Genomic DNA, 144,179 nt, shown 5'->3' on the forward strand with positions numbered 1-144,179 from the left:
AGAAGCTGGGCTGCTGTGGCTGCTCCATCCCTGGCATTGTTCAAGGCCAGAACACTGATCTAGTGGAAAAGGGGTTGGAACTGAGTGGTCTATAAGGTCCCTTCCAACCCAGGTCACTCTATGAAGTTTGTATAGGGGCTAAGAGAACAACATAGCTTCTACTGTGTCACCAGTACACACTAAAAAAATCTGCTGTCATTTTAACAGACAGAATATAAACACTGAGAATTCTGCTACCTCTAAGTGAGTCACATTTATTCCCTGATCAAATATTGATATGATGCTCCTTTCTGAAATCCCATTAGTAACCTGTGTAGTGGGGGAGAGCTGCAACATTATTTTTAAATTTGGCCGCTTTAGAAATTCTTGCCTAAGATATCTATAAATAATACAAATCTCAGGCCTGCCCTAAAAATATCAAATTCACTCTGAGCTGCTAGTCTTTACTGGAAACAGATTACAAAGGGTGGATGAGGTATGATTTACTCAGACCTCTTTTTCAGGACGGCTCACAGCATTACGGAACAGAAGTGCTGATCACTTTTGGAAGGTCTCATTTGAGAATTAATCTTCAAAAGTGACTTTCCCAAACCTGACAGAGGAGATCAGCCCATTGAATTTTCTGAAGTAAGGGCAGGGACTGCTGGGGGATGGTCTAAGGCTGCAAGGGATTGCCATCTTTGCTCACAGGCTTTAAAGCTGAGTAAATGAGCAGGAAAAGTAAAAAAAAAGGAAGCCCACTAGGCCAAGGACAGATTTATTTACTCTACAGGCAGTACAGAACATGGTGCATTATAAGCATGTTTAACAGGTTGCTTGGGAACCATCTCAGACTTTTATAACATGATATGACAACCTTTGCTCAAATTTGTGCAATACCAGCCTGCATGCAGCTGTTCCAAGGGCTCCTTATCTTGCTTTTCCACCTGGTCTATGAATTCAGCAATCATTAACAACTTTACTGACCCCATGGCTAGCAATGCTAACTAATCATTAAGTTAATATGAACATTCATAGTAACATTATTTGTCCTAATCACAATGCCATGTGTGCACCAGAGGAATGTGAGGTCCTCTTTCAGTGAACATTATTGTCACAGTCTATTTGAATATCTTAAATTTAGAGAACAATGATCTCTCTAAATTAAGCTTTATTTTATGAACTCATTAGCAAAAATAAAACCAAACAAGACAAATATTGCCTCAATTCCCTTTGTACAGACTCACATGTCTATGAGCAAAATGGTTCCCTAGACAATGGTGAGAGCGCTCATTCTTCATATTCCTCCCCTGCATCTCTCTAGGAAGCACAACAGCCTGGGCAGTCCAGCTGCTGCTGGATCTGCTTCAAAAGCTTTTTTCAAAGAATCAAGCAATAATTATGGTTGAAAAAGACCTCTGAGATCATCGAGTCCAGCCTTTGACTGATCACCACCTTGTCAACCAGACCATGGCACCAAGTGCCATGTTCAGTCATTTCTTGACCACCTTCAGGAAATGGTGACTCCACTACCCTGAGCAGCCCATTCCCATGTTTAACAACCCTTTCAGTGAAGAAATTCCTCCTTATGTCCAACCTGAATCTCTTCTGGCACAGCCTAAGGCTAAGCTTGAGGTAAGCCAATGTATTTATACCTTCCATCTTGGAAGTTTGGTCTGTACCACATCCATTATTTACTGGATTCTGAAGAAACATCCAGACAATTGCTATGCAAGAGAGCAGGAGGTGATATCCTCAGGAGAGGGTGAGCTGAGGGTGATAACAGCTGCAGAGTGGCCTCTACTCCTTCCCATGCATTGCATCCCAACAGCATGTTGTTCTGGCTTTGACCAGAGCATCCATCAGGTCTCAGCACAAGGAGTGTGTCAGGCCAAAACTGGAGCAGGAGATGAGCCAACAGTCAAGAGTTATGCAGGCATGAATTCAAAACTTCCAGAACAGCAAAACTGATTGTTGGGTATGACAATGTTATCTTTATTCAAAGAAGAATAGAGAAGAACATTCTGTTCTTCAGTAGACTGCGTCAGAGAGTCTGTATGGAATGTATTAACCTCAAATGCTTTGGAAGTGTCTAAAGGAATGCAACATAGTCACCACCCTCTTCAAAGTCAAAGACATTGAAATTCACTATTCTGTAATTGAGGCCCAGGAAATTCTGACCCCGGAAAGCTGGAATGATAGCTGGTGGATGACTTCTCAGAACTTCTGTGAAAGGAGCTTCAGGCATCTGCTGCCATGAGCAAAGCCGACATGCATTTTCTTCATGGACTGATTTCTTATCTTTATAAGAAACGTCTATCTTTCATAATCCTTGACTGCATTTGGACGACTCTCTCAGAAAGTAGTATTTATTACAGACAGTTTGTACCTGTTTCCATTTATATGGATGAAAGATTGTTATTTTTTCTTGCACTTGACACAGGCTGGTCAAAGTAAATATTCTTTGCATAGCTAATGGTAGCCCAGTAAGGGATCTTCCCATCAGTGAAGTATTCCTTCATGGATTACTTGGATTCCTTCATGAGATAATTTTGATGGGAGAAAAAACAAAGAGAAAGGGAGAGAATGTTTTCCCAAGTTAAATAAGAGAAATGAAAATTAATATTCTCCTTTTCCAATCTGAGCTAGTTTATTTTTCTAGATTCATTATTGACTCTATGTGCTAAATCTTGTCTCCTGAAGACTTTCTTCAAAAAGATGATATAACTTACCATTTTCCATATGTACATCTTCTGGATCCACTTAGTCAGGAGTAGGCTGATTGTGGAAGCTGTTCCTTCTGCTTTGCAAAAGTTACTGTGGTAAAAGGATATGAAAGATTTTCTTTTCATTCTACTTTCAGCCATTAACTTTAGCAGAAATCAACTTTCTGATATAAATTCATGTGTCTCTGGTGTTTTCTTAATTTTTCTTCTAGTTTCTAGAAAACATCAAAGTGAGTTGGTGTTTCGATCATTACCCCAGTAACTAAAATAGTCATCATTTATACATGGAACAGACTGTTTTCATACTGAGGCCAAGAAAAATTCTTCAGACTGCCTCAAGTTGTTGCAGTGAACCATGACCAACCCCAGGGTCAGCCAAATCAAGTGGACCAAAACCTCCATAAGTTTGATGCCTCCACAGCCCAAAAGCCTTGATGTCACAGGCAGCATCCAAAAGGCTGTGAAAAATATGTAGATCCATGCCTTACCATTGGCCGCTTCTCCCCTGCCCTTATTTCTCATATTTGGTTGTCTTTCCAGAGAGTTCTATGTTCTTTGGTAGTTGATTGGCCCCTTGTTACTCCCCCCTGCCTACTCCTTCTCCCATTTGCCACAATTCCTTTCTCCCTGCCTTTATAGCACCCCCTAACTGATGTAGTATTGGTTACTGCGTGTTTTCCACGCCCATTCTGTAAGGGTATAAAACCCCATGTCAGCCCCATTTTCATCGGCTTCTTTGTGGTTTTCCTGTGTTCTTCAATAAACCCTCTCCCCCACGAAGAAGTCCCTCCGCTTCTTTCCTGCCTCCTTCGCGCACTGTCGCCATTGCTGGGCAAGGCGAACCCCACCAGGAGCTCCGCCTGCCCTCCTGCGCTGGGATCGGCCCCCGTCCTCCCGTTCGGGGCAGGCAGAAGATCGCGCGGTGCTCGGGGCAGTGTGCTGGCCGGCAACGGCACCGCGGCATCAGGCAACCTGCTTAGAACTATCAGGGATGCGTTTGTCTTCTGGGTATTATTTGCACTGCTCTGTCCATGGAGTGCCCTTGGCCTGAGGGCTCGGTCTGAGCTCCAGCTCTGGAAGTGCCACCAGGGAAGGGCATGCACGCCATCCTGGGCGATACTGGGGGCCTGTAGGGAAGCTTTCACCCTTTCTCTGGGAGCAGGGGAAAGGCAGCAGGTGAGGCAAAAGAAAATCCACCATCAGTTTCGTTCTCCTGAAAAGTCTTTGAGATGCTGATGCCACTCTACATCTCTCTGCTTCAATAAAATTGTCCCAATTGACTGCAGCAGCCAGAAAAAAGGGTGAGCATAACACATAGAGGCACAGATAACTTGTAAGTCTTCCTGTACAACTCTTAATTTTTTATAGTCAGTATTTTTTATTTACCAGTTTGAACTATGTGTTAATGTTTTGTAGCTGTAATAACTACTGCTTCATTTGCATTTATGCTAAGATTTTTATTAGGCTAACAAGAAATTCTTGGCTCTATGTTTAATGTGTAGTCCCCTCCACCCATCACCTTATTTTTAATGATGTTCAGTGCTATTCATACTGAAGCTCTGTGCAAGGCAATAAGCAAAAATTATTTATACATCTGTTTTTAAGTTACAGCAAACTCTGAAGCAGAATCAAGGCCTAGCACAACAAACACAAGAAGTGATGAAGATGGGAAGATGAGTACATATGAAAGCGTAGAAGAGTTTACATGCAGAACCTACAGCTATAACAGCAGATTACAACAGCCTCCATTGCAAGAAAAATTAAACCCTAATTTAAATGAAGAGTTAGAAAAAGGTGCAAGTAGACACCTTTGTTACAGAGATGCTCTTTATAAGCTGACGGCTATTTTTCTCTTATTTTTCTTCAAATGCTCTTGTTGACCATGTCAACAGCATCTGAGATACCAAGGTCATTTTAAAGATGATTTGTGGCTATTTAGCTCTCTATACTCCTTGTTCAAAGGTTAAGAGAAGTGAGCTGAGTTTCCTTATTTACTGATTATTTGCAGTCTTGTCAGCTTAAAACCCTCTAACAGGAAGAAAATGAAATAGAATAATTCTTTATGAACTGTCTGTCTTTCTCCTCACAGCTTCTGACTATGCTCCAGCATTATGAAAACATCCAAATGGAATTTGTTGTGGAGCTAAAAATCAGTGAATTTGAAGACATGGTGATCTTACTAGAAGTGAGCTGAGGATGTGGAGAGGAGGCTGGAAGGTGACAATGTAAAACTTCTGGGGCATGCACCAGGTTGAATTTTGAGCCTAGCCATTACCATGCAAAACTTGTCCTAATTTAATATCAGATCAGATCTGCCTCTGCAGTTGTGAGAAGTGCAAGTGGTGCTAGTACAGATTCAAAAAATCTAGAGGGATCTTTTCAGTTATCCAACAGGGAAGTTGCAGGTTCAGTATCCAAATCCTTTAAAAAATGGTGATATGAGCAAGAGTGAGAGGAAAACAAGAAACAGGAAAATGCAGTCAGAGTAAAACTGTATTTCCTGCTCTTTATTTGAGAAAATACTTCCTAGAAACTATTTTTCAAGAAGCAATCTAATTTGGCAATTAAACTAAAGAAACTAAATAGGACTATCATTCATTTCACAAACAGGGCATCCTCATTCTTTTAATTAATATCTTTTTTGAAACCCATGTGACTGGATGAGAGTTTCAGGACTATAATTCTTTCTCCAGGACAGCTATCATTCTCTTCTGCCTAGAAATAATGATCCACATATAAATCTCCTTTGACATACTCAATCTTATTTCCCATCTGCAGCTGTTGTTAAGCTTGGATGGATTTTGTCAAAAATCCTGTAGAGAAGACTACACTAAATTGTGAATAAAATCACCACCATGCTGGAGATGCACCATCTTAGAAATCCTTGCAGGATATTTCTGGGTTTTCTAAACAAGGTTTCCATGAAGAAAAAATTTTGAAGCTTTATTTTTCAGTGCTGAAATCCTGAGTGATTATAATCCATCGTACCCCCTTCTCACATTTGAAGTTGATAAAATAGCAGTATTTAAATAGGTAAAGCTGGACCTAAGAAATGCTTGTCTTGTCTTAATGAGTGCAGTACTGAGGGTGAGAACAAATGCTAATATAAAGCATCTCTATTTTTCTGAATAAAAACCACAACAGCTTTTAGTCCTTTTTTTATCTTTCTTAAAGTTTTCAACAAAAATAATCTGAATCTATTTTTGTTTGTATACTACTTTGTTTTCAAGGATTTGAATAAAAAATTACTCTTGCAGATACATAAACGTGTGTGTTGCTGAAAGATCCATGCCTAAGGAGCCATCTGGAATGCATTGCTTTCCCTGATCTTTTTAGGAAGAGGCAATCCTTTTATCAAGAAGCTGAATTGTTCTAGCATAGTCTGTGTGATCATCAGTTTCCAAGTGAATGAAAGAACAAAAATTATTTTGGTAATTACTCAGAGATCAAAATTTAATGCTCGAAGAATAAGTGGAAAATTTCTGATAACTGCAGTTTTTCTCAGAAACAATGCTTGTTTGCAGTGGTTTTCTAAAATTTCGTAGCTGTAACCATAATAAAAAATCAGCAAAACCATCTCTCAGGAGCAGGAAATCAAGCCTGTCATTTTCAGAAATAGAGCTTATTGTTAAATTCTTTCTTTTTTATATAATTCAAACTGAGATCTATTATTTATATCAAAGTTGCATAGGCTGAGTGTTGTCAAATCAGGGTGAAACTGTGAATTGTGGAAGCATCAACACAAAGCTTTTATGTGTACGTGGTTTCACTGGTTAGTTAACTCCATCCAGAACATAACTTTGGGAAGGTTTCTGTGTGTTTTCCCTATCCTAAGCTGTCAGTGCAACACTAAGAGCATCAGTACAGCTGCACTTTGCAGAGATGCACCCTGAAACCCAGGCTTCTAATGCTTGTTCTTTTTTCCCTTCCAAATAAAGGAGGAAAAATATGGGATTTGGAAAGAGCAGCACTGCCCTCCGGTGGGCAGCTTGATCCTTCACAAAGGGAAGCCTTGGTTTTCCTTCAGCTTTTGGAATACTTAAAAAGCAGTGCCTAGAACTGTACTCCCAGCAAAACATATGTGCTTGGATTGAAACTTTCAGGGTAAGGTTCGAATATGAATAATGAAAACCCTTTTATTTTTGGAGGGTGTGGGGGTGTATGCATTGTGGTTTGGGTTTTGTTGGTTTTGGGGTTTTATTTTTTTCCCCAGAAATCTGTGAAATGCTTCTATGCAAGATGAGAAATCACTGAAAAATAGAAGAGGAGTATATTTTTCTTTGATAACCTAAAATCACTATAGTGTCAGTAAAGGTGAGTTCACTTCCTTCATATCTCATTCACTGTGTCACATGTTTTCAACTCCAAATAAACACTTACCATTAATCTGATTAAAACAAAATATTCTGGTTTTTGGGATCTTAATATTTTTGTTATTGGACAAAGCATAATAAAGTCTAACTCAAATCAACAGCAAAAATATTTCTATTTAAAGTTAATCAGAAACAGCAAAGGAATAAAATGTATATGCTTTACATTTGCATATTTACAACTATGTTTACATAAAAATAATGTTGTCAAGCAGTTGTTTCTGCTTAGATAGAATTTTTATGAAGCCCTTTCACAGGCTTCCTTCCAGGTACCAAACCACTGATGGCAGCTTTCTGAGAACAGGTTTTCAAAAGCTTTGCATTCACCTTGCAAAACTTCATTATGATAAATTTGCATATAAAACAGAATCAGAAGTCTACTTAAGTCAAAACATCTGACTGAGTCAATATAAAATCTTTGCTAATTTTAGAATTCTGGAATGCTGTGGGTTGGAACGAACCTTAAAGATGATTTGGTTCCAACCCCCCTGCCATGGGCAGGGGCACTTTTCACTAGACCGAGTTGCTCAGAGCCCCATCCAGCCAGGCCTTGAACACTTCCAGGGATGGGGCAGCCCCAGCTTCTCTGGGGAATCTGTTGCACTGCCTCACCACCCTCACAGAGAAGATTTTTTTTTCTAGTTTCTAGTCTAAACCTACTCTTTCCTTTCCTAGGGAAAAGATTTGAAAGACATTGTTCTGAGTGAATTGTTTTTAAAAGGTTCATGTTCTAACTTCTCTGGTTTTGTATCATCTCTGTGTCATTTGGGATGCTTCTAATGAATTGGAGTATTTTTTTTCTGTTGTTTTTCAGACATTTGGCCTGGGAATTGAACCTACACTGGTACATTTGGGGTTTTTGGCCACCTCTTCCTTCTTTTTTTTTTTTTTTCCTAAACATGCTACATGGTGAAAGTCCTTCTAATGTCCTTTAACACTAGTATTTTGAGATTAATTTAGAGAGAGGTTTGGGGCCTTTTAAGTTCCTTAAAAATTTTCCTCAGGTCCAGTTAGCTGAAAACACGTGTTTAAGACTAAGTGCTCTTTAACCAGGACTTTTTCACCTGTAGTTAGAGCTGAGGCCTTGACCTGCTCTTGCAATACTCACTTCTCTAGCCATATGAACATGGCTGAAATTTCTAATAAAGAAATAAACTTTGCTCCTTTGCTGGTATCATTGGCACATCTTGCCTTAAAAGTGTATTTTTCATGCTCCAACTCATTTTCTACCCTTAGATAATCTGCTGGCTCAACAGATATTCCTCAGAGGGAGGACCTTTTACTTCAGTTCGAGGCTGTCTTGACTTACCAGCTCTGTGTTAGCTTTAAGCATGTGTTTCCATGCTTTACTGAATCAAAGTTAAAATTATGAGTCAGGTTTAATTTTCTCTTGTTGATTAAACAACTGCTTCAGCAATATGTTTCCCCCAACAATTAATTTGTTTAGTATTCATGAACATGCAAGTTATTGCAAAACCATTCTCAAGGTGATCACCATCTCATCTCACCTAAACATTTGTCAAAATGTGAGGCTGAACTTCACTGGTTTTCAAGTAGAGTTATTAGTTGAAATAATTTGGAGACTTTTAATGTGGCTTCACTTCCTTTTATATGTTGAGATGAGTTTAAGCTGACACTTTTATAAATGCAATAACTGAATGGTATGCATTACAGTCTGTTAGAAAATGAATTTTAAACATTGTTTCTTAATTAAATATATGTTTTAAAAGCTGTGTTTGAATATAGATTTAAAATACTACTGAAATCTGAGATATTCACATTGAATTTCAATTTAAGTCAACCACTATAAATATGTAGTGCAGTAAGATTACAATGTATGTATGATTTTAAAAAATACTTTTAAAACACTTTTTAAAAATATAATCACTATTCTGTGAAGTCCTGGGGCTTGCTCTACAACCAGTGATGGCTGCAATGGTGATGTCAGTGAGAATCTCCCAGTCCAGGTGGGCTTTGGATCGGGCCTGCTAACAACCTCCAGCTATGACCAGCTGGATTTATAGGAGTTAGTTGACATAATTCCTAGAAAAGTTGTGGGCTGTTTCTGGAGAAACATGTACTACATCCCTAAGCTTAGCTGATCCTTCCAGATATTAGAACAGGCAACTTAATGTTCTGTATCTGTCCATTCTGGGTAATGAAAGGGACATATCTCCCTGCTATCCAAATGCCAATATATGGAAAAAAAGACCTAATGAAGCTGAACTCACAGCTCCAGGAAAGAACATTTTAGTTCTATTATTCTCTAAAATTGCAAGAGGACTAATACAGCCTAGGGAAGATTGTAAAATGAATTATCCTTAGCTGCTCTTTTCCTTATGGCCTGATTCCAAAGCAAAGCACTTTCCTTTCACTCCCTATGAATATCTTCTGCTGTCATCCTCTGGTTTATTTTACTTTAGGGACATGTTCAGCTTTTATCTGCCATTAAAGACCCATTTCTGACAGCAGGTAATGGCATTTGGAACCTTTTCCCTAAACTATCACCTTAGATTCTTTGTGCCATGAAATTGGTCCTTTTTCTCTTTTTGCTTCTTAGTTTGCAGGTAGTGAAAGTTGATGCATCAGCCTCCTTTATGTTTCCCATTGGGCACTAGGAAATGACCAGGAATGACCAGGCAAAAAGCCAAGTCTGGATGAGATCAACACAGAGAGAAATACAAAAACAAAAACAAACAAAAAACCAAAAAAAAAAAAAAAAAAAAAGGAAAAAAAGGGTTTTTTTCCTCAGCTTTTCATTTAGCTAGAATTTTGTATTGACTCCAAAGCAGGAAAGACTGACTCTTTCCAAAACCCCCTTTTTTAAGAACTGAAAGCTTCAGTTCTTAGCTTAAAAGCCGTCTTTAAAATTATAGACAAAATCTATAATAAGTTTAGTCACTTTGCCTACCCTGATGTCTAAGGTCAAGGAAGCAGCAGGTTACTCAGGGTGTTTGCAGGACTGCCAGACTCTGGTTCCACGTGTAGCCCACTGAATTGAACCTGAATAAAGGTCCTGAATTTGTGTCCCTTATCCATGCTACTTAACCTATGTATCTCTTCATCAGCACCACTATGCCCTGGATCACCTGCCTGGATTTTCTTTGATGTGGTTAGGCAGCATGAGCAGGCCACATGCTGTGTCCTGTGAGCAGTTTGGTGGTATGGAGTGAGGGGTTAATGCTCTCTGACCCCTCTTCAGTCATGTCTGGTTTAGCTGAGCCAGCTCAAGGAGCACAATTTTAATCTGATATAGCCCAGTGGCAAAAAAAATTCTCCTTCAGAGAACCCAGAAAGTCCTTAGAAAGCATAAAGTGTTGTACCACTCAGAGAAATCTGTTGGGGGTACATATTATACAGGCTTTGCCTAAATGTGCACTTAACCAACAGAAGGATGTCATACAACTGAAAACAAATAGTCTAATCTGTTCCACATTATCACAGAATCAGAATGGCCTGGGTTGGAAGGGCCCTTACTGATCATCTAGTTCCAATCCCCCTGCTGTGGACAGGGACACCTTCCACACATTCAGAAACTTTCAGAAGTTCTTGAAAAAGTTCCTTTAATGTACCAGAAGCCTAAAATCTTTGTACATTAACTAAACCTTATGAAAGAGGGCTTTTAGAAAGATACATCTTAAGGTGTCTGAAAATAGACTGCTGTCCAGCAGATCCCAAAATCATTGCTACTGGTACATTGTTCAGTGAGCCCAATGGATATGCTACAGTCAAATCTCTGGTTAAAATTTGGAGTATTGACTTCAATGCACAGTGGAACTTCACTGTGAAAGTTAAACAGAAGAGATGGTCAGTGTAAATCCTGTAGCACAAAACAGAAATCCCAGCAGATCAGGCAGTAGTATAAAACCTGATCAGTGAGAACCAAAAATCTTGTTTTCTAACATGGAAAGAGAAAACTATGTTTTATTTGTCTGAGTTAAAATAGGAATAATGTGCAGATAATAAGATTCAACAATAAACACAGTGTCTGCCTCCTGAAATTGAATATATTGTTTCCAAAATGGCGGCAGATCAAGCAAGGAGTGTGATTTCTAACAGTAGTGGTCTGACTGTCAGATTTATTAATGCAGGCATTCATAACTTCTTGAAACTTCTCAGAGTTAAGCTGTTAAGAGGTTCCTCTGCTGGAGGTGAAAATTCCCTATTACCTAAATAGTGGTAAGCATTGCAAAAATCATCTCTACCTTTTCTTTTTTTACTCCTCTTACCTTGTCATTTATTGTCACCAACTGTCACCCATGTGAAATCTTCATATCATTGAAATAGATGAAGTGGTTATCATATCTACTTAATTAATATTTGTTTACTCACTAAATTACATCCTTAAGTAATATTCTTTTTATCTGTTGTACTGGCTCCAGCTGGGGTGGAGTTAATTTTCTTCGTAGCAGCCTGTATAACACCGTGTTTTGTATTTGTGTCTGAAACAATGTTCCTAACTTTGTCATATTTTGCCTGTGGCTGAGCAGTGCCAAGGTTTTCTCTATTTCCCGTTCTGACTCCCATAGTGAGCAGAGTGTGGTTTGGCAAGATGCTAGGCTGGGACAAAGTCAGGTCAGAGGGATATTCCATGCCATGTATCATGCACAGCAATGAAAAACATTGTAAACACTTGTAGCTAATCTTGTCAGGGAGATTTCATTAAACCTTTGGAGTTCCTTGCTATGGTTTGGAAGTGGGGGTGTCAACCCAAGACTGATGGCACCTCTGTAGGGGTCCCTGGGTGTGTGTTTGTCCCTATCCAGCTGTGCTGCAGATAGAGCTTTAATATCAACAAAGTCACGTTCAGGAAGGGAAATTTAGGGCACTCTTTCCCAGATCACTGCAACCAGGCTCCAGCATTGCAGGCAAATGCAGTGCTCTGACACATTCAGTAGACAGATTTCTATTCAAAATTTTAGAGGTGAACATGTTCCTCATTCTTCAGCAACTCAGAATATAATCATAGAATGGTAAAGGGTTGGAAAGAACCTTAAAGACCATCTTGTTCCAACCCCCTTCCATGGGCAGGGACACCTTCCACTAGACCAGGTTGCTCAGACCCCAATCCAACCTGGCCTTGAACAATTCCAGGGATGGAGCAGCCACAGCCTCTCTGGGGAACCTGTGCCGGGGCCTCACCACCCTCACAGCCAAGATTTCTTCCTAATATCTGAGCTGAATTTCCCCTCTTTTAATTTGCACCCATTACTCTATCCTATCACTACAGTTCCTGATGAAAAGTCCCTCCTCAGCTTCCCTGTAAATACTCAGAGTTTCAACAGCTTGAATAGCATTTACCAAATACTTTCTTCACTGTTACATGCAAAATTTCACATTACTGTAGAGAAAACAATGAGCTACTCTAAGAAAGAAAAATTTTAATAGTTAATGCCTGAATTACTCATAGTTGACAGTAATTTTTTTTGCACATTATGTCATAGTTCAGTCTATGCATTGTGATGTTTTCAAAATTCATTACTTTTTGTATATATTTTTTTAATTTTACTTTTTCTAATATTTCTGGTATATTTTTACCTGGATTTTATTTTTTCTAGTTTTTTGACGCAGCCTTCCAACCTGTTCCCTCTTTAACATTCATCTTAGCAAATCTAAACCTCGCTTTGGACAGAATGTCTCCTAATTCTCTGTATTTTTATTTTTTCACTGATGATTGTTTTAGTCATGAAAAATTAGGTGAAAATTGTGCTTTATTTAACAAATGGTTTGTCTCCATTTCTGTGATTTTTGAATGAGCAAGTATATTTTGTTGACTTTCCCTAGGGTGGTGTAAATGCTATTAACTATCTCGTCTGCTTCAAGTGTCATGTTTTTCACGTATTTATAGAAGATGGTTTAAAAATATTGTTAAACAAAAATATCTCTAAATATTTTTAATTTGTTTCACATAGCTCCTAGCCAATAAAGATAATTTGAAATTATACAATAGTAAGAAATTATATTTATAATTCCATTATCCTTTTACTTCTCAAGTGTTTAGAATTTGTATAAATATTTTGATTTGTACTGTTGTACTATTACACCATTTAATAGGCATTTTACTAGCCTGTTTCCCCCTGAAAGGTTACCTTTTTCTTTCTATTTGACTGTTCATGTGATCACATGTGACTGCAGTGAAAATCATTTTTGTGGGTGATTATGCTGTTTTCAGCCTCTACATACTCTTTCTTTTGAAAATGCTACAAAAATACGTGTGGCAACACAATTTGACTTTATTATCTAATGACCTCCTTTTTCTCTCGGATAAACTTGATCTCAAAGATAAAATCTCAAAGATAACCAGCAAGAATAAATATTACTGGGGGACAAAAGGAAAATGCAGGATATTAGTGCCCCCAGTTGAAACTCTAAGCTCATGGAAGAAATTCAGGCATGTGCTATAGTGTGGAAAAAGATTTTACCTAAGAAATAAGAAAAAACCAAACAAATTTAAGTAAACCGGCTTAATTTGTCATGCCTGTTCTTTTAGAAGCCATCATCTATCATGATTATTCTTTCTTACTTCTGGAAAAGAAATAGAAGCTTAATATTTGTTATAAAATTTGTGGGACTCTACTAATTCAGCATTTATGGATACTGAAGGTTACATCTGTGTTGCTCTGTCAACTTAAATCTCTAAAAACTTGTTAGACTTAAGAGTCAGCAGACTGTGCTAAAAGCTTTTGTCCCCAAGACAATAAGTCTAATAACTGTTAAATTTCTATCAATTTTTTTCAGTTGATAGTAACAGGAAAATCTTGCAATAAAGTTGCACACTAACAATGACTACTTAAATTATATTTTCAGCTCAATCTAATCTTATAATTTTAAATTCAAATTTACTCTTTTGTGACTGAAGCATTTTAATTTTCCATTTATAATTTGAAGAACAGACAGAGGTATGAGAGAGGGAACTTTATCCTTTTTTAGCAATAGAATTTCCAACTTGGTTCCACTTCTGTAATCTTTCATCACTTCTATGTGTAAATGAAAAAGAACAGAGATCTCAAATCCTTCTGCTGGGCTTGTACTTAGCAAGACAAATTGTTAATGGTAAATTGATTTGAAATGTGTTGCTTCTGAAAAGTTGGGAGAAAATCAGGGGATTCATGGGCAATATAATGATTGTAGGATTTTGACTTTTCTATTGAAATAATTGATATATGTGTTAGCTGGAAATGCTAAAACTCTTGTATAATTGTATAGTGATGGATGAATGCAAGCTAAAATGCAAATATATTTGCAAGCTTTAAAATACTTTTGTAGAATTGCACTGAAGCATCCCCTTCCCATTGTCTGTCCCTTCTTTCCTACAAGAGAATAAAGTATATGACATCTGAAATATTGGTCACTTCTACAAGGGTTTTGTAAGGCCTGATTTTTGGCACCATTGCATTTGATCTGTTTCTAATAATTTTTATGCTTTTTCCATGTTTCAGACTGACTTAAAAGAGAAAGTTTTTCTCTCCTTGTTTTAGTTTGTTTCTTTTCCTCCAAAGCATATGAAATCTGTCAGAGTTGATTTACACTGGGATGTAAATCCTTCCACACAGAGGAAGGATTCCTGTGTCTCAGTTGTCCAGTTCTCATTGTTTTTCAGTGGCAATTCCAATTTCTAAATGAAGAAAAATTGAGGCTGAAAGCTAGTAATAGGAAAAAGCTATACAATTTCAAATATCGTTAGTATTTCATGCGTGCTGCTGTGTTTGATATCAGGTATTTTTTTCCCAATTTAGGTAGGCATTAAAACAAAGAAGTAATTGATAGTTTTAGCAACAGAGAGTTGTAAAACATTTTACCATTCAGTATCTCGGGAGCACTTAAAGAGTTTTGAAATAAGAAGTGTTCTCTTTGTAGCACCTACAATGGGTAATGAGGAAAGATTTGAACACAATGACCAAAATTTGAACTCCTGTTAAAATAGATGAGCCCAGTTATTTAAATCTTTGAGAAAGTAATTACATGCTTAGTTGACCTCGTTTTCAAAATCCAACAGCATTTTCCTCATCCTTCTGTGTTACCTGTCAGCTACTGCTAAAATAATTATCATGATAAAAATAAAAACAAGAAACCAATTGTATATAATTTTGTTTAGTTATCATCTTGTCAAACGTCTAATGTGAAAAGTTAATTCAGTGCAAGAAGCTAAATGGTTTTTCATAAAGGTCTAACCTGAATATCTCTCCACATGTGTCTAAAAGAATATAAATTACCTTTCGTTCAGTAGTTTTTGTGAGGGTCATGTACAGAGGACAAGAAAATAAGAGTGACCAAATAATTTAGTGCTCTAATTTGAGATCTGTGTTACCTGGTTTGGGGAATCTTGAAAGATGGAGTACAATAGTTTACTTGTCATATCTTTCCTCCAAAACCAACACATAATTGTTGTCTGGCTGTTATGTTAGGTGTGAAGTGGGATTTTTCAAAGGGTTCTGCACTGATATAAATCTTTTTCAAGTCAGCCTCAGCTTCTACTGAAAGCTGTACTACGAAATTCAAAAGGAAAGGAACAAGTCTGAGGCTGAATGTTTTTGGAAGGATGTATTGATAATTTTTTAACATCAAAAAAAATGTCATGCTGTCAAAGTGCTCTGGAATATGTGTATTTAGAGAGTGAGCTTATGCTTACATTGGACACACTGAGCACTAGGTAAATGCTTATCAGCTCTCTTTTACAGCTTCTCTGGCCTCAGCTTTCACCTCATTTTGTGTGCTATTTGGGAGTGAACTGCAAGGATTTCAGATTTATTTCTTCCTATCTTCTCCTTTTATTTGAGTAATCTGTTTCTGACACATTTATCTGATTTTCCTTTGCTCTGCCTGATGTGGACAACAAAAAAGTTACTTCATGTGGTGGCAACAAAAGGTATAATAATGGAGAAATTTGAGGGTTTGTTTCTTATGGTCTGCCCTTCAGAATCTCACCGTTAAAAATGTTACATCCATAACACAGCTGCACAGGAGTACAAATGTTTCATAAAACCAGATTGAATTTCACATACAGATTTCCAAAATCATTCTGGAGGCTTATGGACAAGCTACCTTTGTATTATTGATTGTATAAGTCAGCAATAGAGATAATTATTGTTCCTTAGGCATTTCTTACTACTTCTCTTATGGAAATACTTGTGGTTAGGGTTTTTCAGGGTCATAAGAAAAGAGATCAGTAAAATATGAGTTGGCCTTAAAGAGACAGATATTTAACAAGAGGACCTGGGAATTTTAGAGTACTTAAATTTCAGAGAAACAGGTGCTATTCACATTATTAATAGTTAAAATTTAACCACCTTTTAAGTACCCGTAGAACAGGGCATAGCAATGGTTATCAAGATCTGCAGTCAAGAGTGTTTATTGAACAGTTGAAATAACATTCATGAAATACAGATTTTAATGTTTTAATTAATATTTGAACATGAAATTTCACATTTTTCATATTTTTGAGACAAAAAGCTCTGAATATTCATCAAGAATACCAGTTTTCTAAGTAGTGTGGACAAACTTGGGAAAGACTGCTGGAAACTGCATGAAAGATGAAGATGCATGTTAATGACAGCAAAATTTTCCCCAGTATTTTCCCCCATATTTTGCAGAGGTTTTAGACATCTTGAAATGGTTTACATAAAGAGGCTAGACTACCCCATATCTAAGTCTTTGTTTCAGACCTTTTCCTCTTCTGTGTTTTGTGGCCCTTTAAACTGCACAGATATGAAGATTTTATTTCAAAGCTCCTTTGGAAACAGATATATACCAATAAAGCCCTGTGATGTATAGTATAGAAAACTTAGTTTGCATTTATTCTATCATTCTGAATAAAAGGTAAGGGTGAAAGAGGCGAACCATTCCCCTGCCACTTGAATTTTCTTTTCAATGCTTCCATATTAGCCTACAAGGCACAAATATCTGTACACAGCAATGTTCCTGTAATTGGTTTTATTCATAGGAACTATTACATTGTGGCAAATTTACTGCTGGTTTCAATGACTGCTCCACACTGGCTTTTACATCAATTAATCAGAGAATTCAGAGAAGCAATAGTATTGCTACTTCCCCTTGACCTTTGTCTTTTACCTGCCTATTTTGCCCTGCAAGTGTTATTGGCTGGGGTGAGACTCTGATTCTTTCCCTTGTATGCCATATCTGTTCCTGACTCCTCCCATTTACTTGTCGCAGAGAACTTTGCATTGACACGTTCTTTTCATAGTTCAGATGGTTCATGTTATTTTCTGTTTTCTTACTGATTGCTACCCACTTCACTTTGTTCCCAGGATCCACACCTTTTTTAGCCTAACAATAAGGGGGAATAGAAGGAAGTATGTGCATGTAGTGGTTTAAACTCAGCTAATTAATTCAATGTGGCCTAGTAATTTATTTTTTTAATGCAAGGCATCATGTTATTCTCAGTTTATCTAATTTTAATTTACTAAAAATTAGAAATTTATGATAAAATATTTATTTATTATATTTAGTCAATGTAGAAGGATTGTTTGCCTCTAGAAGCAAATTCTTACCCTCACCATTGGGTGTCTAAAGTTAGGTGAAAGTCTTCCTTTATTCTCAGTGCGTGCTGCTGGCTCTGTGATCACTTCTGTTGAAGTCAACTGGAGTCATCACAGATTTCGTTTCTGGAGACTCTTAATTTGCCCCATTTTTATTATAATATATTTAGAAACACATTTCTCTGATTCCGACTTAAAATAAGATTCTTTGATTCTGTGTTGGAAAGTGCTGGGAAAAGGAAGTGAATGTTGAGCTGCAGCTAAGCAGTCAGACAAGATATGGATTGACCCAGAAAAGAACCTCAGTGCTGTCCTGTGAGATCTTCCTCGATGTGCTTAAACAAGGAGAGTTTTTGTTTTCTTTAAAAAGGCCTTCCTCCAAATCGAGGGAAAGGTGATATATTCCAGTGTTGCTTTCTGTGCAATTTTTTTTCCCAAGGTAGTCTGAAGAACTGTTGCTAATGGCAGCAGTGTCTTTTTAATTACTTTCCTGATATAGATTGGTTAACATGAAGACAGATTACTCCCCAGCAATTTATTTGGATCATTTCATTGAACAGTTCTGCTTAATCCATATTTCTGAACATTCCTCAAGGGATGTATAAAATCTGTAAGGGATTCATAGTTTTTTCTTCCTTTTTATGGTCTTACTGGAAGTCAGAATTTAAACTATAAATGCACAAAACAACGTAGATATTTGCTCATGTGATAGGAATCTAAAACTCCTCTGAACCCTGTGTCAGTTTCAGTATGGTCTTCCACACAAAGTATATGTGTGTATATGTATTGGTTACTTAATCCATTGCTATATGATCCATTACTATATTATTTTGCACATTACATATCCCCTCTGTTTAGTGATCACCCCTAGGAAACTTGTGAGGTGTGCATGTGAAAGTTCTTGGGCAGTATCTTACAGCAAACACTCAGATGACTCCATGAAACAATCTTCCCACCACATTAAATCTTCCAGTGTGATGAGGTCACAAGATATCAACTCAGAGGTTTCAGTAATTGCTAGCTCAATATATATACTTAGACCCAGGATTTGGGGAATGCTTAGGGATTGAAGCATCAGGTCCAATTTCCTTCTCTATCTTCCCACCTTTGACATATCATAGCCAAATGGAGACCTATGTGACCTAGACCTTGGGGCACTAATACTTGTTCCATAGCTTTGAAAGCAGGTTGGGGTTTTTTCAGTTTGGTTTTAAGGGCTTGGGATGGTCAGTTGGTTGGATTTTTAATTATCATAAACTCTATGACTTCAGGGGGGAAATGGAGACACTGTTCCTTCATGCCTTTCACTTGTGTAAAATACATGTATTCACAAATTTGTTCAACACTTTTGTGCTCTACAGCATAGTTTTCTCACCACCTCTACTCCAATTTAAAGAGAACAATATTGCTTATTTCTGAAATCTTTAACAATGCATGCACTTTTAAAAGTTTTTGGTCTTGTCTAAGAACCTCAGGATAAGAAATACCATTCCAGAAAACTGAAATTCAGTAAGTCCTCCAAGTTGGGTTATGCTGGAAACAGGTGAAAAGAGGGTGAATACAAAGACTGTGTACTCCTCTGCAGCCATGACTCCTCTGCCGAGTTACGTCTTGCTCAGTCAAATGTGAGAAGATCTTTGAAGACAGAACAGCACATTAGTGATGTATATTATGTGACTTTTAGTCAGGAAACATTTTAAAATGAATTACACAAAGAATTAAATATTTCTAACTACAAAAATTCTGTTAACTTGTTTAGTAAATGAGGTCTATGTTCTTCCTTTCGTATTAAGTTTTACAGTTGGATAACCACTACCACGGATAATTTTAATCCTTGTGGGGTTTTTTTGAATATGGCATTACTGCAATCCAGCTCTGGGGTCCCAGCACAGGAAGGACAGGGACGTTGGAGCACATCCAAAGAAGGGTCACCAAGTTGATAGGAGGGATGGAGCACCTGTCCTATGAGGAAAGACTGAGAGAATTGGGATTGTTCATTCTGGAAAAGAGCAGGCTTTGGGGTGATCTAATTGCAGCCTTCCAGTACCTGAAGGGAGCCAACAAGATGGAGGGACACTATTTACAAGGGCCTGGAGAGACAGGACAAGGGAGAATAGCTTCACACTGAAAGAGAGTAGGTTTAGATTAGATATTAGGAAGAAACTCTTTATTTTGGGAGAGGTGAGGCACAGGCATAGGTTGGATGGGGCTCTGAGCAACCTGGTCCAGTGGAAGGTGTCCCTGCCCATGGCAGGAAGGTTGGAAAGAGAGGATCTTTAAGTTCCCTCTCAATCCAGGCCGTTCTATGATGCTATGATTACTGAGAACTTGTCCTTCCATATGACCGCCCTTTTAAACTTCTTTTGATGCAGTGATGAAAATAGCTCATAGTCCGATTCTGCACTTTCCCAGCAGATCTTTTGCTTTGGTTTTCTATCTCCCTCTCTGGAAGTCTGCATAGGGAAAAGGACATAGAACTTTAAACATCTGAAAAGAGTTGCCATAAGAAAGCTGATTTTCATTCCATTTTGATAGGAGAGGACTCCTGTGGGGGTGACAAAACATTTTCCCACAGAGAGCTAGTTATTGATGCAATGTCAGGCTTTAAGTATGCTTGTGATAGTCTGTGTGTTAGAGGAATTATCTGAGAACACCATCCCCTCTCCTTCTATGTCAGCAGTTTTTTCACCTTGTGCTGGAGACTGATCAAACAAGGAAATAAAAACAGCCCAATAAGGCTGCAAAACATGTGAAGCTGCAGATGTGGATGCAGTATAAATGACCTAAATTGTGAGTCTGTCAGATTTCTACCATGTCGATGGCCTATTTCTTTAAAAATTACCTAACCTGATGTTTCACTAGTATGGCTACAGTAATAATTAAAAAAACCCCAATTATCAATATTAAATAAGTTGTCATCTTTCTCTGGGTTTTATCACATTAATAGAGTATTTGCTTTTATATCATTTAAAGTATTTTAAAATAATGTTGTATTATTATATAGTTCACAAGTAGTGTCATAAAAGTAGAGTTTAGAACATAACAAGCAACAGATTTTATTTGTTTCAACTGAGTAATCTGATTTTTTATTTTTAATTTTACATTATTTCCTTAGGTGAATAATTTCTTTGCTGCAGGGTGTCCATGATCTGTAAATATTCACAACTTGCAGTCGATGATAGTAATCTGTTAGTTACAGTGGTTAATGCTCACTCTTTTCCTGGATGGATCATACCATTTCATCAGTTTAGTCATGTAGCAAACCAACCAAATCCAACTTTCAAGAGTCCTATCAATCTGCAGTGGAAATTAAAGTGAAAAGAATATTTTAGAATTATGCCAAAAATAAAAAAAAAGTTTAAAAATGCAACTAAGACTGAAGAAGGATGGACAAGACAAGTAGTTAAATGAGGAATAAAAGTAGAAGCAAGTGAAGTCAATGTCCAGAGGGAAGTTTGCAGTCACAGGGTGTGCTCATCATTAAGAGACATAGAAGTGGACTGGAATAAACTTCATAATGTTCAACAAAGTTCAACAAGTGCAAAGTCCAGCATCTGGTGTGGAATAACCCAATGTCCCAGTACTGACAGGACTGCCAAGCTGATAGGGGTGTCTAATTGCTGCCCTCAGATATCTGAGGGATGATTGCTGGGAAGGCAGATGGACTCTTCACAGAATTGCAATGGGAAAGTCCAAGTGGCAACGAACACAAATTGCAGCAGCTGATATTCAGACACAGAGGGGGGAAGAAAATCACTATGCAGGGAGTCAGTGCATAGTATTTATGGGGTCTTCCACCTTGGAGGTATTCAGACCTTGCCTTGACATGGCCCTGAACAGCCTGATCTAATTTCAGTTAACTCTACTCGAGCAGGAGGTGGGACCAGATGCTTCCCATAGGTCCCTTCCAGCATAAACCACTCTGCTTCTGTAATCCCTGACTGATGGCAAGTAAGCACTAGCACATTGTGAAAGTCTTCTCCCCTCATTTTGAAGGTTTACAAATGAAAATGTGGAAACATTGGTCCTTATATGGTTTTATAACCAGCTCATCCTAGTACAGACTATAATATTTTGTAAACAAATTAATGCAAGAACTCACTTTTAATTACTACAGGCTCAGTGTCCGGGGCTTGCCTGTTAATTATTGCTACCATGACCTCATTGCCAGCTAAAATTGTTTAGCAAATGAGTTCATTTGTTGGAGTCACAACTCCAACTTGAGGCTACCCGTGCTAAGTTATATCCTTGGCCAAACTGTAATCAGTATGTGTGAGCTGTAAGTGGCCATAATTTTTGTCCCTCTGGGATAATCTCTTCCCCATCAGAGCATAAATCCAGAATTTAAAATGCAGAGGCATCTTTGGGTAATAGTGTTTTTCTTTTATTAGTGATATATAGTGTCAATGGTACAAATAGTGAAATTATGCAAAGAATGAAAGAGGAATCCAAAGTCCATCTGCACAAAACTCCTCAGATTTGTGATAAAAAAATGTTTTATTAGGAATAAGACAGGGCTAAACTGTTTCAGGCATGGACAATTGCAGTTACTTAACCTTGCCTGGCTGCCAGATGCCCACCCAGAAGATTCCTTAGTGCTCTCCTCAACAGAGCAGGGCAGGAAGGAAAATTCCTGGGTCAAGATGAAGATGGGGAGGTCACTCACCAATTACCATCACAGCTAAAACAAACTTGTCTTGGGCAAAACTAGTTTATAGCCATTCCCAAATGGTGCAGGGAGATGGGGAGTGAGGGGTTGTGGTCAGTTCACAACAGCTCTGTTTGTCCCTCCTCTTCACATTCTTCCCCTTCTCCAGTGTGGGTGCTGTAATGGCACAACTCTGCTAAGTGTGGGATAACCTAATACGTGTAGCTGAGCAAAGTGAATTATTTAGAGGCATCCTCAACTTGTCTGATAGAATCAGTGTTCAGAAAAATGTAGAAACTTGAACCCCTTGAAATGAAGGGTGTTAAAATTATTGCTGAATTAGCATGAAAAGTTACAAAGACACTACTGTGCCACAGTTCAGCAGTGCTCAGCACTACAAATATAATCTGGTTGTAAGTATACATATATATCTGCACACATTTGTATCCATATATGTGTGTCTGTGATACACTATACACAAAAGCAATTGCTACTCTATCTAGCATAATGACCCAGAGATCTCATCCATTTGCAAGATACAGAGTTTGCTCTTGCTCTGTAAGGGCAATATGATTAAGCTGCACTGAATTTTGTTTTAAAAGTTTTGGGTTTAAGTAAATAGTTATCTCTTTTTAGTAGGGTGAAATATTACTATATTGCTTTCATTATGGTATGATATTACACTAAATCTAGGATCCTACTGTCAGGCCAAGATTTTGGTTGTGATTTAGTGCTTTATATCCAATCATTTGTGTTGCAATCCTTTCAAATACTGCAGTTCTCAAAGACTGGGCAGAGAACTGCTATGTCATCCAAGAGTCTTATTTCAAGACTTTCTCATTTCTTCCCAATTTATATTATCTCCATTTCTGCCAATTAACAGATAGGTAGAGCTTCTCTCTTCCAACGATTGACTCAGAAGTTTCTCTTTCCTTTGACAGGCAGGAATATGGCTGGTGTGCTCAGATTCTCCACAAGGAAGAGTGTCATACCACAAATCTGGGTTTAGGACTCTGAGAGTCAAAACCAGTAACTCACAGGGCACAAAACATAGAATCAGTATGACTTTACTTTTCTGAAGCTCAAAAGTTTTGACAGATTAAATTTATAACCAAATGTTTATACTGGTTGCTACACTGCCTGTTTAATTTACTCTTGCTCTACTAAGGCTGCAGCTCTGGCCATCCACAGGGCTTTAACTTTATCAAGGACTTGCATCCCATGGCACATTTATACCTGGCAAGAAAATACAAAACAAGCATGCATTTCATAATGTCTTTTCTGATTAGTTCTCCAGTTCTGTGGCCAAAGAACCATGCCTTACACAGACTAAATTTGTGGTGTTGAATTACTGTTCAGTGCTGAACATGTTGCTGAGCTATGGCACATTACTAAACAATCCATTTCCCAGCACTTCCTTTACAAATAAAATTATTTTTAAAGGAATTTTTAAGTAGAATGAGGAAAGATACAGCTTTCATTGTTGTCTTCATAATTACCCTTGTGAAGAATTAGCAAAAGAAAACTCTCTAAGCAATAAATTTGGCAGCAATATTTTATATCATCACTTAAAAATATCAAATTACAAGAAATAGTGCAAATCCAGTGACTAACCTTACATTTCTATGGGTTTGCTTGTTCTTTATCTGAGACATAACCTTCAGTGTTTCCCTTCTGAGGGAATTTCTTTTCTTCTTATTTGCATATCCTGTTCATTAATATGACTGTTCAAGAATGTTGTAAAAACCTATGTCAGTGAAGTTTTATGGTGTAATTAATTTACAAGCATCTCCTATATATATCTATCTCCATGTGGATTATTACCCTCCTTTTCAGGCTGCGTCTTTTGTCAGTCCTTAATTCACACGAGTTTTTGAGACAGAAATGAAGCAGAAAAGATCATCTGATGAGAAATATGTTCCTCTTACTATCTATGAGATTTTGTTTGCTTCTCTGCTTGCAATTTTTGTGTGTGTTTGTGTTGGACTGATTGTACTTTCTTGGTTATCAATCCAGGAGTTGGAACGAGGTGAGTAGCCAAGCTTTAGCTACAGACCTTTAGGAGTTCTTCAGACTTTGAAGCCAGTGCTGCTATAATTGTTAGTTGTATTTCTTATTTTATGCTATGCTTTTAATGCTGGGGGCAGGGGAAGTGGTGTTTTGGGGTTTGTTATATGTGAGTTTTTTCCTTCCCTGAAAATTGATGTGAACAAAATAGGGGAAAAACAAAGCATTGGAATCATGCTTTGAAGCCATATAAAATAATTGTCATGGTTTAGGCTTTGGGAAAGGTCCTTGAGATGCAATCCAAGCTATAAAGCTTTGGTTATTCCACCATATTCATCAACTAGAGAAGGTAATATGGAAAACTGAGAAATTTTGCCTTTTTCTCCATGTATGAGGTTTGACTCAGAAGACAAATTATTCACTGAAAGACTGATAACCCACTGGAATTTGTGGGGCCCATCTCTTGGAATCTATTAATTATTTTATTTAGTGTGAGACAGATCCAGCCCCAGTCAGCTGCCAGCCCCATGTAAAGCTCAGGTAAAGCCATTCTTAGTCCTTGTCCAATGCTCAGAATGTGATGGAAGAAGTTACTGATACTCAAAGCAAACTAAATTAAAATATCAATGTTGCATGATTTCCAAATGAGATTGAAATTTTGGTTAAGAAATCTTGTGGATATAAGTTAGATGGAAAGGCCACACCTGGAGGACTGCCTCCAGTTAAGGGCTCCAAAACACGTGAGGGATATGGAGCTATTGGAGTGTCTCAAGTTGATTTTTTTAGCAGAAAAATTGTTCTGCTACATTAAAAAATATTTCTAAATATCAAAGACCTTTTTAATGTCCTGTAGCATATTAAATCAAGATTAAATTTGCAGCAATGACCAATTATCTAATTTCTTTATAAATTCTCCCAGAATTTTATTCTTGTATTGGTGAGAAAGGTCAGGTCAAAAATAGTTTAACTATTCTGGATGTTTCCTGTGCCGTCATCAAAACCAGCTTATAGGTAAGAAAAAGGGCATAGCACAAATACAGAAAGTGTGAGGCAATAATTCATAATATTTTTAATCCAGAACATATGAAAAACTCATGATTCACTATTTGCCTTCCCATGTATCTCTGTCCCCTGTGTTAGACATAACTGGGCATATCCTTTGTATGCCCATATTGTATCCTTTATCTACTCACAGTGTTCCTGGAAAACAGCACCTAAAACAAAATTGAAAGTAGTGAGAACAAAGGGCAAATAGTATTCATAAAAATATTATTACAGTTGTAACTATTGTAAACATCAAAAAAGTCTATTTTTTTCTTTAAACTCAGGACTAGGCAGAATGACTCTGATTGCAAAGCAAAACAAAAATCTAGAAGTTATTGCATTGACGATCTGTGTGGAATAAAATCTAATGCAGTATTTTTCATTTCTTTCTATATGATTAAAACGCCTTTTTTTTTTTAATTATCCAGCTGAAGGACATGTGAATACTCATGACTATATGGGAATATTTAAAATAGTCTCTGGCACATCTTTCACTCCTGCTTTGCAAAACAGTTCATCAGCTGAGTTCAAAGTCCTTGCCTTTGATGTTGAAAAATTGGTAAGAACCTATGAACCTGTGGTTAATTCAAGAGTATTTGTACGTACATTAATTCCCTAACATTAACTGCTGTTTATGGCTTTTTCTTTCCAAAAAAGAGATATTTCAGGTCTTAAGCCTGGTCGGAACTGAATATATTCCTTGTTTGTGAAAATCAGCGAATCATCAAAGAAATGCCTTGCTTGTGTACTCTACAAAAAGTTATTTCGTACTAAAACCATGATTGTAGTGTGAGAATTTGTGTGGTTTTGATTCCTGTATTGTTCAAGATTTCTCTTTTTTTCATATAGATACAAAATATCTTTCAAGAAAGTGATCTGAAATACAAATTTGAGACATGTGAAATTTCCCAGTTCAAGTAGGTACAACTTAATTTAACTTTGAAAATAAATGTCAAAAATCCTCACTTAGATATTTCTCTCAGAGGTACTTACCCTGCTTTTCAAGTCATCCTTGGTAACGTCCTATATTATCCCTTTCATATCTTCCATCTTCCAAGTGCTACTGTGCTAAGTTTGACACCAATGTGTTTCCTTGGGCAAACTTCCTTCTCAAGCTGATGTGTGTCTATGCCTTGACCAAATCAGTAAGGCTGAGCCCTAAGACCCACTCACAAAACTCTATATTTTATAGAACTGCTGAATTTTTTTTTTGCCAAGGTGCTGTTTGCAGGGTTGCTGATCCTTGCTATCCAGAAGAAATTTGAGGTTAGAAATCTCCTGGCATAAGCGTCGAGGCTCAGGCACTCATATGTCCCTATGGATATGGATCCACTTAAGTTATATTCCTTAGGGCGTTAGCAGCTGAGGCTGTCATTTGACACCAGGAAAAGCTGGAACCTGTGTGTCCACAAGATTCTATAAAATTGGTACACTAAGATCTGCTTCATTTAGTAAAGCTTGTTTGACCTCATTTTCAATATCCTGGTGTGTTGGGTGTCCTACTGAAGGCCAGCTGACAAAAATGTCCAGGTTACACAGCCAGGTCTGTAGTGTTAATTGCATCTGCACTATTCTTAATTAGGTCCTGATTCAACAAAACATGTATAACACTATCTCCCATTACTAAACAGTTCCAGGACATGCTTCCATCCTGTCCAAAATGTTATAGTCTCAATGGGAACCCTTTGGTGTTGGTTGGGATTTTCCCTTTCTTTTTTTTATTGTTCCTTTTTTTTTTTACAGGAAATCTGAAGGTGACCGTGAAAGATTGATGTCAGAGACCAGGTATATGTATATAATAAAGTTTAGTTAAAATATGGGCAAGAGACAATGATGCTACTAATTTAGACAGTTCTTCTGTGGACAGCGTATAGATTAAAAAAACAACAACAACAACAATAAAAAAAAAGAAACAAAACAAACCAAACATTTTTAGAATTTGGATAAGTCACTCTAAAGAGGATGAAGCTTCAAGATATATCTTTTCTCTAAAAACTTCCTTTAGGATTAGATAAAAAAAAGTGATAGTCCCTGGGACTGTCAATTTAGAAAGAAAAATGGAAAGGAGTGAGAAAGGTAAGAAACTATCTAGAAAGGAAAGGATATTGGTTTATGCTGAGTTTGCTTGTGTAAAACTGCTTAAACTAGAGTCAGATCTCATGTCATTACCAGTAACTCAAGTTTCAAATTAAGAAAAGTATGAGGACCACTGTGATAGGCAAGAACAAAACAGAACACAAAAGATTAAGATTCCAGCAGAACTGAAGAACCTTGAGAAAGGAACGGCATAACTGGCTGTCTCATAGTTGAACCCAGAAAATTAAAGTACACATTACATGACAACAGATCAATAGTTCTGTGGTATCACATGCTCTTGTGGCTGTAAATACATAAAGTTGATAAATATGCAAAGGAGATTAGTTTATTTGAATGATTGTCCTTGCAAAAAAAAACAGAACAAGATATTGGTATATTAGTTGACCATGAATATCAGTAAGTAATGGGAAGCAGATTTGAATTGGAGCAATCTTTTGATTGGATTAGTGAGGACATAACCCCAATTAGTTAGAAAGTGGAGTATGATCACTTTATGAAGGATTATGTCATGTTAAGGGAATGGACTACACAGCAGCAGGAGTAGGCCACTTCCAAAATGTTGTCCTTGTGAAGGTAGATCCAGTCAGGAAATTCAGTTTCTGCACAAAGAAAGGGACTATTCTCGTCAAAATATGAGCATCAAAGATGGAGACATCTCTGAGCAGTTTCCACAAGACTGTCTTTGGAAGTGCTGGATTTTTAGTTTTCTTGCCTGGTCAATTAAGATACTTTTTTTTAGGAGGAGACCAATTATGCCAAAGAACAGCTTATTTCTTTCTATGAACCACGATGGGAATCTAGATATCTACACTGTGAATAACTGGGTTGGGCAAAACTCTTTCTACCCCTGTATCTTGGCACAACAATCACAGAAATCACAGAAAATATGATGTTTGTGAATGTTGGATCTGGCTTTTAATACATCAGTAAGGATCTGTCTTCACTTCTGCTTTGAATAACTTTGTCTCAGATGTTACTTTCTTTTCATTTAAAAAGTGTTTACCCCTTCAGGCAATCTGCTTGGTATTTCACCCTTGAAACGCTGTTGCTGAGTCACAAGGACAGCAATAAAAGGTTTTGTTTGCTCAGCATGGCCTAGAGGTTATCAGAAATATGCAAGAAGGAGAGTTTTTCTACATATTGCAAACTACAAACTATGCTCAGCAAAACGACAGGATTAATCACTCCTTAGAAAGAGCACTACTGAGTCAGTTGCAAAAGGGTAGTTTAAGGATAAAAAAGTTTACACCTAAATTTAAGTAAAAGAAGAAAACCTTTATGTTTGGCAAGTCTCATACTTCAGCACTACCTTACTCTAGCTACAAATATAAAACTTCATAATAGTGTCTAGAAAGGATGGGAGAGAACAAACAGAAAACACTCTGGATAAAAATCAGACCCCATAGAAGTTAAATGCAGTTTAACCACAATTTCTAAACAACTCTGTTTTCAGCCATCACTGTTTCCTTGTGAGAATCCAGTCAATCACACAGCAGATCTGCAAAAAATAAAGAATCCAGAGATGGTATTTGCTTTGTAGAAGTGGTCACTTTGTATTATATTTTGCCACATGAAGTTATTATGCAATTTTCATAATACTTCAATGTTCACCTTCAATATTTTAGGGCTAAAATTAATAGACCTGTTGAACGACAGTAAAGCTACTTTAGTTTCCCTCAAGTTCAGCTCCATTGCAGCAATTGGAATGAATGTTGTCTTGGTTTTTTCCAACAGTGCAAGTAACGGTAGATAAAGAAAGAACAAAGTTGCTCCAAGGTTCAAACCTACCTGATAGTTAAGAGGTGCTTCTTTATGAGTCAACTTTGCCAGTCAATACTTAAAAAACAATCTGCCTTTGCAAATGGAGCCAGTGTTAGAATGAAATACTGTCTAGATGATAGGTTGTATAGCAGATTTATTTCATCAGCTTGAATAACTAATTAACTTCTTTGTTTTGTATTTCTAGTGTGGTTGTGATCATCACCCTTTATTTTACCCAGATGGTAACAGTTGAGAAAGTAAAAAATGAGCTGGTTATGGGTGTCATTGCAAATAACCCTAATCCTACTCAGACTTTGAAAATTGATGTGAACAGCATACAAATCACAGGTAATGTTAGTAAGCTTTTTGTTTGGTGGGGTTTTTTTTGGTTGGTTTTTGTTTCTTTGTTTGTCTATTTGTTTGTTGATTCTACGAATCCTTAAGAACTACAGGTAGAAGGAATGAAAGCTTTGGCTCCCAAACAGCAATCAGGTTGTTACTTTTAATCTTGGGTGCCCTCCTCCTCCATTACAGACCTTTCAGTAGCAGCTGGGAGAACTATTTACAACCTTTTCTACTAGAAAATATGAGCCAGCGCTGTGTACATTCACTAAGGAGGGAGTAAAGGGCAAGGTAGTAATTTCCCAGTGAAAACCACACAATCTCACCTCTTTTATGAAACATAATATTTGTTATCTTTTTAGCCCTCTTATTAAAGCAATTAAGCCCCAACTGTGTTGTTTCATAAGTAAATACAGTTATAATTTTGTTCTGCTAAAAAATAAGGAAAGGGCTCAGACTCGCAAAGAGTAAAGTAAATTCATTTATTGAAAATATGTCAGGAAGAAAAACAAACTGCTTTTGGAGAAGTGCACCCAGGGAACTGGCTCCATATTCCTGCAGAGCTTAGGTAAATGTAAGTGGGTGGAGAAAGGAATAAGGCTTTAAGGACTAGGTAGCTTTAAATCCTGCAAATATACAGATATAGTTATTTTATGTAAGTAGTAAAAAATTTATCAAAGCCTAAATGGAAGACCTTCAAGATCAATGGGCATCCTTTTTTTTTTTTTTTTTACCTGAATAAAGCTTCAAAACAGCCCTTCACTGAGGATGAGGTTAAAAACCATTCTGAATTCTTTGAAGCAGAAGTTGGTTAGCTGACATTTGAAGACCTGCTGGAGTTACTATTAAGTAGAAACTGAGGAGTGGGAATCTGGCATGCCATGTCTCTTACTCTATACACAGAAGTGCATTTTTTGCTAAGTGCTTCAGGTATTCAAAGGCTAAATTCAGAGTCTTGGCATATTTAATTCTCTTTACTACTTGTTTATTCCAAATTACTGCAAAACACTGTGGAAATTGATTGCTCATTATATGTCAAAAATGCCATAAAAAATAATGAAGAGCTTCTTAAAAGGTTCTATATCCATTTATGAACTTTGAAGTAGTCAAACTTTTACTGCTTTGGATCATTAAAATGCCTCTTTTCACATGAGATATCACCTGTCCATTCCACCAGGAGTGCTTCAATAAACTAATTGTAACTAATTAACAATCACAATAATATGTGGCATTTTTGCATTGTATATATCAATACGTTCTGCCAGAGATATTCTTATTTCAGAGAGGGAGAGAGGTGTAACAGAGGTGTGACTTGCTTGAAATCAGTTTTCACTGTGATTAAAAGTAACTTTCTTTCTTGTAAGCTATCCCAAGTTAATTTTCACTCATCCATCTCTTCTAAATACTGTTCTATAAGACACAGGTGTTCTGAAAATCTCTATAGAATAAAAAGCTTCGAGAGAGATTTCCCAGGTGAAGACATTCTATATGCAATACAATGAATAGGGGCTGAGGATTGAAAGGAATTGCAGTGGCTATGAAACCTTGTAACCTCAATTCATTTTTGGGACCTTTCCTCCTTGGGAAGATCATGGAGTTTGAGAAAAGATTGGGAACAGGGTAAGATAGGCAAAAGGAGGGAAGCAGGACACTGACAGTGATTCAATGAGAAATAGTCACAGCTAATTTCTTTTTAATCTTTATTTCTGTCATCTAAAACTAGACACTGTGCTACAAAAAAAAGTTTATACTGAACTTGCTTTCTTCCAGTAGCTGCTGAAAATCCCTCTACAGTGATGCCTTTAACCTCATCAGGTCAGTATCTTTCACAAAACAGGCACTAATTTTTGTTACCAATACAAGATGAAGGAAAATAAGGCTTGCTGTTTCAGCTCTTATAGCTTAGTAAAACTGCCCTGGCTGCAGCTGGGGCTTGACTGCCATGGTCCATTCAGTGATAATTAGCTGCTTTCACCATTTCTGACTATTTGAGAAAGCAGCGAGTGATCTGAAGTCTGTAAAAAAACTGTAAGAGCTTATTAGGGCATCAAACCAAAAGCTGAGTCTCCATTAACCAGCTGAGCTGCAAGCTGAAGTTTTTGTGGATTTAGGGAGGTAGATTACACTGGGGAGTCCTACTCTCATATTGTGGTTACTGATTTACTGAGCAATGTTGACAGACAGACTTTCCTTCCACTATCCCTGGAAGTTTTATGATGATAAGATATGAAGCAGACACAACTACCTTGGTCTCACAAACCTGCCAATAGTCAGCTGGAGAGATAAATAATACAGTAACTGCTTTGTAGCACTAGGTGCAGGTAGTCACATACAAACTGCATGCAAATTATCACATACACTCTCCAGGCAGGCTACCAAACCTGAAGCTAAACAATTGCCCCTATGAATATAGGAGGCAAATATTTATTGACATTCTAATTACAGCCATAGTAATGAAAGAGTTATTATTAGTCTGGTTACAGGCCTAATGATGTAGTAATGTAGTAAAGTGTATAGTCCAAAGTGTGCAAGTACTGTAGTTTATTCCCAAAGATACAGTTTAAACTGCTAACATACAATTTTTTCTCCTGTTTATCCCTTCCTGTGGTATGCTATCTTAGTGCTCCCCTGGGTCCTAAATTCAATGTTGCTAATCATCCTTAAGCAAAAGGTTGGAGATAGGGGCATGTTTCAGAGGAAAGGGGAAGGGAACAGGGAATTGTCAGCACACCAGGTTGGGATGGCAACAATATTCCTGGTGTGAATTTCTTCTCCCTTGGCCTTGTGTCTGCTTGAGGTCATTTTTGTATGTTTGTTAATATTGTCTGCCTCCTCGCTCTTTCTGTTTCAGTCCAAGTGTCATGATATACCCAAGTTTTTCCATACAGTACATTTACATCTGCTGGATGCAGAGTTATGGCTCTGCTGACCCTGAAAACATCCTTTACCATCTCAACATGCTACTTTAGCAAGATTTTCTAGTAATTATGCTTATATCACTGCTGCCTCTGCCACTGCCCTGTGTTTTCCTCTATGGATTTTGCTTTCAACTTGTGCATGCACTTTTGAGAATGTCTGTAACAACCACAATTTTTCAACAGTCTTCAAGATGTAGCTTCCTGATAATTGTTTGCTCCTGCATGCATCTATGTTTTAGGTCTTGGAACATTTAATACCTTCTAAATTGGTTATCCTGTAGTAAATCTATCAACAGATATGTTGATATACATATGTGTATAACTCTTTGAAAATATGTGAAGGCATGAATTAAGCTTCTTTGTCTACAGTAACTGGGAACAGTCCATCCATTCCCTGTTCTCCTCTCTCTCTGCCAAATAAACTGTATCCTTAAATTTGCTGACACAGAATGCATGGTAACCAGAATGACCTTATTTAACTTAATAGTATATGTTTAATAAGCATGTTTTGATAGAAAATTGGTAGGAATTCCTCCTGCAAGTTTGTGCACTAAGTAGGTCTGGGAGAGCACGAACATTTAACAAAAGTAAGCTGCTGATGGCCAGTGGTCAGCAACTTCTGCCCACAAAACTGATGGATGACAAGCCATAGAGAAAGCCTTACTGCATCTCCCTCTTTATTCCTTCTCTCCCTTCACCTTACAAACTGAGGTTCAGGATCCACTACCTGTAGTGACATGGGGATTGTTTTCAGCTGAAGACATCATCATCCTACTCACATATTTGAGTCTTAATTTAGAAAGTAAACATAGTAAACAGGGATGCTAATGCAAATTCAAAGAGGAAAAGAAAAAAGATAATTTGGGAGCTGGAAACACCAGGTGCATCCTTAATGAAGTGGAACTTCTGTTGCAGCAATCACAAATACATATTCCATTTTTCCAGACTGTTTTGCAGTTTACTATCACTAATACAAATCTGCTTATTTACCTTAGGCATTTGTTCATGTGTAAATATGTACACCTGTATTTAAATAGACAAATACTAGATAGGTTTGAGGCTCCTAATTGATTTGTAGAGCAACATTATTTGTCAGAAAATGTACACTTACCTTTTAGTACTAATGTTAAATTTGTTATAACATGTCTTGTTTCAACAGATCCCACGAGTTTAATTACAAGTTCCCTGACACCAACCTCAGGTCAGAACTTTTACAAGGGAAGACAAGAAAGAATTGATCTTCTTTTAGTGGGGGGAAGGTGGAAGGAGGACAGAAATCTTTTAAAGTTATGGAAACACTTGGGTTTAATGTAATTTTTTCTTATATTTATTGTGACACTTGAGCTTCAGGATCAAGCCACTCAAGCTGACATTACCATATCATTACCTGGAGTGTGGGGAGCAAATAATGCAGATATAATAGCAGATTAACTGCTGCTTAATTCTGCCCAAGCAACTACAGAGGTGTTCCCAGAGAGCAAGCAGTAGAGTTCTAACCTTGGGTTGTGTTTGTCCAGATTCAGGACTACTCACCACAAGCGAGTCCTCAACAACTGTGGGTGAGTAACTGTGTGTGTGGCAGAGCAGGGAGGTTACACAGAACAATCTGAGATTGCAGAATTGCACTGCTCATGTACAGCCTCTCCTCACAGCATTCAGCCCTCATATTCTGTTCCTGCAAATGCAGGATATGCAGGTTTACCTTAGACCAAGGAGACCTGTTCAAAGAGAAAGGACTTCTAAAACTGTACATGTTACAAAAATGCTGCATGTGTTACATGTGTTGATGCACACATCGACACTAATGCTGGCTGCTCTTTTTTCATATTATTTCTTGGCATTTATGAGGAAAATAAAATAAACAAACTGATAGCAAAGTATGACTTCAAATAGACAGAAAGCTGAAGATGTTTGAATCTTTGAAAAACATCCTCCCACCATCTTACATGGTGAAATATATATGACATCTACAAGCAGTCTCAAGTGATAAAGTCTTATGTGTGTACCGCCCTTGTTTAATTGAATATAGCACTTACAGCACAATTTACGTAATTTGCCATTTAAATGAGAAGTCAGAACGTTTTACTAGGAAAAGTTGATTTCTTTCAATCCAGGAGGTGGCAGTGCTGTTTAGTTTTCCGAGTTGAAAAAACCCAAAACCGGTCATGTCCTATGTAAACAATGTTTCCTTGCCTGTTGGGCTACTGCAAAACCTATTCCTGGGCTGTTGGTTGGAAGTTTTGCTCTGGGTCTAGAACGCACAGTTTTGTCTCTGCTCATCTGTGGAAATTCATTCACTGGCACTGTGCCACCTCCAACACTTGACTGGAGTATATTTGGTTCATTTTAATTTCCAGCTGGATGCAACGTGGTAAATCTTTTGGCTTTGTAACGTTTGCATTGCCAACACCGAGAGTGTTTTGCAAAGCACTTTGAAATGCTGCTAGACATCCCCACCTATGTCAGTCTGGGATACACAATATGATATTGTACTTAATATGATTACAGAATAATATCCCTATGGAAAAAAAAAAAAAAAAAAAAAAAAAAAAAAGAAAATGAAATTTTACAGGTTACTATTTTTCCTTCTTGCATCAGAAATTTTGACCTTTTCCTGTAAGAATTTGTTGAAGTAGAGACAAGGATCTCTGTGAATAGTTCTATAGAATTTAATGCAACTTTAAGAATTTTGAAATTATTAGCTATCTAAAGCTTATTTTAGCTGCATGTTTCTATTCACTTTAATAGGACCTACTTGAATTCTACAGATGTCTAAGACCAAAACCCTCTAAAGACTAAAAGAGTTTGTTGGCAATAGATGAACATTTCTTCTTGCAGAAATTTGCTCTTAACTTACACATTTAATTTGGAAATCTGACAAAAGTATGGCTTCTGATAATTCTGGTGTTTCAAAATCTAGTCTAAAAGGCTCTTGTTTTTTAAGATATGCTGGTCAAAAAATCATGATGAGGTGAAACAGCTTGATGTGTTAAAATTGAAGAAATAAAATTGAACTGTATTTATGTAAACCCAGAGATTTTTCACTTTTATTTAAATCAAAGTACAGTTTTCTCACATTATTCGAACATAAGAAATTGGAAAATGTCATTTATTATATTGCATAAAGTAGTTTATTTGTGTAAAGGAAAAAAAAGAAAAGGAATTCATAGACATTTTCTTCCAGCCCTACTTCAAGCTTAGTTTCAAAAAATATTTCACTTCTGATAAATTTCTCCATTCTATGGCAAATTCATCTTTGTAGTATGTGATATTTCATTCCAGGCTTCTAAAAATGCAGTTTTGTAAAACACAATAGAGTGGTTGATTTGATTTGTGGTAAAGCAAGCAGAGGTAAGTCAATTTTCCTTTGTAGTGAGACTGCATTACTGCTGTGCTCTTATTGCTCTCATCTTTATTATTCCAGCTGAGTGTTTGCCACCTGCTGAACTCTGTGCTGATGGTGTAACCTGCATTAGCGAAGATTTCTTTTGTGATGGAGTCTTGAACTGCCCAGATGGTTCAGATGAATCTGAAAAACGATGTGGTAAGAATGTAAACCCCTGTAAATCAGTCTTTTTTAAACATGCTTAAAACTGTCAGTAGTTTGTAAATAGTTTATGGGCAATAAAGTGCACAGTGAAGTCCAAATCAATTCTACTAAAAAATAATGAGAGTGATTTTTATACTATTTATCTTGCAAGAGGAAACAATTTCCTTTCAAATTCTCACTAATGAAGAATATACTTAATAAATAATGAAATATTAGAATCTATTTAAATATAAAATTCCAGAATTTGTTTCTTACTATAGAAATATTGATAAAATAAATACTATGTAAATTACAAAATTATATAGAAATTTACTATGAGGTTGCGCATCAGTGACATCAAACAATGTTCAGACCAGATGACCTCCATGGGTCCCATTCAATCTCAGCCCTCCTGTGATTCTGTGAAACTACAGACCTGAAACCCCATTGGTGTTTAACTCAGAAAGTTTTTAACCTGCAGTGCAATGAGTTATTTGCCTCTCCCTTATCTTTGAGTACTGTGTCCATTACAGAGCCCCCCCTCTACAAGAAGGACATTGAGGGGCTGGAGAGGGTCCAGAGAAGGGCAGTGAAGCTGGAGAACAAGTCATGTGAGGATAGGCTGTGGGAGCTGGGAGGGCTCAGCCTGGAGAAAAGGAGGCTCAAGGGGAATCTTATCACTCTCTACAACTCCCTGACAGGAGGGTGCAGCCAGGTAGGGTTGGGCTCTTCTCCCAGGCAGCCAGCAACAGGACAAGAGGACATGGCCTCAAGCTGTGCCAGGGGAGATGCAGGTTGGACATCAGGAAGTATTTCTTCACAGAAATGCTTGTCCAGCATTGGAATGGGCTGCCCAGGGAGGTGGTGGAGTCTCCATCCCTGGAGGTGCTCAAGAAACAACTGGACATGGTCTGGTTGATAAGGTGGTGGTCTGGCAAAGCTTGAATTCAATGACCTTAGAGGTCTTTTCTAACCTAAGTGATTCTATTCTATGATTCCTTCTGACTTCCTGGTTTCCCCAAAAACTTTTTGTACCAAGGAGTTTGTCAAGCAGTTTAGGTTAGATGTTGGAAAAAAATTCTTCACTGAAAGTGATTGGGCAATGGAATCATCTGCCCAGGGAGGTGGTGGAGTCACCATCCCTGGACATGTTTAAAAAAATACTGGACATGGCACTCAGTGCCATGGTTTAGTTGATGAGGAGGTGTTAGGTCATAGGTTGGACTTGATGATCTCAAAGGTCTTTTCCATTCCTTTTCATTCTGCGATTCTGTGATTTTGTGACTACAGTGCTCCTTACCAAACAGCTGAGCAGCATTTTGCTGGGGAGGCACATGGGTTAATGCTGCCTGCATTGCTCTCCATAGCCTCAGCTCTCAGTTAAATGTCTGTCAAGTTGTCTCACAAAGAGAATATTGCAAATATTTTAGGAGAAGTTGGAGCAATTAACTCCCTGAGTGTTTTGTTTCCTTGTTTGTTTTTTTAAAATATAGACTTGTTGCTAGAAATCTGGAAAGTTTCTTTCCATTCTGCTGTGAGAAGAGGAAAACAGTGGGGACAGTCTGCTTCGAGCTTTCAGAAATATGTGAAATGCTGGGTCTAAAAACAAACAAGCAAGCAAAAGACCAATTATGTTTTTAAAGAATCTGAAAGCTTGATCCTGAAGGTTTGTGACAGGCTGAACCACTCTGTCTTAAGTGTAATTTTCTTCAGAAAAAAAGGAAAGAGAATTGCAGATTCTCTGCCCATTACCTGCATTTTTTTTCTGAGTTCAGTCAGCTCAGAGGGGAGACTTAGCTGAACATTTTGGGCAAAATATCCATCAAAATACTTCAGTACTATATCCACTGAAACACATCAGAATGTCTATTTATCATAACAGCTGCATTTAGATCATAATAATTATTGGCTCTGAGTTGGTCCTTCTACAGTTGAGGAAATCAGAAGATCCTAATGCTCAGCTAGATCTTAGTTCCATGGAAAGCATTAGGTAACATGACCCCAAGAAGTTATTCAGTCATTTAGTTCTACTGTCATACTTTTTTTTTTTTGAGAAAGGGATCTTAATAGGGGTAATTGTTTATTTATATATATATATATATATACACATATATATATATATTTAGGTATCGCTAAATAAGAAAAGTGTAGATTCTTATATTCATAAAGTTGTATTATACATCTCATAAAATGAATGCTTTTTATTTACTATCATAATCACAGAACAGCCTGGGTTGGAAGAGACCTTAAAGCTCATCTCGTTCCTCACCCGGCCATGGGCAGGGATACCTTCCACTAGACCAGGTTGCTCAGAGGCCCATCCAGCCTGGCCTTGAACACTTCCAGGGATGGGACATCCACACAGCCTCTGAGCAACCTGTTCCAGAAGTTTCTCCTAATATCTGATGTAAACCTATTCTCTATCAGTTTGAATCCATTGTCCTGTCACTCGAGGCCCTTGTAAATAGTCTCTCTCCATCTCTCTTGCAGGGTCCCTTCAGAGAAAGGACATAGTTAGGTCAGCCCAAAGCCTTCTTTTCTCCAAGTTGAGTAACCCCAGTTCTCTCAGCCTTTCCTTGAAGCAGAAGAGGTCCATTGCTCTGATCAACTTGGTGGCCTCCTCTGGACTCACTCCAGCAGGCCACTGTCCCGACTAGGTCTGAATTTACAAGTTTCACCCCCATTTTATTGAAGATACTACATTCATACGTGTTATAGATGACAAAATTTAATTGATATTATATATTGGTAGATACAAACAAAAATAAGCTCAAATACTTGAAGTCAAGGCTGTGTAGACATGACTCATCTGTGCCTTGGAATCTACACAGTGTTTTAAGTTATGAATTGTGCTCGAGTAGAGTTTTTCCGCTGAGGCACCGACTCATGCACATGGCTTTTGGATCTGGTTTGCATATCTCCCCAGATCTCTACCAAATATAAGTTGTGAATGCTTTGCCCCTTTGTAACTGAGGATATTATTCCTCATTTCAGCACAACTGAGCTGAAAATTTCAGGAATGGGCATACTTAATAAAAGTAGTAAATAAATAAGTAAAAATAATGAAAGTAATAAAAGTAAAAATAAAAGTATAAAATAAATATTAATAAAAATAAAAACAGACAGTGTTGTAGGGAAACCAGCTGTAGTTACAGTCCACTTCAGAGAGCTGGATGATTTAGCCCTGTTCATCTTCACTGATGCCTGGTATTTCCAAGCAGTTTGGCCAGTTACCATTAGTGCAGCAATTTTGGCTCATAACCTTCCAGAAGTACAGTTCTGGCTGAAAGAAAAATTGTTAGTCCATGTCTCTTATGTTACATTTTCAGTCTTTTCTATCCAAAACCTCAGACTTTCTCTAATTTTATGTATTTGAGTATCTTAGCAGATTTTACAAAACCAGTGGAATGGGGGGTAAGAGCCTGGATGCACATTTGGGATACCTGCCAATTTTTCCACCTCTTTGATTCTTCACTTTTGTCCCATTCCTAGAGAAACTTAATATGGTCATATGAAAGCTAAAATTGTATAGATTTTCAGAAGCTCTTCAGAGCTTCACATTGAGATTTATGACCAGTTCATGCTACAAGTGCTCTTGCATACGAAAGAGTTGCTGTCCTTTAAAACCCTTGGTTTGTTTTTCATCTTGATTGTTATTCCCTCTAGTATTTCTGATTTCATAATGTGTCAATGGTTTAAAAATGTAGGATTAAAAAGTGAATTTTAGCAATCTCTTTCCTGCATTAGAGAGAATTCAGTAAAATCTCAGATTCTCAGAAGAGATTCAGGAAATTGAATACCTTTTATTTTCTTGTTTTATTGATTAAAATTATCTTGAAATGTTTCTTTCTGGTTCTGCAATGCAGTGCAGTAACAAAAGGCTTCACAAAAGTACAGCTAGCAATTTCAGTGAAAGGGTCTCTAGAGAAATGTGAAGTCTGAACAGCAGCAACTAATAATGACTGGCATTGCTGTAAAGCAGCCGTGTAGCACGTAGGGGTATGGAAAGGGAGGCTGGAGGCTCATCCCAGGAGGGGTTTCTGCAGACTCTTTGCAGTTATTATATGTCTAGACTATCATTTTGTGATTAACCACCTCACAGCATCACTACAGCACTGAGAGAGATTAATCACAAAGTAATGAACTGCACTTGGCAGAGAAAGGTCCTATCAAGTGAAATATGTGGGCTTGATTTGACCAATTTGGGGAGCTTCTCCCTCAAATTCAAGGCTAACAGGATGAAGCCCTCATAATGTCCCACGTATGGAACATTAGTAAATAGAAATGGATAGCAAGAGGCATGTGGGGGAAGCAGTGGAAGTGGTTCCTACAAAGGATATCTCCTGTCTCCTTAGAACAACTGCAGCTTTTCTTTGGGCTCCAGGAAGTGGCCAAATGTAATGAATTCTGTGACCCTGCCCATCTTTGACCACAGCTGCCTTCTCCCTGCAAGGAGGAAGCAGTGGGAGGTTCTCTAGGGAAATAGGACTAGTCCCTGCTCTCTTCCTGCTCATTCCTGATGCACTAAGCACTGACTATTGCTAGGCTGTGGATGACCTGCCTAAGGACCTTTTCCAGAGACTTTCTGTCCTCTTTCAATTTACTCACTGTCTCTTAAGAGATAAGGAACAAGTAAAAGGAAACAGTAAGAAGTTAAGAACAATCATAATAATAGGGGACTGGAGCATCTCTCTTATGAGGAAAGGCTGAGGGAGCTGGGGCTGTTCAGCCTCGAGAAGAGATGACTGAGAGGGGACCCCATCCATGTCTGTCAGTGTCTGCAGGGAGGGGTCAGAGCATGGACCAGGCTCTGCTCAGTGGTGCCCAACAATGGCACAAGAGGCAATGGCAGAAACTGGATGCCCAGGAAGTTCCACCTGAACATGAGGAAGAAATTCACTGTGCAGTGAGCGAGCACTGGAACAGATCACCCAGAGAGGGTGTGGAGGCCCTCACTGGAGATATTCCAGAAGTGTCTGGACACAATGTGCTCTGGGATGACCCTGCTTGAGCAGGAAGGTGGGACCAGATGATCCACTGTGGTTCCTTCCAACCCAACACATTGTGGGATTCTAACAGAAATGAATAACCAACACTTGACATTGATTTTATTAGAACAGTATGCTTATCTTTTGTATTTTTGTCCATCCTATAAGATTCCTTTTAGATAAGATTATGTCTTGTAAACAGCACCACTTTTCTGTAATCTTCATTGATAACAAGCTGGGCACTTTCCTTCTTCTCACATCAATTTTCTTCTTCTCATTGGCAAGGATAGGAAATACATGAATTAAAGTGGTGAGAAAAAGTACTTCTGTATCAATACCCAGCTGGTGCTAATATAGAATAAAAACTATCATTCATGGACCTTTTTTCTCTATGTATTTAAAAACTTATCTGTTCTGTTTTCCTCTCAAAGCTTGCAAAAAGGAATATGTTTCTATTTCAGCTCAAGCATTAGGCATGTTGGCAATGTTCATCCTGCACAGTCTTTACTAATGGTGTATGGCTGACTGAAACAAAGCTTAATTTTAATTTTGTGTTTGCTACAGTGGTAGGCAGAAAGAATTTTACACTTATAAAATGAACACACAAGGAGCCCCAATTTATTCTTTTATATATGTCATTTCCCAGAGGAGAGCTGTGCTCAATAAAATTCCCATTTAATTTTCAATATGATTGGTTATTCGTAATTGGGACAGTCATTATAGGTATGATTTCACTTCTGAAATTAATGAAAAGCTCTATCTAATTTCTGATCATCTACCTCAAATTGATGAACTTGTCCTTACCTCTCCTGATAATCATGTGTGTTACTGATTTTATACTTATGTGAAAGTCTATGATAGTTTTTGAAAAACTGAAGAAAAAACATCATTAGACAGATTCCTAACATAATGTTCAAGGGACACAGTAAAAGCTTCAGCAGTTCTTCAGTGACTGCTGAAATAAAATAACTCTACATGAATTATCATTTCCAATCTTACTAAGGCTTAAAAATACCTTTTTTTTCCTAAGTAACTGGTTTTTAAAGTGAAGAACTTTCATAGAATGGAATAGCAACACCAAGGAAATAAAAATAATAAAAGGCCTTTGAAAAAAGAGATGATGATGGATGACATTTACCTCAGCTGAATGAATTCAATAGCTGGCAGGAAACTTGAGAGATCCACTTATCTCTTCGAGTACCCAGTAATATATAAGGCGACAAACAAGGAAGCTCATAAAAGTAGAGATAACTGTAGCCAACCATATCCCTTTTTGTTTTTATTCACATGATATCAAATTGTCTCTGGTAGTACAAACACAGTTTTCTGATTTAAAGTAGCTATAGATAAGAACTGGTAAGGTAAGATCCTGTCTCCTTATAAAAGTATAGAATAAAATGAAAGAAATAATTGGATTAACTAAAACTAGTTGTTGGATTTGAATTATTTGAATTGGTTTAGACTAGTTTGGATTAGTTGCATTGTATCTAATTTAAAAGTGAATTTTCTGTACTGTTTTTCTTCTCATACAGTATTTTGAGATCAAATATTGATAAGAATTAGAAATGGGAATAAGTTGATAGTGTATTTTACTCGGTCTTCCTACTGTTGCTTACAAAGCAATTCCAAGGTAATCCATGTAAACCAATATCCAAGATCACCCTCATTTTGGCTCTGATTCTGTTTTTCAAATGTCATTCTGACAAATGTTCTTCATTATATCTTTACAGCTGCAGTTTGTGATGGAAAATTCATGTTGACTGGTTCCTCTGGATTTTTTCACTCTATGAATTATCCAAAGCCATATAATGAAAATATTTTTTGCCAATGGATAATAGTGTAAGCCATTTTCCAATAATTTTGTACCTAACATTTTTTTGATTATGTAGTGATCTTGTTTCCTCCACAATAGTCTTATGCCATTTGTTTTTATTCCCAAACATTCCAGCATAGAAAATATGTAATACCATTTTCTCCTTCATATTTATGTAACTTCTCTTTAAAAACCTTCATGCATAGGCTCCATAATTATATCAATAATTTTCCCACTTACAGAAGTTCTTAGGTATGATTTTGAGAAATCTTCTGTGTTATATGCATCCAGAGGAACAGATGTGTAAACTCAAAATAAATCACAGAAAGTAATTGCAAGATTTTTTTTCAAAGTATTGCATTAAATAGTAGTCTTCAGGTAATGCTTTTATATGATGTAACTCTTACTTAACAGAAGGGATTTTCAAGAATTCCTTTGTCATTTGGAGATACAGGTTTCATCTGGGAGTTAAGAGTACCCATGTTTTATGTAATTTAGGAATATGTTAAAGAATTGCATAGTTAGCATTTGATATAGTAGCACCAAATGCCTTTTAAGCCTTAGGCACAAGAAGTGGAATTTTTTTATCGCAGATATATACCTACAGACAGGGAAAGCTGTTTGATTTTGACACTCTAGGTCCACTTCATAGGCCAGGGAGAAAAAAGATAGCCACACTATATGAAAAAATCTCATCCTAAAGTATATCTCTAAAAAAAAAATTAGATGATCACAAGTTAGTCCTAAAAATCCTTCCTATGACTGCCAATTCAGAAGTTACTGCTTTGAAAGGCAGTAATTCTTATTATGGTTTTGTAATAATGGCTGTTCTTTGATTCTGAGATGTATTAATTTGGCAGGAGATTTCAAAGGAGATTAAGAAATTGCCTTTAAAATTGGAAAAGGTTTGGACTTCTCATTCCAAAGGCTCCTTTGAAAATGCTAGGCTTTGATTTTGTTCAGAACTTTCATCTTCACCTTGAAGTCCTGATTTTCCTTCTGTTTAGTACATTTTTTCCTTCTCATTTTCAGCAGTACTGTTCACCAGTAATTACTGGCAACACCTGGCTTTAAAATATAGGTGTGTCCCAGGAAAAGAACAAGATTTTGTCCTTCAGAATATGTCTGCCTTGTTCCTCACTTCACGGTGTTGCAGAATTTGAGCACAGTAAATAAACATGGTCCAAGGGCCCTCCTTCCTTCTAAACTGTTAACCTTGCTCCAAGTGCTGCTATAACTGCAAGCAGCATTGTATTAGGTAGATATCTATACCAGGTACGTAGCTAATAAAAGCTTCATTTTGGAAAGAATCATGAGCAATTGCAAATAATACAGTAGAGGTTATGCAGATATGTGTAATTGCAGACTGAACAATGACAAAAAGAACCGTTTGAATTTATTTTCCACTTAATCTGCTTTAAAAAATCTGGCAACGCTGAGAATAAAGGCCTAAGAAATTCTAAGTGGCACTCAAATTTTGTCTTTCTTTCAAATAGAGTTGTTTCTATGAGGGAACATTTTAGGTTTTCCAGTAACCCATGTTTTTTATTATCCCTATAAAAATGTGTTAAAAGGCAACCTATAATACATCTGAGACTGGATTTTTCTTGTGGCTGCCTTTGTATAGATATATTTCCCCATTACCTTTAGGAAGAGCTTTTACATTTTCACCCCATTTAACTCCAAATGAAGATCCAATCTCCTGTCCTTTTAAAACAGCAGTATGCTCAATATTTGCCTGAAAGTTTAGCTTCCTGAAACTTTCAACTCTATGTTCTACTCTTTTCTAAACAAGGCTATTTCTTCCCTCTGGTGAAATATAAAACAACAGAAACAACAACAACAATTTAAAAAGGCAAAAAATTTTAATTATTTACTTCACACTTCTCTACTAATCATTACTGATAAGCAGGAGCAGATTGCTGTTGAAAGCCTGTTTTCATTGAGTCTCTCAATTTCAGAAAAAAGCAAATAGTGGTAGCTAAGATGATAGTCATAATAATGTTTTAGAATTTGGACTACCATATATGTGGAAACAAATGGGAGAACAAATTAAATATAGATTACTCAAAGAGCATAACTGTAGCAAAATAAAGCCAAGATTTTTTTTCATTTTACTTCAAGTGAGTTTTGTCATTAAAATTTCTGTATGATGATTTGGGATTTATAACAATTTCTCAATGAGTGGGTTTGAGATCATCAAATCTGCATGCAAATCCTGGTTTTGTCATGAGAGACAGTATTTTGGACTTACAGGAGATTTTGATATCTTGCTCTTCATATTGATATTTTGATACTCTTCCCCTGGCCATGGGAAGTCTTCCTGAGCAGTGAGATGATATCTAAGAGTAACATGTATGAAAAAGTGATTGCAATTTAATGAGATGCAGAGGACAAAAAAACCCAACCAAAACCACATGAAAAACCCATTGTAGAGCTGATAATCACATTCTAGAGTTCCGAACATTCAGTTTCTAGAATATACTTAACTCTGATGAGTAAAGGTGTATGTGTGCTGTTACAAAAAGTTTATGCCCAATTCCTTTGGCAATTTTACAAGCTAAAATTTAGACAAATAGGTCATCTTGATTAATAACCTTAATATAATTTCATGTTGCTTCTGAACTTATCATTCAAGCACTCATTGACTTCAATGAGTTAACTACAGTCAAAGAATACATTTTCAGTTTTGAGTTAATTTTTGTCTTGTTGCCTTAGAGTGCCTCAAGGGTTGTCCATTAAACTGAACTTCACTTCTTTTGAAACACAACCGTATTCAGACACATTGAGCATTTTTGAAGGATTAGGACAAAACAAGGTTTTAAGAGGTAAGTTTATTTTTCAGCTAATAATACTTTTCCATTAATAGAATCTAAGTGGTAAAATAAGTATTTTGAGGTATAAAAAGTTGCACATATACATTTAAGAGGAAGACTGAAACTGTGTAAAGTTGCCCTGTTAGACAATTAATCTCAATATACCTGTCTGCCCTTAAATTTGATTAGATAAATGCATCTCTTATATATTAAGAAATTCTACTTGTTTTTTAAGATCTTATTTGAATGATCTTGATAACTTCATCAGCCTCATGGTCTTGTAGTGTCCATGTTTCATTGGAAATATATTGTCAGAAGTTCCTGTAATATCACACACAGTAACATAAAACTAAAGCATCTAAACTGAACTGTGAGAAGTGCTACCAAACTCACTGAAAATCATTACAAGTATGGCATTACTTTCCTCAGATCCTGACATACTGATGATACCTTATCTCTATCTCTATATTCTACTCTGAAAACGGGGATTGTACCCATTTTTTACAAGACTCAGTCTATTCAGCTGAATTCCATCAGAGGTGGAAAACATCTACTGAAGATAAAATATAGAGAGAGAAGTCAGAAAGATATATTATTATTTATCCTTGTTTTTGGAAGCAGGTAGAGAATGGGAATGGGAAACTTTAAAAGACTAGCTGATATCCATACTGATGGATATGAGAGATGGAACATGCAGAATATTTATATGTCAGCCAAACAGCTAAACGCTTCAGGGGTTTGAAGCTATTGTAGTAGGATCACAGTACAGCAGGGAAAGCATTCCATAAGACTCAATAAATTAATCCACTGTGCTTTTGTGACAACACTGGAGATTTTAATCTGCATGGGATTATTTTCTCTCTGACTACATGTTTTCTTATTTGTTTTCAGCTTCTCTGTCAGGGACCAGTCTTGAAACAATTTACATTTTTTCCCATGAGGCTACAGCACAGTTTATGTCCGATTATTCAGAGAATTATAATGGCTTTAATGCAACATACACTGCATTTAATGCAAGTGAACTAAACAGTAAGTGTTCTGTGTGTGTGTGTGTTTGTTTTTTATCCCAAAAGTTTGGTGAATCTATATTTTCAGTTTGAGAAAATGGAAGTGGAAAGGGAAGCAGCATTTTCTGGCCTCAGTCCACTAACTAGTTTAACTTTGAAAAATTTCATACTGTTTTAAATATCAAATAAATTATTTCAATAAGGCCATTCACAGGTTTACAGGCCTGTATCTAGTAGTAGGGTGATGTCTAACAAAGCTCATGTGTGTAAATAAGACTGTGTCCATACCTCCATCAGATTCCTCTCAGCCAGTCTGTTCACTAATCGACACTATGAAATCATTGACCACATATCTTTATAAATAAACATTCAGAACAACAGTTGCAAATATCATTCAGGAAAACACCTGCTTCAGTAAAATGGCATTAGGAAAAGTCTGGATGCAGTAAATCTACAGTGACAACAAAATCCATCAATATGACTCATGCTTTGTTGATTGGATAAATGAAGGCTTCTTGAGCTGCTAAATTTGGAGCAGGAGGCGAACAGGGAATGTGGCTGGGCTGGAGTATGCTGCAGAAAGCATCCAGAGGGCCAGCAAGCTCTTGTCCTGTGGAAGCTCTGACAGATGTGCATTTCAAGGCACCATGGACACTGAAGTATGAGAACAAAAGTGATGAGGATGCTGCAGAAAATACATGTGAGCAAAAAAGGAGCAAATGAGAGGAAAGAAAGGGGCAACCCAGGGGCGTGGAGCACAGCACTGGGCTCTAATGGTGAGCCCTTTCTTCTGGAGCAATCCAGGCCTTGGCAAAGAAAAGAGGAAAAGAGGGATCAGAAAAGAAGGTTGGTGAAAGAGTGAGAGAATATGTAGGGCCACCCTTCAAAAATAGTGTTTTGTTAACAAGTACAAACAACACATTTATTTGAGTAATTCTGTTACATTGCATAAAGATGAAATTGAGTCACTGTGGGCTGGTTTACAAACATATCTAAAAATTTACATTGTTCATCATCATTCATTCTTGTATAATTCTGAAAAAATACCATCTCTGTCATCTTTTATTTACTAGAAATTCTTATTCACAGATTATGAGAAAATCAACTGCACTTTTGAAGACAGCTTTTGTTTCTGGATACAAGATTTAGATGATGATTCAGACTGGGAGAGAGTTCAGGGTCCTACTTTTCCCGTGATGAGTGGTCCTGAATTTGATCATACATTTGGCAACTTGTCAGGTAAGACCAAAAAAAAAGTGACTTGAAGATTAAAGGAAAAACTTGATTTAGCTTATATCACAGCATAATGAGTTCTTCATAGTGGTATTACCAGGATGTCATTTTATTCTGCCATAAAAATGAGTCAGGACTACCAGACAAAATGTTTTATGTTACTGATTGCCATCTTGTGGAAGTATGCCAAAACTAAAAGAAGAAATAAAGAAATAAGTAAAATGATAAAAGTGTCAGGTTCTGAAAATTTTCAATGCTATTATTACACTAAAATGCCTTATGTGAGAAAGGAATTCCTATTATGCAAAAATGTTATAGGTCAAAAACCTGCATGTTGAGGGAAAAAAGATATAATTGCATATTAGGCAAATCACTTCTATTTCATCCCTCTCTACTGCTGACATCCTCATGGCTGTCACAAAATAATTTTGATTTAAAAAAGTTGACCTGCAGTTTACAGGGGGCATCTGTGTCCCCAGTTACTGCACAGCAAACACACCAACTGTGCCAAACACACAAACACTCCAGTAACTATATTACAGTTAAATAACTTAATTGGAAGAGTGGTCATATCAAAAGAGGAATTTATTTAAAGAGACAATACTGATAGGAATTGGATTTTGAGTGTATCATGAATCCTTATCCCAGAATAAGACCCCATGCATTTTTTACCTTTTCAACAATAAAACCAAACAATCACTTTCTCAGTTGATTTATCAGTCCATCTAAAACCGAGTAAAACATAAATTGGATTTTGCAATGCTTATATTTAGTCTATGCAAGACTTACATAAAGCTTATTCAGTGAAAAATAACTGGGAAAATTGCAAATTATTCTGAAAGAGGTTACTCCTGGGAAACGAAAAATAGTATTCTGCACTTTATCAGATAGAAATTATTCACCCCTCTCTGAGTAAATGCACATTTTCTAAACAATCTCCAGAACACTGTTTTGTCTTCCCACTTGGCTCCCAGAATGCAAATCAGATGAAAGAATGTAAAATTTGTTTAATAAAACATTTGACAATGATTTTTCTCTCTTGAAAATATTAATTTATTTTGGGTGTTCTCTATTTCCCTGTGCCAAGTCTAAGCTGACATATGTAATGTTCCTATATGTAATGTTACTATTGTGTTGCATATTTAAATTTCTGTGACCTGTGTTTTGTGTAAAAATGTGAATCACATCATTAATATCAGGCTATTACATTCAGTGAAACTCTATTTTTGTTTTTTTTCTCTTGAAAAGTAAAGAATTTAATACACATTCAAAAATTGATCCTGAATGCTCAGAGAATTGAGGAAACAAAGATCAAGAACTGTCCCTTTGATTATATGAAGAACTTTTTCCTATAAGTTAGACACCATTTATATTTTAATGCATGCTCTCTAAGTCAACAGATGAAATTAAAGTCTTGGTTCAGATTTCAGACTAATTTTCAGGTATTTTAGCCTCCTACATTAAAAAAAACCAGATAATCTGGAAGTGTAAATAACAGAATACAGTATATATAATTTAAATGACATAATTATATTTATATTCATTTGAAAATTCTATTAATATAATATTTGCATATAAATGTATTAGATAGATAGAAGTAAATATGAGATTACACCCATGATTTGAATAAAGCAAGATTTTTATTTTAAATCTGCCTAAGTTTGCATTTCTTATGACAAACCCAGTGCTTCTGTGGCCTGGCCTCATATGGCAACAAGAGGTCCAAATTCCCAACTGCAACAAATTATCTCTGAAAGGGCTACAAACTCATTTTCACAAATAAAGGGGTTTTTTGGTTTTTTATAATGCTTCACCTTGCTATAAAATATTCACATAGTCATTCTGTCACCCTCTCAACATGCAATCCATCTTTCCTATTGTCATATGGATACAAATAATGAAACTGTCAGGAAATTCTCCTGCAACATCACAAGCAATATCAAGCAGGAAGACATTTTTATAAACCCAGTAGAATTGCTGCCTTCACTACATATAAGGCAGGTTTCCCACTGACTTGAACAGGACTGGTTTCCCATTGCTTATCTGGTTCTGAGGAGTATCCAAGAAGCTTAAAAGCTCAATTTAACATGTCATTGACTGATGAATACGTCTTGGGATAATCATTCACATTTACTGTGTCAGGAATCTTCCAAATCATGCAACACTATCCGTGCTTGATGTTATTTTAAATGTAAACACTCCAATAAGTAAAAAAGAAAAAAGAAAGTTCTTCTGTCCTGGCTAAAGTGTGCTCATTACCTTGTAGGATTTTATATTTCAACACCTATCGGACTTGGATTCATAGAAGAGCGAGTCCGGATTCTGAGTTTGCCTTTGGTCCCTTCGGATATGTATTGTCTAAGCTTTTGGTATTGTCACATCATTCCTAAACCTATACTTACCTAAAGGGCTTTCTTTCAGATAAAATATTAATCCCACTCAGCGTGCCAGCAACACCAGCCTGGTTCTGTTTGGATTTCCATGATCATTCTCAACTCCAGGCGTGGAGTTTAACTCCTTTATAACTTTGACTCTTGCAGTTAACTGTAATGTATTTTCTTTTTCACCCTTCATCCAATATTCATTTCTGTACATAAATAATATTAAGAATCCCTGAAATGTTTTTTGTCATGAAGCTTAACTTGGCCTCTACAATTCCAGGTGTAATCCAAACATGCAATTAATTTTATTTTCATGCTTGTGTCAAATTAATCCTGATTTCATAAACCATTATAATTTTTTAATGGAATTTGACTTCGTTTTAATAATACCCAAATGCTTTTCCCCCTCTAGGTATTTCATGTATAGTGATAATGTTTACCGTTTAAGAGTTAGCATAGGTGATGAGCATGGTCAGGAAAACATCATTTTTGAGAAAGAAGGAAACCATGGAAACAACTGGAATTATGGACAAGTAACTTTAAATGAAACATCTGATTTTAAGGTTTGTTGAGCTGCCTTTTTTTTTTTTTTTTCATTTATTTTAGCTAAATTGATATCAGAGTTTTCTGTGTAATGAACCCAAAGTTACACAGCTTCAAAGATACTTAGTATCATTTAACAATGCGTGCCATCAAATAAGTATAGCATGCAGAAGACTGGAATCCCCATTTGAATTCTCACATCCCCTTTTCCTTACTCTGGGATTTAAAGATTTTTGTATTGCAGAAAACAGAAAACCTGATCATTGTCAAGGAACAATGAATGTTATAATGAGAGCTTTCCACAAAACAATAGTTTTCAAAGCCTATCAAAATCTGCGGTGGAATATAAAATCTCAATACTGATGTGAAGCACTGAGCCATTAGAAGACTTAAATTTAAATTACTTCAGATTGTGAATCAGTGTTTTCACTAATTACTTACAGATTAATCCACTGAAAGTGTGTTGCAGATGGAAGTGATTTTGACACCACATGGTTAACAACTGACTTGACTTATCTGTAAACAACAGGAGGAGATTTATTCCAGACAATTCTTTCAACACCTCTCTTTTGAAAACAATTTCATTTTATAGGTATATGGGATGGTTTGTCCTGCTACAGTAGTTTTGATTGATTTCTGGCAAGCACTGCCAGAGAGATGCATTTAACATCTAAGGAAATAAATGCATCGGTGACCTGGCTGCATCAGATTTCCAGAAAATATGTGGTCATAACCTCCACAAAATATGTAACCACATATGATCTCAAGAAGATTGCTATATGTATTTCACCAGCACGAATTCCTTGTTTGCAGGATTGCTTTAAATACATGGATATTAAAGAACAATACAGAACAAACGAGATTAATTTCAGTTTTTCATGACATTAATTCAGGAGAAGTTTGGCCTGATGAGCAATGCAGAATTGTTTTGAAAATTACATGGATTTATATATAAAAAGGAAAGGTATTGAATATTTTTAAATCACGTTCATCATTTAAATGAAGAAGGTACTACATTCCTTAGAATGATCCACTCAGTTTGCATAGTGCTGCTTTGTTTTGTGAGGAATTCTGTCTCATCCCTGATGCTTTCCCCTGAGTATAGCACCAGTGTAGCTTACAGTGGAAATAAGAGCATTCAAGAAAAGACAGAATGACACAGTGCAGGAAGCTGAAAAACGTTCATTAAATCATACAATTCTATTTTTTTTTCCTGAATTCAGGTTATTTTCGATGCCTTTAAAAGGGGTGGTCCCAGTGATATTGCCGTGGATGACATTGGCCTGACAAAGGGAAAGTGTAATGAAAATAATTATGTAGAGCCAACTGCGAGGCCAACTGTTGCTACCACACCTTTAGTTCCTAGTAAGTAAACACTAAATCACTGTTGATTTCCTATTACTCTATTTGTGTATCAGTGGATCAGAATTTTCAACCTCAATTTTATAAAAACCTCTCTTCAGAATTATAGAGTTATCTTCAGAGTAACATACTAAGATCCAGTTCCATGCCTCTCCAGACACATTGTACAGCTTGATCCAGACCCTTCCAGCTGCAGAGCATTTTAGAGGAAAGTACATAGGTTTAAGCTTCCTCAAAACATTCCAGTTTCCCAGAGCTAGCCAGGAAAATCTCACAGAGAAAAACAGAGAAAGTACCTGTAACCATCCTTACAAATCTGGATGACTTTTATAAAAGAGAGAAGAAAGATTGTATACGATGTTAAGTCCGAGCACATTCAAAGCAAAACCCAATACAAATACAAATAAAGCTTGTGGAAAAATCATTAAAATATCTAATGGGGTTTGCTTTGTAATTTATTCTGAAAGAGGATGAAATTTTGGGAAAAAGAATTTTTACAAAAGACCTATCCACACATGGCTTCAAATCATTAAAACAAACACTGAGCATGTTCCAGGGCTGCCTCTTATTAGATTTACTGTGCCTTTTGAAGCACAGCTGGTTACTCTCTTGACAGCATTTAGTAAATAAAAATGGTCTAAAACTAAAATAATAGTAAGACCGTTTGCGTTGTATTCACGTTGAAACACTGTATAATAATATTGTCGTTCTCTCAAATCTGTCACCTCCAAATCTACTGCAACAGGACAGGTAAGAAAACAAAACCTAAATATAAGAGCAAAATGCAGTTTTAGAGCTCCATCATGAGACACAGGGAGGTAAAGTTCAACAAGGTGTGTCTGTCAGCAAAATTAAATTTTAATAGCAGTAGTAACTTCAGTCATAATTTCCCAAAATGAGTTTTGGAATTTATTTGCAATTTTTATTAAGTAATTTTGTGGAGAGATGCTGATGTCTGCCCCCTCCATCAATCCTTCAGTTGCTGTGGGTAAACACGCCTCACGAGTTAGCACCAGTCTAATGATCAGGGGTAGAACAGCCCTGTGGTAAATAGTACCTGAGTGATTCTGAAAAACACCAAAGGAATATCAAATTATAGATCTTTACCCAAAATATGCCGATAAAATTTTAATATTCAAGAAAAGGACATGGTAATATGGCTTATAACTCCTTATGAATGAGTTTAAAGAGATCCATGATACAAAAGGACAGTCCAAGCTCTTGCTGGCAAAAAAATAGCTGGTTTTCATAACTTTGTTGGGACATGCTACTACATGCTATCTGTAACCTGATAAAAAAAAGTGAATGCTTTCAATCATCTTCAAAGAAGTATGAAATTACTTTGATGAATGTGTACAAGCTTACTAACACTAATGGTTTCACTACAAATGTCATGTCCACAAACAAGACATAAAAGAATTTGAACTGAGTCAATTTCTTTTACTAGAATTAGAGCTTCAGTACAAGTCACTGGCATCATTCACAGTGCCACAAGACTTCCTTGAAATGTAAAAAAGAATATTTTTGATGGTGGCATAGGGAAGCAGGATTTGCTTTTGTCCTTTGCACAAGACTGTCAGCTTACACTTTCATCTAAAACAAAGATTGCTTTCATCTTTGTGTTAATAACCTGTCTTTTAACACAAACAATGGTGTGGATATGACAGTGTAGATTCCACACTTAAGATGTGTATGTCAATACAAACTGAAGTTTTGGCCAAAGCACTGAGAAATTTATTTATGCAAAGGTCATATATAATTTCTAAAGTGTTGAGAAAATCATCTGTTGTGCTCAACCAAGATTGTTGGTAGGGATTACTATTTGGTTCTCTAATGAGTAACAGCTGTATGAAAAACTCCATATGAATTTGTGTTTCAAGATCACTGGAAATTTTTACAACATTTTTTCAAGACATGAGCGAATTCAATTTCTTCTCTCATTTCTCCATGCAAGACAAAGATCACTACTAATGTGCCTTACATGTAGTCAACACTAGATCAGATTTCATATGCCATGATGTTCCATTAAAAAAAAGCAACATCATCTTTATCTGTTGTTCGTGGTATTTATAGAGAAAATAATCCTCCTTGTGAGCCATATGGCTGTAACATAACATACTTATTAGTCAGGGTGGGAATGTTAACAGTTCCTCTTTCTTTCCGAGAGTTCGGCTTTTCTTTCCAGGAGGGATTGGTGAAATTGAAAATTCTAGAAGATGGCTGTTGTGAGGAAGTTCAAGTTTTTCTTGTATTTTTTTTTTTTTTTTTGAGCTTTCTCCCAGTGGGATTCAATGGTCAGACTTGGTAGGACTTGTAGATTATGCAGTCCCCAACCAAGGGGCTCAGAGTGTGAGATACTGTTAGACGTCATGGCATGCAAAATTTGAGCCAAAAGGGGTGGGGAGGACAGATTTAAACATTAGCCAAAGTCTGCTAGTTAAGAAAAATATCAATTTTAATTCAAAAAATAAAACAAAACCAAAACAAAAAAAGCAGGTAAATCTGTTTTGCTTTAACTACTATTTCCTGAAGCAAGTGGAGGAGCACTGTTCATTTTTCAATAAAGTAATTGTGAGCAACAAAAGTGGGAAAACACCAAAGTTCATTCTGATGGTTCATTCAACCATTCTGATGGCTAAAATAAAAATAAATAGTATTTCTCAATATCAAGTAAAGTTTTTGAACATGAAACTGACATATTTGGATGTAAACCACCATTAAAATTATATATTGAAATAGAATATTGAATATATAAAGTACAGTTAGCTGTGTCCACGTGTGTGAGTGCATGTATATGCATGTAGACTTATCCACAATATTTGCTTTTACAGAAATTTTATCAATTTTTGCCTATAAGTACATATACATCTTTATGACAAAGGTATTTCCTACTAGAACAGTTGTTTTAAGGAAAAAGCAAATGGCTGTTTTAACCACTGACAGCATTTATCTGTAAAAGTTTTTGGGGTCCTGATGAAAACAAAATAATGGTATGAGGGGTTTGGGGGCTTTTGCTGTAAGTTTACTTGCTAGATGACAAAAAGAGCTTTAGATTTGCATATCTCTGCTGATGCTGAAAGAATAATTTCTCAACCAAAAGGGTGGTCAGGCATTGGAAGGGGCTACCCAGGGAGGTGGTGGAGTCACTGTCCCTGGAGGACTTCAGGAAACAGCTGGATGTGCCACTCAGTGTATGGTCTAGTTGACAAGGTTGACAAGGTCTTGTTGATCAGTCAGAGGTTGGACTCAATGTTCTCAGAGGTCTTTTCCAACCTTAATGATTCTTTAATTCTAAGATTGATCAGGTAACAAGAAAACCATACAAGCAAAGTGCATAAATTGCTTAAATTCAGGGGCCTCTCTTGACATTTTCTAGCTTTTCTAATACTGTACTAGTAAATGACACAGATGACTGTATCACATTCTTGTCTTCATATTTCTGTCATGTGCACAGCTTGCAGACCAATAATCATGAAAATTACTTTTAAAAATTATCATTGTTACCTCAGATTGAAAAAGTAAGACAGTAAATTAATTATGTTCTTAAATGTTTTGTTTTTCAGCTGACTGTGGAGGGCCGGTTGAACTCTGGGAGCCAAACAGTACATTCAGCTCTGCAAACTTTCCAAACAATTACCCTAATTTAGCTTCTTGTAAGTCATTCTTTTCCAAATCTTTAGGAGAAGTTTAACCATATAAAAATAGAGATACTAAATCTGCTTTTCCAACTCAGACGCTGTCAAACAAAAAAAAAGATCTAAGGTACATACAGTGGAATCTTCTAACTGCATTCTATATGGTACTGAGCAGCAGCTAAGGAAACATGTGCCAGTTGATTAAAAAGGGATGAAGACAAGCATATTCCAATGGTATGAGTCCAGACAGGCCAATTCCATCCTGCCTACTATGTCAAATGTCTTTATGTCAATGCAGAGACACATAAGGTGATGAAAATTCCCATTTTACCGTAACCTGGTGTATTTGCCAGGTTAATATCATCACTTCTGCTGTTAAATAGCTCAAGTTTTCTGGAGGCAAAGAATATGCACATGCATTTTGTAAGGAATCCTGTCCTTACTGAATGATTCTTAACATATTAGTGAGAAGATGTTATTCTACAGATGTTACTTGATTTAGATTATGCTAGAGCTGGCAAAAGTGAATGCTTCAAGGTATTACACTATGTGCTGTTGATGGATAAAGTGAGGAAGAGAGCATTGTCATTGCTTCTTAATGAAATTTTAATTATTTATTCCTTCAGTCCTGGGGAATAGTGTTGGGATGGTAATCATAAGAGTTGTCATTTTGTGTTACTGTTCTGCTTGAGATAGGGCTCACATTTCCAGTATTCATTTCACAAGTTCCCAAATGAGACTCCTACAAGTGAAAAAATACTTTTCACTCCATTAAAATATTCCAAATTGGTTGGTTTGGGTTTTTTTTCACTTTCTTTACGAGATTTCCATAGTATCCACACTTAGATTAAATATGAGAAAGTATAGGCTAAACAGAAGCAAAGAGCTACTTTAACCTGAAAGACAGGCTCTGTGATTGATTATAAAAATTATCTTATGATCAAATGAGGCTTAAGTGTCATGACTGTTTGTCACATTGTCACAGTCAGAAACGAATGAGCTTTACTACTTTAGGGAAACACATAGCTTTTAAATACAAGATTTAAACTTCTTAATCTCTTGGGTGATTATTAATAATTTAGGAGAGAATTTTTCCCCCCAAAGCCCTTCAACACAAAAGTGGCACAGTAAATTTAACTACTGAGAAGGTGATTTGTGTGTGTGTGTGTGTGTTACTATTTTCCAGGTGTGTGGTACTTGAATGCTGAAAATGGAAAAAACATCCAACTTCATTTTCAGGTTTTTGATCTGGAAGCTATTAATGATGTGGTTGAAGTCAGAGATGGCAGAGGACCAGATTCCTTACTTTTGGGCAAGTAGCAGCAGTGGGTACTAAAATGAATGTAATCAGACAGCTAGAGCAAACTGAGGGATATAATATAAAGGAAATTAAATTCCTCTCATTTCATTCGCACTTTTTTGGCCTCAGAAATTTGGAGGAAAAATTGAGAAAGCATACTCTATGTGACATCATGTTTGCAAAACATTTGCACACATTCAGCTCTCCGTGCAATCCATGTGAAACTGACTTCTCAGTAAATCAGACTGTTTATGTGTGTGGACAAACAGAAGGATAATCTTTTAGTTGAGCCTAATTGTTCTGTGCTGATTAGTCAAATCTGGTGCTGGGCTCTGACCATTGCAGTCTGAGAGCAGTTAGGTTTGGGGAAGCAACTACATCCCTGTGGTGGTAGTATTTGCTTTTGAACCCGAAACATTTTCAAATATATATGAACAAAATAGGCTGAATGTACTCATGTTTTCCTGGTGGATAGCTGTCTACACAGAGAAAGACCCGCTGCCAGATATCTTCTCTACAACAAACCAGATGACAGTGATCCTCCGGACGGACAACTCTACAACAGCAAAGGGATTTCTTGCAAACTTTACTACTGGCTACCATCTAAGTAAGCATCTGAACCTTTGTCTTTAAGAGGTTGTACCACTGGCCAAATATATTTCAGAAAATGTGGAGAGTGCAACGTGACTTTCAGCACTTGCTCAGTAGAAATACGCAAATGTTAAAGAGAAAAAGGCTGGCTACTCATCTGTACTTTGTATTTCCTGTCATGAAACATGATGAGTTTGTTTCTTAGTGTAATTGAAACAATGTCTATATCATGTGAAACTCTGTGATATTGTGTGGAAAATTGAGTCAGTATTTTGAGCAAAATCTCTTCAGATATTAAGAGGGCAAATGCTAACTATTCCCTATAAAAGCCCCAGGAAAAAACATCACTTCGTAAATCATTCCAGGGTGTCAATAGTGTGTGTTTAAATGCATTTGTAAAATATTTATTATTGATACCATGCATTAGAAAAGAAAACTGTGTGTGGTAACTCTGATCAAATTTGCAATATGGTCCTTCTTGCATCTTTAAAAATTTGGTCTTCAGTGTGTGAATAATCTGAAAGAACTAGTCTCTTAAATATTTGGACAGCAGTGTTTCTGGTTCCAGCCAGATCCCATCTGAAAGACTCTTGATATTCTTGGGGATTGCAATTAGACTTGTCACTCATAATTCAGCAATCAACTCTCCAAAAATATGTAAAATGAAGCGTAATGCAAATTACATGGAACAGTAATGTGCGTAGCAGGACAAATAATTATACTAACTCTTGGCCAAATCTTGACTGAATTAATTAGAGACTTTGTATTACTTCTGTGGGAGTCTGACAGGAGAAAAACAGAGGAAAAAAAAAGCAGAGAGACTTTTGAGAGATATGTGAAGTACCATGCACTTACATGAACAGAAATTCAACAAGGATCTAGGCTCATTTTCTTATTTTAACTATCAGAAATGGCAAGTTTCTCCCAGCTTGTTTAGCCAGTGGCAGATTTTTTTATGGATTCACAGTAGTAATAATAATAATATTACTTTTCTTAATAATTAAAAAAACCCTTCACCATTGGTCTACATTTGTAAAATTAACTCTGTTTATTCCCATTGTGCAAGACTGAGAGGTTGGTTTAGATGAACATATGACAATTTTGCTGCTTCTTGTTCTGCCTTCTCTATCATATTTGTTCAGTCCAACAGCTCTGCCTTTTTTTTCAGCTGGTTCAGCATCTTTACTGGGCCAGCCCTGTCCGTATTTCGTAAAATGAAAACTAAGCTTAGCAAGGCAGAATTCTCAGAGAGGCCATTGCCAGTTCTGGTTAAATGTATTAAAAAATTTCCATTTGCAAAGGAATTATGCTTATTCATGATCTTTGCAGCCAAAGGACAGACTAATATCATTAGCATGCTGGCCTAAGGATAAAAGGATTGTCAGTAAATAAATTAACTTTAGAAGAAAAGCAGACTTTTCTTTGCATTTTATTTTTTTTTCTATGAAATATTGGTTTTTTTGAAAAGTAAGAACTATTTGAACAGAAGTAACTTTTGTCAGCATGCAATATAATAAATACACTGTCATTATTCACAAAATTCTGTGAATAACTGTCATTAGTTATGGACACTGAATGTGTGAAAATCTGGTTCAAGCCTTTTATAAACCATATTCTTCCTCTTCCATTTGGTACAGGCCATGATGATTTATGAATGAATCATTTTATAAGAATATTAAAAATTCAGAAGTAAAGTAATTATCTCACTTCAAATAAGACTTCTAGATAATTAAATATTTCTGTCAGAAAGTCCAAGAAAGTAAAAGAAACCATTTTTTGATGGAATTTAAGTTTATGACTGTATATTTCCTGTAAATGAATGAAGCCATTAAAATACACTTTGGCCATAGAAAGAAATATAACTTAATATTTACTCTCTCCCTCATCTGCTTTTATTGTATAACTGATTCTGAAGTAGCTTAATCCTATTTTCATGAATGCTTTCCTCATTCATTCCTTTTACTTTTGTCTCTTCCACCTTTCCTCACAAACAGGTTTCAGAAGGAGACTGGGCTCTCATTGCCTCTTTGCTCGATTGCTTGACTTGACACACTTTAAGATCTTTAAAATTTGTGAAAGTGCTGAACATTTGAAAATTGAAATCATTAGTCACTTTTGACAGGATTTGACTTTTCACTCCTATGTTTATCTCTTGCAAAAGAAGAAAACTACTAACTGAGCAACACTAACTAGAGCAGAAGCTACAAGGCAGAGTGCTATAGAACTTATTCTTAATTAGCTTCTATTTATCTGAAAATTATCTTTATTTTGAAAGAGACATGGATGGAAATGGAAAGAAATCAAAGGTTCTGGATACTACCTACACAATTTTCTTGAGGTGAACTGTAAGATTTCCTGTGAACATCAACCTTCCTCATAATTATGGATTAATTTTCCTTTCTTGTTTCCCTTCAGGGGCTTGCACAGCTGATGAGCATCAGTGTGGCAGTGGGAAATGCATCCCGTTGGATAACCTGTGTGACAACGTATCTCAGTGTGAAGATGGCTCTGATGAAGCAAAGTGCAGTAAGCTTTCCTTCATACAAAGAAATCATAGAATCATTTAGGTTGGGAAAGACCCTTAAGATCATCAAGTCCAACCATTAACCCAGCACTGCCAAGTTCACCACCAAACCATGTCCCTCAGTGCTATGTCTGCATGTCTTTTAAACTCCCCCAGGGATGGTGACTCCACCTCTTCAACCTTCCAGGGCAGCCTGTCCCAATGCTTGACAACACTGCTTTCTTCACTTTTGGTGAAGAAAGTTTTCCTAGTGTCCAACCTAAGCCATGCATATTTGGCAGGAATTTCCTAGGAAAACAGCACAGAACCTCAGCTAATGTAGAACGCTGCAGATGCATGCAGACCATGCCAATTTACACAGCAATATCTCATTGAGTTTGTCAGGGCCAGGAGAGCAGTCACTTTTCTGAGATAGTGTATGGAATCTGATGAAGAACTCTGGAAAAGGTAGGAAGCTCCTCTGTGCTGAAAGCTATAGTTGCTCATAATTAAATGCCCTCAAAATTAAATGGAAACTCAACATATGCTTTTCTTCTGTATCCATTTTATATTTCCAAGTTCTACCAATTGTTGCTGTAATTAATTTGAGTTCCACAGCAGAATAAACTCTGCAGTGCAGGGTAGAGAACAAACATGTCCTTGGTGAAAATTCCCCAACAGATTTGTGAGTGTGAAGCCAAACTGTAACACATGGCACCCTCCAGCCCACCTGGACTCCACAGAGTGAATGGATGGCACAGCTTCAAAAGCAGCAGCCATTGCTCACTGCTATTCCTTAGTTCTCCAGTAAAGTGGTTATTTCCAAAATGCTTGTGTACATTACATTAATTCATTTCACATAGCAGGGAAAGAAGATTCTCTAAACCAATAATTTAAATGTAAAACTAATGCTTAAATCATGTTTGGCCTAGCACAGCAGTTAAACTGCTCTTTCTGAAAATCTGCTTTGGAGAGCTAATGGAAGATTTAAAAGTAGTCTTTAAGCTTAGCACAATTCCTTTGTTTTAAAGATGTCTACTAGGAATCAGATATATTTTTAGGTGTGTGATGACAGTTGTCATTGATTTCAACATTTTTTACGTGCATATATAGAAATATACATGGTATATGTAAATACATGCAGATAGATAGATATAGATAGATGAAGACACAGATTCACTTCTCAAATTAGTGCCATTGGCTATTTTGTTGCAAACATATTCTTCCTTTAAAATGTATAGAATAAAATTCCCTTCAGTTTCTTCTTAAGCAAAGAGCACTTGAATTTTTTTTTCCAGTCATTGCTAAAGAAGATCTGAACAAAGTAACCATCACCTACATTAACACGAAGTACATTTGCCCAAAGATTTATTTTGCCACTGATTGTCTATTACTTCATAACAAATTACCTCACATGAAAAGCCTGGGAGATTTGTTTCCAAAAACCCATTTAATCCAAACTTTGGCTAGATCAATCTACGTGTTAAAATGAAAATTCAATTAGAGACTGTCACATTGAGTCTTTCCAGTGTCCAAAAGCCTTGTTCATTTTCCTGAAACCAATTTCTTATCAGAAGTGGCAATTTGAACTAGACAAACTCTTTTCAAATTCCCCAGCTTCTGAAACTTCCAGGGACTGCAAAGAAATGGCATAATTATAAAATACATGATATCTGAATTAAGCAGTTGTTGGATGCTCCATGACTTTATTATTCCTTACCAATAATGTATTTGGAGAACATGGATTTGATGAGGAGAAAGGAAAAGGAGTTAATAGTTCAAGTTCTCTCAAGAAGAGAGGTGTCAAAAGTAGTTTGGAGAAATCTTGCAGTGCATACAATTCTGAGATGTTTAAGAAGCTCAAAAATTTAATCTAATTTAATCTGACATTTATCATTAATTAATCACTGTATATCACTTCTTTCATAAATGCACTCCAGGTGTCACAGAGGCATTTCTGAAAATCTAAATTTTTTATTTACTATTCTGGGTACTCTTTTTGAAAAAAACTTTGTTGGAAAAAGGTTTTCTGCACAAGTAAGTTTTTTTAAAATAAAAATATTTTGATAGCCAGTAAATGTCAATGCATTGCATGCTTTTCTCTACTTCACAATGGCAATACCTGTCATCTGCCTGACATGCAGCTGTAGCTGCTAAGACATATATGACACTCTATTGACCTTCTTATTATATATATTTTTAATATTACATAATAAAATTCTTATTTTCTATATATATGTATATATGAGATTCTGTTGGCCTTATGATCCAACTTCCTTAGTCACTATGCCAATAGCATAAGATTTTTTACCAATAAGTTAATCAGTTTCTGAATTTTTGTTCTGAATATTTTCTTTTGGGAAAAGTTTTTATAGAAGGACTGGTTTTCAGTGAGCTTTTATTATTAGTGTGAGTGTTTTAACTAAAGCTGCAATGAAAACAGTGAAAACTCATAGCATTTGGAACTGGACATCTATTTTTTCTCTGTCAAGACTCATTTTAACCTTATTTCCAGTCAGTGTTACCGAGCATCATGGAGCTAGAGCTTTTTGGAAATTATATAATGCTGACTAAGAAAAAAATTCATTGTTTAGAGTTGATGGAAAATGTACTGTTTATTGTCTATTTCTGAGATATTTGCAAAATGCAAGGTATGAAACTCTTGTGTGGCAGAAATATAGGAGATAACAATAGCATTTCCTTCCTGTGGGAACACAACATTCTTGGAGATGCTGGGTTTATTACCTCTATAATGCATTTTAACTTGTGTTCTCCATTTGCAATAATAAATCTCTTTACATTACATTTCTGTTTGCTTGGTGTGGGGGAGGAATGTGGTTTGCCACCTATCCAAAATGCTTCTGCCCATTTTGTTCTCCAGTGAGATTACTCAATGGCTCTCTGAGCACTGAAGGGCTGGTACAAGCCAGGATTGGGAAGATGTGGCATCTGGCATGTGCAGATGATTGGGATGGAGAGATTTCAGACAGTGTTTGCCAGCTGTTGGGGTTGGGGTGAGTAATAAATATTCATTGTCCTTTGCAACTTGTTTGCTGATTTGTTGAGTGTATATTGGCATTTCCTCCCTCATTTTACTGGTGTATTCTCCAAAAACGTGGCAAATGTATCTGTCTCTGTCAAGTGGAGTGCTTGGTGTGCCAACAAATTTGAAAGTTTGGCAAACCCTGTTTTGATGGCATTCAGAGCAGGATTGATGACTCTGAACATGGCAGGTTGAGCATGAGGATACATACTGGAGAACATTGGGAGAGTGATGTGAGTGCATCAGTCTTTTATCACTTTATGTCATCATTTACATCTTCACTTTTGTAAGGGTGGCTCAAGAGTAAAGCTGGAGCAGACAGCAGTCTTGGCTGCTCTGCTTTCGTACTGCTGCTGTTCATTCCAAGTAAAGATAATCCCTTGGATATTCTGCTACTGGGCTCCCAATAAATTTCATACCTCTCACTAGGTCTGAGCCATTGGGAGAGGAAATGGAATTTCTCTTGAGTAAGACTTAGAGCAGGGAGGGAGGAGGGAAGTATATGACTGAAAAATAGATTTGGCTTCAGTCACTGCTTAGAAGAATTTTTGGTGGAAACATGGGGATTGTTGAGTGAGGGGTTTTGCATTTTTCAATCTATGGTGAAATTAATGGCCTGCATTCTGGCCTTACTTACATCATGTGCTACTCCACTGTCATCCACTGAATAATAATTAGCTTTCCTGCAGTGCTGAGGTATTTACAGAATGTCGGTCACTTAACTAACAATCAAATTAAATTCTAAGCTTGCAATTTGTTATTTTGGTCTCTGACCAAAGAAAGATACCTACAAATCCATAGAAAGAAATATAACTTAATATTTACTCTCTCCCTCATCTGCTTTTATTGTATAACTGATTCTGAAGTAGCTTAATCCTATTTTCATGAATGCTTTCCTCATTCATTCCTTTTACTTTTGTCTCTTCCACCTTTCCTCACAAACAGGTTTCAGAAGGAGACTGGCCTCTTCTGATAAATTAATTGTAGCAATTAAAGAGTTAGAATGACTTAGGAAAATATCAAAGTGTTATTTCAAAAATACTTCTAATTGGATGAATATGTGCTGGTTTGTTGTTTTATTTTTACTTTTTTGCTTTAGATAGGTACTGAGTTTACATAAATATCAGATAGCTACATGCACAAATCCTGACTATAATTTATGTATGCATGCATGTAAGAACATACAAAGCATGCTTAAATGTGCTTCTGGTCAAATACCTTGCTCTTTAGAGTGGCAGAGGCCTTTTTCCTCTGATTCTTCCCCCCCCCCGCCCTGCCTCCTTTCTCTTCTGGACAGGAGTAATTTTGTCATCTATTGATTTAAATGATATATTTGAAAAGCTTCAACAAACTTTGTCTTTCATGGTACTATACCTTTTAAAAATTACCTCATGCTTTTGTCTCCATAACATTCTGTGGCAATACCTTTCAGGTTGTCTCTATAAACTACTCAGATGCACTTGCTAAAAAGGTTCCTATTAAGCTTCCTAGTTATTTCTTACTAATTCAATTTCTCAGTTCATGACATATTCCCATGGTCAAGAAAAAGTATTTTTAAACCTAACTTGTATCACATTTTTGTAACCTGGGTGCTACTGCAGTCACAGATCCTGCAGCATAGGATAAAATTCTCATATGTGTGTGTATGTATAGGTATGTATATATTGGTATACGAATAGGTGTGTATATATATATATATATATATATATATAAAACTCCTGTGAGCATCACACAATTCTGCTTTCCTTGAATCCCCCTGTTGCAGCACATTTGTTAACAAGTGTCACCATATTTGTTACTAAATGGATGTTTGCAATAACAGGTCCTGAGCAGGCCATAGCTCATGCTCCTACACTGAATTACAGCCCAGAATCATGCTTTATTAGAGAGACAGGCTAAGGCTCATCTAGGACAATTTACTTTTGCTGTTAATTGCTTATACATTTGCTAGTCTCACTTGCTGTTTAATTTATGAAAAGGACTGAGCTGACAGGAGTCCTGTATCATATCCTGATTATTTATGTAGCTGGGCTAGAAAGTGCAGTGTTCCTCACAGGTTCTAATAAATCGCACGTGTGAATCCTTTTGCCTCCATTTTTCAGATACGTGACTGTTGCATTTGTGATTTACACCAAACAGGAAGCCAGTCTGGGGACATGCTTATCTGTGCATCTACAAAATACACCTTAGGCAAATAATTTACAAATCTTTTTAATGAGTCTGAGGTGCCAGATGAACAAATTGATGCTCTGGAGAAGTCTGAAAATAATCCTTTTTTCAGCTTGCACTTGTATCTGTGCGCATCTGGCAGCACTGCTAAAATTTGAGTCTTATCAATATCTTATTTCCTGGAATCAAGAAAATCACACACTGAGCTTTTCACCATTCCATTGGTCAGATGCAAAACAATCCTGTTTCCCTGGGACCAGAGCCAGCTGGGTCTTTGCTGAACTGTACCCAGGAATACGGGTAGACCTGGCAATTTTGTCACACTCAAAATCCAACAAGACTGAGAGTTTAGCCTTTACTCTAAAACCCTTAATTCTATTTTCTTCATGAACATGCAACTTTCTTCAGAAGGAAGTGAGTTCCTGGGAATAATTTCCTGGTCTCAGCAAAGTTTTTCGTCATAGAATTTGACTCTGCCTCCCCAGCTTGGCACTTTACTGCTCTCAGACTGCCTAAAAGGCACTTCCAGGCTGAGAAATGCAGCAGTAGTGACTTTCCCAGCAGGTGGATCATACAACTCTCCTGGTGGCAGAGCTGGGTTGTTGAACACCTCTTTACTCCAGACTCAGCTGATTTGCAGGCAGATTCCAGACTTCATCCTTCCCAGGAGAGTGAGATTTACTGCATTTGAAGAGAAGGAATGGTACAGGTGCTCCCTGTGTATTACACCTGCACAAATGATTCTCTTCTTGCTCCTGAGATGTGTAAGGCTAAAGGGCCAGATGGCAGGCTGTCACCCCCCAAAAAATTATGCAGTCTGACCACAAGAATCTTTTTTCCCCATGTTTCCTCAAGGGAAAGCAAATATGTTTCATGGATATGTGTTCCAAACTGGTCATACGAAGTATCACAAAGTATATGATGCAGATGGGCTATAAAGAAAATCTGGATATGGGTTCTAAATGTCAAAACAATTTATCTCACCAAGAGTACACAGAATTCTTAGTTCAAAAAGCCATTACTACCAAAAAAAAAAAAAATTAACTGGATGACCTTTAAAGGTCCCATCCAACCCAAACTGTTCTGTGATTCTGTGACTCTATGACAACATCCCACTCCTGCTCACTAGCAAACATGACACTATTGACTTATTCCACAGCAATCTTGATTTCAACAGATCTGTGAGGTGAAACTTAACTTTTTCTTTCTTACATTCTTCATGATACAAAATATAATTTCATTTCCTTTCTAGACAGTGTGGTATAAATGTAACTGCACCCCTCAAAAAAAGCAAGACTGTGATACCCCAAGGTTCAGCTATTGCTGCTGTTTGGTGTATTAAGTTTTAGCTCCATACATTTAACAACTGGTATTGCAAACCCTTCCTTGTGGCACAGAAAAGCCAAAATTAATATTTACTCCTGTCAAAAGAATTAATTAATGTCTCTTTCAATATTATTGTAGCATTAGAGAACTTAGAATAAGATGCAAGACTGGAAGTAAGTAAATCACATTTTAATCCAAATGAGTTTCAAGCCTCAAAAATCTCCTGCTAAAGGGTCATTATTTCAGGGGAAAAAAAAACCCAACAACCTGATGTTTATTCTACCAGTATAACTATTTCCCAACTATTGCTCCACTGGTGGAACAGGGTAAATACCTAAAAATATGCGTCTTTTTGTCCCAGGGATGCAAATATGTCATCAGCTGTATTATTCACTGGAGATGGCCCATTTGTCACCATTGCCAATGGAGGTAACCACAGCCTAATTTTCACAAAAAGGTGGGTACAGTGAGGTTTCTTCCTTATACAAATGATGGCTTTAAGTATGGTGGTGATTATTTATGCACTAATATATAGCTCAAATTAATGGAAGTCTTCATCTGTTTACTGTGGAAATTATATGCTCTTTTAACAAAATATTTCTTATCTAGAAATATATGACTACATAATACAGTAGAATTAAGACTATCTATACATAATATAGAAGAATTAAGATGGAGTGACATTCACTAACAGTTACAGAGTAGTTGTCACAGTAGGTTCTCTCTGCATTCAGCAGAGAAAAATAAGCACTCCAAAATGTGATCCATCAAGGCATCCCTTAAAATACAATGAGTCACACTCTATAATCCTCTGGCTTTATTGATACAGACTTTGGATACTGTGAGGAATGCTAAAATAAGCCATCCACAGACAGGTATCAGTATTTAAACAAACTAGCCCCACTCAAAAAATGGCTTCTGGATTTGTCTCCACATTTACAAGTGAATTATTTGATTACATGATCCTCAGGATACATTTGATTCTATTCTAACCTTTCTCAGCCCAAATAACAGCTGAAGTGATTCTGAAGGGTGCTAGGAACTGGTGGTTTCTTGTAGATTAAACAAAAACATGATGTTAGCCCAGGATTACATCCTCAGGAAATTGTGGGATTTACAGTACAACTCCCAAGGAGAAAGGCTTGCCATCATCAATTTGAAGAATTTTAATGACTTAAATTACTTTTTTCTGCTTATAAGAGGGTTTACTGTACAAATTTTTCTGGATATCTACCAGAAACACTGAGCCAGAAAATTACTGTCTAATTGCTAAAATGCTGGAACCACGTTGAGGACAGCAAGAGCCCAGGTTCTTTCAGTTTCCCTTCATAAACATACCACATAGTAATAAATCAGGAAAGACTTCTTAATTTTCTATGGTCTATTATTTTGTCTACAGAAAAAAAAAAAAGTGTTACATTTTATGTTCTAATTCTACTCTGTTAACCCCAAATATTTATCATTCTCACTGGTGGTAAAAGTATCTTAAACTAATGGAATATCATTGGAGGCTATTTTGCTTTTTTTCTTGAGTGAATGTCTAAACCAGCACTGCCACAAGACATCTTGAAGAGCAGTAATGATTTAAAGATGTCTTCTGTTAATACCTATTTAACACTAAAAGTGATTAAAGCAGGAGAAAAATGAATAAATTCATTTATTTTAGTTGTATTTCTGTTGCAGAAATAGGTGTCTTCTCCCATGTTTCATTTGGACAGCTGACAGGAATAATTTTGCAGGGTGGAACGATTACAGATTCACACATGGATTTTGTACATATAAAAATTATAGAAAGATCACACAGATTTGATAATTTAAGCAACTGAATTCATTAACCCGTAATCTAATTATAAAATGTATTTCTCACATTGTCTTTGGTTTTTATTCAAGTGCATCCACCATTGAAACAAAGGAGGGCACATATAATAGGGTTTGAAAGCTGCAGTGACAGAGACAGCAAAAGCATTCTCTGGTGCCCTTAGGTAATGTGATTTTTGGCAGCATAGTTTTGTGCCAGCCCCAAATCCTGCCTTTTAGATACATGTGAGCAGATTCCACAGGGACAATTGTTTTTGCCAGTTCTAAGTGAAGATCATGCTCACAGATATCCTAAGTACTCCAGATTTCTGCCTGGCGTGCTGCTTGACAGCTGACACTCAGAGAGGCACAGAGGAGGGTGTTCAGCACAAGCCTCTGGGGCCTTTTGGCCTCTCCTGTGCTGACCAAGAGGCAGCTGAGAACTGTTGGGCTGAAGCGCAGGCAAGAAGTGCTTTTCCTACTGGGAGCTAGCTTCACAAAGAAGAAAAAGCAGAAGCCAATGAAGTAATTTCGACAAAAGCAACCAGTAGGGACCAGCAACTCCCTTTACACTGAAAAAGTAAAATTATAGGGACAAATCTGACATTTTTGTGGTTAGTTTGGGTAGTTTATGCATCTACCTATGGGAAAGCGTAGGACCAGATAAAAAGCTAAAAGACCTAATATGCAGCACTGCTGACCACCCTTTGAAACCCTATGAAGGCATTGTGGGAAAGGTATTTAGTTGCTACAAAGTTTTTGCAGAAGATAACATTGGTTTCCTGGGGGTTTATGCATTTCTGGTTGCCCTTGATGTTTGTCTGGTTATGAAGGAACACCCTGCTGAAGTCAATACAGATCTGAATACAAGCCACAGAAATTGGTTTCCACTTTTAAAATTACACCTTTAAAAATAGGTACCTACCTTGAAGTGGAAAATGGCAATGTGGGACTATTCGGGGCTGGAGGAATATCTCATTTGCACCTCCCTATATTGAAGGTTTAATTGGGGAGGTGGTGGGTAGTTACAGTTCCCACTGTACTTCTTTTACCACTATGCCATTGGGAAATTACTGGGTCACATCTCACAGCAGATACCAAATTTTAGAGCAAAACCAGTGAAGTGCATCATTCCCTATCATGTTTAAAGTATCCTTCACCTTTTCTATTTAAAAATGGAATGTGGAAATGCACACTGGAAACAAACTGTTGGAAGAGTTTGTTTTCCTATTTTCCTCTAATTTGTGGTTCTGTTTGTATCAGATTTGAATTGCTAGCACATACACTGTCCCAAGTGTTTCAGATTCATTACAGGCTATGAACATAATATTGAAACCTCTGGGTATCAGAAATGCTTGAGCAGCTTTCATCTGTGATCTTGTGCTCTTCAGACTCTGGCTTTATATCTCTGCTAAATAATTTCTAACCTAGCATATGCAGCTATGTATTTTACAGCCACATTATTCAGAGATATAAAACTAACCTCTTAAATTCTTTGGCCACACTGATCTCTAGTGGTAAGGTATTGAAAACATCTCAAAATGTAGGAAAAAATACCATAGGCAGCTATAACTTTATTGCAAATCTGTCACGGACAGATGACTCATTTCCCTAAAACATGAGTCTACTTTTATTTCCATAATATAAACCAATTAAGTGCTCATTGAAGAGGAATATGTACATTTAATGTTGTATAGCATATCATGTTGCATATTTAAAATATAATTTAGACAGGTAGCATTAGTTATTATACTTCACAGGTTGATATTGCTAAAGGAATGTACTTTCATATATATGATTTTATAAATTTCTCTCTCTGTGTGTATGTGTATCTATTTGACAGAGTTATTTGGTGTGCAGATACTTATGATTTAATTGCACTTTCATTGTAGAGAACAGTGTTTGGACAACCTGGTGGTTCATCTGCAATGTAACATTCAATGTAAGTACACAGAATACAGGAATATTTCACAGAGACATCAAATTGTTCAGACCATAAAGCCTAATGTTTATAGCTTGAATAGAAAGGTTAGGGAATGGACTATAAATGCTATACTCATGATGATATAAACACAGGAAAATTTAGTCTCCACTTGATGTCAGTGTTAAGTGTACACCAGAGATGGACCTGTAGCAAAAACACATATAAAATAAATGTGTAAAAATTCCAGAAGGTCCGAGGAAAGGAAACATTCCACAGTGTTTTTGAATAGCAGTTCAGATTCTAGGAAGCCTATTTTTTCCAAGAAATTGACTAGTCAAATGAAATATGTTACATCCCCTTTATTTTTTATTTTATTTAATTTTATTTTGCTTTAATCTTAGCTTGTGGAAAACACCTGGTAACTCAGAATAATCAAACAAGAATTGTAGGTGGAAGTGACGCCAGAAGAGAGGCTTGGCCTTGGATAGTTTCACTCCGTTTTAATTTCCACCCTGTTTGTGGAGCTTCCCTTGTCAGTGATGAGTGGCTGGTGACAGCAGTACACTGTGTATATGGGTAATTTCTTTTATGTGCAAGTTCACTAAGGAGGCATCAGATTATGAACAAATTGTGACAGTGATATGAAAAATTAACAACTAACTCACGGTTTAATTACCACATTTTGAATCACTTGTGGGCTTTACTTTCTGGTAAATCCTCAGTCCTTACTTTAATGCAGAGAATCACGGAAACTAAGCAGCCTTTCCTGAACAATAAGGAATTGCATTTTAAATTTTTAATACTGAGCATTGGTACTTAATCCATAATTATTGTGAGCCTCCATAAATTAGGTGAATCCCCACCAGTGGTATAAAGGGTGACATCATATCCCATAAAGTAAACCCAGAATTCCTGCTGTATATTATAATGGATTGATTTACTGTGCATCATTGGAATGAATCTTGATTTATGTGCATTGATTAGGCAGTATTGGATATCCTCTTGATGGTGCTATTTTTACCATTCAAAAAGTGATGCATATTTAATATTTTCTAGGATTTGCTTTCATAATAGCTACAATAAAACAAGTGTTGTAAAAGACATACAGAAACTGGAATGGCAAAAAGAAAATTAATATTCAAAATTACAGTAGAGCTTTCATTACAAATAGCTAAATAGTAAGGCAGTGGAGACTGTGCCAAAATATTAATGCTGCCTCATGGCATGACAGGAGCTACATTCCACACAAAGTCACTGAAATGAAAAGGATCAAGCCCTCTTAATTTCCACACAATAAATCCACAATTGTCTTGATACTTCCTTTTCACTTGAATCACCTTTCTATTTTCACCTAAATCTGATTTTGTCATCTTGCCTTTGCTAGAATTTTCCTAAATTGAACCTTGCCGCTTCATACCTTCCGAACATTAAACACTCCTAGTTTAGAACAAAAGAACATCTTAATGTCAAACCAAAAGAGAAGCAGAAACCAATTCAGTCCAACAATCAGGCTGAAAATGTACTTTTTAAACCATAAAGTGACTGATTAAACAGTAACGAATATTTAACTTCTCAGACAAATACAGCCTCAAATCAGCATGTGTAGAACAGGAAAAAAAAGATGCAGATTATTTCATATTTTGTCTTAGCATATCTTTTTTGATTTAGATTGAACAACTAAGAGACCAGTTTTCTATGAGCTGCAGCATTTCCAACAACATCTCAGACCTATTATTCTTTAGACATTCCATTACCATTTTCTAACTGGGACCAATATTAATTGCCTGCTGGGCAGTCAGCAGTATTCTTCATAGTGCTTAAAAAGCCATGGTAATTTAGTTAATGTATTTTCCTCCTCTGCACCACCATCTGATTAATTCATTATAAATAATGCATTATAAGCTCACCATAAAAAAATCAGCAACTTATACCTGCAGCGTGGATGTTTAAGATGGTGATACTCTCATGGAATTCTATGCACATCTACTCTGTTCTGTTTATTTGACAAAACATGCAAATGCTATGGATTACTGCGAGGCTAAATATCAGCATTTTATCTAATACATGTTTTTCAAAACTCTCATTAATTACTCCTAATTGTGAATACTCCTTGAAACTTGTAGGAGACAATTAAAGCCATCCCGCTGGCAAGCAGTTCTTGGCTTGTACATGCAATCAGATCTGGCACAGCCTTCAACAGTGGTGCGAAACATCGACAGAATAATTATGAATCCTCATTACATGGTAGAAACAAAAGACAGTGATATTGCTCTGATGCACCTTCAACACAAAGTGCAATATACAGGTGAGTTTTTATTTTCCAAAAAACCCCATTTATTCTATTATGCAAAACCATGCTAAGCATATGGGGGTGGTGGGGAGTCTGCTCAGTACTTCCTGGATATCTTGGCCAAAAAGTGGGTTTGAATTAATGAACTTTTTCTGTTCTGACTTAATAAAAATCTGAATACAGGGAAGAGGTTGAAACTGATTGCTTGTTTCTCATTCACAGATTACATACAACCTATCTGCCTACCAGAAAGAAATCAACAGTTTTTGCCAGGAATTAACTGCTCCATTGCTGGCTGGGGACATACTAGGAATGAAGGTGGGTCGTCTGCTTGGAAAACTCTGACAGGCATGGAGCTGTGAAGGAAAGCTTGCTCCTATTCCACAGGAGTTGCTAAGGTCAAATAGTTTAGAGAGCTATTCTTCCATGTGAAAATGTAGGAACTATTCCATTCTACTATTCCTTCTCTGAAGCAAAATTACAGTTAAAACATATTTATTAGAAGAAAACATGCATATCTAAGCTCATTAGGCTATGAATAAAGCTTATTACATCCACTTAGAAGTTATAATGACTACTTTTCTCAACATGAAATATGTACATCTTGGTTCCAGATATTGGGTGGGGGAAGAAGATGATTAGTCTTTCTGACAATGTGCAAATGATTTTCCCTAGAAGTCAAGAAAACTGACTGCAGTGTGAAATGTATGTTCTGTTTGTATGCCATATGCTCCAGATTTGGAGTCTCTCTGAAACAATAAATATACCATTTCACTTCTACAGTGGAATACATTGACTTCTACATTAAATTGCATTTAAAATTTTGGGTAGGAATTAATAAAAGAAATTTTTATAAAAACTTCAAATAACCAAAGTTACACAATGAATCGTGAGGAAACACAGGACAACTCACGTTCCTAAGCCTTTAATCATCCCTTAGATCTCCCCACAGTGAGTTCATATTCATTGATTTTAGTAATCTTCATTTAATTATGACAAAATTCAGCCCATTACACAAATGAAAGACGGGATTCAGTTAATGAGCCCTGTTTCCCAGTGACTGTGTTACAGGAGCATAAGCCTGAATAGTACAGCAGTAAGGCAGGGATTCCTACTGCTCAAGAGCATGCTGAGCATGCTGGAACAGGAACAAAACCATCAGTGTTCCCAGCGGGATGTAGGTATCTAATGCCACAGGTAAATGTACTTTGTATTTTCATCAGGTTCCCCTTCAAATATATTGCAAGAAGCAGAAGTCCCTCTCATTTCCAATGAAAAATGCCAACAATGGTTGCCACAACGTAATATTACTGAGAATATGCTCTGTGCAGGATATGACATGGGAGGAATAGATTCCTGCCAGGTAAGTAGAAGCAACTCATTTCCACTGCTGGCATAAACCACATCTAGTTACTGAATAAAATGCTCCCTGATTCTCCACTTATGAAAACCAGAACAATCCCTGTCCATGAATGTCATTTCTACACACAATATTTTGCCCATTTAATAATTTATCAAGATACAAGTTTAACTTGTTTGTGTGTGTCATCTTGGCATAAACAACCATGGAGGGAGATAAATATGACAACTGGAATTTTTCTGCACTAGGCTTTGAATAATTCCTGCTGAGTAATTCCATAAAGGAGAGAAGCACATGCTTGAGGAAATGCAGAGAACAGAGAAATAAATGCCAAATAGACTGAAGTCTCAGAAATGCTTCATTAAGGGAGAAAGAGCAAAACTGCTTTTCCCCTGTAGACTCTGGAGGTCTTCCCTAAGCAGACACCACAGTATTTCAGAGAGGCTGCCTTTCTGCACTGATATACGTTCTTGTGGGTTTAGTTTTTATCCATTCCAGCTCTCCTTATAACACACTGCTTCTCTTTGAGGATGTACTCAGAGCTGGCTGCCACATGATTTTTCTTCCAGCAATATGGAGTCTGTGGCATGGAGACTGGCTGGCTTTCCTCAAGCCTGATGAGGAGCAGCCTCACATAATTTCTATTGCCTTGCCCTCCCAACCTAAGCCTTCACCAGGTGCCTTGATTTTGCCTAGTTTAGTCCAGAACAAGGACTGTGTTCAAGCCTAATGTCCTTTCCCCTGATGGCTTTCCTCTTACCCTTTTTCCTTCTGAACCTTATACTGAAAAAAACCCCAAACAAACAGTGTAGCACCACAGGCTGATTCAGAGTACAAGTGACCAGCACTGTGATCAATGACCAGTCAGCCATGAGCAAAGATCAGCAAGTGAGTCCTGATAGCACATCCCCCTTTAGGCTGCTGTCACAGCCTTGAACGTTCTGGGATGCCCTAGAGTTATGGGCAGAAGTATTTTAATGGCTGAGTCCTTGCAGAATTCTCTAGTAAAGATCCATTCACAGGGCCTGGAGAAGACACAATTAATACTGGTTCAACTAACTCGACAGACAAAGCAAAATAGTTGTTGTTCTCTTTCTCATCAAAACAAGATACCCATGGCTGACTCATCCCCACTCAAGCTAAATCAAATTCAGTCTCTACTGCAATGCTACATCTGCTAAACTATTGAAAAGGAGGTGAGAGGAAAGGACACCTTCTCTTCTGGCAATCTCATTATTTTGTTCTCTAAATTTGAAACTGCAGAAACTCTGGGGTGACTGAAAATAGAACCATGTTTTGGCTGAATACATTCAACTGAAAAAAATCCTCCACATTTACCCAGGCTTTGAGAAATATGAAGGGCTGAACATAAAAGGAATAAGATTTTTTTAAAAAATCACTTGAAGCTCAGTCCTGTATTGCAAGACTGATGAGAGCCTAAGGTCACATCATTTAAAAAATAAAGAAAAAAAAATGGATCGTTTCAAGATTTTTTTTCACATGGAAATATTTCTATTGCTTTCACTTCTTGGTGCCCAGGACATACAGGAGTACAGCATCTATAATAAGGAACAAAATAAACAAACATCAGAAACAAGCTCTGTTTCAGAGTTGACACTGTTTACTTTTAACTTTTGAATTTCTTATTGCAGGGGGATTCAGGTGGCCCTCTGACATTCAAAGATGGGGACAAGTGGTTTTTGGTTGGTGTAACATCATTTGGCGAAGGATGTGCACTTCCCCAACAACCAGGAGTGTATGTTCGAGTCACCATGTTTGTGGACTGGATCAAAAAAATCATCTATTAGCTTGATATTTTTCAAATCTAGAAATGGAATTCAAATGAAATGTTGATGTTGAGATGTTGAAAGTAAGATATTGCACAATGTTGTAAACTAGGCTGCCATTTCAGTCCCATAGAGAAACCGAATAAAAATGTTAATCTTGGTGAGGAAAACATTGGTAACTTCTGTTTGTTAATAACACCCATTTCCAACTAAGCACGATATTTCAAAAGAGATGCTGTGGTTTTGCTAATAAATAGTTTTGTCATTTTACTTTTTGTTTTATATAAGATCTTAGGAAAACAGAATATTTGAACATCAGTGCATTAACTGCACAGTGGAGGGCTTTACAAAGCATGGACAATAAAAAGGGTTTGCAAACTGTAAGTGCTTTAGAGGAAAAGAATGAAAATTATTAATATCAGGTGAAATATTATCTGCTTTATGTTTTTAAATTGTGTTTTTCATTGTGCAATTTCATATTAATGCATAGTCAACTCTTTCCAGCAACCTCTCTGCATATCAAACTGAAGATGTATGCTATCTCTTTAAACTGGGCTCACGAGAGTTCCTCTGCCTCGCCTATTACAAAAAGCTCTGGAATGAGGTTTATGGATTGTGCAGAAAGGCTGACCATGGATCATGCTGCTTTCTAATGAATGAACTGAATGTCAGCCAAAAGTTCTCTCTTGTGTAATGTGTTTGGAATTAATAGAGTTAAAAAAGGATTGAATAGAGCTTTTCCGTTTTCTTTCTAGGCAAGCGTTTGGCAGTTATTCAAACAATTATAGAGATGTGCTTGTCCACACCTAACCACAGATGCACAATACCACAACTTCCTCTCATAAAAAGTTATGTTTTTAAAAACATTTGACAATAATGAGTACCAGCTCTTCCTCGTGAATTATGGTGTTCCTATATTACAAGCTTTGTCTGTACTGGGGATTTTTAATACAGATTTTGTGCTTTGTATAAAAACTAGCAGGGTATCTCATTTCAGCATTCTAAAGGGGAAAGAATATGAAAACCAAAACAAGGGGTTTATCTTCTCGAGGTCTTTTATAAATAAGTTTCTAATTAAAATATAATTACCTACTTGTTCAAATGCCTTAAATTCTGTGGTGTCTTAATATAATATGATGCACTTCTTTATTGCTGTTTTCAGACTAGTGTAGGAATTTAATGTATTTATCATTCCACAGTACCAAAAATACAAAATGCATTTTCACTTACTGTGTGAGTGTATCTGCACATATACATACAGGTGTATGATTGTTGTATGAAGCTCCTGGATTTGGTTCTTGCAACCCTAAACACAGGTATGAAATGCTTGCAAACACAGGTTGGCCGTCACTGATAAAAAAAACAAGCCCCAAACTGTTTTCATGTCTTCGTAAGCATTAGACAACTAGGTCCAGACCAAAATCTGTAGCTTTATCAAGACATCTGTGATCACAAAGAACACAGATATACATAGTTATGACAGAGAGAAGGTAAGAAGGTGTTTTAGAAAGTCTCTCATATGAAACACACAGTTTTTTAATATTAAAATATTAAATTTGCAAATTCTATCTTTCATAGTGGATCACTGTTTCTCCTATTACTCTGAAAAGTAGAGCATTTTGCTATCAGTATAAATTGATTTGGATGAAGCAATTCTATTAAAATGTAAAGTAAAATATTACCTGATTTTTTGCATTATTTACCATACATCACTATTGTACATTGTGTTTCAGTCTGTTAATGAGATACAAAAGCCAGCTGAAAGCAGATCCAGTCACTAGAAAATGTGCTTCCCAGGAATACAGTAAATTATTTTTAAATTTCTGCATTTTCTTGCTTCCCAAAATGCAAAGCATAAATGTATTTTGAGATATACATTGATAAATCACCTCATCAGACTGAAAAAAGTTCTATTATAAACCCTGGCATAAAAAGCTCTATCATATAAACTGTCTTAATTTAAGAAGCCATTTTATTCCAACTAATTATTATCTAGGTAAAACTAACATAACCTTAGGCAATCACATTCTAGCCTTTGGTCAACATCCATGGCTTCAGCTGCCTGCAAATTAACCTGTGGAGAAACCAGTCAATACTATCTTAAAACACTTGAGCAAAACAGATTATTTGCAACTGAGTCAGTTCCAAGATGCTTGGAAAGAGAGGATGGATATGGTGATACATATGGAAATATTTTGTCCCAATAACCAATATTTCTTATTGCTACATAAAATCTGAGTGCACTACAACAGAAGCACTGGATGCCACTTCCCCTCCTGCCTTCACACAGAGTTTGAGACAGGTCTGTGCTGATGCCTGCCCAGCCATCACTTTCACTCTGTAAAAAACACTGCTGAAGGCATTTGCATTCTCCTAATTGCTGCTTCAAAATCACTTCTGCTGCCATTAACCATGATATTGATAGTGACTTTACATGTCCTTTGGAAGTATAAAGTATGAAGAAATAGTTAATCTTTAAGTTAAAGGGAGCAAATCCTTCAAGACCATAAAAATTAACTAAGTTCTTTTTACTACAACTCTTCCCAAGAAAGAGGTATCTCTTCCCCTCAGCTGAATTGAGCAATATTTATGTCAGTACTAAAACAATTCTTGTCTTGGTGATCGTGTAGGATCATAGAATTTTCTCAATGCAAAGGAAACTGAAGTAGGGGTTTGAACAAAGAAAGAAGTTGCCACTGACTGGAAGAACTATAGAATATTTTAAGTAGGAATAGCAAACAATATTTAACCTGAACTACAGGAGGAGGTTTCTTTGAAAAGGAAGCAAAACCACAGCTTAACAGCAGCTTTAAGATGCTTCCAGAAGCGCTTCAGCAACTAATTGCACAATTACTATTAATGGTATTGAACTTTCAAATATTTTTTCTGTACTCAGAAAAACTGAGGCACATTTGTGTCCAAAGTGATGTGGTGAACATCAGCCAGCACAGTGCAGGCAACCCATCAGTTCTGCTTCGGCCAGTCTCTCCCCAACATCCACTCAGTGGTAGTTCTGAATCTCTGTTAAAGACAGCAAGGTTGAACTCAGGCTCTTGAACTCTTGCTGCAATGGCAATAAAATCCCTTAACTTTTTGCTCTGACACCAGATTGTCACCAACAAATCAACCAGAGTGCTACTGCCACCACCCCAGGCTGCTCCTAATGACTAGCACAACCATTCTTAAGGCACAGAAAGCTCTTAAGGAATCAAAGAGAACGGACATTAATGATGTTAATCATAACTCTAAAAGACACCTTTAAATGCACCACAGTTACCTCTAAAGCTATCCATCAATTAATATAATTAATGCTTTTCTAGGTAATAGTCTGAGTAATGCTGGAATCAATCAATTAGTGCCACTTCCAAGAAAAAACCTTTGTCTTCTCTTTGTTCCAATACTACATTATTCCTAACAAACTATCAGCTATATTTAAATAACCTTTAATGTCTTTTCACATAGACTTACTGAAACAGTAATTTTAATCTTAAACTCTTGCCCACTCTGTTTTCTTTTTTTCCATCAAAACGTATTTTACTTAAGTGACAACTAATAGCCGCCTTTAAAGGATACACTGTTAATGAGGTATCACTTTCCAAGTTATTTATGTTGACCTTAGGCCAATATGACAAAAAAGCTATAGTCATTCCCCAGCACAATTAATTCATACTATGACAGCAAAGGACTTTGAAGAAGCCTTGAATTTTTCCACATCAAGTTGATGTCACAACATGGCGGCTGTTTCTGTCAGCAGCCATGTTAATATTTAATAAAATAATATTTGTTCCCGAGGTTCAAAAACTGTGTTAAGTGTGCAAATAAATACTAAACAAATATTTTGTATCAAACTTTTATGCAAAGATAAATAATTGTTACACTGTAAAATTGTCAGTTCCATTTACTGTACATTGACTAAGATACAATGCATGAGAGACTGAAAGAAACAGAGGAGGTTTGTTTAACTACAAACAGTCTTAAAACTGACATACATTGTGGATATTTCCCCATAAAAACTTCAAATGCTCTGTTCATTTCATTGCTCACAACTAGCTAACTTACATCTCTTAGCAAAATAAACACATACCCTTTATTTAGCAAGGCATATTTTGTTACTGAATTAATAAACAAACATTATATAAAAATGATCTGAACATTTGCCTCAAGGGGGAGCTTACAGTTCATTCTTGTAGATCCTTTGCATTTTTCAAGCCATTCCAAGCTAATGTTCTTTGACGACATTATAATACAGCCTCACTGCAAAATGTTATTTTTGCTTTGTTTTCAGTCAGTAAATCATTATACCTCCATGCTACTGTCCTTTCTAGGCGTCTTTGAAATCCATAGTGTGGACTGGTTTGGACTGGTTTTTGTTCTTCCTTTACTGAAAAATAAAAATATAAACTATTTTCAGTGCATGTGTGCCTTTCCAGTCCTGATTCAGCTTTGTGATTAGACCTGAGCATTTCATCCCCGGATCTCAAGGCCACTGGTGCTTTCACAGTGTGGGTTCCCCACTGTTACCAAAGATAGCAGACCACCCAGCTTAGCAGTGCTACTCCCAGGAACTGTACGGAATTGGCCTGTATGGATTTTATTTTATTGTTTTCCAGTTCCCATCCAACCACACCTCTTGTACAGAGTGGTCTTTTCAGAGAAGGGTGTGGACTCAGTTTGACCAGGGCTGGTGGGAGCTGAGTACTTCCCTTGTCTGGGGGGAACCAGAGCACACACACCCCGCTAAATCCATGCCCAAGGTGCAGCCCACCCACCCCAGGGGGTACCACAGCCCTGCCCACCCTGTGCACACCAACGAGGTCACTGCACACCCCCCCATGCGCCAGCGAGCCTCTTCCCTTCAGGGCTTGTCCTGACATCTAATGAAGAGATGGCACATGAATCAGACTCCTAGCAGTGAATGACTGGTAGAAAGCTTCCTTAGGGCTAGTTTTCAGTCAAAACTGTCAATAGTAGGGTTTGTGTTTGGTGTTTTTTCAATTAAAAAAAAAGATAAAACTGGTTCCAAAAGTACTTGCTCTGCAATACTGCCAAAGTGTTCACTCTAATTTTTTCAGGGAGCCCTGAGGCACCCTAAAAGTTTATGGCAGTCTTTCCACATGGCTACAACTGCCACAACACACTATCTTCCCTCACTTAGACTGGCAGATGACTGCACTGCAGTCTACTGAAACAGGAGTCACTTCAGGAGCCATTGCAGCTGCATTTCAATGAAAATGCTTCAGTCTCTGGGTAGAATAATTCACACTGATGTTTTTTTCCCAATTAAGTAAAAACCAGAGGAGGAGAAGTAGCCCTACATAACTCTGTAAGGTGGAAACCTAAGACTCCCAATAGTCCTGTACATTCAGTTTTATTCTTTTCCTGGTGTGTAAATGCAAGCAAGTCTGAGTTGATTTAAAATGTACTTCGAGGGTGCTGAATGCTACAGTAGTTTTCAATCCCTCCAGACTTACCTCTGAAGTCCTACAAAGTAATGCATTATGCACCTGAGCCCATTGGAGTAATTGAAAAGACTCCCTTTGGCTTCAGTGGACTTTAGATCAGGCCACAATGCTATAAACAAAGCAATTGCAATGAATAAAGTAGTTCCAGCGCTTCCTTCTTAAAGAAACGAAGTCACTACTTCCTTCTGGATTAATCCAGAAAAAGCAGGCATATTTCATAAATTAATGATGAAAGGCTTTGAATGGAGAGTCCTTGCCACACAGCAGGAACAATTTCTAAATACCTTGGATCAGAACTTGAGCTGTATCAAATGAGCTTATCTTCAGCAAACCTACGCTGATTTTCACAGCTGGTTCAGGAAACAGATTTTAGTGACAAAGTAAGATGCAATAAATAGCTTGAGCATATTGGTGTTTTGACCATCAAATGCAATCATAGAAACTGAGAAATATACCAGGTTGGAATTTAAACTTTCTGCAAGGCATTCAGATGATAATGGAGATGGGTCTTTGAAGCAGTTTCTCCTTGCTTCCCTGGAAGAAATGAAAGGGAGAGCATCTAAGCATGAATGAGCTGATCATTTCGGCTAGCTACAGGGACGAGGTGTTGCTTTGCCTTATTACTACCCTTCAAGAGCCCAATGCCAGGCAAAATTAGTCATGACCTTTCAAGCTAGGCATGTCCTGGTTGGCCATGGGTTGTGGCTTTCAGAGGAAAGGTCACCATGCTGTGGAAGCCTAAAAAAGAATGAGAAGTCAGGGTCATGTGGAAAGTTGGGGATCCCTCCTTCCCCACCAGGACAGAATCCCTTTCCTAAAGCTCTACATCATCCAGATGATCAGTTCAAGTGATTGTCTCTTTTTTGACTTGCTTTTTGTCCAAGAACTGCATATTTGCGATGAAATAAAATGATTTGCAAGGCAGTCATAAGTGGAGATTGAAAATAGATAGGAAAATATTTTTTAAAAAACAAAGTTTTTTCAACAGATAAACAAAATACTTCATTTTTGGTGATAGGTTTTTTTTAGCTAAATGATTTTTAGAAATGGTTTAAGTTCTTTAATTAAAAGTTTTGCTGCAACTCAAAATGGACATTCTGGGAACAAAAAAAAAAAACTAAACCAACCAAACAATAAAAAAGAGAACCCTGTTTCGCATCAAAACCATTTTGTCCTTAATTTTTGTATCATTTCATCTATCAAACTAATCAGCTAACAGAAAAAAGGGGCAATCTTCCAAGGTGAATTTCCAGTATCTGTGTTATGCAATTTTGAAGTCTAGGAAGTTCAGATGAATTACTTCTGGATGAACTGCTATAGCATCAAAGGCCTGATCAAAGCCCACTGAAGTCAACACTACTGTTTCTATTTATTTCAGTGGGTCATGAATCTCTCATTGTTTTCCCAGGGGTATTGAAGGGCTGAAACTTTTCTCAGATGAGAAAGACCTGCCAGAAGAGGTACAAACATGTACCATACTTACCAAGAAATCCAGGGCCATTGTAATAAGGGTTCCAGAATTCAATTACTATATGATTGCTATTGTTATACATATTATTCTTTTATTACTCTTTTTTTGCTTTGAGCTTCCAACCTTCTGCAGCCCCACTGCTGAGCTTTGTACATAACCTTTCACAGGCTTGTATTTGCCTGCCATAAGACAGGTTGGAAAATGCACATTTTCCTTTTCTTTATAGAAAATGCATAAAATAAAAACACAATCTAGCTTATTATGCAGATGTCATCATATCTTTTTTTTATGGCTACTTGTTTCCATGAGACATGGTACCAAGGAGTACTGCAAATATCACTGTACACTCACTCATACAGACAGAAACAGTCTTCATATGTGAAGTGTTTTCTCACCTGAAATAAGGTACGGCAGCTATTGGCAGGAAATAGTAAGTAAAAACCATAAGAAAAAAATAAAGGCTAAACCAAGGAGGAATTTTTTTTCTAATTTCTTAAAACAGAGATATCATATTCCTTTTAAGTATTCCTGCTCTTCAGGAGGGATAACAGCTTATGAATCTGTTTATTACTCTTGATATTTTACAAAAATAGCATTTATCTATAAATCATATTCCAGTTTAAACTCTTCTGAATTACATTAACTTGAAACCACTTCCTGAATTAAAGGATGAAAATGATATTTGAAAGTTTCAGAAAGACTAGTTCAGAAAAAAAAAACTTTTATGCTGTCATATCTTGACATATCTATATCATATTTTGAGAAAAATGAAAAGTCCAAAGAATTTTAAAGCATGAAGCAAAGTACATTGTATTTCAAAGAAGTGTTTTCTCTTTGCATAACAATACATCTACTTGATATCACAGCTATGGACACATACCTATTTACTTTATGCATCCTCTTTAGCACCTACACGATGTACAAAGGATCTGTCAATGGTTTGTGGCTCAAGAAATGTTTTTGCTTTTCTGTTTCTCTGCCTGGTGGTCCATCTGTTGTTTGTATGGTATGTGCAGTGGAACAGCATTAAGCAGCAGCATTAAGCAGCTGCTGGCCCTTAGATTTATCCTTGGAACAAACTGTACTTTAGGTTAGAAAGTGAGTCCTTGAGTTCACCCTGTATCTGTGAGGGACCCTGCTATTATTTGCCACAGCCCAGATACTTTATAGGTGGCAATCACAGCAAAAGAGGTGAAGTAAAAGTGCTGACAACAGCCCTGCCTATCAAGTGGTCTGCAAAGAGACTTTCTTTAGAAACAGGTGGAGTCCCAACAGCAACATACTTTGAGACCTGGAATTATTTCAGCATATTGTGGAAAAGCCTGAAGGTGAATGCTCAGCTGTAACAGCTGTAAACTACTTGGATTTTAATAGATGAAAAGATGCTTATTTGCATATTTGGGGACAGATGTAAGCAGTCTTTCAGTAGGAATAGCATGCCAATGGAAATATGAATTCTGCATTATAAAGCCACTATGGATGAATATATTTTACCTTTTATGAAGCATCTGGAAACAGCAAGTCCCAAAAGCCACCAGTATCAACAGCAGTAGTGGTATAGTGGGTATTACAACATAAATTAGATTCGGAATTATACCTACAAGACAAAAGTTTTCATTAATGTCTCCCATGTTGAAATGCTTTTAACCATGCGAGTAAAAATCTGGAGTAAAATAATAGAAATACATTAACTTACACAAAAGAATACATATATTCCTTCTATGGGAAGAGCTCCAAAGAGAACTCAGTAGTATCAAGAATAAAACAGCACTTGAGTTATGTGCAAAACATATCTTAAGGTCTTCTGATATTTTACAATTTCATAATTCAAAATTCAAGTATTTTAACACAGTTCAGTTCACAGCCTATTTTTACAGTCCATTTTAACTGTAAACTCAGTTATCTTTGTATGTTGGATTCCCTGCCCATGCAGGGCCACAGGAGGAATGAGCCTGGCTCTTGTCTTCCCTTTTCCCTTAAAAGACACATCTAACCTCTCCTTGATTAATGAGGAGAGCTAAAGGTGCTCCTCTGCAGGTCCCTGGACAAAAGGAGTGGGAAATGGTATATGCTGAGACTCTATTATCTGTCTAAAATAGAGGATGGGGCCTGCAGCTTCCAGAAGGGTACTGTTTTCAGGAACCGTATGCCTGTGTTTTATACTAGCACACATTTAATGTACAAATGGTGGAGAATTTCTTACCCACTGCCCTATTTTGAAAATATTTTTCACTAGTAAGAATAAATGTGAATATTCAGGTTGTGTCCGAGTTTTAGAGAGAGAGTCTTTGCATAGTTTGTATTAAATGGCCTTATTGATTTCAAACCACAGTTCATCAATATATCAATTTCTCTGGGGTTACAAATAATGGAAACACCAGTTAGGAAGCTGGCTCAAATCCAGACAACCAGTAGGGGAACAGAGCACTCACTTTCCCTAATCCCATGGTGCAATCCTGTAAAATCCAGAGTTGCTCCTTAGACATGTTCAGTTCCTTGAACTAAAGCCATGCTACAACTCTTCATGAGCCTCGGGACTCCATTCACAAGATAAATTGATGAATGAAGCAGCCAGGCTGCAGAACCTGGGCAGTAGGTACCCACTTCCCAAATATCAAGTGTCATCTCTGCAGGGAATCTCAGCAAGGCACTGAACTCCTCTTAGCATGTGGTTTTCCTTAAAACACAGGATACTTGGGGGAGCTATGGACACAGTTTGGTGAGACAATGATGTAATTTGTTTCCACAGTAACTAAGAACGTTATGTAACTTGAAATGTTATTCAAATATATGTATTTTCAGGGCACTTCCCAGGGAAACAGACTGTTTCTTCCTATTGACAAAAATGGAAACTGAAATATTAATTTAATTCCACTGTTAATATTTTTAGCAGAACACTAAGTTCATATGAACACATTACCTGTTTCAGTAGCAATAATATGATACTGATCTTCTGGTTTGCTTGTGTCATAAGGATTTCCTGCTGGCACTGTTGGAAAAATATCTGAAAAGGAGATCAGACAATTTAGGAAAATAGTAAAAAAAATGTCCATTATGTTGTTAAATAAATTAATATTAATTACATTTTAACTTATATTGCAAAAATGAACATTTTAATGATTTATTAAATATACATGTAAACGGGATTTTATTTCAAAATTGGAATTATATCCAGAACAGGAATTACAAGCACTGCCATTCTGAACAGCAGCCATATACTTGCAGCTTTTGCTGTCTGAAGGATTCATTTTTCCTGTGTTCCAGTACTTAATTGTGCCTGTTAAACTTGAGTAATTTTGGAGGTTCTTGTAAGCTATCCTTATAATTATGTCTTCACCAATGCAACTGAATTTAACGTGTCAAAATTTCTTACCGTACTCTGGCTCCGCTCTGTCTCCCAATTCTTTTTCTAAGACATTATCTGTTAAATCAATATTTGAAATTGATTGTTGAAGAATGAAAAATGTGTGCAAAAAAACCCAGATGTTTCCATTATTTTTCATGCAGTATCGCAGACACAGATACATTCCCCCAAACAATAAGTGCTTAATTCTTCATCATTTCATCTTCTTTCCAAAGACTATTTGCAAACACTAGTGTCAAATCACCTCTAGTTCATACTTTTTGCTCCTTAGAAGAGGGCAATAGCTTACTCTAGCTCCAATTCTTGGTGGCCTCTGATTTAATGGCTAATGGTTAATGGCTTAACCACTGAACACCCTAATATCTTGTGCTGAATAAAGCTCCTAACATATTCAGAGCTTCATTTGTGCAGACAATTCTAAAACAATGTAAGAATTTCTCTCTATCTTAAGGTTAGACTAACTTAATAGTGCTATGAGACTACAGTTCTTAGTGTCTTGATAAACCCAAACTGCTGGGAGAAATCAAAACAGTGATAAAGTCTAGTAGAAAAAGGCAATTATTTCACCTACTCTGGTAAAAAATAGCTACATTTGGCCATATATAAAGAAAGATGCCAAGACACCCCAAAGAACTGAGTTGCTGTCTCTTGACAGCAGAAGAGGAGATGAGTTTTTAATTTGATGGCATAATCAAACCTACACGAGCTGGACAGGAACTAAATGTGGTTGCAATTACCAACCTATAATTAAATTTAAGATTGCTGAATGATCAATATGATCCAAAGCCAGACTGAACATTGCAACAGCAAATTCTGTCAAGGGAGGCACTATAAGGGGGGCTTGGAAAAATAAAAGTGTCTACCAGAAATGTAGCTGCTGCTTGAGCAAGGCTGCCTAATGAGCACTGCCCTGGAGTTGCTGCTGATACAATTAGATGCAACTTCATCACAGTCACCTACAACCTGTTTTGGCCTGTGGCTGGTATCACACTCCATATATTGAATACAGACAGGAAAGTTGTGAAAACAACATATTCAGATAACAAACTGAAATTCAATATGCATGTGGCACTTTAATACTCCTGGTGAAATGGATGTATTTTGTATTGCTAAGAGCTGACATTGAAGCCAGTACAGTGATTTCAGGGGGGGGAAAAGGTCATTTTTAGGTCTCCCTTGGTTTGAGATAACAAACGTAATTTTCTTACATTGTGGTACTTTCTTCAGGCAGTGAAAGAAATGTCATATATCTATTTATATACATTTATGCATCTACTCCTTTCCTCCATGTGACAGAAAAATACATTTCTGGAGAAGAGCCTGTTTTGCTAAAGAGCACAATTCCAACAGTTTTAGAGTAAATAACTACAATTCAGTAGTACTGTATTCACATATACTGCATAACAATGTCAATACTAACAATGATCTACCTATACATTGTTTGCCTTATATGCCTCATTATAAACTAATAACCCATTTCTACCTACAGAAAGAAATATAAATATATTTTCATTGTTACTCTTTTCACTTCGTTTTCTGCCAATCTAAACTACCCAGCATTTTTTCATTTAATTTCGTTTTCATTATTGCTTTTGGTAAAAGCAATAGAAAAAACAATTCTTTATCACATCTCAACAAGAATGGTAAGTAGTTCACTATTACAGAAAAATTATCTAATTTAAATTTGTTTGCTTTTAAAGCTATGAAACATACCTGAAACCAAACTTTTTTAATAAAGCATACAATTTCTGACATCAAAATGTTGGGTTTTTAATAACATAAAATATTTTTATTTTGTTGCATTATTTCAAAATAATTCAGAGAGTTCTAAAAGTGATAAAATTGCATATGCTGCATTTCCTTCAAGGGCCTATGATGATGATTGATCATCATAAAGTAGTGATATCCACTAACAATTTTAAAAGCAGGAACAGATTTAGAGGGTGGCAGTAAAATATGTTCCAAATATTTAATACTTGCTTGTAATATTAATTGTCATCAATATCCTCATTAAGAGACCAGAAAGTCAAAAAGTTATGTATCCACCAAAACCAGGGAAATGAAATATCCTGTATCTCTACAGATAGCCAGATCTCTGCAAAGAGAGTGATTATTGTTTGATCGTCAGCATAGAGAAAGCAGAGAGGAAACTGCAGAATTATAAGAGTAGGACTTCATAGAATCGTAGAATGGTTTAGGTTGGAAGGGACCTTAAATAGTATCTTCTTTCCAACCCCACTGCCATGGGCAGGGACACCTTCCACTGGACCAGGTTGCTCAGAGTCCCATCCAACCTGGCCTTGAACACTTCCAGGGATGGGGCAGCCACAGCTTCTCTGGGAAACCTGTTCCAGAGCCTCACCACCCTCACAGGAAAGAATTTTTTCCTAATATCTAACCTAAGCCTACTCTCTGTCCATTTGAAGCCACTCCCCCTTGTCCTGTCACTCCAGGCCCTTGTAAATAGTCTCCCTCCATCTTTCCTGTGGGCTCCCTTCAGGTACTGGAAGGCCACAATTAGGTCACCCCAAAGCCTTCTCTTTTCCAGACTGAACAATCCCAGTTCTCTCAGCCTTTCCTCATGGCAGATCTGCTCCATCCCTCTGATCACCTTGGTGCCTCCTCTGGGCTGGCTCCAGCAGGTCCCTGTGCTTCCTGTGCTGGGACCCCAGAGCTGGATGCAGCACTGCAGGTGGGGTCTCAGCAGAGCGGGGCAGAGGGGCAGAATCCCCTCCCTGCCCTGCTGCCCACGGGGCTTTGGATGCAGCCCAGCACACGGGGGTTTCTGGGCTCCCAGAGCACACGGCCGGGGCATGTCCAGCCTCCCACCCACCAGCACCCCCAAGTCCTTCTCCCAGGGCTGCTCTGGATCTGTTCATCCCCAGCCTGGACTGGTAACAGGAGCTGCCCTGACCCAGGTGCAGCACCAGCATTTGGTCTTATCAAACATCATAATTATATATATTATATAATATATATATATTATGTATAATATATAATAATATATAATATTCCCATGGGCCCACTTCCTGAGTTTTTATTAATTAATAAATTAAATTAATCCATAATTTCATATGCATTCTGACTTTCAGCTTAGTTTTTGAAAAGATACACCAAAAATTATTTGAAAACGTGCATGATCCTCCTGAAAAACACGTTTTCATTTACTCTAAGTACCATCAAGAATAGAAAATGCTGCAGGCTCAAACTGGATCGTTTACTTTTCACGTCCTTTCTGGTTTTGCACCATGATCTAGTTTATAGTTCACTTTTCCTCTATTGACATATACAGAACTTATGTCATGTCTGGAAGTACAGCCAAATTGCCTAAGATCTGTTTTTTCTGTCACCATCTCAACTAGCAGGCATCTGCTTTTCATATCTCTAAGTCTACATGCATGAATACAGATTTTTTTCCTGCTTTTCTGGACTTCATTCTTCAAGCCATGACTTTTTGAAATAACCACCACACATAATTTGGTATAAAATGGCAGGGCTGCAACTACAAGTACAGTGCAAAATTTTTTACAGGAAGACCAAGAGATGTCTTGGTCATCCTACCTGGAAAGTAGAATATGTCCACTTAAAAAACATTTTATGAAAAAAAAATAGCTAGGGAATTAATTAAATCAAAACAAACTTGGGAACGCATTATAGTGAAGCTAACTTTGAAAATATTCTTATTAGATATTAACTGGTTTATTTAAATGTATTAAAATTTATTTGTTATTGTCATTACTGAAATATTACATCCCCTGTTAATGTCACACACCACAGGAACCAGAACCACAGGCCAAAAGACACTTGAAGATTCCCTCACAAACCAAGAGGCAATTGTTTTCCCAAGACAATGTCCCACCTGTGAAATATAACTGCAGTTTCACCTACCTGGGGCGTATTTGCAGATAAAATTGTGTTTCATGTTGCACCTATCATCGTTCCATTGATAAAGGTATGGCCCTCCCAGACCAGGGTTTGCAGTTGGCTGATGATACATCACCACACAGGCTTCACTTCCACAGGAAGGCTCATCTGTGTACCAATTTCTAGTTTTTGAGGATAAGGTTCATCAGGATGCCAAAGAAAAGAGTTTGCATCAAAGAAGAAATATCAACTCCAACAGTCCCATCCTCTTCAAACACATCCTGAATTTCCCACAACCCTTCTGTGAAAAGAGTTAAAGGCCCAAGCGCCACATCTCTGAATTCTGATCAAAGCACCTCAGCAGAAATAACACCCTACTGCTCTGCTTTCTTCCCTATAAGACTCTTATCTGTCCCCTTGTCCTGAGTTCTGTGAGTTGCTGCTACTCTGGCCTTTGGCTTCATCAGGAAGCTAAAGGCTTTTCAAAAAGGGTAGAAACAGAATTTACACTAAGCATGTTACAATAATTTATTTGGTGGCTGACTCCCTGTTTTGAGCTGGCCAGAGCCTTGCAGAATTTACCTGCCTGCTTTCAGACCACACCTTAAAGACTCTGTGTGTGGCAGAACAACCTCCAAATGTCATGCAGAGGCAAACTGTGGGTGGGAGCAAAGAAATTTGCAGGCTGAAGCCACAAAATGCCATCCTGTCACAGTTTCAAATTCAAAACCCTGATTGCCTGCTATCCTTTATCAGGAGAAGTCAAGGGGGAGATGCTACAAACTTCATGCCTTCAAGCAAGACTTGGCATTTCAGGCTCCATTTCTTTCCATGAAACCTTCTCAATAAGCAGTTTCACACACATACCTGAATGGTGAACTACTTCCATCAGCCCACTGGTAGAGGTCGGGGCAAGCACTCGACGTGGCCAGTCCGTCGCCACTTCTCCACAGCCCAATCCAGAAATCACCATCAGAAATCCCAGAGCCTGATTTGGTGAGGTTTTGCAGCATGTTTTCTATTAGCTGCTGCTCAGCTTCACTTTCCAAGCTCAGTAAAGCCCCACCATCGATTTCACAAGCCTGGCGGGCCTCCTGGAAGCCCACACGTCTGGACAAGTCCTGGAAATAGGCTAATTTGTAACATGAACGCTTGAAGGCACCATAGCACACCTTCTGGCCTGGAAAATAAAATCATGGGACTGTTCAGAGTACAGTAATTAATATCAAAGCTGCAAGAAAAGAACACAGAACATCATGCTTATGCTGATGGACGACTGGAGATTTTTGTCTGAGAGCATTCATGGTGATAACACTGGCACCACTGAGATCCTTTGCCCTAATTTAACTTGCAAATAGAACACAGTTCATTGGAATCTGTGCCATCTTCCCATGGCCTGTGAAACTCTCCAAAACACTGAATATTCCCAATAGGTTCTAGAAAAATATTCTCTACTTTAATGACTGTACCATCAGGCCTCTCTGTTAAAGCCAGAATCTGTTTGGAGGGTATTTTCTTAACTCTTTCATACTAATGGAACAATTTCCTTTTTATTTTGTAACTAGAGTTATTCAATTTAAAAAAAAAAATTCAAATTCCCATTTTTAGTGGCAAGAAGCAGCTGGAAATTTTTTTGATCCTCTGAGTTAATCTTGAGAGGGCGTGTAGGAGAGGAACTCATAGCCACTCTTCACTGCAATGTGCCTAAGTACAACCTGTAAGGGTGTATGGAAGAAGAGAGCTTGCTTCTTCCAGTCTGAGAAAGATACATCTTTTTCCTAAAAAGGAAAAATAATTATAGTTTCCAACTACTAAGACTCTCTAGAGTTTATTCAAGATGAGGGATTAACACACCCACTTGTCAGCTGCAACTGAACTCCAGTATGTTTATTTAGGGACAGTAGAAGGCTTCTAAATCTAATAGTCTCTTTAAAAAAAACCAAAATCAAGTTTTTCCAGTATCAAAATTTATCACTGAAGAAGAAAAGTAGGAAAATTTATTTTGTTAAGTAAGAATGACTGAAGGATACCAAAGTAACAAAAACTACCAGGCATTATCAAGATTGTTTAGAAATCAACAAAAGTCATCATTTTACTGGAAAATTTGACAATCACACAACATGCTGAGCCAGATGGGATCATTGAAGGTCATGGAGTCCAACTCCTGGCCCTGTGCAGAACAACCCAAGAGTCACACCATGTATATGAGAGCTTTGTCCAAACACTTCTTGAGCTCTGTCAGCCTTGGTGCTGTGACCACTTCCCTGGGGAGCCTCTTCCAGTGCCCAACCACCCTCTGGATGAAAAGCTTTTCCTGATATCCAGCCTAATCCTCCCCTGACACAACTTCAGGCCATGCCCTTGAGCCCTGTCACTGGTCACCACAGAGAAGAGATCAGTGCCTGCCTCTCCACTTCCCCTTGTGAGGATGCTGAAGACCACAGTGAGGTCTCCCCTCAGTCTCCTCCAGGCTGAAGAGACCAAGTGCCCCCAGTCTCTCCTCATACAGCTTCCCCTCAAGGCCTTTCACCATCTTCATAGCTCTCCTTTGGACACTCTTTAAGAGCTTTATACCCTTCTTATATTGAGGCACCCAAAACTGCTCACAGCAACCGAGGTAAAACCACACCAACACAAAGTACAGTAGTTTATTGTACCATATCAGATTTGTATTTGAAAATCTTGTATTTAGTCTCACTTCTAAGCAAACCCAGATACATGACTCACATAAATAAACTTTGAACAAGATTTATCCTATTTCACCTTAAAAAAAAAAATTAATTTTTCACTGGGAAACAGCAACATCCTCCCATAACTTCAGCTATATTTAAGTTTTCCCAATGTTTTTCTATACACAAAGAGTAAACATCGAAGTGAACAAAAAAAGCTACAATAAAGTGCAGTCTATTTGCATTAGTGTTGCTTTATTTTTGTCTTTAATAAGTAGGATACTTCCAATAGCAGGCAGCACAAGGGCTGAGATGAAGACATCTCTATATTTGCACAGAGCATAGTTTCAAGTATTTGCAGAGAATAAACAGACTTTATCAAAAATGCATTAATATAGGAATGGAAAAACAGGATCAGCTCTTGACTTTTAGCTAAATCTGAAAGTAAGTCTTATTTTTTGGGATCATTTCTGTTGTAGAAAGCTAAATTATAGGGGTAGTAGGGATATACTATGCTTAGCTTTCTAGTGTTTCCTACAGTTCTTGTAATTTTTCTAAAAAAAACCCAACCAAACAAAACCCAAACAAAAACTCTGAAACCTTCACTTTATAATACCCTATTGCAGTTCATCTGGAGAAGGATTATCAGGAAGAGAAGCATCTTTGTAATCTCATTCTTACTTGGCAGACAGACTTCTGAAAATTCAGTTTTTTATCAGTAATTAATCTACCAAAATAACAGAGGAACAAGAATAGTCTAAAAAAAAGGACAAGCTTGTGTCACAGATATTCAAGGAAAAAGCCAGGCTCCAAGATCAGGCAGAGAGTGCCAATTTGGACTTTCTCTGATATTGTCCTGACAGCACAATGTCAATTTCTCTTCTGGTATTTTCCTCTATTCATATAGGTTAAGAGCTTTGCTCCCAATACATGTAGCAAGAGCCATAGTCCTAGCTGGACAATGGTGCTGAAGAACCAAGGGACAAACCCTTTGACAGAGATGCATGTGAAATAATGGGCTTCTTCCTAGGACTTCCTTGAACAAAAGAACTACTCTTACCAAAGTAACAAAGTGATAAGTCTAAACGCTGTGAAGTGGAAATGCAAGAATGAAAGCTGCACATGAAATCCCAGTACGTTCCCTTCATCTACAGTGCTGAAATTCTAATTTTTTTAACATAATCGATTTTCCCCAGGAGCTCTGTGTTGCTGACAAGACAGAGTGCACAGGGAAGGAGGAACTGATCAACATTTTGACCCTCACTGCTGGGTAAGTGACAATGGCTTATTGCCAGAGTACACATGTGTATATAACAGCACAAACGTCCAAAGCCTAGCAGCTTTGAATTATGAATTATGCAGGACTCTAATCATTTCCAAGGAAAAGTGACCACACCTTTCCCTGTAGCTGAAGATTGGATTCAAAGCATTAATTCAAGATGCCTATGCAAATTTAGGAAGAGTGCTTTGTCCTTTGTCTTGTTCTTTTTATTTTTCCAGACAATCTTTGAAATAAACTCTTCCATGATTCTTTCATTCTGTGCACATACTCTTCCTTGACATCAAGTAGTAAGTTATGAGCAAATTCAGGTATCAAAGTATCCTAGTCCCAACTTCAGTCATGAGGGAATATTCAACCAAGGTGAGCAGGCTGACCTCTATGGATCATAATTCCGATGCTGTTCCTCCCTCTCACGGGAAAACAGCTGACTTTGCCTTTATAACACACAATCCACTCCCCATCCCTGCATGCTTCTCAGCTGGCTGAAGTACTCCCCTCACTCTCTGTTCTCATGCACAGTCTCTGCTCTTCTGTGACTCTCCCAAAATCTGAAACAAACCTTCTAGCAGGAGAGATGGATCGTTGCTAGCTACCTGACTGAGCCTGCTCAGAATGCTCATCTGCCAGTCAGCTGCTGCATGGAGACTCAAGGAGGATCATAGAATCTTCTAGGCTTTAGACCTTGAAGCCCATCGAGTCATGGCAAGTGCTGTTTCTGACCTGCTCCAAGGCTTGTATCCATAAGCTGTGCTGTATTCTGGACCAGTACAGAGGCTGTATCAATGCTCAGCTCCATCACCCACACCAAGGAAACCAGGTGGGACTGTATAGAGCAGCAAGGAGGATGACAAGCATTTGTAATGCACAATGGGAAAGAGCTACTGCAGCCCCTAAGATGTGCCCAGCTTGCCACCGTTGTGCACTCAAATCAGAGAGCCCTCTTGGAGCAACCAGAATACAGATGTGAAGGCACAGTCTGTACCCAAGGCTTTATCTGAAAGGGTTTGCAAGCTAAAATCTTGAAGCTTTGTGGAAGACATTTTCTTTCTTCCCTTAAACTGACCTGAATAATTTTTAATGATACCACTGTTACTGCCGATGTTTGGGCAGGGTTAAGTAACTCTAAAAGCAAGTTTTATAAAGTGAAAGAATTGAACAAATGAAAATTTGCATGAAATCCAACTCCTAAATTACTGCTCTCACATTTGTTGCTCTCTCCACCTGTGGCAAAAGAAATAATTTTCTCCTTAGAGGCTGATCATTTCTGCAAGAATATACCTCCAGAAACCAACAGAGAAAACCACAAGAAACCAAGAAATAATTGGCTTTAAGACCCATAGACCCAAACAGTGTGAATGAAGTATGTGAGGCAGAGCAGTAGGCTGTCTGGAAGAAGCTGTGAATTTCTCTTGTTCTAGTTAATTTAATCCCTGTGTTTCGGCTGTGACCTACTCTGAAACTTTTCTTTCTTCTTTTGAAGCGGACTTTGAACCAGCTCCACTACAGCAGATAAATGTGTTAATGGAAATCTGCAGTTGTGCCTTAATAGCTGGCAAATCAGTTGACATTTTAGTGCTCTTCTCGGAACACGCTGAGACGTCAGGTTTTAAAGCTTCATTTTTTCTCTCACTACTAATTTCTGAACTACAAAGCAGAAATAATTTACCACTGAAAAATGACAGAATGGACCACATTGTACAGGAGACAAGATAAGTATGGAAATATTAACTATATACTACTTTACCTTATTCTAACATCTTTCAGTAGACTCCACAGTTAGTTCTAAAGCAACATTTTGCTATTTCAGTGTATAAATTGGGTTCCAATTTTTCTGTCACAATTGAATAGAAACTAGATTTGTAAGCAAGCCTATTGGAATGAATCATGCTAAGATACTCTGCAACGTGCATAATCTTTTTGTCTCATCATCCCATTAGCTGACAAAAGCAAGTGAACAGTACTTGCTCTAGAAAGTGCTAGCTACTGTTTCCATCTTTGGGTGTCGCACAGCAGCTCCATAGTAGAATGTTTAGGTATGGGCCTCAGAACAAAGATTTTTTTAAACTAAACTACTCATTAAAATATTTCTGCAGATAATCGAACAGGGGGGAAATAATCTCATTCAAGAAAAAAAAGAAACAAGCAAATTTCCAGCTGTTATTTCAATCAGTTTTAATAATCACACTTCATTAAACAAATAATAGGTTCCTTGATTTCTGTCATGACAGAAGTTACAACAAAGTGTCATTTAGAAGCAAAATTGCTGATAAAATACCGAGGTCAAAGACTCCTCTCTCCGTAAGAGCATCAGGCTTAGCACTAAACTAAACCCTCACAGGGCCATGAGGGGCACAAAGGTCATTTTGAGTGACACACCCCTCTTAGCTGGAGTCTTTGAAGATGTCAGGTAGAAGATAAGCTTCCTGCTGATAAATCCCATTCCGCTTCCTCTTGAACCTTACAAACTAACCTGCAATCCAGGGTTTGACACCATTAGCATCCACCTAGATTAGGTCAGACACTGCATGTGCACAGTGTAAGTGAAGAGAGACAAAAATGAATGCACAAAGTGTGATGTACTAAAGTCCATTATGTTTTTGCATTTTGACTTTTTTTTCTTCCCAAGATAATGGATTCAGCAGAAAACACAGAAGAACACTTGGTAAAAAGCAATGTGAAATATTTAACATTAACGAGAGCCATGTGAGCCTGATGGAGACCTCTGAAAAGAAAGTGACAAATAAAACACAAGGACATAAGTAAAAGTGATAATGAAACAGCAAAACAGAAAGCTACAGTAATTAACCAAAATATTCTCTGCCTGTATTATGAAGACTGGTCTTGGTCTTGAACTTGCATGAGCAGTGACCTCAGGGATGGCTAACCAGCATGCAGGACACTGGGCACAGTTTGTTTTCACCTGTCCCCACGTCACAGGACACTTCACACCAAGTCCCAGTGATGCACTTCAGAATGTGCCAGTAAGACTAAGTGGTATTAAATTTTCCTAATCACATTTTAGTTCAAAGCTGATGCATCTTGTCAGATGATCTTTGTACCATCCAGTCAGATTTTGACTGGGTTCAGCTGCTGGTCATGTTTTGCTGTATTACATTACTGCTGTTGATGTTCTACTGCATCATATTTGCGTCCATCCATCAAATATAATTTTTTAATGATTCACATTACTTTAAAAAAAAAACCTGTGATAACATTTCATAATTACATTCTGTCTTCAATTATGATAAAAGCAAGTTGCCATCTTCTCTCCCAAAGTTTGTAACACTGAAGACACATCATTCTCTAGCTGAGTCAGTGTTCAAACCACTGATGTTTCTCCGCTCACAGTCCTGAGCATCTTAAGGAATTCCATGTGTTTACAAATTTGACATTCATATAAAAACTGCTGTACAGGTCATATACCAACCTGTATCTGTACTGATATCTTCCTAGCTCTCTCTTAGCAGGTACTTTTTCTTCCAATCCTCCTAATAACCAAGCCTTCCAAGAGAAGAGATTTCTTACTGATTTGTTCTGGATTAGGGATTATGCCTAAATTGTCATCATACCATTTTTCATAAGTGATTTCCCCAGGTGAAAAGCTTTCAAAGGTTCCAAGTCACTTTTAATGGTTTATATAAAAAAGCCTGAGGGCCACATTTGCCTATCCAGTAGCTGTGCTTTAGGTAGGTGTTCACAGCAGGCAGTTTGTGTGCGTCGTATAAGAGTCACGAGCGTGCAGACAGTGTCTAAGGTGGCTTCATGGAGGCTGCCCCCAACCTCTTGTGCAAAACTCATCTATCAGCCATTCTCAAAATACTTCTTGTAATGGAGTATCTTTCTTGCTAAATTCTTGGGCAAGTAAAAGTTATAGATGCACACATAAATAGCAACTCTAAAATGATAAATAGGAATTTTTTTCTATTCTCTCTCAAGCACAGGCCAGATAATGTAACTTTAGCTATTAACCATCCCATACCTTGTGAATTAGCAAAGATGATGCAAGGGGTCCTCAGACACCAGGCAAACAGCTGTCTCTAGGATTAATGCAATTTTTGCAAAGAGAAAAAAAACAGGGATGATGAAGTTTAAGTGAAATAAAGTTACTGTATTACACCATTCATAGAGAGATTTAGTACAGCTATGCAGAATATGAAGCTACACAAGATTCTTTGTTCCTGTCCAGTCCCTGTCTTCTTTATCTTCTCTTTTGCCATGGAAAGTGATTTTCAGTTAATTTATTGCTGAAAAGGGGTTTTCACCTCTATGTTAGACTTTACTAGTTCAGCTACTGTGTTTCTAAGCCCTTTTGGGGACAGGGAGTGGATTTATTTTGGAATGACAACTGTCCTCAATAGACCCAGAAAAAGCTACATTTTTAAAAATCAAGCAGTCAAAAAGCAGACAGTGCAAAGGAACACCTGGCAGTGCTGATTTACATATTAAATATTACTTATCCCTAACACCTGGATTTTGCCATCCAGGTGAATACAAATGCAGTTAAAATTGGATCTGAGAGCTCCCCTGCACAATGCAGCAAGATGGCTGGTCACCAAAATGGGTAGTTGAGAACACACATAATGGCCACTTATGACAAGTATTGATCTAAGCAGGTCTTTTTTGGGAAGGGTTGTCAAAGCCTCTGTGTGCTCAGAACCTGCACTGTTCTAGGTCTTGGGAAGATGCAAGAGGATTCCTTGTCCTGCAAAATGTTCTCCATTGTGTTGAATAAATCCCTGGGAGAATTTGTCTTTTCCAGAGCAGATTAAGTTTGTCTGGATTTTCAAAATCCCTGATGTGGTGTTTCAGGCTTGTTCTTGATGTCCGGGGAACTGGAATACCAGCCTGCATGGAAGATGCCATCTTCACATGGCAGTGATAGGCTTATTCACTCATTTCCCGAAGAAAACAACACACACATGTATTTCTTATGGTTAGCTTCTCAACCCTGGCACACAAAGGAGGGAGCTCAGGCCACTGATGACAGAGCTGTAAAGAAGCAGCTTGATATCTAAATCTCATTAGAAGCGATTCAACACTTCACCCTCCATAATTACCATTTCAGGCAAACACACAATTACAGTTACGTAAATCAATACAGGCTAAGTGTCCAACTGGAAAATATAGAACTAATATTATTTATGAAAAAGTTTTAGTCACTGATTCAGGTCATAATTCAGTGACAAAAAAAAAAATCTATAAAGTATTTCCCAAAAAGTACTACTTTTTTTCCCCCTAGGTCAAATCATTAAAGCCCTGACAGTTTTCTTTCTTCTAAGCAAAACATACCTTCATTTTGGCATTAGCTCTGGTTTCAGCTATCTAACACTCATAAATTTAAAGCATGAGATCCATTTAGCTTTTCCTGTAATAACTATTTTCCTTTCTTCTGATCATGTGAACTTTACAGGTCTATATCACAGGGCTGGCCATGGCAGTCAGCCACTTACTTCTCTAAGGGGCCAGCTCACAGCTGCACTGTCCTGGGGATTCACAAAAAAAGTGCCAACATAGCTGCTGTAACAACATCCTAAAGTTCCAGTTGCCTTCCCTTTTTTAAGGAAAAACTTGGACACAAACAGGCAAATGATAACATCCAAGCATCAATGGCATCTGCTTGAACATACTCAAGTTAAGGGGAAATACAATGCACTGGACAGACCTACACATCTACAAGTCTGCTCTAGGATGTGGATTATTTTACCCAGAACTTTTAAACCCCAAAACAAACAAACAAACAAAAAACCCCAAACAATTCTATGGTTCAAATTAAGTCCATTCATGAATAGTTTTGTGTAGCCATGAAGCCCAGAACAGAATTCACAGTGGCTTTAAAGACAGACATACTATGGCACTAAGAAGTTGTCGTTTACTTGCTGTGGAATAGATATAACGGACAAAAATTGTAGTCTGAATGCCTTAAGTATGTGTGCCAGCCTAGGGGAGTGGGGAATACTTTTATTCTCCTACCCCAAACCAGCAGACATTTTCACAAATACCCAGTTTTATACCCATCAGTAGGTTCCCTCAACAGGTTTTCTCCTAGGCATAAATTTAAGCACTTCTGACAGCTTCTGCTGATGGTTTCTTTCTTTATTTTTTGCCTCTAGAAGGAAATAGTTCATAAATCCCCAGCCACAGAATCACAGAATATCACTCAGTTGGAAGAGACCCCCAAGGGTCATCAAGTCCAACTCCTGGCCCTGAACAGGACCATCCCCAAGAACACTACCATGTGCCTGAGACTGTTGGCCAAACTCTTCTTTAGCTCTGACAGTCTTGGTGCTCTGACCACCTCCCTGGGGAGCCTGCTCCAGTGCCCAACTATCCTCTGGGTGAGGAACCTTTTCCTGATATTCAATCTGAATCTCCCAAATCAACAGATCCACATTATGTCAATTAAATGAAGGAAAAAAGGAGAAGGGAGAAAACATACTCTTTATCAATTATTTTTCATAGCAATCATCATCCATTCTCAGTATTTTTCAGTGAAATTTGAATTTCTTTTTTCCAAGTAGGTGTATTTCCATGGATTTGTTACCAACGTATCGGTATTTGCAATAGATTTAGGTAATATTTATGGACACAAATGATATTAATTTCCTTGGTTTAAGGACTTTAAGAGCTCCCTAGGGCGTAACACCCTTTATGCATTTCAGTACAGGACTGCCTTCTTTTTGCAGCAGTTCCACAATTAAAAGAGAAACCAACAGGCAAATCCTTTCTCATTCAACTTTTCCTAAGAAAGTGGGAAAAGCCAATCCACAAGGAATATTAAAATTGTCAACATTTCTCTTAAGGCAAAAATAGAGGGGAAGCTTGAGGGGAGGATAAATATGTTGGAATATTATGAAGGATAATTTACACTACAAAAATGTAGAGGTAGAGCATCATTGGTTAATTCACAGTACATGTATGCAGTGCTTGAGATACAGTGTGGGATTCATCTCACCAAACTTCAGTTCTTCCCAATAAACCTGTCCATATCTAAACTGGCTCACTGACTTCTCTGTGTAGACAACTGAATGAAACAAGCATTGTTAGTGCAGATCTGAAGCGTTTTCAAAATCAAAATTTAAATGCAATTAATCCCACTCTATAAATACCAACTTTTTCCTTCACTTCTTACAAAGTGAGCCTAGAGTCATTAGCTGGATAACACAGCTACATTCAGATTTAGTTAGAGCTGTGCCAACTGTTTTGTTAAGACTCATTATTTCTTAAGACTGCTTGGAACTGAAGGTCCCACTGTTTGTCAGTGGTGGGAGTAGGGACTGCCTCAGCAAGAGACTCAACTTCCAAATAGTGAGTGACAGGTAAGAGTATGGGATTAGAGTGTAGCAATTACTGTCAAAGGATTGTTTCATTTTACCTATTTTACATTAGCATCTACAGTCTTTTCTGATCCACCAGAGATTTGCAAAGAGAAAGCCATTATGGGAATTAGTTTCAGAAAAATAATGCTGTATAGAACCCTTTATGAACCAAAGCATGTCCCCCTGCAAACATCTTATAACTGAGAAGTTTGATGTACACAGGATCAGACCTGAACTACACAGAATTAAAATCAAGGTACAGAACATGAGTTCAAGCAGGGAAGAGATGAGCTTTCTCTCTCTGGGAACAAGAAAAGCCATGTGAAAGCAAGCAGACTGTCCATACCATTCCACATGGTTTTTACCATAGCTCCATCCATGGTAGGTGTTTCCTCTTGGGCTCTTTAGCCAAGTGGAATACTGGGACTTAACAATCATGAGTTTGAGATTTGCAATGCCCTTCTCCATTTTTGAACAAAATGCTGTGAGCAAAAAGTTGTATTCCTGGGAAAGCAGCATGCTGGCCTGAGACACAGCCCTAGGATTTTCCATGTCTGTCTCCTTATCCCTGAACAGAGCTGCAGCCTGGCCAACCTGTACAGCTCTCCCCCACAGGAAAGGTAAGCTTTACAGGGTTGACAAAGGGGGATCTCCTCTAATACAGAAATCTGACTCCTGAAACTGATTTAAGTATTTGGGTATTTCTACCCTGCTACAGAAGGACTCCTTCACCACCACAGGTCTCATCAAAACTGGGTTCTCATTCCACAGGGTATTGTGGAATTTTTTGGTAAGGGGCAAGGTGTGTTTAGTAGAAACATGCATTATATCCAAAAGTCATCACCTCATTTCACTTTAGGAGCCTAGATCATTGATTTGCCCCCAAGAAGACAGTGCTCAGTACAGCTGGATAAGGAGAGGAACAAATAAAGGAGTCCATGGGAATTAAATGCCCAGCTTCTCCTGCAGTTCTCCAAGTCTCGGCTTTAGTGATTACTGAAACCTACAACTGAGCAAAAGGATCCTGTACTATCTGGGCATGCCTATCCAAGAAAAGCTGGTCTAGTATGGAACTAAATGCTGGATATTTCCAACAAAATGTGTTCAACACACACCTGTTGCACACGTATCCTGTAGGTGAGATGGGCAGTGCTTTTTTCAGGTTATGCCTTTTCAAATTCTGAACTACAAACGTATCTTGAAATTTACAGCTCAGGTGGAAAAAAAAAAAAAAGCAAAACAAACAACCCACAACTTTACAGTAGAAGGCTTCAATTAGAGAAAACACATTTTGACAGACAAAATTCAGGTGTAATAAGCAGGCCAAGCCAATTAAATTAAATTATGCACCTTTTGAGATAGGGTTTGTTATCTCTAGTCAATCCGGTGGCCATGAAGACACTGCTTTAATTCTCTTACTTTGCAGTACTTCCTGTAGAACTCAAATCTGATCATAAGCCATGTGAATGAACATATCCACTTCCTTAAAGGCAACTGAAGCAATGAAGTCTATACCTCAGGGGAAACTCTGGTAGTTTCCTGACCCACCAAGTGTTTTTCCTCATTTAGTGTTTTATATATCCAAGTACTTCTGCACCAAAATAGATACATACTGCTTCAAAATACTACATCACTATTTAATCTGCTATTGATGCACAGCAGTAGCAAAGAGCAAAACTTAAAAAGCCATAGAAATACAACTAGACAAACAGAAGTCATTAAGCTATAACATCTATGATTAATACATAGGCTGTTAAATGATTAGCAATAAGATTAGCTTGCATGTCTCCTGCCCAATAGATACTTAAAGTAATTGCATCTTTGCAAACTGCATTATCATCACTTCATGTTCTTTATGATGTCATGGGACAGCAAGGCAGACTCAGCACTTTCTCCTGAGCCTGCTTTGGTTTTTTCCTATAAGAATCAATTCTCTGGCAACACTAGATAGTCTGATATGGAGGCTGTGAGCGCTGCTCACAAAACATCTGTTTAGCTATACTAAAAATGACAAAGCATTTTACATCACTGTGCAAAACTTCCCAAATTAAAGATGACAAAGAAATAACACTTAAATGAAAATTGATGCCAACAATAGTTTTAATTATATCTTAGGAAAATTAACATACTTGGAAAAAGTAACAGAAACCCTTTAATTAAGAAAATGGCATTTCAAAAAGGCAGGCCCTTCCTTCTCTGTCCTCTTGACACTTTTGTGGTCAAAATGGTAGCAAATTTCCAATTATTGCTAGGTCTACTGCAAACTTACTGCAGTCAATGGAAGTCTTTCCACAAGGTCCAGCCAGCACTCAAGCAGTTTCATAAACAGCTTATGTGAGTGATAAGAACTATATATTTATTTGGAATGAGAGCAGTGAAATTTCCTACTATGCCAGATTATTAAACATGACTGAAGAAAAAAAAACCTATTTGTTTTTTTCAGGAATAGGTCTGTTTAAGGTATAGCTTTATGATTTCAAACATAAGGTTGCTTAAGTCCAAACTGCTGGTTCTTATATAAGAGAGAGGTAAGCTAGATGAGAGTCAGGTGACAGCACACACTGCCCAATTATTCAGTGGTACTATTTCTTGCCTGAAATAATGTCAATTACTATTAGTACTACACCTACCACGTGCATGTGCCAGAACAGCGGTGTGGTCCTCGAGAGCAAGAAAGGGGGAAAAAGTGTTCTTCCAGTACATACAAATACTGGGAATAAGCATAAATAAACAATTAATATCTTCCCTTGTTATTGTCTAGGAAATCTTTATCTAATGAATACAACTTCAACAAATTAACTAATGGTACATAAATGGTTCTTTCTGTAAGTGGCTTCAAACCCTCTCCTGTATTCTGCCAGCCAAGTATTAACAGCATAATACAATGACATGAGGCTCATTATATGCCTTGAAATGCTTCAGGGAAATATGGGGAGTCTGTGTCCTTTCAAAGCCCCCAAAGCCTTATGTGCATCTAGGAACAGTTTGACAAGGCAGTATACACATATCACACACGGCTTTAAAAGCTGGACCTCAGTTTGCTGCATCTCAAACACAGAAGCTGCAGCTGGAAGATTAAGGGACTGGGTTTCCTCAGCCACACATGGACTCCTGCACTGAGACTGCTAATGCCAAACCCATCTCGAAGATGATTAATCTTCGCTACTCCTTAAAAATAACAGTGTTACACAGCAGTCATATAAATTGTAATACTTAGAGCTTTGATGCATCATATAGCTAGCATAATTCACAGTATGACAGAGGTAGATGAAATATCTTAGGTTACGGTTGAGGCAAGCAAGCTTTTTCAAAGTGCTGGAAGTACTGCTACTTAGCTATTGTTTCCTGAAGATACTGTTTCACCAAAAGCCCAACAGCCCATCTTAACTGTAGCATTAGAACATGCTTCAAGTTAAGCATGATCAAAATGGTCCCAGTGACTGCCCTCCCTCAGCAACCAAGAAAGTTATCTGAATTCAGCAATCAAATGGTTGCAACAACAACAACAACAACAACAAAACCTACAAAAAAGTTTTGTTGACATGCTACTGTTACAGCCTCTGAAACAATAGTATACAAATAATGTGCATTGTTCTGGAAACAGTTTGTAAAGAAACACGTTCTTACCCACACATACACACACATAACTTGTTAACAAGCAGAGTCGAGTGCGTAAACCTTTGTTTTCAGGAAAATGCATGGATGTATAGGCACATGCAACACACCTCTGAGAGCCTGTCACCTTTAGTTTGGAGGGTCTGAACCAAAGTAAGCTTAAAAGGGACCTTTTCATTAAATTTAGCAGCTTCTGAGCATACACACCTGTATACTGCAAACACACAGTGCGAGTCTACAGCTCTTAAATTAAACCTAAGCTCTAATGTTAGATACAGATTTCTGAAGTACTGCCTTCCTTTCGGTTTAGAGAGTTGTGGATGCATCCACACACAACAAAACTATTTATGCCACACGCTCTTAAAAGTTTGCCCTCTCCTCCTAACAATATCGCAGACAAAGAAGAAATATCCCTTTACAGCTGCCAACAAAACCCAGTTCACTCAGACGTTCCTCGGGAAGACGCTCGACCTTTTTAAACAATTCGAACGGAGCCGGAGCGCGCCGGCAATGAAGGAGCTCTGACAAGACGGGGCAGGACAGGAGTTCAGGCTGCCGCAGGAGCCCGCAGCCCCACGGCTGGAGCTGCCGCCGGCCCGGGGGGTGCCCGGTGCTCGCCCCGCAGCATCCCGGTGCTCGCCCCGCAGCGGGGCGGGTGCGCCCGGGAGGCGCTCCCAGCGCCGGCCGCCAGAGCGCGGCTGGTTCGGAGAGCGGCGTCGGTCCCGGGCCCGCCCCGCGCCGCTCCCGGAGCGCTGCGCTCCCGCACCGGCCCCGCACCGCGCACTCACCGCTGAGGACGCGCCCGGCGAGCGCCCCAGGACCGCACAGCACCGCGGCCGCCAGAACAGCCGCCAGCCCCAGCCCGCCTCCGGCCCCCATGGCGCTGCCCCGCTGCCGGCTGGCTCCGAAAAGCGCTCAGGGCAGGACGATGCCGGCCGGAGAGCAAGGGACGCGCACCCAGCTCCGCCGCTGCCCTCCGCCACCTCCCCGCTGCCCGCCGCCCTGCCTTTATCTGCTTCCCCCGCCGAGGGACCGCCCCCGCACCGCCCCCAGCCCCAGCCTCTTCCCCATCCCCTTCCCCATCCCCAGCGCCTACTCCAGCCCCTGTCCCAGCCCCAGCCTTTCCTGTCTCAGCCCCTTCTCCGGAGAGGTACCGGCACGGGTACCCGGTGCGAGGTCGCTTCCCGCTCCTGGGTGGAGGCTGCAGGGCAGCGGGTCCCTCCCAGCCCCGCTGCCGGATCATTTGGGGTTAGTCCCGGTGGCTTGTGAGTGTGATCCAAACCCAGGTCTGTCAGGGTTTCATATCTGTTAAGGGCTTTGTAGACCTTCCTTGGTCTGTGTTTTCCTTAAGAAGAATAGAAATGTCCTGTTGCCAGCTTGAAAATGTGGCTATATATATATATATATATACACCTATACATATATACAGGTACACACCTGGAAAGCACATCTATACACACTAGACTATAAGTATATATACTGGAAAGTCCCCTTTTCTCACTGCCTCCGAAGATACTGTAGTTAAACCCACATTGCTGTCACTCTGAAAATGCACTGGTAATTCTCTGGATCTCTTCAAATGATGCCTTAGGTTTTCAAAACTTGTTTGTTCTTCAGAGCCACGCTGAAGTTTTATCTACAAATATAGTTTACAGATTTCTGTGATTACTTGTGTACTTCATGTACTTTGCTTTTAAATGGGATAGATCACTGCAGATGTGCTTAAGGGACATCTTGTATGCAAATTACTGGAGGGTTTGCCAGTTAATTTCATCTTTCTCAGAATTCAAAGATCATATATGGCATATCGTTAAGTCATTTTCCCTTTGGATGTTTATAGCCAGGTTTAGAAGTCAATACATCTCAGATTATTATGGATTTTAAAACACTTGATGGATTCCTAGCTGCCTTAAAACTACCTGGGATCAGTTTTTTACTAAAAAAAAAAACCAAAACCCTTGAGGTTCCTAAGTAGCATTGGAAAATTATTTCAAGCACTGCTGTGTTTTGCTACCAACTTTTTTGATTTAATAGCAGAGTTATTTGTTTGTTTGACTGATACAGATTTTTTCCAAGTGGATTTATGCTTCCAGGCAATAACTAATTTTTCTCTCATCTATAGGTAAGTTGAGCTGTGATCCTCCTGAACAATACATTCTGAAATTGAGAAGTTACCTTGAATCTCCATGGCATCTGAGATTCAACCTCTCCTTCTGCTGACAGTATGCAGAAAGAGAAGAGCATGATCCGGACCTAGGATGAATACAATGAGAATTTTAAAACGTTTTTGGTAATCCATATGTTTTTAACCTACTCCTGTGTTGCTAATACGAGGGAGTTCTAGTTTCTTCAAATAATCTTGGATCTCAAGTGATGTCCAGCCAAAGGAGGTGGAAAAAATTAGAAAGGTGTTACTAGTTTTCCAGAGTGTATAGTCTCCTACTGTCTCAGAAATGATGTATGGGTAGTAAGGGACAAACCTCTTCAAATTGGTGGGAATCTTATGTTGAATAACACCCACAGATACTGAAAAGGTCTTCTATCTTTTTCTTATACCTTTGAAAACTTTCTTAGCTTGCCTAAAGCCATTTTGAAATGCAGTAGTTGTATATTTGCACAGCTAAAGAAAGTCTCCAGGCATCCACACCACCTCTTTTCTAATGAAATTAGCAGGATGAATGGGAAACATAACAAATTCTGTCTTTAGTCAATTATGCCTCACCTTTCTGACATGCTTTGTGCTGGTTTATTAGCCAAAGTTGTATACAGAGTAACAGCACTGTGTAGTGACTGGGCAACCTAGAATTTTAGCAAATACAGTAATTGCCTTCAAACTCTAAAGCCTAACAATACGTATTTCAAGGTTCTGGTACTCAGAATATGAATAACATCCAGTGCATTAAAAGTTTATAGTTATTTTGGCTAAACCTTAGCAACTTGTATGTCCACGAGATGACTCTTTGAAGGAGGATGGTGTTTTCTCTGGCATCATTAATTTGCCATATAACAAAGTTTTATTTCCTCATCTGGAGAATAAGAGATTGGAAAGAGAACAGTTTAACTGAACACAAAGATTTCAAAATGTTGCTATCTTCAAATCAGGACTAGGTACTTTTCTAAGTTAACTTTTCGTCTAAGTGAAATTATTTAAAAAATCAAAGACGAAAATAGGTAAACTTGAGCAGTGCTGTTCCGTAAGGTAAGTAACATTTTTTTTAATAAACATGATCATTAAATGCTGATGTGTTGCTTCTCATTGTTTTATGAACTCTCTCATGCCAGTTTTGGGCAATTTTAAAAGATGACTACTATTCAGTAACACTCATCAGTTTTCAAATCAACCTAGAACGGAAAAAACGTAAATTAAGTTGGAATAGTTGCTCTTTGCAGCAACTTAAGAGCTCCTCTACTTTGTGATTCCCCGAAGTGGTAGTGCTCTATACTTTGCTTTCATGAAATGCTGTTTAAAATCTGAGTTACAGCTGTTTTCTGAGTTCATTTCTCAGCAAAGAATATTTTCTTTTTAGTTTTCTCACTCATATGTAAAATTCTTCTGTCATTTGACCATGAGCTTAGCCTTTGGAGCTGCCCTGGTACACAACTGAAAGTTGGTAGAGAAAGCAGTGGCTTGCACATGGGTAATTTATTATATAATTTTGCTAGAACTGCATCAATTTGATATCTCATTGGCTTACAAAAATGGTTTAAGCTACTTAGCTTCTCCTGCCAACTTTCTTGGGGCTATAACAGCATTATATTTTAATGGGTTTTTTATTCTGTAGTTATGGAAAAGAATTCAGTACTGATGTTAAAAACATTTGAGAAAATATAAGATGTACTAGAGGAGGGAAGAGGATGGCAGAAATTTTGAGCTTCCTTCACCCCTTTTAGCATTAACCTAGGTACCATCCACCCAGAAATTTAATGCAGATCAAAAGAAAAAAGAGAAACAGGAGAGAAGAAAGGAAGTGCACCATTATTTGCCATTCAAGTGTCTTAAATATTTATGTCCAGCCTGCACAATATGGTGTGGCTCAGAAATTCCCAAACTACCTGTGAATTAGTGGTTTGGCATAGCTGGGGCCTGTGGCCCCCCAGTTCCCATGGCAGTCTTCCCACCTCAGCCTGTCCAGCTCCCAAGCCAGCTAATTCAGCACTACCACGGGTGTTTCTGCAGAGTGCTGCATTGCACAGCACAAAATGCCACTGTGGCTGTATGTGCAATGCAGCAGGACTGACAGCTACACCAAGTTCTGCCAAGGAGGACCAAAGTAATTGAATTTCCTTCTATTATAATCCATTTAGATGTAACATATAGCAGAAGTAGCTTTAAAAAAAAAAAACAAAAAACAAAAAAACCACACGGTTTAGATAAACAGGATTTCTTAAAGGCCACAGGACTTTTCTTACATATCAGCACATTTTAAGTTCACAATTTAAGTGAAAATTTTAAGTTCACAATTTTTTTTTTTTTAGCATTCTAAACTGTAATATCTTGCATCTAAAATAACATGCTTTCCCCACCACCCCCCCCCTAAAAGTCCCATTAAAACTAGTTCCTCAGCAAAATCTTCATGGCTAGAGACCCAACTTATTAATATTTCTTGGGCTTGGATCAGACTCATCAGTAATCAAACTCTGCATGTTAATTAAGCCTGATTCTCAAACCAGTTGCAAACTACTACCTCTAAGTGAGCAGCAGTTCTGTCCCAAGCCGAGATAGTAAGCTGAGTTTTGAACTGCCAAGATTCAAAGAGCATTTTGACAACTTTAAAACTTTATTATGAAAACATATTCAAGGCAAGGTGATAAATTAAAACAACTGTTGATCAAAAATTAATCTTTCTGGGTAAAAGTACTGGTTCACTGGAATTCAGAGCTGAGCCAAATTTCTAGCCCTTTCTCTCTCTGTCTTCTCGGTGGAAGCAACAAGTGCGTAACAATATTCTCTGTAGACATATGCCCAGCTTCAAAGTCCAGGTGGTCTCTACTCGAGGAGGTTAAATTCTATCTTTGAAAGAGAACAAGCACGTGTTTATCTTTACTTGATTTGCCTTTACTTGATTTGAATGAGAACTTCAGTCCTGGCTATTGGTGTTTGTCAAATACCACACAGCAAATTTGTGAGAGTAGAAGTATTAAGATTAGTATTCCTCTTTCATGGTGTTATCCTGTTTTCCCTGCATACCAGAGATGATGACAGGATCTTGTTTGGCTGCTGGGGTCTCTATGTATTACAGCTACTAACAGTATTGACATAAGTCTTGACACTGTATCCTCCATGAAAGATGCATATTTCCCTCTTGCTGTGACCCTTGTGATTGTTTAATCTGATTTTGAGCTTATTTTCTCCTAAAAACTTTCTGTTTCTTATAGCATGACTACCAGGCCTACACACTCCATTCTTTCTTTCTCAACTGCTTTCAGGCATTTGAAAAGAAAATGTGATTTAAAGGAGATGTGGTAGCCAATAAAGATGAATCAGATTTACTCAGCAGTAGAGATTACCTGACAATCTCAGGATCTTTCCTTTCTATGTGGCACCGAGCTGTGGGTTGTGTTTTGCTGTTTCTTCTTTCCCCTGGAGGCATTCATACCTACCAATAGAAAGGGTTCAACGAGGCTGTAGAGACAAAAGGAGTGTCATGTATTTTGGGAGGGGGTAGTGATATTTCCTCTTAAGCACTTCATTGCAAAGCTTCTCTTTTCCTTGGCTCTAGCAATGCTTATTCTGTTCCTCTACTCCTCACCCTGTTATCTTAATTTGATAATTCTGTTTGTGTTTCTGCAAGCATCCTGCAATGTTGCCCTGTCTCAACCCTCTTCCTTCAGCAGTCGGTGTCCAGAATTCTGCTGAGGCTGATACAACTGCAGCAAGAATGATCTTGCTCCTCCTGATGAGTCTGAACCATGTCCTGCAAGCCACATAATGCTGTGAAAGCAACTCTGCACTGTTGTTTAGTCCTGATCTCCTAAGCAGCAAGGTTCTCTTAAGTCCTGATGCTGAGACATGGGATCTACCATCAGGTGAAGAAGTGAGAGTACTTGGGCAGCTGTGGAGTGGAAGGGATGTCTTCTCTCTCTTCTCTAGAAAAAACTTAGCATGTCTTAAGTAGAACAAGGAGTCCTGCTTGTCACTTTGTCTTTGCTTTTGTCAATGTCTCAACTCTTTAACAACCTAAGCTAAAATCAGCATTCGGGTAGCAGAGAAAATAAAAAAACCAAAACACCTTTGTTTCACTATCTTGTCCTGTCTTCTAATGTATTCTGATTAGATTTTGCAATTTGTCTGCAAGAACTCTCACCAAGCTCTGTGTTATGAGTTTGAGTGCATGTGCTCCTCTCTCTTCCAAGCAGGAGAAGGGGCAATGTTGATGCCGGCAACATTACCCAAGAAGGAGCTGCTTGATCTGTTCATCCCAGCCAGGGCAGGTCAGCTCACACCTCTTAGCCAGCCTGCCTGATGGGCTTGCCTGTGATGCAGAGGGAGTGAAAGAGAGTATCTTGTGTGTTGTGTCAAAGCAGAGTAAACTATGCTCATTGTCAAACTGGACACAGTCACAGTGCAACGAACAGGTGTGCAGAGGTGACATCTGACGCCTCTGCTGCCTGAGCTGTGTGGACTGTGAGTTAAAGGAGTCAGGAGCAACAGAGGCAGAAACACAAGAGCAAAGCAAAAGAGACACCAGAAATCCACAGGAGCAAGATTATCTTGTGTGGCTCCAGAGGCTGCTCTACATGGATGTCAGCAGTTGATGACTCAAGTTTTTCCTGCTGCCCTTTTGATCCACTCTTGTCAGCCATAACAATATCACTTAAAAATCCTCAAGGAGAAATATGGTTCCTGGAAAAAAATCATTATCTTTCTTGAAGAGACACACCAAAATTCCATGCAAGAGGCCTGACACAAGAAAGTCAGCTTACACTAGCACTATGCAGTCAGTGCTTCCCAACCTTGTGTGAACTTCCAGGCTGGCAAGGCCTATCTGTCTGGGACTGAAACAGAAGTAAGAAATCCCTGGATCTCTGACCTGCATTTCCTTGCTGGCCTTGCAAAGGCTCATAGCTTGAAATTTTTATATTGCCTCCCATCTCAGGACATCATCATGTGCAGACACCAGATCTGATCAACTTCTGTCACTTAAGTCCAGATTTCCACTAAGAAGGAGCTCCATTTAGGCCCGGGAGAGGACAACCCTGATGATGCTCTGGTGTATAACTTCTTCAACCCAAATTAGATGGGAAAGAGGCCAAGATCAGACACCCAGATGTCTGTAGTGTAACAGCAGGCTAAAGCCTCAGAACACTGAAGGATAACTACAAACTTCACTCCAAGTGGCTTAGCACTTTAATTCCTCTCTACGAGAAGGAATCATCCTAATTCTTATGCTTCAGTGCTGAAGAGTAGTGGTTAGGTGCTGCTGCCTTTGCTACCTTTGTCTTCTTCATTCCCACACACAAACACATTTCTTGCACAAAACAGTCCTTCACAGCTCTGGCTTTGTTGAAACCACAAGTCCTGCAAACCACAGGTTCCCCAAAGCTTCCCCTTGCTGGAAGCATAGGAGGTGATGAGCAGATTGCTGCCCTACTCTTTCTGGTTCAGCTGCTGGTGACTGGGTCCCAAGGCAGCTGGATCTCAGCCTTTCTGTCTGAGCAGTTCGTGTCTCAGACTTGTGTACATTTGGGATATTTTGTGTATTGGAAGAGTTTAAAAGTGAAACGTTTTTGTAATGAAGATGGGTAGCCTATATGAATATAACTTGAGAATGAGGAAGAGGATGGTGTGGAGAAAAACTAGAGTCCAGCTGCTACCTAGATGCAAATTAGGCAAAACCTACAAGTGTAGACTTGTTAGATCAAGCACATATAAACTTTAAATTTCAAATGATGGAAAATGCTCAGCATAGCAAGACCATTGTCTTTCATTCATATCCTACATTGCCTTGTTTAATGGCCTTTTAGCATTTCATTTGAAAGACTAGTGTGACTCATTATTAACATGATCTAGTTCTCTGACTGGAAGCAAATGAGCTGTGATGCTGAAACTCTGGAAGAAATGTCCCAAATGTCATATTGCCATTCTAATCTAACATGTAAGACTAAACCAGTAACCTCCATGGATTTGTTGTCTTGAGCTAATGGTGGGGTTTCCAGGTGCAACACTATGTACACCTCAGGGGATTGCTCCATCATAGAGCTGCCTTCAATAGGGAGAACTACCATGGCCTCATAACTGAGTATTTCAGATAGTGGTAACAGAGTGGCTGCAACTCCTCACTGTTTCAGGATTCTAATTCCTGGAGAGCTGGGCTTAATTCAGTTGCAGATGTCAATTGTTGCTAATTCAGCTCTGCAGCAATAAGGTGACTGAATCACTGGGAAAGAGAATTAATTTTCTTCTAGACACATACTGGTATCTCATTTCATGAGCTAAGCTATTTGTGATCCTCCCTACCTTGCAGAAGCAGGAGTGCCAATTATAACTACTGTTCTCGCATTCCCAATGAGGTTTGATCAATGTTAGGGATGCCAGGAACTCTGAAGAATTAGCTTTCATGCTTCTGTCCAAAACTGAGCTTTGGCAACTGACACCATCTGAACATGGTACTGCTCTTAAATTGTTCCGTTTTCCTCCTTTCCATCCCCTTATCCCTTCAACTTCTTGAAGTGCACTTGAGGAGGGGGGAAGTTAATCCACATAAAATTTCAATTTCTTCAAAGATGAAATTCAATTTCTTCAGTTTGTTCAAAGATGGAATATTTTGTTCAAGGAAGGAGAATTGATGAAATCTGTATCACAAAAAGAAATCTAGAAATTAAAGACATAAAAATTCCTGGATGAAAAGTTGGATTAGTAAAAGCCTGGAAAAGAATATATAGCTTTATAGAAGAAGAGAAGATTCTGTTCCTCAAGAACATTTGACAAAGGTTATTTTTCTTGCAAGAGGATACACTACCCAGCATACTACTTCAAAAACAAACATCTGAGGGACTTTGTCTTAAGTAAACCTAAGTAAGAGCAAACATTGGAACTTCAAGAGTGCTGTCTGCACTTGGTACAACAAAAGCTCTATGTAATAAGCTTGTGCAATACATCTTCTGACTTTAAATAAGTAGCATACCTTAAGGATATCTGCTCATTAAAATGATTCTTGTCAAACATTATATTGCACAAACTGACCCATGGCTTTATGAGTTTCCAAACTTGGAATGCCTTCAGCTGTCCAGAGTTGAACATCAAATGACAGGTTGTATCTATGAGACGGGATGGAAATTTCTTCATGTCCTCTTGGAGGAAATTTGCTGCAGAAAACTGATTTCAATGCTTGTTATTTCTTTTGGAGTCACCAGGCCATTCTTCTGTATGGTGTAAACCCTTGCCTTCAGTTTTGAAAATGATCTGTAGAACAACTCAGATATTAGGGAACGGATGCAGTGAAACTGCAGATTTATTGTTGCCAACAAAGCTTCTAACATATGGACAGTTCCACAGGTGAGAAAATTAAGGATTACACTTAACCTTTTTGGATCATCTTCCCAAGCAAAGTTCAGCATCTCTGAATGTGTTTGGATTTTCTGTTTTATCAAAATCTTACTAACAAGGACTTTGATGAGGTAAATATACCACTTAACTAACAATAAAAGCTAGTTACATTTCATAGATCAGCAAAATAAAAGTAAATATGTAATAACAGTAAAATAGAAGAATAAAGACTAAAAGTTACTATAGAGTCAGCCTTTGGTGTCTATTAACTTAGCTTTGGAAGCATCAGAGTAGCAGAACTGCTCATGAGAATGTAAACTATACCTCTAAGTAGCAACAGAAAACCTTTTCATTCATCTTTGAAAGCTCGCATTTTGGACAAAATATCCGTTCTTTTGAAGTTGCTGATTGATTAGGGTTACTCCAACAGGAGAAAAAGCTTGGAAACTATTTTTTTTAATATTTAGTTTAAGGGAGATGAAAATGTGTCAAGTGTCAGAGAATATATATTATATAGACATATATATGTAGTTATATAGTAATACATGTTAGTGCATATTCTACATGTGTGTATATATTGGAGTACAATTTTCCTCACAACTGAAGTAGAGTGACGATATCTATAAAATAATCAAGTGCTGTAAGCATGAGTTTATCTGTCACAAAGTAATGCAAAAACCTACTAATTACTATGTTCTGTACAAGCTACTTCAGGCATAAAACTGAAAAGAACATTGATCATGTCATTTGGTGCATCTATCCATCTTTTTGCTGGAATTTAAAGAGTTTAGAGGCATATCTGATACAATCAGGAATGTTAGATTGCCATATCTTCCTAGCTTAACTTTAGCCAAGTGATATGGGGTAGGTACTTGTGCCTTTTTTAAGTGTTTGGGTTGTTTGGTTGCATTGAGTTGGGTTTTTTGGCGGGGAAATGAAGTTAACAAGTAATGAAAAGATTGAGTGTGCCTGCTGGGGTCAGGAGAGTGGTAGGAAAGTGTCCTTGCACATGTAAATGTACAACTACTACTTTTTATTCCTCCTTATAATTATTTTCCAAAAAATATGAATATCAGGCTATTTTTCTCTTCTTCCTTTGTAGATTCTCCTTTCCCTTCTTCCTAGATTTTTGCATGAGGCCAGTCTCCTGTCTTGCACTCAAATTGATCGATCCAGCTCCCAACAGAACCATCCAGTTTTAGCCTCGATTTTTCTTGCTTTCATGTTTAAATATTTGTTATTCTTCAAGTTAGAAGTAAATTTCCCACTCATGGAGATAACTCCAGTACATCACGATCTCTCACTACGTGAATCTTTTCCTTTGGATGCTGCTTTACCTCCCTTTTATTCCTCTTTATTGCCTCAACTTCTACTCCACCAATGTTTGTTGCAGACAATTCCTCTCTGTAGAGAGAGACCAGGGAGCAAAATCAATTAAATCATTAAATGCAAAACATCTTAATGTTTGTGGCTGTTCCAGCTGCCTAAAATGCAAAACCTTAGTGTTTTTAGTAAGATGGACTATGGAATTGCAGCCAAGTAGATGCATGGGGACTGTGATAGAATTAGTGGTCTTAGTTGGCTACAGGTATTTAGTGGTGCTGAATTAACTCAGGAAGTAATTGTTCTTGTCTGGTTGTTAAAAACATCAGAAAAAGGCATGAGATAAATTACATATGCTGGAAGGCACTTTATTTCTAACATTATCCTAAGCATGTTAAGGAAATTAAAATAACTACAAGGTATCTTTGAGAACTTGCAACAGCTTTGCTATTGGAATATCTCAGTGGAAATGATTTTTTACTTTAAATTTTGGTTTTCTTGTCTCTCCTTAAATGTTCTTCCTTAGTTTTCCACTCACATGAAAATTGTTTTCTGTCTTGAAACACAGAGGCTAGGAATGAGAGATTCTGCTGGCTGTTATTGGAGCTGCAATTTGGAAGTTTTGAGTATCTGAACACCTTAAATCTAGTTTTTTTGATCCAGATGTTATAAACAAAAACTGAAAAATCTCAAAGCATCCTATTCTCATCTCATGTGTGTCACAGACCTTGCCCTTCTTGCCTTGAGGTCCATGCAGCAGGTGCTTGCTGCTGACTTGAATGACCCAAGACTTTGGAATCCTCTTTCCACAAATAATACAAACTCACTATCTCTTTAGGGGCTTTATTGATCTTGATGGACAGACATGATGTCGCAGAACTGTTCCCAAACATCTAACATACATTCCCAGGCTGCCATGACCTCATGGAGCTACATCTGGCATGGTTTTGAGCCACGTGATGTGTCCTTCTGGAGGGGTGTTTTCCTCTGTAGTTAATGTGAAGAAGGTCATGGACAAAATTTTATTTAAAAAATAATACTAATAGTTAAAAAGCATTGCTGATAAAAACTGGGCAAAAATTGTTGCCCCACTACTGCTTCCTAGAGTGTCCCTACACTGCCATCCTCCAAGGTATAAAGGGAAAAGAACTAAAACAGTGAAACATGAGCAATGAGCTTAAGGAGAACATCCTCTATTTTAAAAGGCTCAAAAAGCTCTTTATTGACTTTTCAAACTAATTTGCAGACGTCAGGAAACACAAGGACTCAAAACTCCCTTTTGCACCTTCTTGAGCTCTGAATAACCTGTACAGTAACATTTCTGATGATTCATTATTCCTCTGTTTAATGCTTTTGATCTATGTAGAGCACAGAAAAATATCCAAGAGGGTCTGCTTCCATCCTCAGCCTTTACTAAACCAAATATTTTCACAGTTCCAGTACAAGCCGGCAAAAGTTATTTTGGAAAAATTCTTAATTTGGTTAAAATCTATTTGAGTTACAAGTTCAAGAGGTTTCCCTTCTGCATTATGAAAAAGAAAATAGATTTTAAAGGAATAAATCTTTGTAGGAAGCATTAATCTGTGGAACCACAATGGTTGAAATCCTAAACAAAGTAAATCCAGAGGAAACCATTATGTAGAAAATCTCTGGTAAAATGAATTTTTACCTCGTGATTCTAATTACAATTAATCCAAAAGCTGATTGTCAAGTTCTCATTTAAAAAGCAACAAAACTTAGTTTTTCTTCATATTTCTTCAGTCTGTGCTACTGATTGAACCTGCCCTTTTCACATTGCTACTTTCCCATTTATACTTTCCACTTTATGACAAACTAGGTATTCCACATTAGAGATTTCTGCAGCTAGAGTCAAGGCTTCAGAGAATCCTAATGGGCGCAAGGAGAAGTCTGACAAACTCTATTAAAAAAACAAAAAGAAAGGAAAAACAAACATATTGTGATAATGTGTCAAAATAACCCTTTGCAGTTTAGCATACTTTCTTCATGTGATAGACTTCTCACTCAGTTATGAGATCATCACACGTGGTCCCCATTCCATAATTTATATTTCATCAAGTTTTCAGATTTCATATCTACTTGCTCATCCATGAAAATCAATATAGCTTCTGTATCCATTTATTAAGCTGTGGTGGAAAGGACATGAATCATCAGTGGCTAACTTTAGTTTGTTCGATATGATACAGCATTAACTTAATAGCCTCTGAAGATCACATTTAGCTCTACCCCAGTGCTGTGGCAACCACTTCTTTAACAATGATTTGTATGCCTTAGCCCTTCCAATGCTGTTAATGTGTTTCAGTCATTCCGAGCTATAGAGCTCTGCAGGTGTGCAGTATTCATGTGTATCCCTGCAGATGCAAGGTGCAAAACAAAAGTGGCAAAGGAATATAAATGTTGGTTTACTTCAGGACTTCATATTTTGATAAAGAATATTCTTCTCTAAATGTCACCTTGATGTCATAGAATCCCCATTGAATCATGGAATGGTTGGAAGGGACCTTAAATAACACCTTGTTCCAACCCCACTGGCATTGGGCAGGGACACCTTCCACTATCCCACGTTGCTCAGAGTCCCATCCAGCCTGGCCTTGAACACTTCCAGGGATGGGGCAGCCACGGCTTCTCTGGGCAACCTGTTCCAGTGCCTCATCATCCTCACAGTAAAGAATTTCTTCCCAATCTCTAATCTAAACCTACTCTCTGTCAGCTTGAATCTATTCCCCCTTGTCCTGTCCCTCAGGCCCTTGTAAATTGTCTCCTTCCATCTTTCCTGTGGGCTCCCTTCAGGAACTGGAAGGCTGCAATTAGGTCACCCCAAAGCCTTCTCTTTTCCACTCAGCTTTGCCCACATAGCACTAAGATCTGCCCAATCTCTGCAGCCAGGACAGTAAGGAATCATCCATAGGAATGCCATGGATGCTATGTCCAGAATTTTGTAGTGTTTAAGTACCTCAGATGCCCCTTTGATTCACTGATAAACTTGAGAAGCTCAGTGAGGCTGTCATAATAGAAAGGACTTGAGTCATTACTGACTGACTTTTAGGGCTTAGACAGATTAGAGTGAGAGAAAACCCTTCACAACTGACCTTGGCAATAAATTAAGCCTTTCTAGAGAAGTTTTGGGTGTGCCAGTAAGTTCTTGATGAAAGCTGCTTGTGTTTGTCCACTAACAAAATCTGAGGTTTTCCTCTTCTTTTGTGGAGGGACAAACCAGGTAAAAGTGCAGTATCAAAAATAAGCTGGACAAGATGTACATAAAGCCCAGTTTTGCAGTCTGTAAGTGCAACTATCAAATTACTTCTGTTGTGGATGCTGAGAAATGTTTACCAAACTGCACAGGCCGCTAAAGTGGTCTCCAGATAGATACACTTTCATGTGCCTTTTTTATTAACTTTGGATTATTGGATCAAAACTGTCTCAAGTCTTTTGCAAAGGACTGTGTTGAAGACCAGACTATGTTGGGACCAGACACTGAGCACACCTGACACGTGGTGTTGTGAAGCCAATTAATGCTGTTACCCATTTCACTGGACCCAGACTCTTTCTGTAGCTGTTTAACACTGACATAACGCTGATATTTGCAGCCAGGTCAGGTGAAATTGGATCTGGTGAGGGAGAAGAACATCACACAGGACCACACATTGCACCAAGTGGCATTTCTGGACATCTCACCTGCAATCTGTGCTGCCCGTTTGGAATATGCAAGTACCCATGCTCATAACTGCTGGCAATTATACCATGTGGATGGCATCCTTGAAAATTATATCATAATGAGTACTCTGCTTTTTAAAACATACTTCCTGAATAGTATTATGTGAACAGTAATTAATTCTGGTAGGCTCAGAACAGGATTATGAAACTACTGGCTAGTCTAGCTAATCAATTTATTGCATCAAAACACCAAATAAAGAAACAGAAATAGGGAAAAAAATATTCTGGCCACAGACTAGGTTTTCTTGTGCTGTGAATAAAAATATCAATTCCCTAAGGAGGAAGAGAATTATGCTGTAAGTCTGCTGTAGCATTCATGGTACCAGAGCTAATATAATAATCATTACTCACGTCATCTTTGTGAAATAGAGGAAGAGAACAAAGGTGAACTAAATGGTCACAAAAAGTACTGGAGTTAAAGAAGGTGCTTTTCTGGAACACAGACTTCTCTGCATGCTGTGGATTTAATTTTGACAATTTAACTAGACTTGATCAGAAAGCAGAATTTTCCTTCTGGAGGAATAGTCTAATTTTTCTACCTGCAAGTCCTAAAATGAAATGTAAATGAGAAGACTCAAGACCAATAATTACAGTAAGAGCATTGCAAATGTAAAAATACAGAGGTTTGTTTTCATTTCAGATCTGATCAGTAATGCCTTACTTCTAGTTCATAATGAAAGCAAAGTATTTAACCTGAAACTGAATGCTACAGTGAAGTCACCTACTAAGAAAATCAAAACAAGTGAACATTTTCCTCCCAGATGACCATTTCTGAGCCCCTACTCTTGCCAGTGGCCAACCTCAGGTGACAGCAGTATGACAAAGACTAAACACAAAGCCAGATGCAGGAAGGTGAGAAGGACAAATCCTGTATGAAACAAAAATTACACTGAGATTGATAAGTAGCATATGTAGCCCTTTTCTGGAAGACTTTGAACCCTAGGTTTGTTTCTAAGGGAACACAGCCAGGTACTTGGGCATTGAAATGAGGAGCAGGAATGTGTCTGCCTCACAGAGATCTGTGCTGGAGCTCTTCAGAAGCTTCCCAGGCACAGGGCAGAATGGCTGATTGCTGGTGCTGGGTCAGACTGCACTTCACGTACAGTGAAGTGTGCCCTGGAACTGCAGTACATGCTGAGGTCCTGAGGGTCTGTTAATACATCTTTGTTGTGCTCAGCAGAGAGATTTTGACCTTCTCTTCTCTTTATTGTTTTAAATTTGCTCAGAGATACTGCCCAAAGCTCCTATTTCATTTCAACTCAACACAATTACAGATAATGGCCTGGGTTGGAAGGGACTTTAAAGATCATATAGTTCCAACCCCCCTGCTGTGGATAGAGACAGCTTTCACCAGACCAGGTTGCTCAGAGCCCCATCCAGCCTGGCCTTGAACTCTTCCAGGAATGGGGCAGCCACAACATCTCTGGGCAACCTGTGCCAGCACCTCGCCATCGCCACAGAAAATAATTTTTTCCTAATCTAAACCTAATCTAAACTTTCCTTAATCTTTCCTTAAACTTTCCTTAATCTTTCCTTAATCTAAACCTAATCTCTTTAAGCTTGAAAACATTGTCCCTTGTCCTGTCCAATGATAAGAAAGGGTAGTTTTGTCACTGTGGCCAAGCTTTGAGATGGGCTTAATTTCTAGCTTTTCCAGCATCCTGGAATGTATCTAGCAGTACTTCAGATCCCAATCAACAAAGTGAAGTTGACAGTACTGCTCTTATATCAGTTACCAGTGTTTTCTTTTAAAATAAGCATCTGATTTGAGGCAGGCAGGACTTCCTTCTGGATCATCCTAGCAAAGGTGGTAACAATACAATCAGAGTTTCTGGGCAGCTGAGCAGCACAACTAATAATGCTGAGCATGAATCATTCCAGAAAAGAGCTGATGAGTATCTGCTTGCACAGAGGATCTTTTTGCTTCTATTTTATCAGTAGTGGTTTATCTGTATTGTCTTTGCTAGGGCATTGTGCTTCACTGCCACAGTCAAAGCAGAACATCAGAGCAGAACCCTCTGTTGATAAATGTCTTCTGCAAATTAGTCAGCCTCATTTCTCTTCAAAGAGAAAAACATCTCCTTTCTTCTGCCTTTCTGGGTTGGCTGGTAATTAGTCTTCTGAGCTGTGTCACTGGACATCATCAGGAACTTGGAAATCTTGACAACCTCTTCAGCTGGTAGATAACACAGTAAAGACAGTTCTGTTTTTCTATTGTCTTCAATGTTACAAAATCTCAATATTTAAAATTTTTAAGTCATATGCTAAATATTTTCATGTGTAGTCACTGCAGTATCTCAACTCTTACCATAACACTAACTAGTGAAAAGAATTTTATTTTGGTTTTTTTCTAAGAATTATATAGTGTACTTACAGACCTTGTGCAGCATGCCATTTGCACAAATAAGCTCAATCTGAAAAAAATGGAGGGTTCAGAAGAACTAGAAAGGATAGCAGCAAAAAAATACATTCAATACTAAAAGAGGTGAAGTGTTAAACACTCTAGAAAAAAAAACCTGATGAATGTGCACAGACCACAGTCAAACTACACAAAATTGGTGTAATTCTGAAATTGTCAGAAAAGTGATTGGGGAAAAAGACTTCTGATTTTGCTTTATCTCAGTGTTCCTGTTGCACATCTAAAGGGAGCAAATGTTGCCAGGTATGTGGTTTCTTCTTTCTTTCATGCTGCTGTACCAATCCAAATAGAGAATGGTTTACATCTGGTTTTCAGTTCTTTTGCCATAACATATTTGCCTTTATATGTGTAATCTCCTTATCTCTTACACCTTCTGTAAAATTGTACAGATTGAAGCCCTTATTAAGGACAGGACTAGTACCAGTTTGAGCAGGGTGAAATTAGGCCACCAGAGACCTCATTTCAACTGGAAAATGCATGAGCTGGGAAGAAAAAGTAGCTTGGCTTTCAGATTTAAGCGTGCTCTGACAGAACTGCTAGTAATAAAATCCAAACAAAACACTGTTTTGCATGTGAACTGAGCAAATGTAATCCGAAAGTTACCGATTCACAGCGTACCCAGAATCCTGAAATCAGTGTGGTGTGGCAGGGCCATATGGCCTGTCTGAGAGAAGCTATTTGCAATACCCAAGTCTTGCATACCATTCCTTATCTTAAAGAAAACTCTAAGAGTTTGTGCTGGTTTTGGCTGGGCTAGAGTTAATTTTCTCCACAGAGGCTGGTGTGGGGCTGTTTTTGGGGTTTATGCTGAACACAGAGCAGATAATATAGAGATGTTTTTGTTATTGCTGAGAAGAGCTTGCACAGAACCAAAGCCTTTTCTGCTTTTCACACTGCCATGCAGTTTACTTCACAAATATACATGTATGCCTGTTCATCTGCCTATTTTTTAGTGCACTTGTAATGCCCACTACAGATGGTATTTTGTTCCCATGGACAGCTTGATGGTTCCGTCAAAATTTTTGACAGAAGCCAGCCTGAAGGTTGTCTAGCCAAACACTCAGCCCACACACTGAGAGATAAGTCCACCAAATGTATCCCTTTACTGTCTGGGTTTTTCAAATTCCCAGCAAAACATCTGAAAAAAAAAAAGAGTGAAACCTTCCTGCCAATTGCATTAGGTAGTCCAAGGGTCTCTCCATTAAGGTAAGGCTCTGGCCTGAGCATGGATCATTCTGGCTTATGCTGAGCCATCCAGAAGAACAGGAGAAGATACACAGCTTAAGTGGCTGTGGATATCTATTTTACTTCTATAGCTCCCCTCCAGGTCATTACTTTATGTAATCATATAGTTTTAGTGAGTCCAGAGTTATTAGGATATAGAGGTCTTCATTACAGATTTTCTTTGGAAGCCTACTAACAATACAGATTTTTTTAAAATTTATTTTTGAAGGAAAAAGTGATAAAGTGTATTTTCCATTTAATTCAAAGGAGCAATTCTATAAGGATGAGGTTAAAACAGGCTAAGGCATCCTAAGATATTTAAACCTGACATTTATTAGGGCATAAAAGCACACTTTTATTGGTTCACTGCAGAATTTACAGCTACAGTTAAGAATATTACCTTACAGTATATTTCAAAAAATTCTATTTTCTGTAACATACTAGCTACCTTAGCTGGTAAAAAGTTTTTCTGATACATGTACATTACTTTATTGACTTGCACTTTGCTCTGTGATGGATTTATTCCTTTAAGTGACACCGAAAGTAATAAATATAAGACTTCAGATGAAAAACACTTTTATTGGCACACTGGAGAGAGAAAGTAAAAGCAGTGTATAAAAGCTTGGCACAAGCAGTCTGCATTTGTGAGATGAGGCCAAATTAATGAGGAAAACCAGTAAAATGGAGCTTCAGCATGCTGTTCATTTTCCAAAAAAAAAAAATACAGAAAGACTGAAAGCCTGGTTGTGAATTTTTCACTGAAGTGCAAGCAGTAGTATATTTTATTGCCCTATGGAAAATGGAGGGGTTTTCCCAATTCCAAAAATATCCCACTGCACTCCTTGCCAGTTTTTTATTACTGTGGGTACTGCTCAGGAGTGTGCTATGGAGATGCAATTCACTGTCAGAGTCCATCATGCTGTGTAGGAGGGCTACAAAAAAATGCAACGCATTTCTGTCACAGTTAGGTTACTTCAGGTTTCTAGCACAGAAGCAGAGGTCTGCTCTTGTGTGCACAGCGAGAAGCTCAAGAGATGTTTTGCCCTGAGGAGGTGCCACTTCTTTTCACATCCTGTAAAAAATGCACTCACAATGCAGATAACTATTCATTAGTAGCCCAAAAAAGGTGATAGCGGTTATTAAATCTTATTTCTGATGCTGGGAACTCCGAGGTGACGCCATATGAGATAGATCTATGGTCAAGGCACAGCTCATGGCTCAGAACCAGCCACAGTGAGGCTCACCACTGGAATTCTGACAGAGTCGGGGTCAAAATACAGATTTCTCAGTCAGTGACAGCAGTCAGGACTGGAATATGCACTGAGGTTTGAAGGGTCCCTCGGAGATGCACTTTAATATTCTCATTAATAAAGCTGCAGTTCCTGAACAGGTGCATACAATATTTCAGTGGAACAAGACAATATACTATACACAGATTCAAGACTGATGTGCTTTGACTGCAGGTACATCTACAAACTATAACTGACTGCACAGTTATTGACTAAATAGCAGCCACATGACATCCATGAGACAGAGGCATCCACCTAGATTAACCATTATGGGGATCACAGAGTCCTACAATATTCTTCCAGACTAACCAGTGCAAGGGCAGTTTGAGCTTTCTTGCTGAGATCTGAAATAAAGGAAAGCTACTGGGCATAGACAAGAAGATTGGCAGGTTTGGGGAAAATGGAATTGCCAAGTCAATATAATAATAATGTTACAGTTTTTAATTTCTAACCATTAGTGATTTAGAATAATAACCTCAAATTCCATTTAATCTGGGAATATCTATTTCAATGATACCTATACTATTCATCAAATCCATGAAGTGTCTTGAATTTACTGTTTTAAAGTTGATTGCTTTCTCCTTGCACACTGGGCTTATTTAACTCCTGGCTATCCCTTACTGTTTAAGAAGTCTGCTGTGCAAATGCCCTGATGTCAGTAGAGGAGGACCATGGTAGAAATCCACCTGCAGTCTGTGGAGGTCCATGATAGAGGAGAGATACACTTGCAGCCCATGAGGACCCCTCTCTAGAGCAGGTAGATGCACAAAACAGGCTGTGACTCCATGGGAAGCCCATGCTGGAGCAGGTTTGTTGGCAGGACCTGTGACCCCATGGGAGACTCACACTGGAGCACCTCATGAAGAACTGGAGGCCACAGGGAGGACTGTAGGTGGAGAAGTTCATGGAGGACTGTCTTACATGGGAGGGACTCAGCACTGGATCAGGGAAGGACTGTGAGGAATCCTCCCCCTGTGGAGGAAGCAGCAGCAGAGACAACCTGTGATGAACTGAGCACAGGCCCCGTTCCCCATCCTCCTGTGCCACTGTGGGGGAGGAGGTAGAGAAAATGGGGAGTGAAGTTGACTCCGTGAAGAAGGCAGGGGATGGGAGGAAGGTGTTTTTTTAAGATTTGCTTTTATTTCTAATTACCTTACTCTGATTTGATTGGTAATAAATTAAACTGATTTCCCCAAGTCGAGTCTGTTTTGCCCATGACATTAATTGGTGAATGATCTCTCCCTGTCCTTTATCTAGACTCAAAAACTTATTCTGTCTTATTATGGTGAGGGGAGGAATAGAATGGCTTTGGTGGGTACCTGGCAGCCAGCCAAGGTCAAACCACCACAGAACCAGTCAGTGAGAGGTTTCAGATGGAAAAACAGCTTTTGGCAAGGCAATATGCCCTGGCCAAAACGGAGAGACAAACAGCTTCTAGAGGCCAGTATAGATTCAACATTCCTGGTGTGTAGCTCTCTGCACTTCTACCTCTGTTCTGCTGGCCATTTAACTTCCAGCAGCCAGGCATGTGACCCTGGAGTGATGGTCAAGAAGGAAGTGTAGATCTTCTGTGACAATAATCTTCAAATGCAAATGGTCCTGGTGTTTAACAGAATAATAAAAATAAGTATATTCAAAAACTATATCCTTTCTTTAAGGAGATCGAACCAGTTCAATTTAGTATCAGCACAAAAATCTCTCACCTCTTTTAATATTTACTAGCAAAGGCAGTAATCCATGCAGTTCTTTATCCTGGCTTTAAGGCTGAGAGAGTTTTGTTAATTTGAGACTTCTCTGACCACCCAGAAGTGTGCCATCTTGGGTCACCTGAAGAAAAGGCATTTGCAGTGATGTTTCTCTATGAAACTTTGGCTGCATCAATTGATCAGTGTCATTTTTTGGTTTCTACATGGTTAATTAGGCCATGCCAAAGTTCCTGCTCTAGTGAGGTAGTTTCTAGGTTTCATAACAGTTGGTTTTCAAGCTCATTTAGATATCTCTGCTACCATAAAGTTTGTACTATGCACACATTGTTGAACAGACCTAACAGAATCTAAGAATCCAGATTAAATAAACAGTAGAAATTCTTTCTACATATCCCAGCAACAGACCAATTATATTTATTTTATTATTTTAATGGTTTTTAATATTTTTAATGGCCTTCAAAACTGCAAAGAACTGGCAGCATTGAACTGGGAACACCCCTGCAGATCAGTCCATGTGATCCATGTGATCTGGTGATAATCTCATGTAACTCTTCCCATAGCCTTGCAAATTGGCCTGATCTGCTCATTCCCATTATGTATTTGCAGTGATACAGCTAATGATTTTTTTTTTTTTTACTGAAAGTAGTGATGACAACTACCAGTTGTCATTGGTGATGATAATTGGCAATTTTCTATTAGTGGATGACGCTTGTTTAAGTAAGAAACTTATTAAAATAGCAGACTGCTATCTCACTGTTTATTTCATTAGCTTTTAATCCTGAGATAGACAAAATAGTGAAAATAATGATATTTTTATCTTATGAATAAGATATTTTACGACAGTTTGAATTGTGCTGTTCAACTATTTCTGATTAAAACCACTCAGATTTGAGATTTTGAGTTTTGTGGCTGAGATGGCACAAGCAGACATCCTGGCACTCAGAAACATTCTCGTTGAGTCTTTTGTAAACTCCCTGTCTAGCCTAAACCACTCTTGATGCACCAATCAGTATCAGTGGAAGAGTAAAGTTCATTATTACTGAGGCAATGTAAGCACCCTAACAGCACCTCTCCTTTAGCAGATCCTGGCTCATGGGACAATCATAATCACAGAATGACCTGGGTTGGAAGGAACATTAAAGATTAGTTAGTTCCACCCCCCTGCCATGGGCAGGGGCACTTTCCTAAACCAGGTTGCTCAAAACACTGTCACACCTGGCCTTGAACTCTTCCAGGGGTGGGACATCCCTCATAGTAAAGGATTTTTTTTCTAATAACCACTTACTGTAGCCTTAAGTAAATAACCTTTTCAGATGGGAATACATTGATCAGGGAGCTTTTTCAGTTTTAACACCTCTGAGCACACCTGTATTTCCATTATTCTTAATTGATTTTCCTCCCACTAATATGTCATTACTTGTGGTCTATCCAAACATAGGTTCATAATTCTGATGGACATGTAATGCTGACTGCTATATATAGTTATGGGAATAGGACATGCTGGAGAATCGTAGCCAGAGTCAGCAGTTAACATATCTGCAATGAGGGAGGCAGGAATTTATGTTTATGGAATTGGAATTAAGCTTTGCAGGTGCCAACTCATAGAAGTTCACTGAAACTTCATGGCCAACAGCCACGGAAATTAAATATCTGCTGAATAGGGTGTTAAATTAGCAGGGCTGCTGAAGCAGGCTTGCTGATACAACGTTGTCATATTTTAGTGTCAGAACTGTTTTGTGCATGTTTCTGACAAAAAAAAAAAAGATGAATTTCACATGACAGATCTCTTGTTTGGAGAGAGCAGGGTGATTAAACTGCTAATACAGTTTTCTATTATTCCTATAGAAGTATTCAAAGAGTATTTCTTTAAATACAGCTCGACGTTGTGTGGCAAAGGTTGAGGCACCTGTGCAGCAGTGAATGAAGGCTATCTAAATATGAATGACTAATTATCAGGGAACAGGAAAACACTAGTTTTCTTTCATGACTGAGATGGCTTCATCCTTTTCAGAATTATCTGTTGGGAAAATAATTAGCATAAAGAAGATGGAGTTTTGATAAATAACTTTGATGTTCATAATTATAGTAATTTTTGTATAATTTCTTTCATTTATGCTCACGTTTTATTTCAGTTTTTTCTTTCAGTCATAAAAGCTGATATTAAATTTTAAAGCAAACCTATCTCACTGTAGACAGACTCCTTAGGAAAAACTCTTATCTTACACTGGACTTACCATGAACTTGCTGTTGGGATTTCTTCCCATTTCTCAGAATTTGTCTTCCCTACCATAATAAATCACACAGATTAATGTGTCAGGAAGGATGTAGAATTATTAAATTTAACAAAGTGTTAAAGGAAACCTTTTTCACTTTGTTTGTATAATATTTAATATTTTTAAACTTTTATTCTAGGCAAAAATGCATCCTCTGAAGTGTTGAGCAGAGTGGAAGTATTTGGATCATTTTGTCACCTGAACAATTTCCTAACTTAGGTCCAGATTCTGAAGGAGTAGTGACTGTCAGAGGGCTCTGAAGGTTGCCAGCTTGAAGCGTGCTTGTTGTGCTTAGTGGTGTAAAAAGATTCTTATTCTATGCTAGCTTTCTTTAAGGCTCTATAATACATCTCAGTGTGCTGAGAAATATAATTTCTTACACAACATTTCTTTACACAAAAATTAAAAAAAAATCACTTTAGACATTAGTAATCCTTTTCAGATCTATTTAAAGATGACTCTATAGAATAATTGCTACATCTCCCCTCTCGTTTGGTCTCTAAGGAACTAACTACTGGGTTCTCCTAGTAGCTAATTTGGTGTTAAATTGCTCATATTGTTCTCCTATCATAGAACAGTACTGAACAGTTATTTCTCCTCTTTTTCATTTACTCCAGTGTTTGTGTGCACGTGTTTTTTAGTAGGAATGCTTGAAATTTGGGGTGCTTGCTCTCTGAAACCCTACTTAAAAACACCCTTTTGTTGTGAAGGATATTGTAATGCTTTTTTCTCCACAAATTCTATTATTTTAAAAAGTTTTTCAGCTTTCTCATAGCATGTGTAGTTAAATCCTCTCCCTGTCTACTCACAGCTCAGTGATTAGGGGGATTTATGGCCAGCTATGCTACAAGAAGAAGATGCAGGAAATACAGGAGTGTTAAAGGATGAATTGTTGCATGTGTCCCATTGAAACCCAGGGAGACTAGTGCAATAAAATGGTTGTTGTGCAGCTGTGAAACAGCAGTGGGTGAAGATGAAGTCAGGCTTAACTTGACCAGCACAAGTCCACGGAATCATCCAAAGGTCAGGACACAACTGGTCAGGGTCCTTGCAAAGCCACTGTCTTATTTGAAAGGGCATGGAAATCTCAGGGACACCTCTGATGAATGGGGGAAGGTAAATGTCACCCTCATTTCAAAAAATGGCCAAGTAATCCACCCAGGGAACTGCAGTCTGGTCAGCTGCAATTCCGTCCCATGAAGGAATCTACTTTGGAACGTATTGTCCTGTATATAGAGCAGAATGCGGTGATGGGGAACAACCATGGGTGTAGGAAGGGTAAATAAATCATGCCTAACCAGTCTGATTACCTTCTAGGGTAAAATGCCTGGCTCTGTGAATTCAGGAAGTGTAGCAGATATAGAATCATAGAATGGCCTGGGTTGGAAGGGACCTCAAAGATCATTTAGTTCCAACCCCCTGCCACAGGCAGGGACACCTTTCTCTAGACCAGATTGCTCAGAGCTCCATCCAACCTGGCCTTGAACACTTCCAGGGATGGGCAGTCACAACTTCTCTGGGAAACCTGTGCCAGGGCCTCACCACCCTCACAGGGAAAAATTGTTTCCTAAAATCTAATCTAAACCTATTCTCTGTCAGTTTGAATCTATTCCCCCCTTGTCCTGTCACTCCAGGCCCTTGTAAATATTCTCTCTCCATCCTCCTTGTCAGTTCCCTTCAGGTGCTGGAAGGCCACTATTAGGTCACCCCAGAGCCTTCTCTTTTCCAGCCTGAACAATCCCAATTCTCTCATTGGGAGAATGCTTTCCTCATAGCAGAGGTGCTCAATAAAATACCATTTACCTTGACTTTATCAAAGCTTGTGACACTTTCCTCCGCAATATTTTTGTGTTCAAATCACAGTTTTACGGCCCAGATGGTCATCCAAAACTGACTCGATGGTTCAGCTGAGAGCAATGCAATTCATCCTACCCAAACTGCAGGCCATCAACGTGTGGAATATTGATGAGGATGACAGATCCTGGGATCTGTCCTGTTTCATCTGTACCTGACCCCTGAGGACAAGTAACAATGGAGCAGGTTGTCCAGAGAGACTTCACAGACCCCGTCCCTGAGGTTTTCAAGACCAGCCTGGACAAAGCTCTGAGCCACCCATACGACCTTGTAGCTGACATTTCTTTGAAAAGAAGGATGAGTAACAGACCTCCAGAGGTCCTTTCCAAACTGTGAACTTAAATATGGGTTTTGAGATGCTCAGTTACAAGAAATCACTGGCTGAATGATCTGTTAATAGCTGAATTCCATTAAATCCTCATTTTCTGTGATTTTAATTTGGTTTTACTAACTTCAAATTGCATATTTCTCAAGAATATGGCAGAAATAACATGAGGATAGATTTGACATGTGGCAAATGCACTGATACAGTCTCAAAAAATTGGTTTGATTCCAGTTTTGTTTTTTTTTTTTCTGATTACTTAATGCTTTGGACATCATGAATAAGAAAAACAATATCTATTTGGCTCCTTGAAGCCAGATTCCTTAACCCATTTGCCTTCCAAAAGTACACACACATTTCCCTGCACATCAGAGTAAAAGGTATTGCTGCTAGCCACCATCACCAGAAGCCTATGGCAAAAATTAACATCATTAAAACAAAATTGATGTCCTTAATACCTGAATACATTGTGTATTTTTTTTAAATTTTTATTTACTTTCATTCCATTTAAGTCCAGTTGCTACTCGTAGTATGCAGTGCCTTCCTAGGGACTTGCTACCACCCACTCTCTTCCCAATTTGCTGACTTCTCAGTAATTTTTTGGATCCTTTAAAATAGGAATATTCCTCCATTTCTATAAAAAATTGCAGTTTTAACTGTTGCTTGAGGTGTACTTGCTCAGAATAATTTTCCTGAACATTGAGTTCCAGTTTGGTATTTTTGATGTGTTTGAGACCTCTGTACAGGAATGCTTTGATAGCACAGCTGTTTCCTAGTACTTCCAGATTCTGGACCATGGGGATAAAGTGAAAAGTCTGGACAATATCATCAGGGAAGTGGCTTTTATTTCAGGGTCTGTTTAGTAAGAAGTAATAGGAGAGGTCCACACTTGTTTTCCTGAAAATTATTTCCTGTAGGAGTGTTTATGTTGGTTTAGTCCGGGCATCCCCCTAAGTTCTGTATGTTTGGTTTACCCCAGTTGGCGCCCTCCCTGTTTTATGTTAATCTCCCTATGTATCGGTTTTGTCTCCTCCCTGGGCCCTGTCCGTCACTCTGGCGCCCCTCCCAGGCTTCTAGAAAGTTCTAGCCAGGGGGCCAGGTGATTGGTCCTGGGATTGGAGCCCCTCCCTTACTTAGTTACTATTGACTCTTGTTAATGTCTGTTACCCTGTTAGCCCTACCCTTCCCTTCCCTGGTTGGTTCCTTTGTAACCCCTCCCTTGACCGCCACCCACCCATAAAATCCCCTGCACAGCCCTGGCTCGGTGCCTTAGAGCTGGGCTCCCCTGGATGGTGAGGACCTCCGCCTGGAGGTACAATAAAACCTTCTGGATTTAACCCTGCTCTAAGCCTGCCTCCTTTCCTCTGCCGCCTGCTTCTGTCCCTGTGGTCCCCCGGAAGGATCCACGAGCCAGACCTCCGGTCACTCCTAAACCGGAGGCTGGTCCCCGCAGCCTGCTGTGTCCAGAGCTGACCGGGCGTGGCTGGACCTACTTGTAGTGGACACAGAGGCAGCTTGGCGCCCAACGTGGGGCCCTTCGCTTCCGCCGGACCCCACGGGAGTGACCGATCGCTTCGGCGAGTGCGTCGTGGGACGTCAAGCTACCCCAGTAGTAGCGCGCTCCGTTTTAGTGAGCCGCGCTCCTGGGGACGAGGACGGTAGCTCTGCCTGCGCCAGCGGAGTCGTCCTCGGCGGAGGAACCGGTTGTCCGGAGCTTGCCTGATCGCCGACTGGGTAAGTATTTTCCCCTGTGGGGAAATACTCGAAGCCGGTAAAGGCTTCTGAGGACCTGCACGGTCCCTGGCTCTTGAAGAGCCAATTGTAGGCTGCGCAGCCCCGGAGCAAGTGTCTCCTTTCCTCCGGTTGGGATCGGCGTTCTAGGCTTGGTTACTTTTGCTCCAGACATTGTGCTGCTAGTAAAATGGGCGCTAAGCTCTCCGCAGCACAGAAGGAGGTATACTTCCAAGTTGTGGGACTCCTGGGGGGTGGGGGAAAAAATTTTTCTAAGGGGTGTTTAAAACAGTTTGTTCGGTGGTTGTTCTTGCACTTCCCTCGGTGCTCTCCAAATTCAGTCTTAAGCGTCTCCTTTTGGAACGCTGTGGGAACGAAATTGGCACAAACTGATTCGGCCAAAGAGAAGAACTTGGAGAAATTTTCTTTCCTCTATCTGCAAATTCGTTCAGCTTTAAATAAGAAAAGGGAGAGGGAAGGGCAATCAACCCCGAATTCCCCAGTTATTACCCCTAAACCGTCTCCCAAACCCGTATCCCCTAAATCGGGCATCTTGAGGGGAGCAACCCGTGATACGCAGGGTTGCTACCGACTCCCTGGCTCTCCTCGAGATTCCCGAAACCCCCGCCCGGACAGTCCTGGCCAGACTGCCCGGGGCTCCCGTTCCCCAGTTTTCCCAGTTCTTAAACCCCGAGTTCGTTTTAGTTTCGCAGAAGGTTTAGAAAATGGCCTCCTCGCCCAAGGAGGACAAGATGGCGGGTACCACATGGCGAGGACCCCCTCTTGCCCTCCTTCCCCTTCTTCTTCCCGAAACCCTTTTCTCCCAAGTTCCAACCCTTTCCGCCCTGACCCCTCCCACTCCCAAGTTGGGGCCACCCCTTCTACCCCTCCCACCTGTCATCGGTGCACGCCCCCATGTCCCGCCCCCAGAAGTTGTGCGTCCACGTCCGGTTGCCACCCACTTCCTGCTTCCGGTTCCCACGCCTGCCCTTCCGGTTCCCACGGTGACTGGCCGGAAGGGGGAGGGCCTGAGGACCGGAACCCGGAACTGGATCCCATTCCCTCAGCCGCTCCGGTTTCTTTTCAGAGGTCCAGGAGAGGGGGAACCACCCATGTCAACTGGGAACCCCTCTCCCACCAAACAATAAAGGAGCTTTGCAAGGCGCAGAAGGAATTCGGAAGAGAGAGCGAATATTTTCGCGGCCTGTTAAGGGCAAATCTCTCCGGAGCAGTGATGACGCCTTATGATCTGCGTCAACTTTTCTCATGCCTGCTTTCCTCAGCAGAGTTTCTGCTTTGGAAAGCGGCATGGGAAAGGGAGCTCCGAAGGCTCCTTCCTGTGCTCCTGCAAAGTCCAGACACGGCCGTTGATGCCGACAATCAGGAGCTATCCATGGACCATCTGAGCGGCGAAGGGGATTGGGCCTTGGCGCCAAAGCAGGCTCACGGTCTGCCTTTGGAGGCCCTTCAACAAATCAAAGAAGCGGCCACCAAGGCATTCCTGGGCCTGAGGCCTGACGCGCCTGTAGAGTCCTACTCCCGGGTCCGACAGTTGCCCTCCGAGTCGTTCCTCAAGTTTGTCGAGAGATTAACCCGAGCCGTAGAATTGCAGGTTAAGCAGCCGGCGGCCAGGGAGGAGGTGATAGCGGAGATGGCCATGGTAAATGCGAATCCGCAATGCAAGGCAGCCATCCTGAGTCTCCCCCTGGACCCCCCGCCGACCATCCAAGCCATGCTGGAGGTTTGTGCAGCTAAGGCGCCACACCTGCAACCTGCGAGCTCGGAAAGACAGAGACCCAGAGGGACGGCCTCGGTGGGAGCGGCAACGAATTACTCCACCACAGACCAGAGGAGGACCCCGGGCCAAAATAACAAGACACCGCCAACGGCAACCGGCCAGAGGAGAGCGTCGCAAACGAAGAACGCCTGCTTTTTATGCGACCAACCGGGACACTGGACGAGGGACTGCCCGCTTAAGCGGCAGTTCCAACAATTTAAGAAAGAACAGAGACCTGGGGGACAAGAAGGCCAAAGGCCTCAAAAAAACTGAATGGGGAGCGCGCGCCCGCCCCGCGTGAAGACAAAAAAGGGGCGGGACGCGAGGGGGAAGGGGAACTCAGACAGGAAAAAGATGACAGGACACGGCTACCGGACTTGACAAAACCACCTGATTTGACTTCCTTCTCTGACGGTTCTTTCAGGTTGCAGCTGTTGGCACCGCTTCACCTGAGGGATACCGAGTGGCATACCGCACCGGTGAGCACTGGTGAGCTGAGGACAGAAGATCAGAGCCCCAGCAGGTATGTCATAGTCGGAGATGTTTCCTGCACACCGCAAGAGATCGAGGTCGCTCCGGGACTGTTAACATCTAGTCCCGAAGGGCCCGTTCTCTGGCTGCGCTGTGTCCATCCACCCCTATTTCTGTCCAGGGGGCAGACTATCGCCCAGGCTTTCCCTGCAGAGGGGCCACACCCAACGGTGTGTGTAACACACGTTATAGGGAAAGGGAAGCCTCGGGTGGACTGCAAGATTAATAGGGGGGAGGAAGTCCTGCACATCAGGGGGCTTCTGGACACAGGGGCAGATGTGACGATCATTCCCACCCGGGAATGGCCGCCACATTGGGAGTTGCAAAACGTGCCAGGACACGTGCAAGGTGTCGGGGGTATTCAATTAGCGAAACAATCGAAGAGCATCGTGCAAATTAAGGGACCGAGCGGACAATTGGCCAACGTTCGTCCGTTCATACTAGATTACAAGGAACCCCTCTTGGGGAGAGACCTCATGCAACAGTGGGGGGTCTCAATTGACCTACCTGACCACCCGCGAAATTTTGAGGTGGCGGTCACTGAGAAGCGCCCTACCCAAAAACTGAATTGGAAAACAGACCAGCCTGTTTGGGTAGAGCAGTGGCCGCTCTATGGAGAAAAATTAAAGGCGCTTGAGAAGCTCGTGGAGGAGCAGTTACAAAAGGGGAATATCGTAGAATCCAACAGCCCTTGGAATTCCCCTGTCTTTGTTATTAAAAAACCTAACAAGGACAAGTGGCGGCTCCTCCAGGACCTTCGACAAATTAATGATGTTATTGAGGACATGGGCTCTCTCCAACCAGGGATGCCGTCCCCGACGATGCTCCCCCAAAATTGGAATTTGGCTGTAATAGATATCAAAGATTGCTTTTTTCAAATTCCCCTACACCCTGACGATGCCCCGCGTTTTGCCTTCTCGATTCCCGTTATCAATCGAGAAGCCCCAAGGAAGAGATATCATTGGAAGGTGTTGCCGCAGGGCATGAAGAACAGCCCGACCATCTGCCAGTGGTACGTCTCTTCCTTGCTTGCCCCAGTACGCGCAGCAGCAAAGGGGGCCATCATCTTTCATTATATGGATGATGTCCTCGTGTGTGCCCCCGACAATGACATGCTTGCCAATGCGCTTGACCTGACAACTCGTGCGTTGGTTGCTGCGGGGTTTGAGCTCCAGGAAGAAAAAATTCAAAGGATGCCACCCTGGAAATACCTGGGCCTAGAGATCACCAAGCGGACCATTGTGCCGCAAAATTGGCCATCAAAACTGACATTAAGACTTTGGCAGATGTCCACCAGCTGTGCGGGTCTTTGAATTGGGTAAGGCCGTGGCTGGGTCTGTCCACCGAAGACCTAGCCCCCCTTTTTGATTTGTTAAAAGGGGGAGAGGAGCTTAGTTCTCCCCGGACGCTTACCCCAGAGGCTCAGACAGCTCTTGAGAAGGTGCAACAGTTAATGTCCACCAGGCAGGCAAGCAGATATAGGCCTGACTTGCCGTTTAAGTTTATCATCCTGGGGAATCTGCCACACCTCCATGGGGTTATCTTCCAATGGGAAGATAATGGGAAGAAGAGCAGAAAGGACCAGGACTGGAGAGATCCCCTCTTAATCATAGAGTGGGTATTTCTCAGTCACCATAGGTCCAAAAGGATGACGCAGCCACAGGAGCTGATGGCTGAACTGATCCGGAAAGCGAGGGTCCGGATCAGGGAACTATCGGGATGTGATTTTGACTGCATCCACGTACCAATTCGGACTAAAACGGGCCAAATTACCAAGGCAATGTTGGAGAGCTTGCTTCAGGAATGTGAAGCATTGCAATTCGCTCTGGAGGGATACACAGGCCAAATTTCCTTACATAGGCCAGCCCACAAAATTTTCAATTCGGAAATCCAATTTGAGTTGAATACCAAAAGTGTTCGGAGTAAGGAGCCTTTAAAGGCCCTGACAGTTTTCACGGACGTGTCCGGGGCGTCCCACAAGTCAGTGGTGACTTGGAAAGACCCCCAAACTCAGCGGTGGGAGGCAGATATTAAAGAGGTGGATGGGTCGCCTCAGGTAGCTGAGTTAGACGCAGTCGTCAGGGCTTTCGAAAGATTCCCCGAACCTCTAAATTTAGTAACTGATTCGGCATACGTTGCAGGAGTAGTCTCCAGAGCTGAGCACGCCGTGTTGCGTGAGGTCTCCAACATGGCCTTGTTCGAGTTGCTCTCAAAACTGATAACATTAGTCTCCCACCGAGAGCAACCCTTTTACGTAATGCATGTCAGATCACATACAGACCTGCCCGGGTTCATTGCAGAGGGCAACAGGAAGGCGGATGCCCTCGCTGCGCCAGCTGCAATGGCCCCAATTCCCAGTGTGTTTGAGCAGGCCAAAATCAGCCATCGGCAGTTTCACCAGAACGCTCCTGCCCTGGTTCGGCAATTCAATCTAAAGCATGACCAGGCCAGGGCGATCGTGGCTGCGTGTCCTGAATGTCATCAGTTGGCTCTTCCCGCCATCAGTACCGGCGCGAACCCCCGTGGGTTAAACAGCTGTGAGGTGTGGCAGATGGACGTGACACATGTCGCTTCATTCGGTAGAATGAAGTACGTACATGTGTCAGTTGACACCTTTTCGGGAGCAGTCTTTGCCTCTGCCCACACTGGGGAAAAGGCTAGCGATGTCCAAAAGCACTTAGTGCAGGCATTCGCTACCCTGGGCATCCCCAAAGTCATTAAAACAGATAATGGCCCAGCGTATACGTCCAGGGAGTTCAGGAGCTTCCTGCAGCAATGGGGAATAGAACATAAGACCGGCATCCCCTATTCCCCGACAGGCCAAGCCATTGTGGAAAGGGCCCATCAGAACATCAAAAGGATGCTCCAGCGCCAGTGCTCCTCCAAGGGGCTGCAGTCACCGGCAGTCAGGCTCTCAAGGGCGTTGTTCACACTGAATTTCCTCAACTGCGCCTTTGAGAACCTGAACCCCCCGATTGTGCGGCACTTCGGGCGGTCCCAGCAGCTGCAGCCAAAAGAGAGGCCTCCGGTGTTGGTTAGGGACCCGGAGACCAGGGAGATACAGGGGCCCTATGAGTTGGTTACCTGGGGGAAAGGGTACGCGTGCGTATCCACCCCCGAGGGCCCTAGGTGGATCCCATCAAGGTGGGTGAAACCATGTGTCTCCCAAGCCGTCAGAAAGGACAGTCCCATACCCCCTAAGACCGGGGTCGGTTAGCTGTGTCCCTCTCTGAGCCCCGAGCCCCAGTTACCCCAGTTGAAGTTTCCCAATTTTAATATTTCTGTTGTGAGTTTGTTTCAGTTCAGAAGATGTCGGAGATGGATCCCGTATCCCGTGCCCGAACAGTCGCCAAAGTCCTGCAGTTCGTCATCATCCTGCAGATTCTCCCATGGCCTGCATCTGCGTGGATTGTTCCCCAGCCGGCAGCAAATGTCTGGTCAGTACTAGCACGTACCATGGGTCAGGACCATATTTGCCTGTCTACCGCTGCGGCCCAGAACCCCATGGCCACGTGTCTAGTGGGGATCCCTCTCGGGCAAGAGGAGTTTGTCACCTTTTCCAAACTGCTCGAGCCCACGCAGGCTCCAACAACTCCGTCCCGGAGTAAGCCACCTGTCGGCCCGCTCTATCCTCGGGTGCCTTCTCGGAGACGCCCCATAAAGCCATTTAGCTGGAATCGTAGGGGGAAGCGGGAAACTGACAACCCCCTCGAGAGATGGCTGCCCCGGCTTTCTAGGGCCAGTAGCGAGCCCCAGGAATTAGACCTCCTGGGGTCATATCCGGCTCGCTACTGCGTCCAATTTCAGTTCGGGTTATCCCCGGACCAGGAGGCGTTTAAGATCATCGCCCCAAATCGCCGGGAATATAACGCAGCCAAGTGGTGCCTGGGCGTCAGTAAGGTGACCACAGAAAATCCACATCGGTCACACCCGAGAAGGTTACCCCGGGGATTGTTTCTCATCTGCGGCGACAGGGCGTGGGCAGGCATCCCCTCTCGCCTCTTAGGAGGCCCATGTACAATTGGCCGTTTGACGCTGCTTACACCCAACCAAACTTTAGTCAACCATTGGGAAATCAAAAGAAATCAAACAAATCAAACTCTCGAATTGGTACTCAAAAAGCGTGAATTGGCCGAACTGGACCAAGAGTGTGATTCCGAAGTCATTCACTGGTCCAGACCAAAAGGGGTTGCGATCACCGTACTTTTGCCATGGGTGGCCGCAGCCAAGGCATTAGGGGAATTAGGCCATCTAGAATGTTGGGTCGCTAAACATGCCAACCTTACATCAAACGCCCTGAGCGACCTCCTAAAAGACGAGGAACTGACCAGACAGGCCACCCTACAAAATAGGGCGGCCATCGATTTCCTTCTTCTCCTCCACGACCACCGGTGCGAGGAGTTCGAAGGGCTATGCTGCCTCAACTTGTCATCAAGGGCGGAGAACATCCACAAAACCATCGACCGAATGCAGGCCATGGTAAAGCAAATTCAGCACGAGACTGGCGACTGGCTCAGTAACATCTTTAGCGGATGGGGATTATCCGGCTGGACCGGATCCATCCTCCGAACTGGACTATTTTTGTTTGTCATTTTACTGGTTGTTATAATCATGCTTGGACTAATGAAAGGACTGATAACGAGCGCGATTAAGAGTGCATCCTCCCCCGAAGTGAACCAAGCGGAGCTCCCAGAAGACTATGAACTGGATGCAATGGCTCCCGAAATGTCAGGGTTTGGGGATCTTTACCCCGATTCGGAGTATTATCCCCAACCCAGGTTCATGTCATCTTAAAAAACTAAAAAGGGGGAGATGTAGGAGTGTTTATGTTGGTTTAGTCCGGGCATCCCCCTAAGTTCTGTATGTTTGGTTTACCCCAGTTGGCGCCCTCCCTGTTTTATGTTAATCTCCCTATGTATCGGTTTTGTCTCCTCCCTGGGCCCTGTCCGTCACTCTGGCGCCCCTCCCAGGCTTCTAGAAAGTTCTAGCCAGGGGGCCAGGTGATTGGTCCTGGGATTGGAGCCCCTCCCTTACTTAGTTACTATTGACTCTTGTTAATGTCTGTTACCCTGTTAGCCCTACCCTTCCCTTCCCTGGTTGGTTCCTTTGTAACCCCTCCCTTGACCGCCACCCACCCATAAAATCCCCTGCACAGCCCTGGCTCGGTGCCTTAGAGCTGGGCTCCCCTGGATGGTGAGGACCTCCGCCTGGAGGTACAATAAAACCTTCTGGATTTAACCCTGCTCTAAGCCTGCCTCCTTTCCTCCGCCGCCTGCTTCTGTCCCTGTGGTCCCCCGGAAGGATCCACGAGCCAGACCTCCGGTCACTCCTAAACCGGAGGCTGGTCCCCGCAGCCTGCTGTGTCCAGAGCTGACCGGGCGTGGCTGGACCTACTTGTAGTGGACACAGAGGCAATTTCCCAGTTTTATTTGTGTTCGTGAGAGGATGAAATAGCAAAATAAAGATTTTATCTGATTACAATTTGAGCAATTGCAATTGAGAATTCAATATCTGTTGTTAAGAACATTAGTAAAAAATCATGAGCCACATTGTCTGTAATTCAAAATGATGAACTTATTTATTTGACACCAGTGCAAAAAGAAATGCCATGAAAGGAGTGAAAATTAAAAATTCTGCTTGTTTTCATCAGTTGTATGGAAGAATGTAAATGTACAATAAAATGACCTGAGGGCAAAGTAAAGACGTATTCAAAGCATCCAATTAGTAAGTCTGGCAATGATATGTAAGAAATAATGATGAGACAAAATGTTTGAAATGATGAGACAATTAGAAACTGGTGTGGCAAAGCGATTCAAGTCTTCACCAAAAGCTGTTTTACCCGTGATGAGAACCTGTTTTATTCTATCCTCAAGTTAACGTAATCCATTGCCTTCGACAACAGCATCAACAATTGCCACACAGCTGGGACCAGTGTGCAGGCACACAGCGCTGTGCTTGTCAGGAAATCCACAGGCAGAAAAGGGACCTGTCGTGTCTCTGCTCATTCCATTTGTCAGATTCTTCACTGTTTCTCAGTATCCTAGCACTTCATTCTCCTACATAATTCCTCCTTCTTCCCGTGTGTTATCTCCATATCCAAGTGTCCATTTTTTGTCTCCTTCTCTCTGCATATAAATTTCCAATTCACCTAAGACACTTACACAAACACTACTTTAACACCTCATTTATCCATTGTCCTGATTCTTGTATTTTAAAATTTCTGCATCAAAATTACCTCTGTCATTCAACTCCTTCTCCTCATCTGCATTCTGCCATGATGCTTGCTTTTACCAGTAACATCTCGACATTTACAATAAAAGCATTATAGTCCTTTGACCTACATTGTTCAATTTTATTAGTGCTTTGATTTTTGAGCGTGATTTTTATACATGCTTTTTTAAGGGTACTGTGTATGCAATTTCTCTTAAATTACTTTGATACCTCAAGATGCCCAGTCTTCTATCTGAAAAAAAAATGAAGAAATAAGAAGGTCAAATAATGTAACAAGTTGTGGGGATTTGACCCCGGCTGGACATCAGGTCCCCACCAAAGCCACTCTATCCCTCCCCTTTTCAGCTGGACAGGGGAGTGAAAATACAGCAAAAGGCTCGTGGGTCAAGCTAAGGACAGGGAGTGCCACTCACCAGGTACCAACAAGAGCAAAACAGATTTGACCTGGGGAAATTAGTTTCGTTTTTTATCAATCAAATCATAGTAGGACAATAAGGAGTAAACTCAAGGCTTAAAAACACCTTTCAAGCAGCCTTCCACCCTTCCCAGGCTTGACTTTTTCCTGATTCTCTACCTCATTCCCCTGCACAGCACAAGGGGACAGGGAATGGGGGCTCTGGTCAGTTCATCACACGTTGTCTCTGATCCTTCTAATATTTTAGGGCCATGTAGGAAAAAATGGTATGCAAATTGCACAATTAAAAATAAAAACCAAAACACAAACCCATGCAGCAAAGCAGAGACTGTAGTATTTCAGGTCTAGATTTATCCTTCAGTTATTATTTGCTGGTACAAAATTCCAGCACATGATTCTGGAACAGATATTTCTGGAATAAAGAGAGTGAGTTTAAAGCAAAGCACCAATGCAGACAAAAGCATGCATAGGCAGGAGAGACACTGTCCTTGACGAGGAGGTTCTGAGGGGATTACCAATCATGAATATTCTGCAATTATCCATGATGAATTTTTGATGTATTAAACCTCTGCACAATGTAACCAATGCTTTAGTCTTACAGTGAACCATTATTTGTTCAGATAGAAAAAGATAAGAGATTATTCTGCCATGAGTATGGATGAAGATAATTTGTCATGCTAAAACATCATTGATACTGGATCCTTAATATATCTGCTTTGAAAAAAAATGGGTTTGAATTATCAGAAAAACCTTGTTTCAGATCATTATGATAAAACTGAGAGAACTCTTGCCTTAAAAGCAGCAATATTTTTCAGTCTAAACAGCCTCCAAAGAGCCACTCCATTTTGCTGTGTTTATGTGAGATAACTGTCATAGCCTGAATGCCATACCTGCTTGGTTATTTGTGATGGTGGATGTCTTTTTTCCTTTGTGAATGTCCTCTCTCTGAGAGAATGCTTATATTTGAAACTCATAGATGTTCATTTAGGTAAATCCCTTTTCTATTATTCTATAGGTATATTCTATTTGTCTCAAACCAGGGTAAGATATCCTACTCATGTTGTACCATGAGTCAAATTCATGTTGCTCTCACTTAACAATCCACAAATGACATCATCCAGGCAAAACTGGTGAACTCCAACTTTGTATTACACACTTTGCCTCAGAAAATCTGCTGAGACATTATTGGAGTGTCTTGTCCCCAAAGAGAAACAGCAAAGGCACTCAGAGGTGCATTTCAGATTAGAACTTGACTCTACAGAGAATCATAACTATCATTCAAAGAAATCCTGAATACCATGTTGTCAGACTAAATGATCAACTCGAAATGAACGACTTATTGTTTGTCTCTCTTCCCTGATACAAAACAAGGAATCTATTGATTTTTTTTAAAGCCAATTTTTATTGTGGTGTGAGGCATCACAATTGCTATTAACTATAATATTGTATGGGCAGTGAAATAGTCAGTGCTATTAGTTAATGTGCAAGCAAATATCAACCAGCATTTTGAACAATAAATATAATGACACGAGACATGAGTGTTTGTTCAGCATTTATTCTGACAATCCAACAACTGAAGAAAATCTCAGAGTTGGAATCTAGCTACCATTAAAAATTACACAGTGGTTTCTATCCATCTAGGTTTGGAAAAACTGGCTGTGATCCAAAGGTCTGATGACTTTAGCTTTAGAAGAAAATCAATGGTATGCAAATAGCTATTGAATTGTCCTAGACTAAGCAAAGCAGCTCAAAGATTTAAACAAAAGGAGGGGGTTTAATTCAAAGAACAAAGAATAGTTTGCTATTATTTCTCTTGGATGGAGCCAGTGTTTGTATCAGTGGGGGGTTTTTGGTTTGTCAGGGAAAAGCAGTGGGATGCTGAGTGGCAGGCACATCTAACAGTATAGCTACCAGGAACCTTGTGACAGGAGGAGAAATATTTTAATTTTTGCATGTGAAAGCATTTCTACAACAATGTCTCTGCCATGCCTCAGTGCAGCACTGTGGCACAGAGCCTCTCCTGGTGCCCCTTGGCTTCCGTACAGCTGCATTCCCTTGTCTTGGGAAGGCTGCACCTCTCAGGCTGCACCCCACTGATGTCAGAATGATGAATGTAGTTTGTTACCCAATAAATATGATTTTGTCCCTGCTACTGAAAGGCCACAGGCCCTGGGCTGAGCTAACTTTAACAGGTGTCTCATGGTCAAGTGAATGAAAATGACTCACTCAGACAAAATAAGGTTTAAATTTAAAATACAGAAAAGAAATTAATATTTCTCAGAACAAATTATTGCACAGCTGGTGAATCTTTAATACTAGAGGGATTGTTTATTTGGTGAGTTCTTTTCAAGAACAAGTAATGCCCCCTTTTTCAGATTTGAATATTGGAGTTAAAGAGATTGCTGCTGGAGACCTGCAGAAAAGTGAGAAATATTTGCTATCAATTTTGTGTAGGGCGGGATGTGGTGAAATGAAGCAGAAGAGTAGCTGACCTCTTTATTGAAAACCAAATGACTTTTCTGTTAACATTAGCCTATACCACTAAAAGATGAAAGATTTATTATCTAATTACTAGGAAACACAAAGAATACAATTAAGATCTGAATCTGTGGCTGCATGTTTTTAATTCTTCATCACAGCAAGTCTTTCATAAATCACTCATCTTTTATGAAATACATTATGAGAATATGCGTAATGTTCATTGTCTCAAAAAAGGAATTAGAAGGAAGTCAATTATTTCAACAGACTATATTATTTTAAAAAACTGGTTTCCATCAATTTTGTCAGTTTCCCTTAGTGTAAAATTAAGTACCGAATAGTCATACTCAGTGTAGCTGCCCTTCATTTTTTTTAAATTAAGAGTATTATTTTGCCACCCAGGAAGTGTTTTACACTTCTCACTGCTGGGAGATGTCCCAGGGGTGGGTTCCAGGGGTGTCTGGACTGCTCTGGGCCCAAGAGGGGCTGAACTGGGTTCCCAGAGTGCCCATTGCCCAGCTCCTGCTCTGGGGATGCTGCCAGGGAAGCAGCTGGCAGC

The 144,179-nt window shown here is 38.9% G+C and overlaps 2 protein-coding genes across 6 annotated transcripts; one reads left to right on the forward strand and one right to left on the reverse strand.

Annotated features, from left to right (window-relative positions):
• The first annotated feature begins 24,103 nt into the window (after positions 1-24,103).
• Positions 24,104-75,806, forward strand: TMPRSS15 (transmembrane serine protease 15). The gene is made up of 28 exons (XM_069027863.1): positions 24,104-24,248; positions 25,699-25,829; positions 26,120-26,187; positions 27,014-27,055; positions 29,334-29,476; positions 31,241-31,285; positions 33,548-33,636; positions 33,842-33,947; positions 35,813-35,932; positions 42,636-42,744; positions 45,437-45,546; positions 46,426-46,563; positions 47,631-47,780; positions 50,041-50,143; positions 50,568-50,718; positions 51,922-52,063; positions 55,624-55,713; positions 56,882-57,007; positions 57,471-57,602; positions 60,002-60,112; positions 62,971-63,103; positions 66,989-67,084; positions 70,317-70,366; positions 70,750-70,924; positions 72,472-72,653; positions 72,861-72,956; positions 73,862-74,001; positions 75,651-75,806. Exons 1-28 carry the CDS (start codon positions 24,104-24,106, stop codon positions 75,804-75,806), a joined length of 3,279 nt encoding a protein of 1,092 aa, XP_068883964.1.
• A 3,841-nt stretch (positions 75,807-79,647) lies between these two features.
• CHODL (chondrolectin) lies at positions 79,648-105,795 on the reverse strand. Of its 5 annotated transcripts, none has more exons than XM_069032044.1 (8): positions 105,617-105,795; positions 90,814-91,126; positions 89,971-90,128; positions 86,092-86,139; positions 85,639-85,722; positions 84,213-84,315; positions 81,703-81,781; positions 80,080-80,166 (listed from the first exon to the last, which is right to left on the reverse strand). In XM_069032044.1, exons 1-8 carry the CDS (start codon positions 105,705-105,707, stop codon positions 80,164-80,166), a joined length of 879 nt encoding a protein of 292 aa, XP_068888145.1. In that variant the 5' UTR covers positions 105,708-105,795; the 3' UTR covers positions 80,080-80,163. The 5 variants fall into 5 exon arrangements, with proteins under 5 accessions (XP_068888137.1, XP_068888168.1, XP_068888145.1 ...); XM_069032060.1 differs by lacking the exon at positions 80,080-80,166 and adding an exon at positions 81,875-81,985 and having other exon boundaries at positions 81,708-81,781; XM_069032036.1 differs by lacking the exon at positions 81,703-81,781 and having other exon boundaries at positions 79,648-80,166.
• Positions 105,796-144,179: the final 38,384 nt, after the last annotated feature.

Source organism: Aphelocoma coerulescens, chromosome 1 (assembly GCF_041296385.1).
Source record: "Aphelocoma coerulescens isolate FSJ_1873_10779 chromosome 1, UR_Acoe_1.0, whole genome shotgun sequence".
In the NCBI taxonomy this organism is placed as follows: domain Eukaryota; kingdom Metazoa; phylum Chordata; class Aves; order Passeriformes; family Corvidae; genus Aphelocoma; species Aphelocoma coerulescens.

What these genes read in the sequence shown, in the direction of transcription:
- CHODL (XM_069032036.1), bottom strand. Translation starts at nt 105,707, where the DNA reads ATGGGGGCCGGAGGCGGGCTGGGGCTGGCGGCTGTTCTGGCGGCCGCG. An exon ending in CAGAGCGGAGCCAGAGTACG is followed by an intron (nt 85,723 to 86,091) that starts GTAAGAAATTTT and finishes TCTCCTTTTCAG; the next exon opens with ATATTTTTCCAACAGTGCCA. An exon ending in TTCCAGATGCTTCATAAAAG is followed by an intron (nt 80,167 to 84,212) that starts GTAAAATATATT and finishes TTTATTTTTCAG; the next exon opens with TAAAGGAAGAACAAAAACCA.
- TMPRSS15 (XM_069027863.1), top strand. Translation starts at nt 24,104, where the DNA reads ATGAAGCAGAAAAGATCATCTGATGAGAAATATGTTCCTCTTACTATC. An exon ending in TTTTGCCAATGGATAATAGT is followed by an intron (nt 42,745 to 45,436) that starts GTAAGCCATTTT and finishes TTGTTGCCTTAG; the next exon opens with AGTGCCTCAAGGGTTGTCCA. An exon ending in TACATTTGGCAACTTGTCAG is followed by an intron (nt 47,781 to 50,040) that starts GTAAGACCAAAA and finishes ATTACCTTGTAG; the next exon opens with GATTTTATATTTCAACACCT.